Below are 144,179 nucleotides of genomic sequence, written 5' to 3' on the forward strand. Positions count from 1 at the left end.
ACTCAAACCACAGTTCCAATGCTGGCTGTCTGCAGGTACTTACATTTTCCCCATTGCTGTCACTCACCCAGCCCATTTTGCCTAATCTACCAAACAGCTATCTAACATTTACATCACAGTGGGGCTTTGACAGCTACAGCTTGTAGCTGTCATTGTCCTTCTGCAACATTCAGGCCTATTTACACTAGATCATCTGATTACTCTATACCATCAATTAATCTGAATGTATGTAATTTGTAAGTAAAATATGAGCTTAAGATGGAAATAGAATACAGAGACTTCACCTCTTTCATGCCTTTAACTGGAAAGCATGGCTGCACAGTGAGGGAGAGTTACAATTTCCATCTTAAGGGAAGCAGGGTGCAACAGTGCACTCAAGAAAACAGCAACAGAGTAATTAGCCAAAATTACCTGTCCCACATCTTCCTCATCCTTCTCCTCCTCAACCCTTTTTATCTCCTTTTGTGCCTGGGGTTGGATCCAGTGGGAACATCTGGCTAATTTCAGGGATCTCAGGGCTGTATTACAACCACATTAGCAGCCAGGAAAACCCAACACTGCAACTCTACAGCTTTCGGTGGGGCCTGGTTAGGTCAGAGGCCCCCAGGGAAGGTGGCAGCACACTGGCAGCTCGGTGCTCCCAGCACACAGACATGTGCATCAGGGCCTGCATCACACTGGCAGTGAAAATACCTTCCCATGACTTGTCACAATCCAACTGCTTCTTTTAAAAGGACTCGTTTGGGACTTGACTCGCTTCCTCAGATGAATCTGAGTCACACCTTCTACTGACCTGATAAATCATGTTTTCTTTAGTTTCACTTTTTACCATATCTATCTATACTAAATTAATACAGCTGGTCATTTGTTTGACAAAAATGACCTTAAACCATGCTTCCAAGCCTCAGGATTCCTGTTGTAATACCTGCAAGTACTTAAAAAAATTACTGATTGCAGTTTGGTTGTGGGAGAGTTGGGGCCAAAAGTATCGCTTTACACTATAAATATTTTGTTCTCTTAAGGTTTATTGCCACAACTGATGTTGCAACATTTCCATGTTTGTTTGACTTTAAGGGATTTAAGGTGCAAATTGGGGGACTAGCAACCCAAACAGAAGAGCAGGAACAGGAATAGCCCGTTTATAAACAGCCAGTCGCCACAGAGCCTCCTCAGCAGCTGAGACAAGCCAGGAGCCCAACACTGGAAGGCAGGTTCTTGTGTGGAAAGTCACTTCACACCTCAATTACAGCTTCTGCCAACCACTTCAGATCTGAAGTAGATGTTTTCTCTGGTGAGAGGATACCATTAGCGCAAGGAGCAGTTAGCAGGGAGGCTGCGAACTGAGCAGCACCGCGGGAAATCACCTCGCAGGGGGAACTCCTCAGACTTCACTTTGAAAAGCAAATTGATCAACACATACACACTTGTGTGTGTGCACACACACACGATGCCTTTGCCTCCTCTGCCAGATATTCACTCACACCCAATCAGTTTTGCAGTGAATAAGTGTGATCTAGGAGTTTTCATTAGGGTCGTTAAGAGCATGCTGTTAAGGCCCCACAGGCTTTCAGTTTCAGCAGTACAGAATAGGTTCAGGAAAGACCAACCACTGTAATTATTCACAACACAAATCCTTAAGGATTTGAGAGCATAATCACGTTAGCATCAGTATGTTTGTGGAATTAAGGTTTCTCCCCAGTTTTCAGACACTCCTATTCCACTCACTCTCAGAGATCCTACGTACCTTCCACTGCCATGACCGATGCAGCTCGCTGTCAGACATCTGAAGACAAAAGGGAATCTTCCACCAGTACCCCATGCCAAATCCTTCCCTGATATTTCAATGCCACAGACAAATGACTGACAGGCTGTCAGGCACCTCAGTTTAGCTTCCCAGCTCTCGTAGAGGATCCTCACAGCTGGGACTTTGATCCAGCCTGGTGTGTCACTGCAGAGGAAACCGTGGTCCATCCCACATGGTGCCACAGTGAGCTCCCGGCCACGCCGGTGTGTCTGCTCACTTACCCTCCCCAAAGCAGCAGGCATGGCCTTGCTTTGCAGGCCTGAGCAGGGCACATATCCTGCAGCATTAGGAAGAGCATTACAACTTACAGCAGGTCTCAGGGAGAGGCAGCTTCAGCTCACTCCTTTACTCCCAGCTCTAGGGAACAGGCACAAACAGACTCATCATCCAGGATGGGTAAAAAACAGCATGGGAAGGCATTTGGAAGGACAGACCAAAAATCTCAGCTTTCTATTGCACTCCTGGTTATGTGATCTTTGCAAACAATTGCATTCCTAAATTAATGACAGGACTAGCAGCTCCTGGGTAACCTGCCAGGTACAGCAAAGTTCAGATACATCCCATGGACATAATCAAACCTGCACAGACGCACACAGTGTGTAACTCCTCCCAGCACTGTTCCAGGCTGCAGAGGCACAATAAAAAGTGCTAAGGCAATTTAAACACAAAAGGATGCACACCACAACTTGATTTGATTGTTTTCCCCCTTCCAAGTGCATTATTTCCAGGACTTTACAGTCCCTGTGCGTCACTCGTTACGATGGCACACAACACATTCTGCCCAGTTTTTCTCCCTCAGCTATTTTCCAGTCGGACTAACACACCAACTGACCTGATGAGGTACCAGCTTCCAGTTGTTGGCAGCCTGGCAGAAATCAGCAGGAGAGCAAGCAACATGTTGCCCTGTTGCCACTATCAATCCATCAGCGATCCTGAAGAGTGTGAAAGGGAGAAGCAGCTGTGGAGGCATTAAGCTGCTCGTCCAGGAGAGCAAATACTGAAAAGCAATGACAGCTCATCCCTGTGCTCTGCTAGCTCTGAGAAACTTCTTCCTAAATCCCCAGTACAAAGTATGGCACGTGCTCTTTCGTTTATCACCCAGACTGGCAGGCTCAGATGCTTTGACCTTGTCTGCTTTTACAGTTCTTCATTCAGATTTGAAAATTAATCATCTAATTCCAGGTAATTGCTTTTAAATTCAGCCGAATGGGGCATGAATCTTGGTGAATGAGAAATGAGGGTCTCTGTAGTGAGATAGATTAAGCACTGCTACACTCCCCGTTTTGTTTCAAGACTTCAGTTGCAATTGCCTGCTCTAATGCGAGATGAGAAGTCTCGCTATAGGGTAATTAAGCACATGAGGAGCTTGGGAGAGCTGCCTGCCAGCACCTGGCAGCGGGATTCCCCTTCCACAGGCACCTGCACTAAATGGTAATTCCTTCCCTCTATTTCCCACTTCACTCCCCGATGCTTCTCCCAGCAGCTCAGAGGAACAGATGGAGCAATCACCCTCCTCCTCTCCACAGTGCGGACCCCTGCTGCTACCCAGCGCCTTATGCAGTTGTAATACACATAATTAGGCAAATCAATGGACAATGCAGCATATTAGAGAAGGAGGAGTTACATCAAGGCAAAACATGAATCCCAATTTATTTACCACAGGAAATGGGGTATTTCTGCATAATTGCCAAAACCTGCAGACACGAGACAAGGAGGAATTACAAGCCTGGCAGGTAGGGTGCTGCCAGGGGGTCACTGCCCGGCCCGGCTGGAGAGCAGCTCAGGGCAGTTTGTTCTCATCTTGATATGCAGATGATTTATGCTTTAAACATCTCATTACCATTTATGAGTTATGATCCCAAATCTCTCACACATCCCTAATTGGAGAGAATGATGTTTACTGCCATCCACCCCCACCGCTGACTCCAAGCATAACTGAAGGTTTCACGACCCTTGTTGCGGGCAGCAGCCTCTCTTGTCCTTCATGGAAAGCCCCAGCCTGCAAGGCAGTGGCTGAGCACATGCAGCTGCTGCCTCCTGGTAAAACTCGCTGCTGGACTTTCTTCACCCATCACTCTCCCAGCACAGCTTTGTTTAAGGCCGGCTCTGTGCTCCCTGCCCAGCAGATTCTCTCCGGTCCTTCTCCCATGAAAGGCAGGAGATGGGGAGGTGTCCCTGTATCCAAGTGGCAGGATAGAGGCACGAGGAGTAAAATACATGACATAAAGAGCAGGACTGCTGCAGACAAGGGCCCTGGGAACAGGAGAGATGCTCTGAGATGGGACCATTAAGAGCAACTTAGCATACAAGGAGGGGGCTTCTGCACTGAAAGTGGGGTCATGCACAGAGAAGAGTGGCGCAAGCCAAGCCAGTGGTGACAATGTGAGGCTATTCAGTTTCAGGGCTCTTCAAAGAAGGTGATTTGCCTGCCAAGAGGAAACACCAGGGAGCTGTTTGCAGTGCTAACACACACACAGTGGGCAGCCCAACCCCCTGCTAAAGCAGGTTCCTGTCAACCAGGGGGCACAGGCACGTGTCCAGGCAGGTTTGGAAACCTCCCAAGAGGGAGCCTCCACACTTCCCCTGGGCAGCCTGGGCCAGGGCTCCCTCACCTCCCTTGTGTTTAAGTGGAACTTTTTGTGTTCCAGCTTTTGCCCATTAGCACTTGTCCTGCTTCTGGACACTACAGAAAGATGTGTTGCCCCATCCTCCTGACATACACCCTTTAGGTACTTGTAAGAGTTGATGAGGTCCCTCTTCAATCTCCTCTTTTCCAGGCTGGAACAGCCCCAGGTCCTGCAGCCTTTTCTCCTCCGAGATGTTAAACTCCCCTGATCATCTTGGTAGCCCTGCACTGGCCCCTCTCCAGCAGTTTCCTGACTCTCTCAAACTGAGGAACCTAGAAGTGGACACGGGACTCCAGATGAGGCCTCATCAGGGCAGAGTAGAGGTGGAGGAGAACCTCTCTTGACCTGCTGCCCACACTCTTGTTAATAATGCCCCCCAGGATGCCACTGGCTGCCTTGGCCACGAGGGCACGTTGCTGCTCATGTTTAATTTGTAATCAACCAGCACTCCCAGGTCCGTCTCTGCAGAGCTGCCCTCCTACAGCTCACCCCCAGCCAGTACTGGTTCTGAGGTTGTTCCTCTCCAGATGCAGGAGGTTCCTCCCTGCCCAACTCTCAAACCAGTCAAGATCTCTCTGAGTGGCAGCACAGCCTCTGGTACATCATTTATTCCTCTGGAACATTGACTCAGAAGAGGCATTGCCCAGGGATGGCCTCAGAACAGGACCTTCCCAGAAAACAGCTACCCAAGTATTAAGTCGTGCTGAGGCCTCACATTGCCCCTGGCAGAGGGCTGAGAGGTCTGTTTCACAGAGCTGGCCTCCTTCACAGAGCTCTGCCAATGTCTTAGTCCTCACCTAAGGGACACAGCTTTTGTTCTGGTCCTCCAGTATCCTCCAAAATGCTGCCAACTGCTCAATTGCATTGTGGCTTCTGAAATGAGAAGAACGTTTAATGAAATGCAAACCAAACACGTTTCAGATGTGATCCAAGTCAGGTTTCCAAATGCAGGGTTAGCAGAAATGGTACTGTCACTTCTCCAAAGTCTAAAAATATAAAAATAGGAAGATTTATGTGCCTCACAATACTACAAACACAGATTTATTGTGTCAGTGCAAAATCCTGCCTCACACATGTCCACATAACCACAGGCTGCAGCCCACTTACCACCAAAGAGGAGAGAAACAGCTCCATGACAGGTCCAGAAAACACTTCAAAATCAGTCACTTGCAGAGACAACTGACACCAACACCAGTTGTTTGTTTGCTATGAAGTTACAAATACCATCCACTGCTGAAACAGAAGAATCTAGGGGCTCACATTAGATGTTTCCCTGGGTGCTGCACCCTGCTCACTGGAGAGACCCCCAGGGTGGGGGCACTGAATTTGATCCCTGTGCCCAAGTGCAACCACAGCAATTTCACATTCATTTTGTTCTCCCAGCTTATCTTCTCACAGCTTTGGAGAGCATTCTTCCTTATCTCAGAGACAAATGGCCTCCACGGAGAGCTCTAAGCAGCAGAGCTATTTATCTGTTTGACATGTGTTTCCCTGTTTGTTTTCTCCAGCCTTGAGACAGTGGGCTCAGGCTTTGACAACATTCAGCTGTGTCAACGGCAGAGGGTTGCCTGGCCCCTTCGCTCCAGTGCTGTGAATCAATTTCTTTGCCATATTTATCATTTACTGTAGTAAATCAAGTCAAATCGATGCTTTCTTCTTTTGATATAGAACAAAAGCCTTTACAGACTTTTCAGAAAGCTGTCTGGAATTAAAAGCCAAGCTGGGGGAGTGGGGAGGGAAGGGAAAGGTGGCAATGTCCAGGGGTCACACTGTCCCCTTGTAATAAAAGGAGTAAAAAAGAGTTTTGTTTATCTACTGTTTGTTTCCACTGTTTCACTTGTTGCTTTAAACACCCTATCCTTGAAGCATTACATGAAGAAGTGTGTCCCTGTCTAATGTCAGTGCACCTCAATTCTTGCAGAGCCAACTCCTGGATGCCAGGGCCTCTCTCCCTCCACACATATCCTCTGTGCTGCCCCCTCAGCCATGCCAAGCAGCAGAGTCAGAAAGCAACAGATGCACCTTCCTCTCTCCTCAAATTGAAGCAAAGAAACCCAAAAAGCCCTTTACCAGGGCTCTGATACACTTGGGCAGCTCAAGACAGCAAGTCTAGCACATATGCAGGGCTGCAGACCCCTCTCCTGCTCTCCTTGGCAGGAGCAGCGCTGCAGGCAGCTGTGAGGACACAGAACAGGCTCCCTCAGGCATGAACTCAGGCTGCTGCCACACACCCAGGGAGAGCAGCTTTCTGTACACACAGCTCACATATACTCCTGCACAGGTGTGGGCTGGGAATGATACCTTGGCCTTCACCTGGGTCTGAAGAATGGAGGTTGTTGCCATCCCAGGGACAGCAGTGCAGAGGCAGAGCATCGAGATGTTAACTGGGGCCATCTTCCCACAGCCACCTTTGTTGGCTTCAGGGGAGCTCTGCACCACTGCCACAACGTGCGGCTGGGACAACATGCTCTGTTCAGCCTCCATCCTCAATGTAGTTAACTGATTAGCCACAAGGCATTACACAAGTATTCCCAGCTCCCTCCCTCAGAGCACTCTGTACACCTCAGACAACTCTTAGACAACCTTAACTCATATTCAAACTCCTTGTCAGTAGGAATTTTGTCCCAGACACTGCAGTTCTGTTCCCTTCAGACCAATTATGAGCAACAAATGCCTTAAAACAAAGTACTGGCTGTGCTACAAATAAAACGGGTGGAGACAGGCACTAGAAACAAGAGATTTTTAAACCCAACAGCACACATTGAGTCAACACATGAGCACATGTATTGAGTTCCTATTTCCAGCCTGGAAAACCTACCTAGGAACAAATCCTATGGCTTCATCCTGATAGCTCCTCTGCATTAAATTTGACTCCTGACTGTAATTCACTCCTTTCAGAACCCACAGCAGCTTACAGGATTAAGAGGGCAGGAGTGGGTGTGTGTGTTTCCCCCAAGTGTTTGTGGTTCATGGATTTGGCAAGCCTCACTTTTGGCTGCAAAAGGTTACAGAGTTCCACTTTTAGATGTTCTTTTTGGAGAGGAGAGGCTTCTCTTTCTCATGGCTCACTCTGTGCTGGATAATGCAAACACATGGGAAATTCTTACCACCCAGGATGGAAACATTCCCCACCCGATCACTACAAAGGTGACATGAAATTGTTGTCAATCAATATGTAACAATCAACATTCACTATCAGCCTCACAACTAGGAAACATGGAGTTCTGCAAAAAGGCAATGATGAACATCAACACTGGACAAAATAGGGGAAGAAACCTGGGAACAGGAAAGGGCCTCAGGGAACACCACACCACATTTCCCCAAGTGCAGAGGAAGAGCAGGGCAGAAGCAGAGGGAAAGACAGCACATCACAGAGCAGTGGGAAGGGAGCAAGCACTGGTACGTCTCTGGAAGCAGCAACAGTGCTCAACTATGCAAGGTCTCAAAGGTGGGGACATCAGTGACATCAAAGTTATCTGGAAGTTAACATTTCCATGTGTGCCATGTTCTCATCTGGCATTTATGGTGGCATCACATGGTGTGGGCACTGAAGACACTTATACCCAAACGGGATTCTTGCAGACAGAGGGAAAAGACTCACAAATGACATAAAGAAACCACGCTTTTGGGCACACAGAGGAAAGAACAAGAACTAAAGATGTTGTCCTCCCTCCAGAAGAGGCAGCCAGGCCCTACAAGCAAGCAGGTCTGTTGGAAAAGAGCAACATTCTCTTCAACAGTCTGCCACAAAATGGGAGAAGAAAAAAAAAAGAGAGCTGAAGACATGGGATATTACAAATACCTATCAATTTTCACAATGTGTATTTCCTAACTCATACTAACACAGCTTTCTCCAGCCCATGCGGAGTTGAAGGACATTTCAGAGTTCATACCTATAATTTGGAGAGAGAGGGAGCAGCGTTACTTTCTTTTCCTTAAGTGCAATTTCCCCCCCCTCCTCCCCAGACATATGCTGTGTAATTGCAGCTACAGTGTAGGTTTTATTGCTAGCATTTAGAAGAGTAAGTGCTCGCTGACATGCAAGATGGGAAAGGTTCCTCCCCTGGGGAACAGAACACAGAGACTGATTAAGCGACTGGTAGGTATTTAAGAGCATAAAAAATACTGGCAGATCAGGGTTGCAGCTCTCAGTGAAGAGGAGTTAGCACAGGAACAGAGCTAGCTTGCTGATTTCCAGCAGGGTGTAGCATTGGTGAAGAATAAGTCTTTAAGCTTGGGATTTTTTTATATACTTTTGAACAGCAAAAAGGTTGAAAACCAATCACATCTTACCCCTTCTGAGGCATGAATCGGGTGCTCCTACTTTGTTGGAGTGCTGAACCAAACGTAGTGGTCCATGTCCCATCCTGCCTACCTCCCAAACCCTTTTCTGAACAGCATCACATCATTTGCAGTAGCCACCTGACTTCAAGAACCTATCTAGGATTAACAGAGCTCAGCACAAAATGTATTGACTGATTGCATGATTTTAACACGATCAAGACAAAAAGAAGCAAATGAGTTGCCCAAAGCTACATGAGGGACTAATAACAAAGCCAGGCTTTGCATTTAGTCCCATGCTGAAGAGAGGTGTACCATGATGCTGCATCACTTTGGTTAATATTAATGTTAAAAGTATAGGCTGAAAGAAATAAGCAATAATGAGGATTTCTGTTCTTTAAAGAGCAGCAGTGGTGTCCACACGTGGAAACACTTCAAACACAGTACAGAATAAATAAATGACAGAACTGCTGAAATAACTTATGTAAGACCTGCAGAAATAGAAGCTCTGACCCTCCTGTATTGTGCTGATGACAAAGAAATTTCCTTTAATTTGTATAAAAAATAGACAATATTTCTATATTTCCAAATATTTTGTCAGCATTCATCAGACTTCTGAAGTTACAGCCATTTTTAAAGCGGTTAGCTATAAAGCATTTTAAAGTTTAAAAGCTGCAGCAAAATGTCACAAACAAGCTCATACAGCCATAGTGAGGAGATTTCTCAAGTAAATCCAAACAGCTAAAGATAACTAAAATGATTCCACAGCTCAGTTGAATTTGATTAGGGCACCATTCCACTACTGACCAAGCTTCATGAAAACTGCTTCTAGAAGTTTACTGAAATTCCACATTTGCACACATAGAAATCAAACCTGAGGCTGCTGATTCAGAGAAGAAAAAAGCCTAACTATCAGGGTATCTATCATACAGTCATATAAATTCTTTTCAAAGCAGTCTTGTCCTCCAAACCCTCAACACAACAAAGAAGAAAAACAGCAACTTCTTTCTGCAGCTGAGGATAGCCTTGGCAACACCTCATTGCAGCAATGAGCTGTGTTGCTAGCGGGTCACGCTGTGTTCTAACATGGTCCTTTAGTCTTCACCTTCATTTGTGCTGCAAACAAAGAGCAATGGGTTTGTCTTTGAAGACACCTCTAAGAAATTTCCTTTCCCAGTAGTATCTGTTGAGAATCTGTCAGGCTCAGACACATGGTTTTCTTCTTGTTCCTGCACAATGCAGCCTGCAGTCGCCAATCCTTCAGCCTGTTCTGAAAGCCTAATTGCAGTATCCATTTGCTTTTCTAATTCTTCTATCAATTTTCCAGGAAGAGATGTAGATTGCAAAGAAACCTTTGATTTTTCATCACTAACCTCCACCGTCGAAGTGTTTGTGCCCTGCCTTAATCCATTACAGTCGATAAGTGGAGCTGTCCTTTCCTCTTGAAGCGTGCCTTGTAAAGGATTTATTTTCCCATCTTCACTGGCTGAGGACTCTTGCTCATCTGAATCAGAGCCTTCTGTCTCAGATGATGAAGTACTGCTTGATTCTTCAGAGTCACTTGTCTCCAATTCAGAGGGAGGCAGCTGTTGCTTGGAAACTGTGCCAGTAGCTTGTAACATGCTCTCTTCCTCTTGCACCAGCACTGCTGCTGCTTCTAGCTCTTCTAGTTCAAATCCTAAGTGAGACTTGCTAAGTGTGGTTTTCTGCAAGGATTCAGAGAGTGCAGCCAACTTTTTTGACCTTTAACAAAGAAGAAGATATATTATTGGACTCTACAGACAGAACTTTCCTGTTTGATAACGAGAACACAAATCTTAAACATTCCTACTGATTGCTTGGTTTGGGAACAACTTTGATCACAATTGTAAAAGAAGATGTCACAGGGGAAAAAGAAAATCAAAGTATTCATAATTACTATTATTTTGGGTAACTTTTCCCACAAGGCTAGACACTGCTCCCCTGAAATTCTTAGTTGACACTTTCAGGAGAGAGAGTGCTTCTCTGATGTTTCAGAAGTGCACAGTAAAGGAAAATGGATTTATTTAGCAGTGAACTCTGCAGTATATGGCTCACTGGATTAAGTTCATATGCAGCAAAGTCATTTTGTTTTACTGCCCTTCCAGATCTGTGTGTTAAATGCAGATGAACCGACAGCACATAGCTGATCAGGTCCATCCCAGTGATATATTCCCCTCCTGTCCTAGCCTGGTGTGTGACAGCAGGAGACGTTCAATACTCGGTAGATGTGCTTTACCTTTCCCTTGTAATTCAGCTGAAATACAATTCAATAGAAATATCAGGACTATTTAGATAAACACCTCTAATACTGTGTCAGCCACTTCCATTTCCTCAAGTGTTTTGAAGTCAGCACGTGCTTTAACAGAAAAGTGCATCATGAATTTATAAACAGAACAAAAAGCAAAAGAGTGCCTTGAAATGGAGGGGCGGGGGGCAGAGGGGAAAAGGGGTATAAAATAACAAACATACATCCTGTTTCTTCTTGTAGAGTTTTGCCTCAGACTATCAATCAACTTTTCACCACTTCCTGCAACAGCAGGTCTACTATAAATCCTGCAGTAACTGACTGAGTTTCATTTCCTCTGCCAAACCTGCTAACCTGCAAGGCATGACACACTGACACTGGAGCAAGTAGCTGATAATGTAATACATGACTCCTGCGAGGCAAAAGTTAAAGTGCTTGTTCTCTCAGTTGAATGATTTTAAAGATCTTTATATTCCATTTCCCAGGGGGCATAATTACTCAGTATAACATAGACACTTCCTTTTTTTTTTCCCCTCCTAAAGGAATTGTATTTAAAAGTGGGGGAAGGGAAATCCAACGCAGCGTCTTACACGTTTTACCCAGTGTGGTGTTTAAAAGCTGAACTTGGAATAAAACATACCAAACTTCCTCAGTTCAACCCATACACTAGAAAAACAAGAATAAATGTTTCCCAAAAGTACTGAAGCAACAGAGAGCAATTCATATATCTAGGATTTTCAAATCTAAACCTAAGAATGACATTACAACATTTCCCAGCTGCCTCCAATATCAACACGGGCACCAAGTTCTAAACAGTTGCTGGCTTAACACTAGCCCAATTTTTTTCTTTTTGGTGATATATTTCCATCTTATTTCTGTCAAGAAGTTGCCTTCTTGCAAAGTTACAGAGGATTTGAGAAATTACCAACCTAACTGGGAACAAAGAAACCATTCTCCATGCTCCACAGGTGAAAAAAAAGAAAAAGCAGCCAAGTGATAACAGAGAAGTTCATGAAAACTTGCAGGTAAGTGGTAACAGAACTCACAGGGAAACCTGGTGCTGAACACACTGCTGAGAAGCTGGTTTATATCCCAAGTCACAAGAGTTTTTATCCCTTTCAGAAAGCATTTTGCTCTGCTTTTGACACAGTCTCCTTTCTTCCTTCTAACTATACATAAGTTTATGTGTACACGTGCCCCCTTCCCCCCAGTGAATCGTTAGTAATATGAAGGTACAATCCTTTCTCCTGTCCTATTGTCTGTCTATCTGCAAGAATACAAGCTCCAAATGCTAAATGTGCCTTGTGACACAGAACACTGTTTTGTACCACTTCTATATGTAGTTCCTTTTAATTTAATTGACAGCCACGAGCAACTAACTGTAGGCCCAACAATTTCCTCTGGTGATACATCTCCAGTTCCAGCTACCTCAGTCTCACCTACTTGTTTTCCTACTGCCATTGTAGATAGAAAATCAATTTTGAGAGTCCTATTCGTCCTCACATCTCTTCTATCATGTCTGTCACTTTGGTTCCCAATCCTGTGTGTATCTTTTGGCTTTTCTCTATTTATGCTGTTCTAACTTTTCATGTATATTTTTCCTGCTAGATAGTCTTTGGAATTACTCCCTTAAAAACGCCTCTTTTACTGCTCTCTCAATGCAGTTAATGCATTAGATAAACATGCCACACAACTGAATCAAGTGGGAAGGAGATGTATGGCATTGTGTACCTTTTGGCATTAATAAATACTTCATTGTACTTCAGATTAGTTAATGCCAAGTGTTAAGTGATATACTCATTTGACTTAAGACACATTATGTTACTAAATTAGATGTGATCCTACTGACAAAGAAAAGAACAGCCTCTCTAAAGCAGCAAGTGTTTGGTCATTCTCTACAGAAATGCATTTTTATCAAGGAGTTCAAAGAGAATGAATGAAAAGGCTGGTGCCTGACAGCTACAGACAAACATCTAGGCTACAGGGCAACTGTAAAACTGCAAAAAGCACACTTAGGCTGAAAACCTTGGGTTAAGTCCTTCCAACTGATCAAAATACTCTACAAAATAAGTGATTTCATAAAACCACCATGGCTTCAAGTTTCAAATTTAGTCCATTTTCCCCAAAAGTTTTGATAGAACTTGCAAAGGATCACAGGACAAAAAGTCATCTCTACTTTCTATGATTCTATGACTAAATGGCCTGCTCTTCCCTTCTAACAGCAGCAGCACAAATGGATGAGTAAATGTCTGCAAAAGGCCAACGATTCCATCTATCCTGCCTTACTACAGCAGTGTCACACAGTGATCCTGTGGAGTACTGTGACTGCCAACACCATGCCCAGGACACAGACCCAAACTGCCAACCAGCACCTCTCAGCAAAAAGGAAGGGCCATGCACTTCATGCAGACCTGCACAACCTCCTTTCTCTCTGCCCCAAAGATCACGTTAGACAAACCACAATAGGAATCTTCCAATAAATCATTACAAAGCTAGAAGATCATTTTACTGTTTTTTTTAGCCATGAGATACTTGATTTCAACTGGATTTAAACAGCATGATAAAGTATCTTTTCAGTTACTCTTATTTCTTACTGGCTAAAAGGCTTCCTCAAAACTTTTACTCTTGTCATTATGTTTCTTCCAGAAAAAAACAAATGGAGAGTCTACAGAGCTCAACAGTTCAATATGAGAAACAAACTCAAGCTGTCACACTCCTGATAAATTATACATAAAAGGAGAAAGCTCCATTCCTCAACTTTCCCATTTTAAAAAGAGCACTTGAGGAGCAGTTTGTCTTTTTTAATCTTTCCTCTCCCTGTGCAAGGGATTAACAGAATTACAATTACCTATCAGTCCATCTTGTTGAAGGCAATTGCCTCATTTCAAGGAGAACTGAGTTTCAGAGCAGTATTTCACATCAGCCTTAAGAAAAGGTGGCAGCATTCCCTGGACACACCAAGGCAAAGAGCATAAAAATCAGAGCATGTAAATGCTTTCCAAGGGAGATCATGGATCTCTGAGCTAATGACCTCCCTAGCTGAAAGATAAGCAACAGTTCAGGAAACAAAAATGAGACACCAGAAATGACATACCACGTATTAGAGACTTGCAGTAAACTGGTCCTGCTGTTTCCAAAATCTTTTGAGTAGTGTTTCAGAGATTAGACTGCAAATACTTTAATTTTTCAAGTATGATTAATGGAATTGCATGATTACTTTAAGACATGCTCATTCAGTGGGCACATTTGCAGTAATGATATCTTATTATTATGGTAATGGTGTTCCAACATAAACATGCATAATAGGCTTTAAAGGTGTTACACATGATAATTATTAGTTATCAAGATGTCAGTTGCTTAAGCAAAATGTTTAATTACAGGTTAAACTGATCGGATGCATATTTTGTTTAATGTATAGCTTTGAGGAACAGGTAACAACAGAGGCACCTCAGGTCTTATCCATAAAGTCTGGAATTAAAATTTCAAGACAGAACTACTGTAATCCTTGTCTACACAGTAGGAGAGTTTCTCCACCTGCTAGAAGAAAAAACCCTTGTTCCACAGATCTCAGATTACAGGGGAGTAAAATTGGGGTGAAAAGAACAAAGAATCAAAAGAGATTTAGCAAATTAAGAGAGATGGAAAAACCAAGTAAAAAAAGAAGATTACAGTAACAGGAAAGGGAAATGATTACCAGTTTACTGCAAAGCCCACCTGTGGCTGCACGAAGTGATAGTGATGGGGATTGTACTGAGACACGAGCAGCAGCTGGGGTGGGAGGGAAGCAGGACTTCTCCAGTTAAAGACTAAGGCTCTATGAGCTCTGGTTCTACCTTCCGTTGCAAGGAGTAAAGAGGGCCTAGGATCTGATGAATCAAGATAAGCTGTTATCTCCAGAACATGGAGCTACTAGAAAGATGTCTCATTGAAGACATCCTTTAGGCATTTGATTGTTTCCAAGGAAGATTTAACAGAAACTGGAAGGAATGACAGAGGTCAACCTAACAGAAGGTACAAAAATAAATGCAGGAGTTGTGGGATACATCCAGCCTCAAGATCCTCTGCTATTTCCCAGATGTTAAAATAAGTAATAATGCTTTTGTATAACACGTCCAGCAGTCAGGGAGAGCATTAACAAAAGGAAAGGTTTTAAAGAAAACATGCTAAAGGGCCAGGCCTTTCCATCTGCAAGGTACTTGCCTTCCACCCAATGCTCTCGCTTTAACAATTCAGTTATGACACAAAAAGCCTAAACAAACAACTCAAAGAGAACTTGAAAATATAAAAGTCAGCATTCTGCTCCTCATTCATGAGTGGCACTGCATACTCAATCATGGCATGGGAATTACATATCTAAAACATTGTACAGAGTATTTGCAAACACGGGAGTAAATCCTCAAACTGGCAGCGCAGCCTTTTCCTAGACAGGCACAAGCTCTGGCTTGCTTTGGTAAAGAATAAAGATTATTTCTGCTACCTCCTAAGTCTGGCTTTGCATTGTACAGATGTATACAAACATCCACTTTTCTGATGTACACAGGGTAAACTATGTGTAAGACGTGGCAAAATGCAACAGGATTTTTCTATCTACCCTGGTTCAATCACAGCCTAGTCAGTGTACAGTGCACAGGTACAGGCATGGCAAATGGAGCTGTTCTTGCCTAAGCACAACACCAAAGCAACAACACATGGGAACCTGTACATCAAAAACATTGACAATAGCTTTGGTTATCAGTCTGGTGTTTGAATGTGACCTAACTGGTCTTGGAACCAAGCTGGAACCTAACTAATCTTGGATCAACTCAAGTCTTGTTATATTACCTTGTTGGAACGTGGTTAAGGCCTATTCACAGCGTTACAATGGGAATCAGTCCTCTTCACTTGCAGTGCTCTAACTTGGCTCTACAGGGCTGACAAGCCCTGTTTTAAATGTAAAACACTTTACCTTAATTATCTTTAAGCCTTACGGGCAAGATAAACAAGTCTCAAGGAAACAGCAGACACTTGGAGCGCAGAGGTGCTTTTGCAGTGTCAGAGGTTCCACCAAATAGGAAAACAGGCCTGTCTCATTGCCAAGCAGCCATCCCCTGGTAGGCCTACAATTCCTGGAGACACATTCAAATACAAACTGGCAGCCTGCTGTGCCAGTCAGCAGAGCTGACAAATATAGAAAGGGCAGTTATTTAACTTCTCTGCTAACAGCGAGATCAGATGAAAATAAAATCTTCCAGTTCAGGAAAAGAATCCTTACAAATGGGCATTTAGCTGCAATAGTAAGAAACTCATCACACTAAACACAACCATCCATCTGCTGAAACCACTCAAAGTCACCAAAGCATGTGAGCCTCAGAATCTGCCCAGAGTTGAGTCTAAGACTCAGTTACACCCTTTAGCATGTGTTTTACATGAGATGTAGAGCACATTTTTTATTCCCCTTTCAAGGTTACTCCTAATGAGTGCTTCAGGTTACACACCAGCCAATGACCTCCAGCCACAGGGAAAGTTTTGAAAAAGCAAGCTCAGAATCTGTGAACAACAAAAAATAATAATCCAAATTAGGTTCTGAAAGAAAATCATAGCAGAAAGTCTTGGTAAATGTTAACAGACAGTGACAACCACTTTGCCTGTCTGTACACCCTGTTGTGTTACAGATTAAGATAACAAACCTAACTTGACACTGCTTTTATTGCCAAGTACCCTATATGTGCCTTATACCCCAATTCCCCACAAGCTTAGGGAAACTATGCACAGATTTTATTTCATCCAGCCCTGGGAAGCTATTCTCTACAGTGAAACATGGCTGGAACTTAACAAAGCATAACAATACTATCATGAAATTTAAGGCATTTAGTAGAACAGAAAATACACACAGCACCTGAAGCCCAGGGCAACCCGTTCACAGAAAGAGAAGGCCCTCATTCAGGGGAGCACAGATACTACTCCTTTACACTTCCACCATGCAGAGAAAATGCTGTAAGTTCCTAATGAACAGAAAAGTCTAAAACCTACTTTACATCTCCTTTCAAAAATGGCACCTCTATCCACAAAGGCCTGTATTGTATCAGTTACACAGAAAGATGAATATATAGCATTTATGAAATAACTTTCCAGCCTTTATTAGCTGGTTAGCTCATCATAACCTCTGAAAGCATCACAGACTAGGTAGTACAATTAACAGTCAGCATGGTAAACACAAAGAGCATCATTCAACTATTTCATGTTCTTAGTTTATTATACATTTTTATAGTAAGAGGCAGGACCAATAAATAACTCCATTAAAATCTCATTAGTTCTGATCAATGAGTATAGAAGAACAAAACTGAATTTATCATGTCAGTGAAGGACAAACAGGACCATTTTCTTTGGGACTCAGGTAAAAATTAACCTAAATTTTAAATAATCTTCTGCATTATCTGCAGCAAAAGAAAGACAGATGAGTGTAAACACAACAGAAATAACACCACATTTGTTTACATGATTTAGTAGCAGATTAACCACTATCTTCATAGGAAAGAAACAAACCATCTCCACAGCACAGCGCTCGAGACTGCTTAATTTCTACACTTCCTTAGGAAAACCCAGTTGCTGATATAAAATGTGCTCAGTCTATTCAGTCTATCTTATGTGACTGCAGGTAACAATTCATTCTTCCCATTTCTCAAGAGGATGGATTCTGACTTTCAGCCTAAATAACTCAGGTTTACACAGTTATACTGTCCATGTCTATACTAACTGTTAATTATTTCCTTTCTAATGACTCCTGGAAACACTAGGCGACTTCAATCACACTTAAGAGCAACTAGAGTTTTTTAAAAAGGTCTTTACATTCCTACATATTTCATGAAAACAAGCAGAGGTATAAATAATGGCCCTCATGAGAAAAGGCTGGCAGAACACAGCTATTGTGTACCGCCTTGGTAGGAGGCCACGGCATGCACATACCACAAGCTGATCAGTGCCAAGGCCAGCTACTGCACACGCTGCCTCTTGGCTGCTCGAGGTGTCAAGGATGTGGTCAAGAGATTAGGGCACAAGGCCTGGGTTTGTAGGAAGTTTATAGCATCCTTTTTTTTTTTCTTGCCTCCCTTGGAGACACGAGACAAAGCAGAGACTGGAAAATACATTTACTGCACACCAAATCTTTATCCTAAATATAGGAAAACCACACTATAAAAGAGTGCACTGGGTTAAAAAAGAAGTCTGGAAAATAGATTTCTCTGTAAGCAAGATGCCACCACTTCAAATTGACAGGATTAGAAGGGCAGAAATCCAGCAAAAAGAGACTATTTTTGAGACCTTATCAATGCTTATAAATACCCAAAGGTGGGTGTCAAGAGGACGGAGTCAGTCTTTTTTCTGTTGTGCCCAGTGAGAAGCCAAGGGGTAACAGGCACAGGCTGAACACAGGAAGTTCTACTTGAACTTGAGTAGAAACTGGTGTTGAGGTGAGGGAGCCCTGGCCCGAGCTGCCCAGGGAGGGTGTGAAGGCTCCTTCTCAGGAGGCTTCCAAACCTGCCTGGACACGTTACTGTGCCCCCTGATCACAGGGAACATGCTTTAGCAGGGGGGTGGGCTGGATGAGCTCTAGAGGTCCCTCCCAGCCCCCACCATTCTGTGATTCTGTGAAGAGCAACTCACCACTTATTTTCAAGTGCAGTCTTGCACCATAGAACAATGGCTGATGTAGAAGAATCCAACAGGTTTCAGGGGAACATAAAATGCTTTCATCTTGCAGTTACGTCTTTCAAAGGGCATTATCTGAATTGTGAAACCAAGTGACACACACTGTGATCCACTGGCCATCTTGTAAACATGAACTGCTCTCTACATAGCTTAAAGTATTAGTTTCTTAACCATAAATCAAATATAAACCACAGCACCACCATTTCAATTTAAGCAACTTCTTTTCTGTTAATAAGTCTGAGTACTTCAAGCAACTTTCCCTTCATATTTACTCTGAAATTCCACAGTGCTTCTTTCATAATGAATCTAAATACTGCATGAGCTGACCTTCACATTTATAAATATTTTAAAAAAAGATGAAGCTTTCCAGTATAGCATCTTACTTTCAATACTTGGTCTTTTTTGTAAGCTGAAACCCAACGTGTCATGGACAGCTTACTTAGGATAGTATAAAAATACTCCTAAGAGGGAAAAACAGAATGAACACTGGACTATAAAAAGAAAAGGAGCAGTATATCTGTGTTTTAAGAATCTTTAAAGTGAGCTCAGAAGCAGTTCAGTGTTGACCAAATAGTTTTGGTAAGTTGCAATCAGTCCAAACACTTAACAGTGGCACAGCCTCCAGAGTTACCACAACTACAAATAATGAAAGATGAATAACTCGCCACAAAACAGACACAGAGAAACAAACAGACTTTATAATGTAAGTATTGGCTGCATTACAGAAGTGGAATGCTGACAATTGTTCTACATTAGCCCTGACTCCTTCAAATTTCTTAATTGCTGTTACCTAGAATTTGGTCTTCACCATCACCACTGGTCAGCTCAGAGACAGCGCTCAACACTGTACCTGATACCCTTTGTATTGCAATGAAAGGCAGTCACACAAGGCAGTGCACAAGATGTGAATTTTAGGATAATGACAGTCAAGTCATGTATTACAAAAATAAGATCAATAATAACAACAGACAAGCTGAAAGGCACAACTCAAAGACATTACTCCAGCGTGATGCCATCCTGTTACAACAGCTTCCACCCACTAAACATAAGTCCTAGTGAGGTCAATCAGTTTTATCTCTGACACTGCTCCACTGCTTCTGACTGACACCCTTAAAACTTGAAGGGAAAACACCACCTGTAGGCTTCCCACTCTCAGTCCACCTCAACTCACACAAATTAAACACAGAAAGACACTAAATCTGAGGCTCTTGCATGTGCCTGGAAAGAAAGCAGATTATTGCAAAGGCCTAAATGGAACAGCCTGCTCCCATCTTCTCCCCCTATGCCCTGTAGTGCTTGTAGGGCACCTACTATCAGATGCTGTAGAGCATGATCATGCCTCTTATGAATACTACTAATTAACAACAATACCACCACACCCCAGTGAATTGGCTGCAGATCTGGCTTCCTCACTATGACAGGCAAACCAGCAGGCCACGCGTGCAGCATCACGTAGCTGGCCCACACTGCCCAGTTCTCACAAGGAAGACTCCCCTAGGGAGTGTTAGGCCACAGACTAAATTATCATCTCATTCAACATTTTTTCTCTCATATTCTACTCTGTTCTGAGATTTATGGGGCAATCACTGCAAAGGGCAGGTGGAAAAGACTAAGCTAGCTCCTAACAAGGTTGGAAACAAACCAGGAAGGCATTATCAGCCTGCAAACCGGCTTCCCACTTTGATCACAGCTGCACACTCCACCTGCTTCCAAAGGCAACGACTACACAAGCTCATCTTTCCCCTTGTCAAAACAGAAGAAGAGTCAGCTGAGATTGCTGACTGAAAAGACATGACACAGATCGCTGACCCTTCTGTAGGCAGATAGGAACTGCCTCCCAACAACTTTGGAAAATCAAAGCAGCAGCCTGAGGGGGAAAAAAAATGACTTTCTTCTCTGCCTTCTCTACCCACAGCAAGGTGCATTCAGACACAGCCTGAAGGAATATGAGCTACAGAAAAGTGATGGAATAAATAGAAAAAGGCAACAGAGCAAAGGAGAGGAAAAACATCAAAGGAAACTGCAGCTAGCAGCTGGGAAGTGAGATTAAATCCCTTGTTAAAATCCATGTTTTACAGGGCCTGCTAAAACATATATAAAGGGGAATTTTTGGTATTATACCCACCTGTCTGTCACCTCTTTCAGCCTTCAGGGCAAACAAGGTTTTGCTTTAAGCTTCTTAAGTCAGTATATTACATTACTTGGGTATTGTTATTTACAAAGTGCTCTAGGTGCACCTACTGCTTTACAGACAATTGAAGTGACAGCTCAGGCCTTAAATAAGATGCAACATTTAATGAGAGGCATGGCAGCTCAAGGTGACAGTAAACAAAATAACTGTATGAAAAACATGCTTCAAAACAGTGAAAGAGGAGACATATCTAATGTGCTTGCAAATTATTAGTTACTATTTTTAAAATCAAAGAACTGTGATCTAAGGACTAAGAGCATATGACTTGAGATAAAAAAAATACATCTGGGTTCTCCACCACATTCAGGCTCCAACAGTCAATGCAGTCTTTGATAAATTCATAAGCCCTTATCTAAGTTTTAGGGAAAATGATAGCATCTCCTCTTGTAAGACTCAAAAAGGCTGTTTTGGTAGCATTATAAATAGCAAAGAATCTAAAATGCTTTCTGCACTAGACCCACAGCTAGTGGTTGAACTATGAAGTGTTTTTTTGAGCTAAGATATCTTGATGGAAACAAATAAGAGAGCACAGAACTACCCAGCAACCCAGGGAGAATGAGCCAACTCATAGTTATTCTTCACTAGGAAAATGTGAAAACTTACTGCTTTCTGAACTCTTCCTGTTTCTGTTCAACTAGATGGATATTATTTGTAATTCCTTTCTGTTAGACTATACAATGATTAAAACTCAAAATCTCTGTCCCACCATACCTGCAGACAAGTCCAAGTCAACCTTTATTACCTATGAACTACCAGGTTTATTCAGTCTCTTGCCATAACATACGTCATTCAGACATGTACATTCATGGAACCTTTTTTCCTCTAATTCCCTCCATTTTTCAACATCTTTTTGAATAGACACTACATTTTGTCTGTGTTGTAGCAGTCTCACAAATGATGCATTTTAAGGTCATGCTACTTCCTTCACTGAAACGGTACTACTCTGCTCCTCAGCTCAAGATTGTACTCACCCTCTTACCTCCTCCAGAGATAAATAAGTGCTCAGGTTCAAACTGTTCTCAAGCATGACCCAACCTTTATTTCTGGAGCTGCTGCCTTCAACTATCTTAAATTCTGCACTCCATAAGTATGATCTACAATCTTTTATTGTGAATATGCCATCTTATACTTGATTGTATTAGCACACACTGCCTATCTGGGTCACTCTGTGCAATACATTTTCCACCTCAAAAAAGAACATTTGATGTCACCAAAAATTTTGCTATGGTAGAAGACACATACTGTATTTTCTTACAGATTGCTAAAGATACCAGACAGCATTCTGACAAAAAAATGACAGGTGATCTTACCTTGATAAAGAAACAAAAACCTATGTGCTTTTCCCAGTGTTTGTTTGTTTCTTCTGTTTTCCAATATTTCCTAGAACACTGAGGTGTTAGTAACTGCTACAGATGATTGTATGTAAGATGAAATATGCATAAAATAAGCCACAAAGAGACCATCTGCAGTGGCCACTCCCAGTGTTGGTAAAAGCTCAAAAACCAGCTGGGACATCTGAAAGTTAATACACCACTACAGGCCACCAAAGAAGTGAAAGAAAAGCAAACCTTGTGCAGCATGATTACTAAGAGCAGTAAGCAAATGTAGTGCTGCACGCTGAACTAGCTGCCAGAGGTAGTAATGCCAGCTTGTAAAGCCTACTAAGAAGGAATTACAATAATTGGGGATTGTAGTCATGAGCTACTACAGCATGTCGTCAACAGGGCAATAAGGGTGTAGTCTATGGAACCAGAGAAACCACAGCTTTCTTACTGTGGTTATGGAAAAGGTGTGAGCACAAGCTGCACCACGATTTTTTGGTTTATCCCTTGTAACTGGATAGCTCTTAAGCTGAAACAGCAAAGGAAAGAATAGCCTTCCAATTAAAAATCTCCAAAATCTAACAAGGTGGTTTGGTTTGCAGAGGGTGGGGGACAGGGAATTAAGCAGCTTTAGTGTATCCACAATGACAATACCTTTAAAGAAGTGTAATGGAAAATACAATCCTTCAACTACAAGATGGATCAAAATAAAGGATTTTGCTATGGTGGCAATAGAGTTGTTACACTATCTGATAAATAACACAACTGGCTAGCTATAAGCACATCTCAACAGCAGGGCTGCTTTCAAAGAGCATCCTGAAAGCAATTTGGCTTCCTATGCACCGCTTACTTTGAATATCAGAAGTTTTATCAAACTTGAATTTGCCATAGCCTTCACTAAACAAGGAAAGGAAAGTAACACCTAAACCAGAGCCAAAGCAGGGTACAGTTGACCATGAAACTAATGCTCATACTATGAGGTGTATTCTTCCTAAGGCCTTAACTGTATAAAGTGCTTTAAGCACGCTGTACAAATGAATTCAACCCCACAGAGCCAAGCAGCATCTGATATGATGCAGACAGTAAAAAATCAAATCTCAAGGTTTAGGGGTTTTTTTCTGAAAGACCTGTGCTCCTTAATGCCTTTGTAACATTGGGCCCTAACACTTCAGGCTGACATTGCGCTACATTGATTAAAACAGTAATTCAGAAAACCTAGGGAAAAGAAAAGGGGGGCTGAACAATCACAGTTAATCTCATCACCTCAGTGACATGCTGAGAATGTAATTAATCCTACATTTATTTAGAGAACTTCACACCCTACACATAAAGCAGAAACTCCCTGCTGGCTTCAGACTAGGTAATTATGTTCTAACATAAGGACTTGGTTTCGACTGTAAAAAAGAGATGAAAAGGAAAACAGATCCATGAAGCTACCCTATCTTTTTGGGCATGTCTCACCTGCAAATCAAGAGAAACAAATATAACACGCTTGGGAACAACTGACTTAGCTTTAATTTACTTAGCTCCAAAAAAGACAGCAGCTTCTACAGAGAGTGTATAAATGCCATCAAGAATCCTGTCTTCTACTTGAAAACAAATAGTCCATGCTTGAACTGGCATGTTACACCTACAGTCACCAAAAGGAGCAAGGTTACACATGTCTCAGGTTGGGGAGCACATATAGGTGAAGGTGTGACTACAAAGTACACACACATTAAAGCAGCCTACCTAGCAGTATAACGAGTCAAGTTGCAGATAGAGTTCCACAGGACACACAGACAATATAACAGTTCATCTCTTTTACCATACAGATCTCCTTCACTGTGTGAGATGAAGCTACTGGAACACAAATAATGATTTTATATTTTTTTTGCAACAGAGCAGGTGAGATGGTAAGTTAAAAGCAGAAAAACAGTGATAATGGAAAACACAATACAAATCATATGAGATCAAACACCTTATTCTCCAGCTCTCCTCATACCAATAAACTTTGATAAGGAGCTATACAGCTGTGTGTAACTAAGTGTAATAACCCCTGGAAAACTGTCAGGAACACTAACAGCTTCACCTCCAATTCAGGAACACAAAGTACACTGTTACTGGTACTACCACAGAACATATTTAAAACTAAACGTGTATTTAAATGTTAGGTAAAACTATTTAAATTCAGCATGGGCTCAGTTGTTCTCTTGTGATGGGATGCAGAACAGCATGCACTTAACTGTCTGCCTGGACAAGGACTCGTAGGAAGTGGTGAGCCTTTCACCTAGCCACTCTTATTAGGGCCAGCAGGCATCCTGCAGCCGAGCTACCAGAAGGCACACGTGTACAACAGAGGGCAACAAAAAGCAATGTGAATAGAGTCTGGCACAAAGGGGAACACAAAACACTGGAGAAAGACATCAGGCTATACAAAGGAACCTCAACACAGCAAGAGTCGGTGGGTGAACTACTCTGACGGCTATAAAGGACACAGCTCCTGTGGGAGTCACATAACTTCTGCCTGGCAGAGGGAAAAAGCTCCCCTTCAACAAACCCCCACCTAGATTGCTACAGTCTTAGCAGCCCGTATTGCAGCTATCAGACAACCAGTGGTTTCCCCAAAGCTCATCCTCCTCTCCCTCATCACCTTCTGTTCAAAGTAAGGCATGAACTATGGAGAAAAGCTCAGACTTACAACACAAATTCAGTTACAGCTTCACCTTGCAGAGGCTGCCATGTGTATTTTAATGGTTTGGAAAAACTCTGACCTAAAGAAAACAAGAAGTATGCAAACCAGACAAATTAAATCTAATTTTATTATGGAAGTGAAAGGAATAACAGAAGTGGCAGCAGGGTGGATGATAAGCTCACTTAGCAGGGGGATCAAATGAAGTGATGACATGTCATTATGACCTCAGGGGTTAAAGATGCAATTTTCCATCTGGCTGCATCTGGCTTTTCAACATAAATGTTGACACCACCTACCGAGATTTACTACAAGCTGCCTCCACAGGCCTTGGTCTAGCCTTTGTTTCCCAGGATAACATTTACTTTTCCTCCTCTTCTGATAAGTTCTGCTGAGCAACCTGCTTCCTTTCTTCAAAACCTAATGAGCAGTTAAAAGGATTTTATATGCCACTTTATACAATAGATCAAATTAACAATAGGAATTTCAAAGGCAGCTCAGAGAGATACTAGAAACTAGGTAAAACTAGCTTGAAGATTGCAAAGAGGAAGATGGAATTGTAGCTGGACTTGTTGATGTCTTGCATTTTCTAAGACTCCTAGGAATCCAATTCTCTTGTAGCAACAGGTACTTAAATGAAATACTTTTTTCTGAAATAAATAAAATCCTTAGAATTAAGAACTAGCTTGTACTCACCATACTCAAATGACTATTAGCCACCTGCATGGGTTTTATTCAGTAGCTGAATCGTTTCCAATCCCAGATACATTGTGCTTAAAATAAATCATCTTTTGCCATCCAGTGACACATTTACTTATTCATCTAATTTAGCAACAAACTATGATCTCAAGCCAAATTTGTAATCAGCTATTAACATACTGTTGACTATGAGGGTTTTATTTCCACATAGAATATTTAAAAGCTGGTACCTACCAGTGGTGTTTCTTTCCTAGAGGCTTAATCTGGAATAGGACTGTGTGCTTACTGCCACTTGATGCATCCATTACATTTTTGCCTCTGCCAAAGATTATTTTCTAAGCCTACAGCTCCCAGACTTTTCTCTGCCAGTATAGGTCAGCTGAAAACCTTGCTTCCAGCTGTTTTTAAAGTGCCCAGATTCCTCACTAAAAAGAGCCTACAGTCTGTTTTATCTGTTTAAACAAAGAGGCCCCAACCTCCACTAGGACCTGGTTCCATACCAGGGAAAAAGCAGAAGAAAAGCCTTCCACAGATTTGAGAGCACCCTGGGACTGCAGCTTTGAAAAGACAGGAGAAAAAGGAGACAAAGAAAGTTAATGGAGCTTGCATGGAGCAAGGAATAGCTAAGAAACAAAACACAGAAAGTATGCAGACTGATCGGACATGCAGATAACTTCACTGAAAGACCACCACAAAAATATCTATAGACACCTTCCCCTCCTAAAACTCTTTCACCACCCTGGCAGTTACCAGAGAAGTGTCATAACCTCCTTCCCCTGGAATAAGATGATGTATGATCCTTCTCTCCAGATGCCTTACTCACCTTTGGGAGCTTGGAACCCTTGTCCTTAACAGATAAATCAGCATCCACTTCTCTATTTGTTAAGGTATTTTCTGAATGACAAGTGAACTTTGTTGTTCCCTTCAAAACAAGTGAAAAAGCAAAGTGTAACTGTTCACTTTGCACACGCTTAACTTCAAGCACATGCTTCCCTGCTGAACTGAACGGGAATGACTTAAGCATATGCTTAAATGCTCTCCTGATTCAGACCCTAAAAATAGGAATGGTTTTTGCAGCTCCTCTTTCTCTTATTCTCCTAATGACAGACAGCTATTGTGCCATGTCATTATGACAATAAGATAGCTTAATTGCCCTCTTTCCAGAAGCTGTCAGTTCTGCTTAACTAGTACATAACGTATGCGTCTGGGAGTAAATGTGTTAATCTATCAGTCACTTGGATCTCCCATACATTCTCCTCTGCTGTATTTAAAGAATGCCTTGGTTTTTATGACTGATTTGCTAGACATTATATTCATCGCTATGGGCAGCAGGGATATTACTGTCTTATGACTCATTTCTTCATGAAAGATGCATGAAATAACTTTCTCCTCCATTTACTGCAGTTTTTCAACTCAACTTCAACCCAAACGTGAACTTCCCCATGCTTGGATGTAAGGTGTGGCAGCATAAAATGAACTGGCTCTTCCTGAAACTCATCAGGACTGACGAATCAGACTGTTTGGAAACACCTGTAGTTGCTTCAGAATATTTTGTGCATTGCCACCTTTAGGAACATAGTCATTGAAAGCATACAAAGAACCATCAGGATCTACAACATGGAAATAGGCATGAACTAAAGGCCTCAAATTCTCCAAGAAGTGCTGGTAAGGTCACACCTAAATACACAGCCTGTGCAAGCTGGCTCAATTCCCTTTCATATTCACCTTTCTGATCATGATTACTACCAAGTTCCCTCTATATCCCCTCACTGCTTCTTGTGCTCTTAAGTTATTTTTTCTCCCACAGTCTAAATTATTAACTGGAATGCAAGGACTATTTTTAAACACATTTTTATGAGTCTATATGTCACTATATTAAATACAACAGCAGCATTTTTGGTGTTTGTATTAGTAATGTCCTTCTTTTCAGAGAAATATTACTTCCAACTCACACACATACTTTTTGGGGGCCTTCTGAGAAGGCTTTGAAGACATAAAATGAGAGGGAGAAAAAACAAAAGCTGTATGAAAAATTGAATAAATCTGAGAAGAGAAATACAAAGCTTCAGAAGATTTGAACATGCAGCTTGTGTAGTGAGAAAGGGATTCATTTTCCTACTAATACTTTGTTTTTTAAACCACAGAAGCATGATGATATCTCTAACCAGACTGGTTGCAAAGTTTCCAAAACTCTGGAAATAAGTAAGGCTGTGTCGCCTCCACTGGAAGAACACAGGTGAGACAGAGAAGTGCTGAAGTGTAGGGACTTTGTCTGGAGCCACTGTTTCCTCTCCAGTGAAGTGGAAGCCAAACCACTCTGCCAGGGAGAGTGAGCTGGCAAGCAACTACAGGGGTGAGAGTAGACAGCACACTGAGATTTGTGACACTTATCCCAGTGTTAATAATCAACTGGTACAACTGCTACGGTCCATAAATCAACCATTTCATACAGTTGTAAATGCTCTGCACATGCATCTGACCAGAACTGGAAGTTCTCAGTTCTGCTGGAATTTACAAATTCAATCCTGAATTAGGAGCTGCCTTTTTCATAACACTAAGTGCTATACAAACAGTTTTCCTCCTAAGAAAGACTGCGATGGAATGAACATTCACCAGAAGTTGGGGTTTTTTCCCCAAAACCATTAACATGCTAAAAGTCACATTTCTATTTAAAATGCAATTCCTCCCTCACGTCTCCAGGGATGCCAATGTATGGAATGTCTTCACTTATGTAATAAGAAGAGCTGGATAGCCAAGGTTACTCAATGAAAAGGCTGATCACATTTCCATTTACAGGGGATTTATTTTGTTCACAGATGAAACATGCTGAAATCCTTTCCTACACTTACAACTACTTCAGAACTTACTTGCTTTTTTGAATCCAGATGCAATAATCTGTAATGAAGAGATCATTAAGGATGTAGGCAGGGTCATTCTCCATAAATATCTTGTGAATGTCCAGCAGACACTTCAAAACTGCAGCTTTTCCTGGAAATACATTTTTTTCTTCTGTTAATCCATTAGAAATCATAGTAGAGAATCTTTACCATCTTCTCACCTTTGAGGCTTTAATAACTTGTCTGTTACCTGCAACCATCTTGCAACTTTAAGTTGATTCACTGTCTCAGAATGGCAGTGATGTGAATCTCCACCTATGTGGATTTGGAGCCTCTGAATTCAGTAGGCATCTCTCCACAAGGCTGAAGCCTCAAGGCATAGCCATGTTTGTAATTCCCTACAGCTGAAGAAGCCCCGTCCCCTAGCTTTTCCACATCTGAGTTGTGCCAGCCTAAACTTGAGCACAGACATACAGTGCACCATATTTAAAAACAAAATAAACAAAAACTAACAAAGCAAGCTGAAAAGTAACTCACAAATAACAAGAAGTTATATTCCAACAGTTATGCGAACAAAGAGAAAAATGTCTTTCCCTGTATGTCTACACAAGTACCTGTGCTGGAAAACAGTAAGGTTGGGAAGCACAGCCCATCAACAGGGTCAAACAGGCAGGAGCCACAGCACTTCTGTGGGCCCATGTAAGCACAATAGCATCACTTAACATCTAACCATTGCCTTCAGTTATGCAGAACTTCTCCCACTGCTGTTAGTTACAGAATAACTCAACAAATTGAGCCTCCAGAAAGAAAATTACATCTCAGGCTCAAGAAGGTGCCGTTTGACAAGCAGTTGCTAGATACATAAAAGGTTAAAAACTGGAATGTTTTCTTATTCCACAACCAGAATTTTTTCTGTAGTCAGTTAAATTTTCTTCATATGCAACTGCTGTTCAAGAAGAGAAATGATTAATGCAACCTCCAATTAGCTGGAATCCCCTCCCTTAGTTTTCTGATGAAAGCTGTAAAGGGTTAAGTGCTGGAACACTAAAAAAAAAAAAAAAAAAGATTTTCACTGTTTAATAGGGAGGGAAAAAAATCCCTACATTCAAATGAAAACAGCCACTATTGCAAATGGAATCTAATAACCCTCTCCCAAGAGGCTGGCTCCTCCTAGGCTATGGAACCTGAAAAATGGATGAAATTACATTCTACAGACTTGAAAAAAAGAGAGAGAGAGAGAGAGATCAGAACTCCCCCTGCTGTTCAAGCACAAGATTTGTTTGTTTGTTTTAAAGTAATTCCATGCTGGAAAAAATACAGAGAATGAAAGTTAAAAGGATGTTGGAAGATGGCAAATAAGGAGAAAGAATGTGGAGAATAAAAAGCCATGGCAAACAGAACTGATAACAAACATTGGTTTGGAAGAGACCAATCAAAGAAAAGTCAGGAAAGAAAACATAAAATACCAAGTATAAGCTGATGAACTTTCACCACTGATGCATGTCAAGCCAAGCTTGTCAAATAACTATTTTGACTAAAAAGTGTGCTCTTTAAAAAAGAACTGATATGTGGAATTAAAACTTTGCTAATTTTCTAGCTGTTGCTAACGTTCTAGCTGTCAAGCTGCCAGCCTCAACCATTTCCAACATCCACAACTGTTACTCACCTGCCAAGTAACGATGCAAATTAGTGACTGTAATGCTAATTCTCAATAAAAAGTTGTCTTTCTTCATAAATTTAAGATTATAGTAGCTTAATAGGCCTCTAATCAGAGAGGCTGAAAAGCCAGTCAATCTTAATAGAGACCCCTACATACAGACAAACACATAGAGCACAGCAAACTCCCTAACTTCTGCTTTCAGGATATGCATCTTATGCACACAGCCTACGAAGATGTCCTTAGACAAAACTGCAGTTAACCTCTTACCACAGGAATAAAAAATAAGAGCTGAGGAGCAAACACTATTTAAGCCTTAAATTAGGATTTAAGATTCTTCAGAGAGACATGGACAGGCTGGATCGATGGGCTGAGGCCAACTGCATGAGGTTCAATAAGGCCAAGTGGTGTGTCCTGCACTTGAGCCACACCAATCCCACAGGCTTGGGACAGAGGGGCTTGAGAGCTGTCCTGAGGAAAAGGACCTGTGGGTGTTAATCAATCACAGCTGAACATGAGCCAGAAGTGTGCCCAGGTGGCCAAGAAGGCCAATGGCATCCTGGGCTGTATCAGAAATAGTGTGACCAGCAGGGCCAAGGAGGTGATTGTCCCCTTGTACTCAGCATTTGGGAGGCTGCACCTTGAATAGTGTGTCCAGTTCTGGGCCCCTCACTGCAATAAGGACATTGAGGTGCTGGAGCGTGTCCAGAGACAGGCAACAAAGCTGGTGAAGGGTCTAGAGAACAGGTCTTATGAGGAGTGGCTGAGGGAACTGGGGATGTTTAGCCTAGAGGAGACTGAGAGAAGATATGATCACTCCCTAAAAGCACCTGAAAGGGAGTTGTAGTGAGGTGGGGGTCCATCTCTTCTCTCCAGTAATGAATGGCAAAACATCAGGAAATGGGTTCAAGTAGTGCCAGGGGAGGTTTAGATTGGACATTAGGAAGAACTTTTTCGTTGAGAGGGTTATTAAGCACCGGAACAGGCTGCCCAGGGATGTGCTGGAGTCCCCACCCCTGGAGGAATTCAAAAGACACTTAGATGAAGTACTGAGGGATATGGTTTAGCTTAGTGGTGGGCTTGGCAGTGTGAGGTGAGTGGTTGGCTTTGATGCTCTTAAAGATCTTTTCCAACCATAAGGATTCTATGATATTCCATAACACATACATGACTCTTGGCCTATATCTGTGAAATTTCACATCACAAGTTCTGCCTTTGGATATCTACTTCAGTAGACATCTGGTCTTCACTTTCAGGCTGTGGTTAGGTATTCAGTAGTATTACTACTTGCTTAAGTGCTCTTTGTTGCACTACTTTGCTGCTCTGTGATGTGCCGGTGAAAGCGTTCATGAAACCATAGAGTGAAGTGGATCACAGACCTGATAAAGGCTAGGGGCTTTTTTGGCAGCTGCATCAGTCCAAGTCACTGAAAAGTTGTCCATCAAGTCTAAAATGTAGTAGTTTTAGAAGTCTTACTTCTTTTGTAGCTCCAGAATTGTCATTTAAGAAATAGTCATTGGAGTTAGGAAAGCCATGGAACTGAAGACATACCATGACAGCTGGCAGATGACAGCCAGCAACTTGAATTCTACAGTTTCAGAAATCGAGTCCTCTCTCCCTAACTTAGTTCAAAAAAGCATACAATTGAACTCAGCTCTGTATCTGCCATTTGATGTAACAACCTACTGATTGGTTTTACACGATCATGAAATTCTACCAGCTTTCATTCTGGCTATTTGGATGCAAAGAAAATCAACAGTCCCATCATTCTATTTTACATTTATTTTTCCTGCAGACTTCCATATGTTTCTCCACATTTTCAAGAAGGAAGAGCATCCATCTAAAAAGATGAACTTTACTGTCTCATTAAAAAGCCAAACCAGCATTCTTAAAAACAAGATAAGCACCCTTAGAGACTTCAAAATGAAAATGTTCTGATAATAACTTACTCAGCTAGGTGACAGTACTACTTGGTTTTAATGGGTACCTCAATGAAAAATATGATCCTAAATCTGTTACTGTTAACTTTTGTATGGAAAGAAGCAAAGCATATTTCACGTCACAGAAAAGAGCTGAAATGAATTTTCTCTTTATTGTTGGCTCACAGACCACACCTTCTAAACCAGTATTATAGAAGACTAACACAGTGTCAGTACATACTGACAGAACCAGCCCACACCACTTATTTATTACAGGTCTACTGAAATGAAAGAGCTTCATATATGTACATAAAAAATACACACAATGAACTTTTGTTAGTCAACTGTCAAATGCAGCATGTACATTTTGTTGGAAACAGCATCGCAGCTGGATGTACCACTGCATTTCATTCCCTTTGCTAATCCCACCCAAAGAGCAGATAAATGCAGCAGATATCCTAGATAACCACACTGAATTCTGAACAGTTTTCCTGTAGTATTTTAAGTGTTATAGATGACTAAAACAGCATATGAAAAAAATCTGCTGAGGACTTCAACATGAAACAGCTTAATGCATTCATCTTACAATTAACACTCTGGCAGGAAGCCTTAATTCCCAATAAAATGTGTTCCAGCCACACACAAGCATCCTTAATATCTTACAAATGCAGTGTCCTGTACCTTGGAAGTGATCCACCAACATAGCACTAATATTTTTTAAGTCATATAACTTGAGGCATGAGAATTCTGAGAGGAATGAATTCTTTACTATTTGTAAATAGTCTACTGTGCTTATTATTATTACCAAAGCATTGTATTACTCTATGTCCCAGCTTCCACTACCAGCAGCCTGCGAGAAACCTCAAGTCAGCATGAAGTCAACTCAAATGGATTCTTCTTTAAGTTAGTCACCAGTCCCTTCTCTCCTCCACTCCTGGTTATAGACAGGTGTATTCTGTATCTTTCCCAGTTCTTCAGTAGTTGGCTACTTTAACTTAGCACTTTTCACACTTTTACATGCGCTGTAACAGTAAATATTCATTTTACACACAAACCCCAGAACTTTCAGAAATTAAGACTAATCACCATTCCATCACTACACTGCCAACTTCCTAATGTCCCTTCCAATGGATTTATGTCCACATGAAGGCAGCAATATATTTGCATCTGTTTCCCAGGCAGCACCTGGAGATTCCCATGATACATAGTCAAGATAGTGTCCTCTTCTCCACTATCAATAAGTCCAGTTGAAATGGGCACATGTTCTCTTTTCTTGAGGCTTCCACGTGCCTGTTCAGTGTACTGAAGACCCACAGCCACTGCAGAGGCAGCTGGTTGCCCCATCCAGCACCGTTTCCCAGGCAACCAGCACAGCCCAGATCTGACACATTTCTTAACTTTCTCCACTGCTTTTGAACCACTCTAACTACATAAAGCTGAATTCCTTTTAAGGCTTAAGGCATCGATGTGTATGCAGATCACTGAGGTCATCCATCCTGGTCACGATCGTGGGTGACACGGAGCCCATGACAATAAGCACTACTGAGGCCATTGTGTCTTGGCAGCAGAGGGTAAGGAGGCAACAGCAGCCATGTGTCCAGCATAGGGGGATGAAGTAGGAAACCTGACATATAGCTACTGTGGACACCACTTTCCTTACAGAACTACTGAAAATACTTTGGTGGATCACTAAACATTCACTCCAGTACCACTTTCCATCATAGCATTAAAAGAAAAGCAAATAGCTTACCTCTCCTGTCCTGTCCTCTTAAATAATCCCAAAGGCTGGCAGCGCTGTCTGATCTCAGTTTCATTACCAGTGGTTTATCTTGTTTTTATTTATTTTATTTTCAATCACCAATACTTTTTGGCAGTAGCAGAGATTAATACTGCCATTTGTGGGTCATTTTGTTAATCTTGCAACTCACAAGCACTGAAAATAAACCACCAAAGGGCCGCTTCTCAGTGATCCTTCTGTCCAAAAATAGAATAATCTAACACTGAATGTCTTTTTTTAAATAGTAACTCAGAATAAACAGAAGTTAACAACCCAAGATATAAACATGGTTGTGTACAACCATAGGTTTGAAGATTTGTGCTGTCATATGAGAGTTTTCTGGGATAAACAGGGGATGAGGAAAAGTAAGTTGCTGCCAAAAGAATAATTTGCAGAAAAATATATAACAAGTACTAAAAGAACAATGAAAAATACAAGTTTTGATGTCAATACAAAAATCAGGATTTCTGTTCTTCCAAGACTATCCCTAGGCTTGCCACACTCTCATCTCAACCATTTTGCCTTAATCCTACAAAGAACCGAAACACTGAATATGAACCACAAAATCACTCCTTGCCCTCAAACGTGTGATTCTGTATGACAATGCTGAAGTGGGCGACACAACGGAACAGTTTAGGATTTTAGATGGCTGCATGTCAAATTCAGTTAATTTTGAAGAGGAAAAAAGAAAATAATTAATAGACTGTCTCAACTTGAAAAAAAACCCACTAAACAAAACAACAGAAGATCTAATTGCAAAAGAAATTGGCAAGGAGAGTAGAAATTCAACATTAGGGCAGGCTTCCTTTATGCCAAAATCCTAACACCACTGATGTGGGTTACATTAAAACAATAGCTCTTCCAAACAGTAAATCACGGAAGGAAGCTGCCCAGATTTGCAACTGCAAAACCATGATGAGCTTAACTTAATCCAACAGAGTAGTGAGAGCAATTGAAGATGATGATGCTTTAAAACCTTCCCTTAGATGGAGACAAATCATTCAAGTTATCAGAAAGCCTTTCAATGTTTCTTAACAGGGTTTCAGTCAGGTAATTAAAGAAAAACAGAAAACAACAGGACCAATGCTATACTTGTAACAGTAAGTGACAACTTTAGAATAGGGTCCAAAACAATTCTATTATCTAACCTACCATAACTACAGCTTCATTAACAAGCTCTTCTCCAACAGAAAAATCTCTTACCAGACAACTACAGTATAGAAAAAAATACTTCAAAGCCCTTTTCCCTAAAGCTTTACAAACCATGGTTGGACTACCCTGACTTAAAGATGCAAGATCTGATGAAAGATATGGCTCAGGATCAGATACAGGTGTCATTTCTTCTGTGTAGATTTTCTACTGTAATTCAGCTGTATTTACACCACAACTGCATGTATTATCCATTGTCTAATCAATTAGTTGTTTCAGAGGCTGTTTCTGGTAAGGGCACTAATTTTGTTCTGTCCCCAGCCCCATTTTCACAAAACTCAAGATGTCCAGAAATGTCAGTATCAGTGTATCAAGTTTGGGTGAAACTGGCCAAAGGATTCAAAAGCTATTAAAAAATCAAGAGAGACATAAAATGATGTGGCCATACAGGCATCACTTCCACTCCCTAAAACTTACCTAGCTGCAGTATCATGACTGTATCATTGAAGGCACGTGTCACTAATCCAAAGTGTCTGTACAAGGGATAGCATAGCACTCTTCTTCCAAAAGATACCAGGACATCATGAATGCTGGTGAAACTCTGTGTATGAGGGAAAAACCTGAATTAGTCTGTGTGGGTTTTGATACAAAGAATTATTTGTTTGTTTAGTTTCCTTTAAGGAAAAAAAGTCACAGTAGAATAAAAAATTTGACATTTTTATATATTATGCACCTAAAAATCTGTGTTTTAATAGATATGGAAATGGACATGTTAAATAGAAACAAGGCACTGCAGGTTTAGTTTGCATGACAGCATTACAGAAGTCCTATACATTTTAGTGATTGAGAATTTAAAAAGAATGTAGAGAACATCAGAATGAAACATCTAACTCAAGACTTTGCCATTCTTTAGATTAAAGCAATAAATTACATCTGTCCCACATTATTATGTATATTAAGGGGAAGCTATAAAAAGCCTTTTAAGAATAAAGAAAAATTAAAAGCACATGATATTAACAAAAGACGTGTATGTGTAAGATCTTTAAAAATGATACACAACTCTGCCTTTCATGAAAATTATAGATATTCAAGACAGGGGTGAATATATTGGCCCAAGGAAAGCAGTTTATTGTCCTCCTTCACGAGCAAGGAAAACCTCTAATTTACTCAGGACAGAGGCATTAATGACTTATTAAAGACTTGCTTAAGAGAATGATATCCTTTCCAGGTTTCACTCTTCAAGACAAAATATTCCATTTATGAATTGAAATAAAGATACCTATTTCATCTTGAGCTCTCCATTTATTAAAATGAATAAAAACACTTTGCTGACAGCCAGCACTGGTTTTGCCTTCCGCAACTACCTCAACCCATTTCTCATTTTAATGGATCACCTGTAAGCAGTTAAATCATTTATGTTTTGTTATTTAATATTTAGAGTCTAAGGTAGATGTGTAGATGTCACACACAGCCAAATGGCAGGCAGTTCAAACAAACCATAGCTGAGGCAATTTTGTTTACAGATTGATGCAAACACCCGCCTCTCCATGGTTTGTGTAACAGATATAGTTATTAACAGCTTGGTGCCCGGAGACTGAATTTTCTGGGTGTGAAATATACTGTTGGCACAGGCTGCGCCAAGAACTGCTATATTATACCATAAGCACATGCAGAAAACTCTTTCACTATGTTAGGATATGGATCTGAAATAAAAAGTAAGTTAAGGCAATCACTGCAGTTTAAGTGCACTCCTTTAACATTCAGTTGGAAACAAAACTACCAGATCTATTAAAACGGTTGTCATAGAAAGAGTTATTACTGAATCTACAATTCACTACTGCCAGAAACATTTGAGGGGCTGAACCCAAAATTTCCTGTCATTTCAGGAATGAGGATGGGGCAGTCTTTTCTAGCTTGCTGCCATCATAAGAAAGAATGGATTACAGGCCAGGTTAAGTCCCTTCCACTTCCAGCTCTTTAACAACTTCATTATGCAGGCCTGAGTGCTTTCAGGAAACAACAGTGCAAATAATAGAATTCAGTTTGTTTCCTCTAGTCCCTCTTGGTTTCAAGGGTTAAAAACAACTAAACAATATGGCAGTAACACTGAAAAGGGAATGGGTAAAAAGCAACACAGGCCCACTAACTCTGCAAAGAAACCTGAAACTACGGCATTCGGCGTGTGTCTGAAAGATCATCCTATCATTAAAGCCCTAATGAGACAACACTTCTACAACTACAGAACAGAGGTCTTTTTGCTACAAGAATATGGAATTCAGCCTCTCCATCATAGGTGAATATAACACCAGCACCTTTTTATTGAGTTCTAAGAGCTTTTCTGTAATTGGGTTTGCATTTCTTCTGGGCTTCCTGGTTTCTCTCTCTAATGTACATTGAAGCCACACAGCAGAATAGAGAAGCCAGAAACCACCTGATTTGCAGCCAAGAAAAAGCACAATCTAAAAGTGTAGAATGGTGAACTAAGAAGGCTGAAGAAAGGCTCAGCAGTCAAAAACCTCCAGAAGTGAACAATAAGCTGCTTTATTAAGGCTTGCCATCTTCAAGTGTTATTAAAGCATACATCTAGGGTAGTACTTAAGGGACACAAGAACACTAAGAAATGACATTCCCTTCTTTTTATGTCCTTTGTGTCCTTTCTATTTTAACATGCTTTTGCCAGTTAAATGGGAATATATCCACAATTTCTGATCAAGGAGCTAGAAGGCTATATTCTCTTGCCCTAAGCATGGAGTTGCACACATATACTGTGGATATATGTGAGGAATAACTACAGTTACTTCCTAAATGATGTTCAGGACTTGTGAGTCAAGCCCAGGAGCTAGGGATAGCATTATTTTTAGAGTGCCTACCCTTAGCTTTTCCAGAATGGGTCACAAGAAGGCCCAGCATCCAGACACAGACAAAAGGTTGTACTCTGGCATCTTCAGGCTGCTAGGTCACCATCAATGTCTTGTAACATTTATTAAAAATGAGGACATACACTTAATTCACCTTCACAAAAGCATCATATGATACCAAAACCAAACAATACAAACAACATAATGCAAAACTTAAGTTTTAACTTGCCTCCAGCCAGCACAAGGTTGCACTCAGTTTCCTGATGTTCCAAGGTGATTCAACCTGATTTTAAGAGAAGACCATAAAAGGAGTATTATTTAATTCACCACTCAAGACTGCTGGCAAACTATTTAAGATAACATTCTGGCAGCAATTTGAGAACCTTTGTGAACATGAAGCAGTAATTACATTATGTGCATTGAAATGGCCACAGGACAGCACTAAAAATTATATTGCAACGCAGATGTTATTTAACTGAATTGGTTTCCATATTGGGAATATCTATCCCATGCATAAAGCCTTTAAAATACAACAGCAATCACAGAACAATGGTATTTTAGTGGAATTCTGTCCTTTTTCACCAAGTAACAGAAATTGGAATCGACAAAGCTCAAGCTAAAAAGCCTTGTTTTGTGAAAACAGCTCAAGACTTTTGGCTTTCAGAGAAGCTCCTGAAGCCAGTAGTGTATGTAAAATATCATTATTCTTAAAATGTGACAGATTCATAGTATTTGTGTGGTAGTGTGGTCTAGTGGGATGACTAGAGCAAAAAGCCAGGAAGCCTTGATCTATAATCCTGGCACTAGTAAAGATTTGTGTGGCCTAAATGTCTTGGCTGTCCTGTAGAAAAGGAATAAAAATATAAAGGAAAAAACCCACAGTGTGTTTTCCACATATTCCATACAGCAATTGCAAAGCTTAACAAAGAATTGTACAATGGTGTTCCTTGCACATTTACAACATTGTGCAACACTAACATGCAACAACAACCCCAGAGTACTGTTGAATAAGCATGTCCTTAAAGTGAGGTATTGAAACATTTTTAAATTGCCACATTAAAAACATGAAATCCTACTGCAGTTTTCTTTTTCTAGCATTCAAACACTGGAGGGAAGTAGAAAAGCATGATCCCATATTCGGGATTCTGGTATTTGCCTCACTCTAGTTTCCAGAATGCCTCAGGAAGCACCTTCCACACTCAGTGCATAAGCTTTAAAAGAAAGAAACAAATAAAAAAAAAATCTAAAACCTCCCCAGTTTTGCTAAAGGCATATAATGGTAGCCCACACAAAACACTAACCAACTTTTTCCCATGCTTTTTCAGAATCTAAATAGTAGTGATGTTACAGACAAACATTGATTTCAAAACTGTCCATAAAACTGAATGAAGAACCATCAATAAAAAAGAACAATTACTTTGTGAAATCTGCATTGACATCAATCAAGACACATCACAACACAAAACAGAAAGAACACAGAACTGTTTGGAGCTTCCTGCAACACTGCTTCTCTCCCACAGCTAATATGCTGCTCCCAAAGAACACAAGTATTTAGAAATCACATTCATCCCTACCTGCATCCCAACAGCTCAATCTAGAGACACAAAGCCGTTCATTTTCACTTAATTATATATTTTTAATGCTTGGAATTAAGTTTACTTTAAAAGATAAGTTTTTAAAATGACAGTACAGTGTCCAGGACTAAGTTCCTAAAACATTCTGAACTGTTATTTAACTTACATTCTTGTCTCCTTCATTGACACAGATTTCATAGCAATACGCCAGCAGGATGTCGATTAAACCAAAATATACATGATGACGGCTTCTTTTATCCAGAAGATAAGATTTATTTGTGAACTTTCTCAGCTGCTCTCTCTCCTCGTCAGAGAAGACAACTATAAAAAGTAAAAGGATAGTTGATTATTAATTTAAAGCTGGCACATTCATTTTAGTAGGTGGTAATACTACTTCAACAGCCTCTTTATTAAGCAGCCTGTAATTTGTCACTCATTACTCAAGGAAAAGCCTGAATTATTCTTACTTTTAACTATTAAAACTCAGATTTATTCCTTTTAAAGTTAAGCTCCAGCCCTGCAGTGGCAGAACTGGCAGTTTTGAACTGTCAATTTAGAACTCCTCTCAAAGTACCAAGGGTTTCAGTGAATGCCGGGGTATCTCACACAGAGACAAACGCACAGTCAGGATCTGAGTAAAATCAAGTTTCCAACGCCACATTGTATGGGATAAAACGAAAAAAATAGGAAAATATTTTATTTGGTTACCTATTGTAGTAAAGGGTCAGATCTAAAGAAATCTGGAAGAAAAAATATGAAAAAGGTATAATTCTGTACTTCCAAGCCTCATCAATTTTGACTGATGACCTCGGCTTGGTTTTGGAGCTTCATTTATGCTGTTTGATAACATTTTGCTGTGATCTAGTAAAACGTGACAATTTATCAAGACTGTGGCAGTTCTAGCACTGGTTTTTTTTTTTTTGTTAATGTAGTGCAGTTCAGTATTATCCTTTAAATCACAAAAACAGACTATGTATCTATAGTCTTATCTGAAAATTTATAAGTTCTTAAATCGCATTGATTCTTCAGTGAGTCACCTCTGTCATTCTTATTAAATTATCTATAACATTGTATGTGCAATGTCACAGCACATTTGGAAAGAAATAATTTCTGAAAAACGTAACACAACCATTTTGTGAGTTGCTACAGTAGGGTGGGTTTAATGAGGTATCACTACAGGGTGTTTACAGATATAAGTCCAATTGAAAGGAAAGAAAGGCATTTCCAATTTCAGTTAGTTTGAAAAACCTCTAGAAAACCACTAGAAAACCCTCTCCTGGAGTACAATACAATTTATTATAAAAATCATATGCAAGCAGCACCTTCACCTTCGAGAGAAGCACAAAAGGAGAGGTGAAAGTGAAGCAAAAGATAGAAATGAAGTTGTGAAAAGGAAACAGCTAAAACTACGAGAGAGAAGATCAGATTCATAAAGCTTAAATCACTTCTACAGCAATAAATAGTTTGTAACAAAGAAACAAAATAATTCTTTCAAAGCACAGGAGACTGAACACCTGTTAAACAGTTACATCAGTACTCTCATATTTCAAGGCCTGGCTCAATGTGTGTGCTACAGACTGCAGTCAAGATGTACACATACCAGGAATCCCTCAGAAACCTGTTATGTTCAGCACTGGAGTTATCTACTCTTCCCAATCAATTACTAAAACCTGACATTTTTGTTTCATATCTGAACAAAATAACCTCTCTTATCAGAGATAAGTAACAGTCCAAAACCAAGAGAAAAAACCCAACTTTTTAGTTTTGCTAACAAGTATTTGTTAAGACTCCCTAAGATCACACTCTAGAGGAACATACAAATAAGAACTATACTTCCCTTCTAAGTAGAAAGCAAAGAAACTCCCGCTGAAGTATGAAACACAGGAGACAAAAGTTTTCATCCTCCAAGATACAAACCCTCTGAAGCATCCTAACATATACAACTGTACCACAAACACAGAAATGGCAAGTCTACTAGATGACAACAAAAAAAGATGTAGACCAGATAATTCCCAAAGGAATTGTTACAAGACCTTCATTAACACACTGCAAAGTGCCAGGTATTCTAAAGAAAATTTCTGTGGAGAAAACAATAAATATCTATCCATTCCTTAAAGTTTTGGAATAATAAATTATGGAGGCCTGGAACTCATCACTAACACACCAAAACCACCACTTACTTCGTTTTCACAACTCAAAAATACAAGTACACCTGTGTTACCAATGTTTTCTCTAACCATATCTATACAATTATTATGAATGTAATGCAAAGTAGCATGTGTTGCTAGTTACCAAGTACTACAGTTGCAAGTTTTCCTTAAGTTTGATTTTAAAATATTTGTACATTTGTCTGTGCCAAAATCATGCTGCTCCTAGCCAGGAGCTCCTAAAGGAATCACACAAATTAATCTCGACATACAAAGCTACTGTTGTATGATGCTACACAGATTATCCTTACTTTTTCATCATGTCTTTTACTTAAACTAGCTATTCCTCAGGTTAAAATAAACATATTTCAAGTTGCCCTTCAGTACCTGACTGGCAATGAAGTAGTTTAATATCTAAAGGGGAGGATGAGGTCTGACAGATTGGGGCTGTTTTATTACGGTCTTACTGAAATTTTACGCTGCTGATCACACCACTCAAGCCTGTGTAAGATCTATATCTCAAGACTACTATGACACAGTTCTAAATGTCTTAAGGGTACTAAGATAAAATGTGCTATCTAGACAGATAGTCGACTCAGTGGTCAGAAAAAAAATCACACCAAGTACAGGTCAGGAAGCACCTCTGATAAGCAGCTGGCTGAGCCTTCTGGTGAAAGCAGAGCCTTGGCTTATAGCCTGGTCAAGCCAGGTCTTTAATTCCACAGCTATCTAAAGAAAAACAAATGGGCAGAACTGATATCTCTCCCTGATGCTTTTTTTTTTTTAATGTTCACGTTAACTAAAATATTTTACTACAACATTAAGGTTTTGAAATGTGTACTTCTCTTCCTGTAAGTTAAGAAATAAGCAACCTCCAATAAAGAAGGAGGTCAGTCAGCAAGGAGCAGCTTAGTCAGGAATAAAGTTAGCCAAACAAGTCTCTCTTTCTTTTCAAGCTCTTCTGCGACCCTAAAGAGAGAAAAGGAACCCAAAGGCTTTGCTCAGGATGAGCATTTCCCCCAGTGCTGGACGCTGCCTTAAAAATACTTGATATTAATATTATAAACTTAAACAAATAATTGAACTAACGAAGCTGATTTTCTGTTGAGCTGTCTCATGTGCCTGACTTTGTTCCTAACTGGTAAGGTATGAAAGGTTACTGAAGCTTTCCGCAACGCTGACACTCTGACAACATCTCTTTCTTGTAAGGAAACATCTAAAAAGATGGTATTGAAGATTCAATCAAAACACTCTCTGTTGTACACGGGGCCATTTTTGCAGAACTTGCAGTCAGCGGCCTTCTCTGAGACCACCAAAAACACTTGTAGAGCAGACTGTGATCAGATGAGCCTCAGCTTCTCAAGAAGTGAACTGCAAGTCCTGAAAACAGAAAGCTGTCTTCCTCTGTGCACCTTTATTCACTCTAAACCATGATCAGTCAAGTCTGAGTTGTCCATCCCTCCCCTTGTTTCACAATTCTTCCATTCAAATTTATCACACCTTCACAAATATCTTTTCTCCCATGTCAAGCTTCCACCCTTCTCTAATGCTCAAATAACTTTTACAGCACATTTCTTCCATACCACTTCTGAACTAGTTCCTTCAGGCATTCTCCATCATAAAGTTACTGGGCTTGGACAGTTTTTTCTGGACCTCAGAACTTCCTTCATACTAATTTTTGTCATTATTCTTCCAGAAATCTGCAGTTCCTATAAACCATATTAAAACCATACATCATCCTTTCTTACTATCATTTCTTACCATTCTTGCCTTTTAAAATCTGAGATACTTTACAGTAGAGACCTATTGCTTGTATTAAGAATTTTGCATGAATAAACAGCAATCCCTCCTCAACGTGAAAAAATACTTGCTCTGCAGCAGAACCATGCCAGGAAGGTTCATGTGCTGGCAAAGGTCTGGAAGACTGAGTTAAACAAGTAGACAAACAGCTGCAGAAATCTGATAAAGAAGAAAAGTGATTGATCTTAAACTTATGAATCTACCAGTAACACAATATATTTGAGCAGAGCCCTAGTGAAAGGTGGATCTTTAAAAAGAAATTGCTTCTTGTTGTATAAAGAGATCAGAAAGAGAGGATGGTGACTGGTAAGCATGGTGGGTTACCATAAACAAAATAAATTATCCCTGGAGCATATAAATGTTGTATTAAATACATATGTCAGCCTGAGCCTTTGAAGATTATTATGTTGTCTGAAAAGGAGTTTTTACAGTTGTGCAATTTGAAGTAGAATAAAAATGAACTTGTAACTAACTTGAATGTGACTTAGAAAATACAAAACCTTTCATCTGGAATCTGTAGATGCAAGACTAACAAACTTCAGCAGCAGCAGCAAGTAAGTTTTCCCTGTTTTATTCCCCCATGGGAAAGGCCATGTAATTAGTTAGGCTTTATGGAGTATTACTTGGCTTGCACAAGACACTGGACTGAGCCTTTCAGCTTTAGAAAATGTCCACTTCAAAACCAGTATTTCACTACAAATGGAAGGGTAAAACCTGTTCTCAAGTATTTCTTCTGGTTCCTCAGCCATACTGCAAAGGCAATACCTCACTTGCCCGGTGGCTGACAAATCCAGAGGGAAAATCAACACACAAAACACACAAAGTTCAAGAAGAGACATTGCAGAGAAAAATGTAAAAGGAACAAAAGAAAGAAGAGATACTTCAGACAATAAGTTTCCAAAAAACAAACACACAAGCTGGAGAACACCAAAAAGGTTAAATCAAAATAGATTCAAGGTAAGGACAGAAGAGAGCTAAAGACTTTTAAATGCTAATGAGAAGTGCTGATCCACAAAGAATAATCTGGTAATGAGACACTAAAAAAGCCTGATGATGAAAAAACAAGAGAGTAACCAAGGAGGAAAGAATGAGCAGCAATCTACCAAACAAAACCTTCAGCTAATTGTAATGCCATGAAAAAAAGAGAAATTACCTGTATTTCTAATTACTCCCTGTAGATAAAGACATTATAAAGACAAAAGTAATCAAGTTCTTGGTTCCAAGAAACCAATGAAAAAGGGCAGCTATAAAAATCATCAAAAGGAGGAAATTAAAAACATAATCATCTCAGTTCAGTGTTGCTGAATAAGAAAAGACATTTCTAAAGAATCTGGTAATTTTTATGTCTCTTCCCACACTAAATCCACTTTCCATGTAGTATCCGGAGGAGTCTGTTCCAAGAGACATTCCTGATTCTACAGACTCTGTGTAGAGGGGAATTGTCCCAATGACAGCAGTAACAGAGCACAAAATACAGAGACTCTAAAGGTACCAGGTGTCAAATTCTAGTGCCAATAACCTGATATTGTGGTAGCTTGTACTATAATCTACCCCCAGTTTTAACATCACCATTCATACCTTCCTATCTTACCAGTTATATACCTTCAATAAACAAGATAGAGACACACCATGTCATGTTTAGGGTAGTGGACTTCCCCAGTACAAGATGCTGCACATCTGACAGCATGCCCTTTCCATCACATCTTGTTTCCACATTCTTGTATAATGGCTTTGGACAGCACATGCAATCAAGAACATAACTTTCCTTCATACAGGACAGCCAAATGTTTCTGCAAGCTGGCCATGGCAGTACACTTACCAGGAGTTGTACACAGGGTAACACCCCAATATTTGAAGTCTCTTTACAAGCTGTATGCTTGGAAGCTGATGGAAATTACCTTATTTTAGATGCTTTTTGTAATGCAAAATATGAATTTGGAACTCAGGAAGGCTAAAACAAAAATCTCGGTACTTTTTATTTTATGCCTCTTTTCCACAAGGAATAAAATGCATGATGGCTTTAATTCCCCCTCCTTTACTTTTGAATCTGTTTAAGGGCATAAACAGAGTACACTTGAATCTGATTTTTATTGTAACAAGGTTCGACATCACGCCTACATGCAGAGGCAACACATGCATATGCAGGCTCAAAGACTCATCACACATCACTTCACAAAACACCTTGAAACACACTGCAATACATACAACATTCATGCCCCCAGAGCTTCTGTGCTCAAGAACCCTCTGGCTTTTTACAGCTAAGCATTAGTGTTCAAAGACTTCTTTCTACAAGCACAGCCTCCTCATACTTCCAGCTGTACAGTACACCTTGACTTGCTGCAGTCAGACTTCTCCTCAGTTCTAGCAGAAAGAACATAAATTTCTCAAGTGGTAAAGGTCTTTCACTTAGCACAGTGCTTGGTTCTTTTATGTGCCCCTTTATGTCACTTCCACTGACTAAGCATAATACTGGTATGTATACATATTAATGCAGGTATGCAGTTAAATTGCAGTCAGCTTATAGGAACTCCTGAATCTCCAGCTTGGATTAGTTGTATCATTCCTTTGACTGGATACAGTACAAAAGCAATATAAAACCAAAGGGAGGGAACTCACCTTATTCGTGCTCAGACTTCAGTCTGTTGGACCCACCTCCTGCCCTTTTGTACTTCCATTGATAAGAGAACCTTCAAGTGGAACCTGTACTCCCTCTCATGGCGGTTTCTTTCACCACAGCTGACTAGGGTTTAGGCAACAGTTTCAGATTCTCACACAGCCCCTTTTCCATCCCCAGACACTGTTGGCACTCAAACAACAGTACTAACATTATACAAATTGAGGTCTTTCTAAGGCAAAGGATGGGTTGCTGTCATTAATGTAGCCCAAGCACCAGATGGCCTCTTACATGACTTAAGTTTCCTCAAGATCCACAAAATTTCTGTTTTGCAGTGAGCTTCTTCACTCAGACACAGGAAGGTCAGACTAATTTTTTTAATTATCCTTATTAAATATCTATTATAAAAAATGGGTTAAAGAAAAAGCAATCCCTGTAGCCCCATTTTCTGTGGAACTTTCATTAGTAGGCCTGCTGGGCTTTCACATACATTATCTATTTTTGTTGCCCCTAAAACTCAGCAACATACATATGTATTTTTTCTTCACAATCTCAATTTTGAGTAAAAAAACATTTTTTATCTATAATATAGTCCAGCAGCTCTTCATTTCATTATATTCCTTAACACAGGCAAACATTAGCAGTGTTTCATTTACTAAGGAGTGAATGGATAAAAACAAACAAAAGAACCCTTCATTATTCTATTTTCAAGCCTCTTGTACCTTTGTCCAATGCTTTTTAAATCAAAGGCTTATGATGGATATAATTAACAATTTCTGGCTGCAGAGGTTGCAAAGAGATGAGTAATGAAGATCAGATTACATTCACAGTAAAACACACCACATTTACCCAAATGCCATTGTTCTCGTCCCAGAGAAAATGCGAAAGTGCCGGTATTATTAGTGCACTAATATTTGTTAAGAACCTCTGGTGAAGGGATTATCTTTATCTACATTAATAATACAGGATTTTCATACTACATAGGAAATGAACAAAGGACAATAGAAGAATATACATTACAGTAACTTGTAACACGCTCTACGGTCACTGAGTACAGACAGCTCATCTCAGTTATCAGTCAACAGTACTGTTACAAGGTCATCCACTAAACCCGAAACCATTCCTTTTCGTTTCTAAGAGGACACTAATGTATTCCTTTGAAAAAAAGTCTCTGAGATACGTAAAGACAGCAGTGGAGTAATAAGTGCCATGAACTTATATCATACTGTGTAAATACAATAAAATATCCTACAGAAGATGTGTTGATCAGAGAAAAAGGCTGGTATTAGCACAAACGTCCACAGTTGATTCTTCAAAAACTTGCTGTGAAGTGTCTGCACTATATTTGGAAGTGGGCACAAACCCCAGGCTTCACTGTTTTTTTCTATTCAAAATATCAATAGGAAAGGGAGAGAAATCACTTAAAAAAGTTTAACAAAAGTACCAGCCACAAAGGACTCGTTTTCTAGCTATTAGAATCACCAAAGATAGGTTTGATTTGATATCACATGCCATAACTTACTGACACTGGCAACTCCTTTGAAATCTTAGATTACAGCATAACCTTGAAAGGGAACATTTTCTTCATAAATACACGACATTTTAGAGCAGCCTTTACAAACAGTCAACTCCAAAATCTGTTATACATAGGAAAACAGAGATCACCCACTATACTACATAACTAACATACTAACTAAACGCTTACAATGAAATGCTTGCTATATAATAAACTGTCAACTGCTCCACATAAACATTTCAGTGTATAACCATTTGTCAAAGAAAAAGATTCTTTGAGGACAGACAGGAGAGGTAACAGAATACTCCTTATGAACAGTTAAGACTGAAAATTGTAAAGTAAAACGATACTTTTTCCTTTAAGAACGATAATCTAGAACATAACATAGTGTAACAGTGTTCAGGCAACAGATGTGAGTGTATATATGCAAGTACATTCTTACCTAATGTATGAGTGTCCTGTTCCCAATGACTTTCTCCCTGCAAGGCTATCATTTTTTTATGAGCGTCAACCCACCATGGTTTGTACTTTAAGACATGCTGAATAGCTTCATCTTCAAAAAAATCAGCTCTAGAAAAAGAAAAGGCATATGTGATTCATTTCAGTTTATAGTGTCAGTGTATTTTGATGCATACAGAGAATACTCATCTCTTTGTTCCAGACTATTTTGCATACATACTAAATACAACAAACCTGACCCGTATCTGTTCTTTGATTTAAAACCAGAAATCAATAATTACTGAAATAATAAACTATGTTCTTTTATTGTACAGTATACCTTCATTACTTCCTCCACCTTTGCTGAGCCACTCAACAGTCTAGGAGACAGGTGAACTATGAAACAATGTTCTGCAACACTTCACAGGAGTCCCTGCTTGAATATAGACTTAAGCAGTAAACAGACAGTAGAGTAACCCCAAAACAGATAAGCAACATCTTACATCAGCATCATACTTCAGAATACCCTGTAAGGCCTGTTGTGATGAGAGAAAGAAACAGACAAAGTAAAACTATTATTTCCAAAAGCAATTTCAAAACCAATCATTCGTGAAAAAGCCACTGAATATATTTCAACTGATAATTGTAATATTTCGGTATTACTTTTACTAGACCAAAGTAAGTCAACACTTACAGGTAATGATCAGGCTCAAACTTGGCATCTTCAGCTGCCAGGCGTTTCCTCCTACGTTCATCCGCAGGAGTTTGGTCTGGATCCTTAATGTCAATAACATCACCGAGTTCATGCTGCAAATAGGACAAAAGTTAAATGACCAAGTAACAGATATGATACGCAAGATGCCTTTAGGAAGGATGTTGCTTATCAGCACTACACTGAAACCCCTAGTTGCTCATCAACCTCCCTTTCACAACTTCCAAAATCAAGCTGCATTTCGCAAATAAACATGAAAATTCCAAGGAAATTCAATTATTTGAAGCTCCTTAGAATTCATGATACAATGAAGTCTGCTCAGGCTATTTTCATCACAAGGCAGCAGGTTATTTTGCATGATAATAAAAGCCAGGAAGCTTACTCAACAAGAAAGTTAGCCAGAACTTTTGTGATAGGAAGAGACACAAATGCATCTACCTGCAGCCGCTGGAATACCCCTGAGCGCAAATTCCCAAATCCATAATGGCACTGCAGTGCCAGAGTGCCTTCTAAACTTTCTTTGTAAGGTGTCTGCTCTATTTCCCAGTCAAATTCTTCTTCCTCCTCAGACAACTCAGCAGAAGCACCTGTATATATTGCATGGTCAGAGAAAGAAAATTACTACATAGAAAATATGTGTTATTTAAATGAAAGGTAAGCACAACAACACAACTTCCTCATTTTACTACACCTTTGAAGAAATCTTGTGCAACACTGGGTCATACAGACTGGGTCATACATCAGGAGCCTACAGGTGCTGCTCCAAATTCTCCAGCTTTCAGAAATGAAAGTCAGGAATTACAGCTTTTAAGTATAGTCCCTCAAAGACTGAAATAATTGTTTCACTGATTTCAACAAGATCAGGATTTGATGCTAGGAACCTTGAGAGGAACAAAGTGATGTTATGTACAGCTACAAGTCCAGTTGTGCCAGCATGTAGAAAGCAGACTTGAACGTGTGTGTATTGTACAGCCACTAGAGGGGTACAAAGACCTACAGAGGCTTAGCACACATATAGCACATTTGGGAAACACATTAACATAACTAGGCCTTTAAAGATGATATTTATTTCTGTACTTATCCATACTTTCAGATTAATTCACACCCTTTTTGTACCTTGGACTAAACAGTAGAAATATTGTCTAGATCTACATAGTGATATAGGTAGAAAAGTAACTATTTCATTACATACATGTATAAACAGTGGGTTTTTGGTCATACCTATCTCTTCTACTAAAGGTTTTGCAGATCTTGATTTCTTTGGTGCTAAAAGAGATGTCAGCATGTCCAGTCCCTCAAAATATTGGCCAGGGATCTCCTTAGGTAACTGAATTGTAAAAGTTCCTTAAAGGAAAGTCAGAATATAGTTATTGCATTAAAACAGCCAAGACAAACAAAAATACACATATTTCCTCTAACAATGAAGGCTCACAGAAACTGGGACACATGCAGATACCATTTTATTATGCATCAATGCTTGTTTTCAACTTCACAAGTTTCACCAAAATCAAAGATTCTAATGACAAAGGATGAAAGAGAATATTAAATCAGTTATAGTCTCTGGACTCATGTAAACAAAAGCCAACTGAATACAAGCTTTATCTTCTTTTTAATACTTCCATCAAACAAGCAGGTGATAGAAGACCATAGGAAACTACATTCAGCAATGTGATTATTGTCTTAACTCAGGCACATAATAAAGGCTTTGCAGGCAGTAACTCACAGGTTTTATTACCTGTTTTTTTAATGAACATGTTCATTCCAGAAGGCCACATTTCATTCCAGAAATACCTTTCACCTAAAGGTGTGGAGAAAAACCATCTTCTCTCTTAAAAGGTAGCCAAGACAATCCCTCAGGATCATCTCACTTCTGCTCAGCACTACCTGACTTCTTTGAAGATTTACCACACTAATGATCTTGGTACAGTAACATATCTAGCCCCCACAGGGCTCGAAGAGAAATTAAATGTATTTTTTCATTATTAGGACAGTTTTGAACAGATTCTTTGTGTTTAAGGATGGTCTAAGTACATACAATAAATTCTAAGTAAGATTTTTTGTATTACACATTAGAAGTTGTGATAAAAAAGTTTTAAAAGGATAAAAAGCACAGGAGAAACTTTACATTTATTTCTAGTATTGTATACTTCATTGAAATTTTACACAGTTCCAGCACAACAGAGTATAAATTATTGAAGACTTAGTAGAACTTTTAGTGACACATATATTAATAAAATGAACTAATACCTTTGTCTGTATTATAAGATGCTTTTTCTCTGCCATCTTCTACAATTCTCCCAGGAAGTGTCAATCTGTGGGCAAAAAATTAGATGCCTCATTGAATGCCTGACTGATTCTGCAACTTAACATCTCAGCCTGTAAAAATGCAAGGCACATTCCAAAAGCAGCACAAAGGATTTAACTCCAAGACTCCTTTTGATAGTAATGGAAGTCATGCAGTTAAATCCCCACATTCTTGAAATCCCTAACTACTGCCACAAGAGATCAGCATCTGAGATAGTGAAAAATAGTGACTCCTGGTTTCCCAGCTTTGACAAGGTCATAACCACCACAGAGATGATGCTCTTGGCACTATGTGGAACACTTGGAAGATTCTGCAATTTAAAAATCTATCGTAAATTTAGAAAAGTGTTTATTTCAGCTCCCTTTAATGTGATTTAATGCCAGAAACAAAACTCCATAAACACAATTCTTTGCACTAAATGAGTTGTGTGCAGTCAATAGTATAAAAACCGCAAATGAGGAATGTTCTGAGGGGATCAAAGTGAAGTTCATTCTCTACTGACTTTTCTGTGTTTTGTGAAGTTCTTTATTTAAAAAAATCCCTCCACTTACCTGAGAAAATATGGCTTAGCATAAAACTTAAAATCTTCCCCTTCAAAGTATACGTCAAACTCTGAAGCTCTGGCATATGGTACTTTGATTATTATTGTAAGAAAATCTGGATCCTGAGTCAGTTCAAAAGCTGGAGTTATCATGATGAATCCAGCAGGAAAAGCAACCACTGGCTGTGTGGCCCTATCAAAAGAGGAAAACAAGAAAATATTACTGTAGTTTCCAACTTATGAGAGAAAACAGTATCTCTTCAAAATTCGTTAAGAAGATCATGTCAGATTTTCTCAAAATTATCTTCCACATGCTCAAGAAATAAAAACAACAACAGCAACAAAACCCAACATGTTATCAGGCATTTGCACCTTAAATGAAACAATTAAATGTAAATGAACACAAACATTTGAAGTACAGGAAGGCATCCATTATATTACATACACACAAAAAAACCCCACATTAAATTCAGTCCTAGAACTTGTGAACATGGTGAAATAGTCCTTCCTTATGTTTAAATGGAACTTTTTGTGTTCCAGCTACATCCCATTACCCCCTGTCCTGTCACAGCAGAAAAGAGGGATGCCCCAACCTCCTGACATCCACCATTTAGATATTTGTAACTATTAATGAGATCCTTCCACAGTCTCCTCCAGACTAACCAGCCCCAGGTCCCACAGCCCTTCCTCATAAGGAAGATGCTCCAGTCTCCTGATCATCTTGGTGGCCCTGTGCTGGACTGTCTCCAGAAGTTCCCTGTCCCTCTTGAGCTGGGGAGCCCAAAACTGGATGTTCAATGTGAACATGCTTATTATTCTGATTAGTTTGCAGGGTTTTCACAAATCTTGAAGAAATGTCCTAAAAATTTCACATTCCTTCTGAAGGGTCAAAGAAAACGTTTAACACAGTAGTTGTAGCTTAATTAAATTACCTAGAAGATACCTGGTATCTCCTTAACCAGGTGTTTTTAAGGAAAGTTTTGATGAACATCCATCACAACGATATGTGCACACACATGTGTATTTATTTAGCATGAGAGAAGACACTTATAAAGTACTATTCAATTGATATACAACTTGATATGCCCTTCAGTATCTTCTAAATCTAAGATAATTGCTCAGGTTTAACTAAGAAGCCAGTTCTGGGGGATGGGGGTGGCATGTACAAAGGATCATATGCTTTTGAAAACTAACTTTTTAAGACAAAAATTCTTTTTTTTAGAAAATACAAACCAGAATTAGTATCTGGGAAAGAGTCACTTTTCATTGACTTTCATAGTTACCTTTGTTAAACATCTTACAACTTATCATGAAACTTCACAAGTAAACATGGATCATTAGTCATTAATAGGACTAAATTAACAGGTGAGCCATTTTTTCATGTATGTAATTCATAGGGGTAATCTACTACCATTGACAGGTATGAAAGACTTTAAACTCCTCCTTTCACTTCATCACTGATGCCAGGGCAACATTCTCACCTTTTCCAGGCTGAGGTGCTGCCAGGTGCTTATGGAGTTGTAACTAAACAACTGCGAACCGATGCATGTTTCAGTGGACTTTCTTATGTAAGTTAAACATGTCATGCTGCATAACATGGGAAAAAGAGGTAACAAAATCCCAGTACCTCCAGTTTGAAGGTCAAAACCAGTTTAGACCCCTTGGGGGACGGTCTGCCAGCCTGCATTTTTAACTTCCCAAATCAGATGTTCGTAACACTTAGCAGCAGCCCCAAGGCCAGGCCCAGCTGCTCCCACTCTGGGAAGCTGCTGCACTTCTGGCATCCCTGGCACAACCTCACACTAACCTGGAGCTTCCCACACAAATCCCAGGTATTTCAAACCACAGCCTAGGGATGGTTGATACCTATCCCACAACACCACAACATTAATTCCCCAGGAGCACTTGCTACAATCTGAAGTAGCACGAAATAATGACACTCCTCAGCTGCTTCTGTAAAAAGGCCGCTATGCATTAAAGAGAAAAAAACCCACCCCCCCCAAATAACTAGCAGAACTAAACCATTTCTATTGCAGCAAGAGGCCGGCGGGAAGAGGGATAAACGTTCTGCTCTGCTTTCCCTGAAAGGTACTACAGTGAGATAGTTCCCCACACTGCTTGTTAAACTGGTCAAAAACCGACTTCCACGCCGTGCTGCGGGGCACACGAGAAACAGCCCGTCCGGCCGAACCCGCCACGACCGCGGCACAAGTGGAGAAGCCGCTAAGACCGCGGGGACGCCAATGAGGGGAGAAGGGACGAGCCGGTCTCCCAGCCAGCAGACCCGCACCACGGCCGAAGGCAGCGAACCGCCGCTACCCCACCGAGGCCTCTGAGGGGATGGAGCTGCCGGAGGAGGCGACTGTCAGCAGGGGACCGCTGCTCTCCTCAGGCCGCGCCGCCACTCACCGCGCCCGCGCCGCCGTCCCGCGCCACGCCGCCGCCCGCCCTCACCGCGCGCGCGCGTGCCGCTGAGGCGGGGACGCGCATGCGCGCGCAGCGCCGGCTGGGCGGGAACCAACTCCGCCCTCAGGGGCCGAGGCGCGGCCGGGCTCTACTCGGCTCGGCGCGGCGCGGCGCGGTGCGGTTCGGTTCGGCGGGGCCAGGCTGCCTCCCTCACCGACCGCTTTCCTCCTAAGGAAGAGAACCGAAACACAGCAGCGACAAATCAGCGGTGTCTGGGACGGGGAGCGGCAGAGGAAGCCTCCGCCACCGCTCCGGCCTGGCCTTCCCTCCCGCTCCCTCAGGGTTCGGGTCGCCCCGATCCCCGCCAGTGAGAGGGAATCTTCCCTCAGGTTCGCGCCACTGGCCTTGTGGTGATAAGGTGGGCCAAAAGTGATGATATGGTGGGCCAGAAATTAAAGGTAAATCTAACGACCTCAAGAGACGAAAGCAGTATTAAGATACGATGCTAAGCCTTGACTACTGTCATCGTGATTGAAATTCAAGAATGCGGTGCTGCAGTGTGAAGTTTACCTACATAAGCTCAGCTCCTTTCCTTTCCTCTGTTACCTTTCCTCTGTGGTAACTGCAGACGTACCTAAAACTATAGGCATGGTCACATACTGCTCCTTAAACATGACAGGATACCAAAAATAAATGGTGTGGCTCAGCTCGGAACAGAATAAATGCTTGTATGTCTTAATGCATGCAGTGAGAACAAGGACTTGTGGAGAGGATGAGATGAAGAACTGAGTAAATAAGAATAGAAAGTTTTGATCAGATAATTTAAATGGAGGTGGTAAGGATAAAATGATTTCAAGAACCAACAAAGTGGAGGGCTGCAGATACAAAGTAAACAATGACCCCGTGGACCGTTGGAATTCCTAATGACATAAGTCTCTTCTAAGACAACAGATAAATGCAAACAGGACTGACAAAGTGAATAGATGCACATCCTGCTGAATCAGAAGAAATACCGCATTAAGGAGAAAATGGTACAAGACAGCGAAAGAAATGCTAAAAGCAGAAAAGTTTGGTTTAATATTAATTTACTTCAAATACAGCACCTAATGTAGAATTGATGTTATTTTTCTGTCATTAGACTGTGAAAGGTACTCTGTTTCCAGATAATTCTCTACATTTTTAAATGCTACTGATTCTCTTCCTCTCCCTGCTTCCTATGAAATGCATTCAAATATTTGTCCTGGAGGGAAAAACCCCATAATTAGGTAATTAATGATAATGAAGGGGTTTTAAAAAAAACAATAGACAAGCAATCTTCTAGGCTGATAAAGATTGATTTTTCTTTCTGGAAGTCCACTGAATATGACATTCCTTAATGAGAAACCATCTTCACTCTTGCACAGCACTGCACTGGCAGTTTAAATACTGCACAAAAAAGAAATATTTGCTTCAAAACAGAGTAGTCGTCCCAATTCAATAAAATTGATGGATAGTTTTAATACTTGACCTAAACTTTCTTGTGTCCTACTTTTGTACATGCAGAAATTGAAGATACGTGGCATGTAAAATGCACTTTGTATATTAAGAAATTAATGACATTTAATGTCAGATACTCATTTGACTTATACCAAGGCTTTGGCCAAGCCTTTAGAAATTTGTAATGCATTTCTAGAGAACTTCAGCCTCAATTAACTTTTGGACCTTACCAATGTAATCTATAGTCAGAATGTTGGACAGGAAACTGAATTTTGAACCAGTAGGCACCATCTTCTCTGGGTGAGCTCAAATTTGCGTAAGACAAGTCTATGAAAGATAAGAAGTTCATCAGAGAATTTATTATTGTCTAACTGACACTTTCCAAGACTGCCTCAGAATTAGTTTTTTTAGAGGCTAAGAACTCAGCCTTTTTTGTCTGGTAATACTTTCTTTGTAAAAGAAATGTCAGTATGCTGATTTTAGTGAAGAAACTGGTGCATTAGCCATTCTGCTTTTCCATCCAAGTATGAAGGAGCTTCTCTAAGAAATATGTATTGCTTTCTTCTGTAAAAAGTATAGTGAGTTTTTTAGAACTGTAATGAAAAGATTTTATTTAGAACTGTAGGAATAGACTACTTGGTGCATCTTTCTGATGAAGAGATGAATTTGTCTGCTAGATGTTTAACAGAGCACTGAAGAATGAAAATGCATTATCTTGTTTTGAGCAAGTAATTGGTAAAACCCGCTGGCCCTTTGAAAAATAGAAACATGAACCTTTACAATTTACCAACACAATTGACTCTACGTGGTTAATAACAAGAAAATCTGACATAATCCCATGGATACAGTACATACTACATTCCAGAAATATTATTGGCATGTACATAAAAATGGTAATCAGATACAAAATGCACATTTAGTTTAACAAGTAAAAAGAGGAATTAAACTGTTCCTCAACCCAGGAAATGAAGTAGGAGGATTTCAATCAGAAACATACATCCCTGTGAAATACATTATGGAATACAGTGTGATACATAACTTTTCATTATCAGAATGATTAGTGCTATCATTTTTATAAACAACTGGAAATAATTCTGTAATTGTCAAGAGTCAAGCTTTGCAAAAATTCCTGGTAAATGAGCAATGTCAATGATAATTGAGAGCTTTTCCTGAGATGTCATTGCACATGTGAATAAAATTCATGGCATTCTTCCCTTGAACTCTGAAAACAAGTGAAAAACAAATATTTCAGCTCCTTTTGTCTAAGTGGCCTGAAGCATTCCTCCCAACCTAGTGCATTTTCATCTGAGTTTCCTTTCCGTATAGATTTGATTTTCCAGGAGTTTATAATTCCTAGCAGTTTGACTTCCAGAACCACTGTGTTCATCATACCATATCTTCACAGCTCTATTTTTGCTCTTCCCTCTTGCAGATTGCCTTATCCAAAGATAGTGGAGCTTCTCATTTTGTTTCTCCAGGGGAGGGGAGGTTCCTGGATCACAAAGACCTTCTGTACTGTTTCAGATAAGAGCAACAACATGAGGCTCTAGAGGCAGGACGGTAGTCTTGGTAAGTTTGGGATCAAACTTGCAATAGTCTAGAATAAAATGGTAACAGAGATATAAATAAGTAATGTGTTCCTTAGCGTTACATTTGGTGATGCTACATGCCAGACGGATGTCAGACTTGCATGGAAGTGGATGTATTTCCTTTTAAGATTTTCTCAAAATATAACTACACTTAAATTATTTTCTTAGAGAGCTACATGAAAATAAATGTATGTTATAGTACAGGCCTCAGAGTGATTTGCCTTTTAACATACACCACGATGCTGTGATACTGTGTGCAGTACAAAATATGCACAACACACTTGGTATTGATAAATTTGTTCAAGTCTAAAATATGTGAAGCTTTACTTAAGCTGGCTCTCACTGTTGTTTTAGATCCATGCCATTGGTTTGACGGAATATCTCAGTAGCCCTGTTACTGCCAAAATCAAACACATGTGAGAGTGCTGCAGATTCCACAGTGCTGGTTTGACGCTGTGCAATGTGGTTCTGTTTCAGCCCAGCAGTGGAACCGGTTTGGTTTGAGCATGCACACTGGTGGCATGGAGGATATTTGCACAACTTAATATGGAAGAAAGTGGTGCAAGTAGGGAGGTAAGTGGTGCCTGACCACAGCAACTAGGAAGGAAGTCTCTAAAAATCCCTTAGCATGGTTTTCAGGTTTCATAATGTTTACCTTGGTATTTTTATGCAGACATTGCTGCCACGTCTCCTACATGGGAACGAAATTTTATGGATAATATAAAATGACACATTGGTACAGGCTGAGGACTTCATGGGGTTGCTACTGGTACTCATGTTTTATGAAGTATAAAGTTTGGTAGGGTTTTATTGTAGGACATTCTCAGAAAAGAGCATATGTTTATGCACTGTGGTTTTTCTGTAGTTTCTCATTTAGTACTGCTATTTTCTCTTAGCATGAGGTAATTTATATTTTTACATCTGCTAACAATCTGAGTTGGATGAAATTCTGAAACAGTCATCACTCATTGCATTTGCATTGGTACTAAGGTAAAGCACATTTTGGGGTACCCTTAGTGAAGGCCTGTATAAAAAGGCCAGGCTGCAGAGTTTCACTGCTATTTAAAGTAGTAAAGGACCAGCTCTTGGAGGATATATCCTAAAAGTAAACCTGACTTTCCAGAGTAGAGCTGTGCAGCAGGAGATTCACCCTTTTGCATGAGAGGCATCATTTACAGGTATGCTGATCCTTTACCTTGGCCAGGTCCAGGTCTGCAAGTTGAAGAGACTTTGTTCTGGCAGCCTGCATCGTTACCTGTCTCAAGTGCAACACCACTTCAGTGGCAGTCAGGATGGTTGTAGCACTGAGCATTTATTTTACAACTAACAGATCAAACATCCCCGCAGGGGTTGCGGGACATGATGAGAGCAGTGCTGGGCAGCAGCCTCACAGCCCTCAGCAGTGTGGAGTCACTGCAATGCACAGCAGTCCCTGGGGCTGGAACTGGCCACGCGGCACGTGGCCACCTCAGTGCTGACACTGGCAGGGATGCCTGAGGCTCCCCATTCCCTGCTCTCCCTGCTCCAAGGCTGGTGTTTTCATTCTTTGCACAGCTTACACTCCAGCCCTGTGGGGCAGCAAGAATATTTGTGTTTCTGTCATACTGTACATCTAAAGGTGAGCAATCAGGTTGCCAATTGAAGTGGGATTTCTGTGAAATTCAGTGTGGCCATCTCTGCTGATGTTGGCCTGAAGACCAGCTAGAATCAGTCATACAAAGGTAAGTCCAAAGCCTCCCAAGAGTAAGTGAATGCTTGCATTTTCTCACACCGCTACACATACGGCCATTTATACATCCTGTACAGCTTATACATCCCAGGTGGGATGGGAACAGTGTCGGGCAGGTTGTAAATTGGGGCTGCAGTTGGGGGGAAACGGGACCACTTTACCTGTTAGCACAGACCGATGAAAGTCAGATTCTTAGCAGAAGTACACACTCGGCCGTTTCCAGCACCGCACGCCAGCACACGCTGAGGCCTTTGCGGGCATCCCCGAGTGCTGCAGTAGCCCGGAGCTCTGCCTGTCCTTTCTTCCCGTGACGAGGAAAGGCTACTTGGCCACTGACTTATTAAATAATAGGATTTTTACAACGCCCCGTCTCCCAGAGGCATTTGTGGCCACGAGGCGAGCGCTGTAGGGACCAGCACGCCGGTGCCGGCCGAGGGGACGGGGCGGATAGTCTAGAGAGTACGGTAGGGCGCGCCCCGCCCCCGCAGCCGGGAGCCGGGCCGGGGCTCGGCGGCCACGTCCCCGCGCCGGGCCGGGCCGCGGGCGATGTCGGCGGCGGGCAGGCTGAGGGGCGGGCGGGCGGCGCGCCCCGCGCTCTGACCCCCGCGCCATGCGGCTCTCCTGCAAGGTGGCGGCGGCGCTGCTGTGCCTCGGCAGCCTGCTGCTGCTCTATCTGCTGGCGGGCAGCGCCGCCGCGCCCCCGCGCCCGCCGCCCGCGCCCTCCGCGCCTGCCCGCCCCGCCGCGCCGCCCGCCCGCCGGCAGTCGCGGCTCAGCCGGAGCCCGCCGCGGAGAAGTCCCGCCAGCGGCAAACTCGCCAGCGCCAGGTAACGGTGACGGCTCCGCCTACCGCCCTCCCGGCACGGCCTGGCCCACGCGTGACCGGCCGGCGCCCCACGCGCGACTGCCTCTGGTCCCTGCCCTGGAAGGGGAACTTGCCAGACTCCTCCCGGCTAGCGGCCACCCGGCCGCTGGAGATCACCCGCTGTCACGCGTGCCCACCCCACGCGTGTGCGGGCCCTGCTGCCCCGTGAGTCCTCTGTGCTGTGGCCGCTCGCTGGTGGCTCTTTGCCGTCCCGTCCTTCGGGCACTTCCCAGATCTTTTTCCCCTCGCCTCTCCCAGTGCCTGGTCGTTAGAAACCCTTATGCAAACCACTGTAGCTTTAGCAGTATAAACTTTTTCCTGCGTATTTTCAGTTGGAGTGTGGTTGCCACAGATGCCACGAAAGAGTGTGAAGGTGTTACTTCCGCCTCTGGTCCCTGTGCCCTGGCAGGGTGATACCTGCTTTGCGTGCCAATGCGAAGGGGGCCTCTGAAATAGCTGCTTTTCCGTGAATTTTGGCCTTGTTTTGCAGGCTGACATGGGGGATGTAGTACTTACTGGCTGAGCCCGTGAGGAGCTGCTGTCAGTCTCGGGAGCCTGCACTGCTCGAAATTTCTCATTAAGGCTGCAGGGACAAGAGAAGGTGGCTGGCCATTTCTGTGTGCTACCACTGGATTCCAATCTGCCAGGCACCCGTGGATTTTAAGCTCCAGAGCTTTTTGTCTTGAATGCTTTTTATATGTAAATTAATTTAGTGGAGCTTTAAAAGAGTTTTAAATCATGGTGTGTTGTGTTTTCCTCTTTCCCCTGCACCTTACAGGCAGAATATTTTTAAAAAAACTGTAATTACTTCAGCAAAAGATCCGGGCAGCATGCTTTCAGTGGGTGGAGGGCTGTTTTCCCCTTTGCATTCCAACTATATTATGGTCAGTGTGACCTCATATATCTAATTAACTTGGTATGTCTTTGTGTCTTTGATTCATGATTTCACAGAGATGTTCTGAATGAAAGACTGTTCCTGGGTTTTGAGCTCTTATTCGTTAACTTATTAAAGCAGTTGGTTTCTTACAAACATTGTTACCCTTCTGAATGCAAGAGATGTTTACTGTGGTTGAGAATGGACCATGGACAGAATTCAAATGCATGTATTAAAGCAGGATTATTTCCACTAGCGACTGTACCTCCCAAAGTCATTTTTCTTCAAGGCATATCTCTGCGATTATCATGGAAATCAAGAAGAACACTGGAGGAAGGAGCCCAGAAAGTATGAAACTACTGGAGAGCGTAACCAACTGTTCCATTTCAATGAGCTTTTCAGTGAGCATCTTCCTGTTCCAAAATTTGACATTATCTAACTTCTCTATTATTTATTGACTTTGCAAGTCGTCTTTTACAAGGTTTGCAGCACAACAACAAAGAAACCAAACAAAAAAAGAGAGGAATGCTGTATTTAAGCCATGCTTTTCCTTTGAATTTGTTGTTGTTTTTGTGCAGAGTTTGGATGTAGGTCTTTTTTCCTTCCCTCCCTCCCATCTGATGGCAGGGCGAGATCCCACCCCATTGACACCAGCAGGAGTCTGTACGACTAGAAGCCTAATTCTGTGGGTCCAGTTGGGTATCCTGTTAGCTACTACAAAAATAACATTTAAGTAAGAGTATCCATAAAAAAAGAAATTGGGGGGGGGATGGTTCAAGTGGAGGAGATGCCTGCCTGCGCGGAAAGGCAGCAGTACACCTGCCAGCAGGTGCCATGAGGAGACAAATCACATCCACCCATGCGTGGTAGGAATCTGCTTGGCTTAAAAAACCTGATCCAGGGCACACTGGAAGTAGTGTGAGGCTATTTCCAGGGGGCTTGAATTTGGAGCAAAAGAAACAGGCAATGATTTAACTAGTTACTAACTTTACAAGTGAATACTCTGTGGGCTTTCCTTATGCATGTGTTTACAGTAAAGCATGTTCCATGTAACATGTTGAATCAGGGTTGTTACTGCCTATTCATTCTGATAATATAAATAATTATTATTTTAGTTGCTCCTTCTGAGCAAAGGAAGGTTGTTTTTTCTAATTTGATATAATCCTATATGATCTAACTGATTCTTCAGGATAATAAAAAGTCTACGATTGTGTAAGATCTTGTGAGATGATCATGATGTGTGTGTTTCTGTGTAGACTGAATGATTCATTCAAATAACCTTAGTGAAGTTTAGTCTGCATGCATGTAAAGAGTTGCTCTAACTCAGTTTTGGCAAATTCATTTGTATACTTCTGTCAGAAGGATGCATATTTTGAGCTGAATTAATAAATAATCAGGATAAGTTGTCTAGGATGTGTGTTTGCTTAATAAGGATCAATTGTGTTGCAGGCAAGGTGAATTGTAACTGGGATTTTGTAACACCACTTACTGTAGTTACATAATAATAGATGGCTTTAGTTTTATAACTTTTAAGAAGTTCATATTTTTTCTAACATAAGTAATCGTACATGTTAAAGCTTAGTTTAGGTACCATTAGCTGTCTGGTAACTGGCAAATGTTAGTAAATATATTCCTGTGTCCTGCTTTGGTCATTGGGTAATTTTGGCAAATCTAGATGAGTATTGCATTTAGGTTTTTGGTTAGCTTTGAAAACTGATTTTTCATGGTGCTTTTACTGATTAGTCTTCTTGGACGTAGCCTGTGCCTTCAGTAAGATTTTTTCATATGAAGAATTGTAAGTATGTGCCAAACAAGTGTGTGCAAAGTATCGAAAAGCAAAAGGGTTATTTTACATTTTAAGGGCAGATGTGACGACGCTTTCTGTTAAACCAGCATGGCATGGCTTGGAAAGAGAAAATTTGCCAGCACATTTAGTTCCCTGGAAGTAACTTTTCCAAAGCAAAACATCTCTTGCATGGCAACCTGTTGGGATAATTTTCTTTGCAGCCCATGTGCACACATACACAAGTTTGGCTGCTGTTTTTGGCCTAATGATAACACGCTGAAGGCCCACATAGCTCATCTGTGTCTAAAAAAGAACCTACTTGATAAAAGAAGGTACAGATGTCCATTCTGGTTTTGAGTGTTTTTGTCCTCTTTCTCTGAGCAGTAGAAGGAGGTTGAAATTCAAAGGAGAAAACTTTATTTAAAACATTCAAGGCATTTCTAATTTATATTTTTAAGTATGTGAGAGAATCTGTTTCAGATAACGGAGCCGCTGTTGGGACGTTGACTCAGTGTTGACTGTCAGGAAAGGAGCCTTTTCAGTGAATCACCAGTTTTGATATATTGCCTAATCTGACCTTGTTTATGCTTCAAGAGTAAATGAGATCACAATACAAAGAAAGTTTAAAAAACTAGCAACTATATTGCATTTTGTAAGAATCTGCATGCATTATCTGTCTCAAGAATAAATCTGAGCAGGTCACAGTGTTTCAGAAGTCTCTTAGCTTCCCGATGTGTTTGCATCAAGCACTGGTAACTACATGGTAGGTGTTTTGTGGAGATATATTGTGCTGAACTAGGATCCAGTTTTATGAAACCTCAGCTTAAAGAAGCTTTCATTAAGCAGTAAGTCTGTTTGAACTAGATGGCTGTCAGTGCTCAGCCCAGCCTACCTCTGGTAGAAAAGAAATAGCTGCTCCACTGGTGTGAGTCGAGTTCTAACCTCCAGTTTCTTCCTTGATGATACATGGTGGAGGCCCCTTACCTGCATGAGGGGATCTACCTAAGCCAGCACAGCCAAGTGTTCTATGTAATACAGAAGCATCCTAGATGCTATTGATCAAATTGGAACTGTTTTGGTGTGAAGACATTGGCTGTATCCTGCAGATCTTAAAGAAATATCCTTTAATCCAGATTATATTTCTCGCTGTCCATCCTCTTCCTCCTTGCACTGTATGTACGTGCATGTATAAACAGAGGAGGGAAGGGGAATTGGATGTTCTTTGTTGTAATCTGCTCGCAGTTGGACTTGGCCTTTACAGCTGTGTCTTTTCAGCCCTCTGTATAATAGTAGGATTTTTGTAAAGGCTAAGCTAAAATTGCTGCTAAATGCCTCTTGCTGTGGCACTTTTTAATCTCCCTTTCCAGCTCACCTTGGTTTTTCAGAGTCCTCTTGTTTTCCTTACATACCTGTAAAAAAGATGCAAAGTGTTGTATCCCAACCTTCTTCAGTACCTCCTTGTTACTTTCCCCAGTGTTGTAGGCAGCATCCTGGAGTACTGCTGAGACAGTTCGAACATCACCTCATGTTCCTTCTCTCGGGGATTTTTATTCCTGCTTAGGCTTTTGTAGGTTCCTGAACCCTGTCAGCCCAGGCGGTCTCCACTCAGAATTCCGTGTCTCCAAGGCGTGAAAGTTCTCTCCACTCTCTGAGGCTGGGGGGATGTCTGTTGGCAGGTGGGATGTCTCTTTGTTCATCCACAGCTCCCGTGGGCATACAGGGCATTCTGCTTTCATCTGGGATTGCTTCTGCTGAGTCCATTCCTAGGAAGTGCCTGTCTGCATACACTCGATTTTTCACTACAAAATAGCTGTGTAAGGGAGAGTTCACTGTAGCTGAAACTTGCAAAGAAAAGCTTAGTGCTTTGGTGTTAGGTTTTGAAATGTTGCAATAAAAGCTTAGAGTTCAGTCCCTCTCTCAGTGAATTCCATTGCCAATATCAAAGCAGTTCTCATCCTGCATATGGCTTGATTTAGAGACCTAATTAAGAGGAAACATTAAACAGATAGGGAGAAGGAGGGAAAAGGGGATCTGTGTGAGCAGTTATTCACTTCAATAATTCAGTAGTTTTTACATTAATAGGTTGGAAAGTAAATACCACTTCACAGATATGTAGTATTCCATTATTTATACACTGATGAAATTGGGGTTTACTAAAGCCCAAGACTTGAAACACTTAATGAAAACATATTGCTTAGTATAGTCAGTAAAGTGCCATTGGCTGGTATCTGTAACACAGTGGTGGGTTACTCTGGTATGGAACGCTGCTGTTACACAGAGCAACGTTGCAGTGTCTTGAAAAAGATAAGGACAGCTGTATTAACTGATGATTTTATCTTTATTTAGAACTTTTGTTTCTAGCATTAACTTTACTGATTCATTGAATATAATTGTGTGTGCTGAGAAGAGGCAGGGATTGATACCCTCTGTTCAATGCTATGTCAGGAAGTGGCAGCAATCTACGTGAACTTGCCTGAAATGATGCTGTTGATGGTGATTTAGTTGCTTTGTCAGCACACATCCATGTAATGGAGTATGAATGTGATCTGTTTTGGAATATGAATACAGCATGGTGGAAGCAGTCCTGGAGGATATGGCTTTTACCTCCATACTAGTGTGGGACATACACACAAACCCAAAAGGCCATATTTTCAAAATGTCCTCAACTTCCCAGAAGAACCCTGATGTTTCTGGCTAATGAGTAGCTTCAGTGTGCCTTTTACATGCAGATTCACCTATATTCTTGCTGAAATTTGTGTAAAGCCAGCAGAGATGAGAGCTAAGTTAAACCCTCATAGTCTAGCCCTTGACTGGTTTTGGATTCCAGTCTGATTCATCTGGGACATGTGAATATGTTTGTTTCTAAAAAATGTCCCATTTAGCAAAATCTATGGGATTCCACTGGGTGCAATGGAGAGCAGTCCTTTGAAACTATGCCAGTACCTTCAGGCCAGGATTAAGGCATGCATTTTTTAATAGCAAAGTTAATTAACTGTGAGAACCATTTACATATGGATGGAGTGTATTTTTAACATATGGATGTCTTCTTCCAGTCTAGCCATTATGGGCCTAGTAATGAAGTTATTGGATGTGATTCTGTGGTCTGTATTGTGTTAGAAAGTTGGCTAGGTAGTAGAAAGTCTTTTCTGGCTTCATAACCTCTCTGATGGGAAAAAAACCCTCTATCATTTGCACAGAGCAAGGTGTCTGGTTTGAGGTGCTATTGCATCAGTTTCTTCTGTGTATGGAATGCAGTTTTGTATGCAAAGCCAAACATGTAGGAATAACCAGAAAAAATCTGAAAGTAGTCTGTTTCTTTGTATTGTGATTTTTTTGTAACCCTCTTGAGTTGTACCATTGACAACTGGCATGCCACTTGCATGTTCTGTTGATGGCTATTTGGAAAAAAAACCCCTGCTCTGTTATTCTCTTAATGTGGGATTCTCTTCTCCTCTCCCTCCGTATTTTTCATATGTCTATTTATGAATTTTCAGGAAGCCTGGAGAACAGAAACATTCAAAAGAGCCTTCATCTTTGCAATGCATGCATCTGGCAGTTGTAGCATGTGGGGACCGGCTGGAAGAGACACTAATCATGCTGAAGTCAGCAGTTCTCTTTAGCAACAGGAGGCTCTGCTTTCACATTTTTGCTGAGGATTCCCTTAAGCCTGAATTTGAGAAGAAGGTGAGTTTCTTTGTCACTTAATAAACAGATAACTGAGTTAGTTAGAAGTTACAAGCCTGTGAGAGAAATTGCATTGACATCAACAAGCAGCAACAAAGTGCTTTTGCAGAATGTGGTTTATAAATTCCTTAGGCCTGCATATTTTTTGTGAAAAAAGGTTTTACAACATGTAGTGTCTTAATTCTTTCTCCCCTGTCTTTCAGTTAAAGGAATGGCCTTCCTCATATACAAAGAAGTTTGAGTACAACATTTACCCAATAACCTTCTCAGTAGGAAATGCTCAGGAATGGAAAAAGTTATTCAAACCATGTGCTGCCCAGCGCCTTTTTCTTCCGGTAAGGCACCTGGATTTCTCAGTAGGTGGCTTCAGGAAAAAGTGAATTCCACAAAAAGGAAGCTTTGCCGGTGAAATACTAAAACCATTTTCAGGCTGAAACATCTGCATAAAGATATTTTAATCTGTGCTTTAGCCAGTTAAAAAATGAATTAGAAATCCAGCATGGCTTTTTGTCCCGCTAACAAAGAATGCGTGTTTCTTATTTGTCGCTACTTCCATTAGCTGCTTGGACTCTTAAGACTCAGTGCGAGAGTTCTTTCAGGGCAGATGCTTTCAGGGTAGATGCTGCATGCCTTCCATAAATAACATTCTTTTCAGCATGCAGTCTTTGCCTACCACCTCCCTTTCCATATGTTAGCCCTTAGACTGAGGCTTTCAGCAATCTCTTTTGTTTGAATTTTATTTCTTTTTCCAAGACCGTCAGATTTGCCCTTAAGGTAATAACTCCAGTGTGATCCAAGTCGGGTTTCGTGCAAGAGCCCTGTGTGTCCTTGGATCTTCATAGTCACTGAAAATGTGTATTCTTTAGTATAAAATACTTAGTGTCATGAACTTGGGAAGTAGTTAAGGTGACTGGAGAGAAGGAAGGTGTTGATAACAATTATGCATGTGCAGAAATACCAGAGATGGAAAGAACTTTTGCATGAAGCGACTTCTGTGGAGTTGAGACCATTGATGAAGAATAACTTGAGCATTGCTGTTGATTGGGCTGACTGCAATAAAATTACATACTCTTTACATGATCCAGATTTCTTCATTGGTGTCTTAGGAGAAATGAGGGGGACAAAGAAATCTTTACTTCCTCAGATGGAAACAATCAGGAGACAGCTGCACGTCCAGATACATAGACTATGAATACATATGTGAGAAAATATGTGCTGTCAGCAGTTCTGTTTATCTGCCATTTAGTGATAGACTATCAAATGCACAAAGGCCAGATGTGCTGAAAGTAACTTCAAGCAGGGATCCTCTCCTCCCTGAGCAAATACTTATATCACCTAGAAAATAATCCCTAAGACTTGGCTTGTTCAATGCAGATTGTTTGTAAGGATGCACTCAAATGGGGTTGTTTTCACAGGGTAACCACAGCTCCCTGTTCTTATTTTTATGGTATTTTTGGGCATTTTGGTAGACTCATCACAGAAACAGTTTCACTGTTACCCTTCTGAGGACATAAGAGGGTTATGTATTCATGCTGTATTCATGCTGATTTCTTGAGGCTCTGCAGTGCTTTTTTGGTTCCTTTTTTGTCACTCACACAGTGCCAAAGTTCTCTGGTCACTTCTTGTAAGGAATATTAGCTGTCACATGTTATCTTAGCAAAACTGGGAGATGGCTTGAGCTGTAAGTGTTTGTTTCTCTTGGGGCAATTGCAAAATGTTGTGTGTGGTCAGGCTGAGGTTTATGGCTCTGAATAGGTGAGGTTGTCTGAGAATAGTTGCAGCTGACACTAAGCTGATAGGTACATAGTAAAGAAAGCAAGTTATGGTAATACCTGAGGTGGCAAGTGTCCAATTGGGCTTTTGGTACCAAGTTCAGAGCCTGGCAGAACTTGAGGCTGTTTCTGGATAACTTCAGCCACCGGTATTTATATAGGTGCTTGATATGTACCTTCTGATGTCCTGTTTGAATGAGACAACACTGTAGAAATCCAGTCTGCACAGAGCATGAGCAGAGGCTTTCTAGTGTTATTGTTTAGAGAACTATTTTGACTTGTATTTTAAATAAATACCAGCAGGATGTCAGTATCTTTTTTTTTTTGTATGTATGCTCTTCTCAGTCCTAAGCATTTTCTTCTGCAGTGGCATAAAATGTGAGTGGATTTAGGTAGGACCCCAGGAGAGCAGGAGTTGAGTTTATCAGCTGTTTAGCCCTCAGTTATGCAAATTGTCTTGCTCCTGATAATGCTAAGCCCGAGTGGAATGTGAGTCTTTGATTCAGAAGTGCCTGTCCTGCCAAAGAAATGTCTCTCCTGTAGCACCAGCAGGCATGTGAAAGTGGACAGGAGGGTATGAGGAATGTGTTAATGGAAAAATGTCTTAAGAATCTTTCAAGGGTTTTACTCATGGATAAAACTAGAGCTATGGGATGTGATCCTGCAGCATGTTGTAAGGAACAGTTTTGTCTTGGGCAGAAGGTTGATGTATACATTCCCAACTTCTTCGGATCTGCTTGGGTAACAGAAATATTAAGGAAGATCATGCTATATCCTACATTTTGTAGGGGCAATCTAGGACATCTGATTGTATATTTGCTACTTAAATGCAGGGAAAATAGATTGAGCCTCCATGTGATCTCACAAGTCTAAATCTCTTGCTGCAGTCTACTGCAGTAAAACCATCAATGGGATTTGCAATGGCAGAATAAGGAAGATGTGAATCTTAGCATGAGCACAAAATGAGGGTAATGCTCTCAGCGGTCACTTGACACTGTTCTGCAATACTAACATCAGTGTTAAGACACCAGGTAAAATGCGTCTTCTGGTCTCACGCATGTTGCATACCCTGGAGCTGTCTTGCAGCTGTCTCTGTGTTGTTGTTTTGGAGCTGCCAAAATAAGCAACTAAAGAATCATGAAATGCTGGAGGGATTTTGGGATGATTTTAATTGTAATAGTAACTAACATTTAGAACCCTCCTCAAAACACTTAATCTACTTAAGAGCTTTTAAGGTAGATTAGCAATATCCCTGTATTAGAGTTGTCCTCTTGAGTACGCTGAAGTGCATGACCCGGTGGATCAGCAGCAGCACCGGGAATAGTCGCCAGGACCTTCTCTAGAAAAGTCTCCATCTCTGTTGTAACTTGAGTTAATTGCTTACTACAATTAAGATTAGTAACTGAGCTTCAGGGTACTGGTACATTAGCATCAGGATTTGGGATTTGTCCTGAATTTTGGACAAAACTCCGCTAAACTGCCATGCTAGCCACTGCAAACCCTTAGGTAGCACAGCTTCACAAGATGCCAGTATGTGTTTACATAGGAGTGTGTTATTACTTGCCAGCCTTGCTAACACGGGCAGAGTCTATGGAGACAGAAGTTGTGAAATCAAATTACAGATAATTGAGTATTTAAGTGAAGTGTCAGGCTAAATATAGCGAGTTCTGTGCAGAACTTTTTGACAGATTTCCTAGGAATACTCTATATAGCTGCAAAAAATCACACTTCTTTGAAGCTGCAAGCGGCTGTAGAGCGAGGAGGAAGACAAGCACAGTCAAGCCATATTCCTGACCATTCATTTCCAAAATCAGTCTGTCAGGAGTATCTGCATGGTTTGTGCTAGCGAGCGTGAGCTCAGAGTGCCAGCCACAGGCTTGTGTTGCTTATGCTCCAGGTCAGATGTGTGTCATTGTTCACCTGCAGCCCTGTCCCTCAGGTTAGCTCTCCTGGCAGGCTCAGTGTGCTGCCAGCCCATGTGCTGCAGCATCTGCTGCAGACAAAGCAAGGTGTCATCAACCATGAGGCAAACATTGCAAACCAGCAGTCAAAAATACATCATCCCCCTGTGTGTGCGTTTGAATAAGTAAAAGCTAAATATTGTTTTAGGGGCTGTGTAAAGCCTAAAACGTGTTTTTTCAGAACAGCGTTTCATTTGGGGACAGAGCTTTCTGAAAGCTATGGGACACTTGAATGCTGGATGTATTGAAATGAAGTTTGTTCCCAGTGTAACTGCACTGAAGTACCAGAAGGTATGCAAGGAGCTGATCCAGGTGCAGTGTCTGAAATCGCATTCCCCTACCGGAAATGAAGTGCACCGCCAGAAGGGGATGTGATGAATTCAACCTGACACATGTGGGTTTTAAACAGGTCGTAAGACTCTGCCTGTGAAAATGTGTGAAGGCCTTAAAAGAGGTAGCACAGCTTCTCTTTGAGCCTGTTGGATGTCACTGCAGGGCAACACCTCAGACATAGGCAAGGGGAAAATGTTTTGGGAAATGTGCATATGAATCCTGTGTGAAGCTCATCCCCCTTCCCAGCCCCACCGCTTGCCCTCGCGCCCTCCCCCCACTTTGAGGCAGCACCACCACCGGACCAACGTCCAGTGCCACATATGCTCCTATCAGTAATTACATTGAGCTGATAAATCAATAACCTCTTTCAGATTCTCAGTTTAAAATTGAAATGCACATTGACAATAACCTTCCCTTTCGTTGTCTTTTGTGGATCTTTTTCATCCCCTCCTCTCCTTGCTCTGCAAATGCAAAAGGTCATTTTAAAGGATGTGGATTCTCTCCTTTACGTGGATACTGACGTTCTCTTCCTGAGGCCCATTGATGACATCTGGCACATCCTGACAGAGTTCAATTCGACACAGCTCGCTGCGATGGCCCCGGAGCACGAAATCCCAAAGATTGGCTGGTACAGTCGCTTTGCGCGTCACCCCTATTACGGGACAACCGGAGTCAATTCCGGAGTGATGCTGATGAATTTAACGCGCATACGCAACACTCACTTCAAGGTGAGCAGAAACACAGCTGGTGCAGAACAAGGGATTTCGGTATTCTTCACATCTTGCAAAACTCACCATAAAATGATACCAAATTTGGAATGTAAAGAATCCAAACAATGTAGGTTCTGGATAATTGGTGACTAAAAACAATCATAGTGAAAGTGATCATGAAAACAAATGAAACTTCCGCAAGAGACTGGAGCTCTGGGAACTGCTGGATGAAGCAGTCTGATAGCAGCAGTAAAAATGGCATCTTCACCATTTCATTTTCCCTTCAAAGACACCTGAAAGAATAAACTCAGGGATCTTTAGTGCAGTCACTGTATTGGTTTTACAATCGAAAACTTCCTGTAAATATCCAGACAAACTGGTAATTTTCTCCATCTGCAGTGAAAAGTATTTTGTGTCCTCCAGCAGATTTAACTATTTCTATTAATTGATATAACTGGGAAAGGAACGGTTTCACTGCCATCTCTTCTCCTGTGTGAAAGGCCTGACTTGTAAAATGTCTTTTATTGAGCTCCTATTCTCTACTCTGCTTATTGAGCCCAAGTGGTCTCGTCCTTCTGTTGAGGGTGAGGTTTTCCTGTACTGTTACACGAACAGCTAAAGTGACATTTACTAGAGTGACTAGTTACTAGAGTAATTCTTAATACCATAATTCCCAGGGAAGATGTTTTGTGCATTTCCCCTCACTTTTACACCTCAGTTTTCACCTTGTCCCTGCATTTTTGCATTTTTTTTTACTTTTTCTCCCTCCTGTTGCTTGGACTATGAAGATTATGAATAGCATGAGCTGACATCAGAGCTAGGCCCAGGGGACCTTGCTTTCCTGTTTACATAATTAGGAGTGTGGTCAGCTCTGCTCTTCCATCCCAATCCAGGCCTAACATTTCCTGGTATTTTTCACCTGGGTACCCGCCATGGCTTTAGCAGATGTACAAACACATGGGTGTCCCCCTTTGTGTTACCACATCACCCTTCACGATATTAACCCTTTGCTTCTGTTTTTCTGCCCTGCAGAACAGCATGATACCAAGTGGTTTGACTTGGGAGGAAATGTTATATCCATTATATCAAAAGTACAAAAACTACATTACATGGGGAGACCAGGATTTGCTAAATATCATTTTTAACTTTAACCCAGGTGAGTAACGATTCTCAGAGCCATGATTACCTGTGTTAAGAAAATGTCTTAAACTTGAAAAATCAAAACCCAAAAGGTCCTGTTTGTTATTAACAAAATGCCCAACATAGTCTGGTATGACATGAACATGTAAAGACACCTGGGATTTTCAGCCTGTAGGAATACTTCTGAAAGTGGTGCAGGTAGTGGGGGTCGGGTATAGTTCCCTTCAATATTTCATCTGTTTCCTAGTACCAGGGCCTAGCTGGAAAAATGCTTTGGTTTGTGCTCTGAGTTTTCTGAAATTCAGCTGAATTCTGCTACTTATGCAAATGAGTAACAAAGCTGATAGAAAAACTGAGACCTTTGTGAAAGAAGTAACTGAAATGACTTGTCTCAGCTTTTTTACAGAAACGTGGTTGAACTTGCTGTAACTCTTGTTTGACATCTTTATTCTTTTCCTCCTCCCTGTCTCCCCTGACTGCCACTGGCAGAGTGTCTCTACGTGTTTCCATGTCAGTGGAACTACCGGCCTGATCACTGTATGTATGGGAGCAACTGTAAAGGTGCAGAGGAAGAAGGTGTCTCTATTCTGCATGGAAATAGAGGAGTCTACCATGATGACAAACAGCCCACGTTCAAGGCACTCTATGAAGTGATACGTGATGTGAGTCTTTTCTCTTGACAGAGGCAGTCACTTGTCTCACTGTAGCTTGCTGCTTTAACTGCCTCACCCCAGCTGCTCTTCCAGCAGATCTGGCTGAGCATAGTTGTGCTTTCTGTATACTCATCAGACACAAAATGACAAGGTTGCTTGGGCCTCTCCTACTGCATTTATTGTTTAACAATCCTCCCTCATGTTATAGTGAACTTCTAATAAAAAAGGCCGATGAACTGTTAATTTGTAGTAGTTGAGGTAGAGAAGTTGAGTTCTTCCTGTTGATACTGCAGCTGTGCTGCATGAATTTCCCATGAAAACTTGTCCTCCCTTAGCACCTAGAGCTGCAGGGCACATGGAAGGCAGAAGCTTGCATACAGACACAGGTCCATATTTCCACTTGAATGTTGCATGTGTACAACTCTGCTCTTGTTAGTAAACCTCCTCTAAATACAGAGTTGAGGAGTAGTTGGCCCTTTCAGGTAGGCCCAGACAAACTTTTCTGAAAGCAATTACTCAAGCAGACCAGGGTCTGAAGTTGGTTTGAAGGTTTGGTGACACTATGGGAGGGTAAGGGACAAGTCATTGCACACCCATATAAGGTTCTATCTTACAAAAACTTCTAAAATGCCATTTTGTAACTAGTGAAAACTATTCATTCTTTTTTTCTTTTCTTTAGTTCCCATTTGAAGACAATCTCTTCCAGTCTTTGTACTACCCTCTGCAATCTAAGTTTCTGGAGACGGTGCACACTTTATGTGGGAGAATCCCACAAGTATTTTTGAAGCAAATTGAGAAAACTATGAAGAAGGTGTATGAAAATCGTGTCATTGTCTATTTGGGGGCCAACCACAGATACTAAATGCAGCTGTCTTTTTATGCAGAGTTTTTATTCTTGCATACCATCTCATGAAGTATATAAATGAAGAGCATGAACTCCTTTACTGCAACTCAGAATGAAAATATTTTCCCTATCCATAACTGCTGAAATTATAAAACCAGAGGAAATCCTAGAAGTCTACCTAAACTGTCTTTTCTTGGGCCTTTTGTTTTCTTCCTATGTCTACTCTTGGTTGCAACAGGCAGAGAGGATGATACTTCTATCTGATGAGTTTGGTTAGCTGTTGAAGTACAGCTGTATTCACTGTAACTACTTTGAAGTTGTGGAAAAGCTTGTACTGATCTTATCTTAACAAAAGTTATGGTTTGAGCTCCAACATGGAGAATGCAACTCATGAAGTGATAGGGCAAGTATTCTTGACTGCCATGAGGATGAATTACAGAAAAGATCACTTGTGATAGGATAAGTTACAATTTACTATAGTAAAGGGAAAGTGTTTGCTTGAAATTGCACTCCTCTCTGAAGATGTGTAACCTGCTATTGTTCAACATAGGAGATTTCTCTTACTTAAAAAGGTTAGGGCAATAGAAGTGTCTATTTACCTTGTATTTTACAGCACTTTTTGTCCAGTGATTGTCATTTTCCCTTCCTCTCTTCAATAGTTTTGTGAGGGCTTCTCATGAAGGAATTCGAAGGAAAATAATTACAGCATAAGCATGAGGACTGTGCATAACTGGGAGGGGGTTGCTGTGGAAGCTGTGGCAGCTGCACAGCTCACAGAGAACAGCAAGAGAATCCTTTCTTGCATAGAGTACTGTCTTCCCCTCACAGCCCTGTACAGTTTTCAGAATGTATTCACTAACTTGGTAGTACTAAGTACGTGACAGACAGTCCTAAAATAATTGTGAATGAAGGGGACAAAACCAGGTACTATTGATCTGTTTTCCTCTTCAGTTAAACCTCTTTAATTGCTGTTTACTGCACACTAACAATGGCATGCTGCTGACAGCCCTTCTTCCATCCCTGCTCTGGGAGGCTGCAGTTGCTGCCTCTAACACCCCCTTTCTGCTTCACCAAAAACCTGGGGCACAGTAATTGTTTCTGTCTGACACTTCTGCTCCTGAAGGCAGAGTTTTACTCTAGGATCACAATGAATGGCCTCCAGGTGAAAGGATACAAGACGGTTTGGATGTTTACTTGAAATAGATTTTGAAAGCATGATGCTTAGGATACACACAGACAAGAGCTTATTAAAACTTGCAGTAGCTCAAAGGTGCTTGGGACAAGCCACTGGGAAACTGGAAGGGAGGGCAGTCTTGAAGAGCAGCAGTCCAAGAGCTGACTCCTAGAGGGCATGTTCCAAGTGTAAGCCCTAAGAGGTGTGTGGAGGTGACTGCTTGAAGAAGACAGCAGAGAAAATTATTTTCAAGTCTATTCAGCAGAAAAAATTAGTCATTACTTGGAATTACTCATTCAGGCAAAGTAGGAGAGGGATGAGGAGGGTGAGATACACGAAGCTTTCTTCTAGTGAAACCTGATGTGGGTTATATATCCTGTACATGCAACATGCATTGCTTGGAGGTAAATATTTGGAGTGTGTGAATGAGGGAAAGGATGTGTTTCCCAAGGGAAAAGGTAAGATTTCTGAAGAATTAGAGTTTTGGGGGTTTCTACCCTGTCTGGCCAGAACTGATGCACAGTTTCATAAGAAAGCAGATTCCAAGAGCAGGTCCTTTTAGCTTGCACATTCCACTGCTTGCGTGGCTGCTAGTGAGAGGAGGGAGAAGCAGGCCCTGCCGCATCTTCAGCTGCCAGATGCACAGCCTGTGCGCAGGATGAAGTGCTGACACGCGAGTGTGAAAACGTCTGTGACACGTCCCTGAGGGTGCTGGGGGAATGACACGAGTGGCAAACAGCATCACTGCAGCCATCGGCATAGGGGAGGGAGGACCTCAGAGCAGAAGTGTGGAATGAGGGACAGATGCTCTTGGTCCTGGCAGTTTCCCTGCAGTCTGTGCTCAGACAAACCAATGACTTTTGTTTGCCCCGCTGTATGCTCTAAATTCTAATCAATAACTCATGCAGATTGCTGACTCAGATCCCTTATCCTTCAGCCTTTGCCATGTACATGTAACTCAACATGCAAAAGAGGGAGGCAGCTCTGCATCTGTTTTGATGGAAAGCCTGGGACCCAGAGAACATCTCAACCTGTGGGTAGATGTTACTGTCTCTCACAACTTGCCTTAGTGTTTTCTATTTTTACCTCAAGTTTTAGTTGCTGCTTAAAAAGAAGAGTACATTTCTAGCTACAGAGAGAAGTGTGAAAACTAACCCAAATGAACCTTGAAGGCTTCAGAGACAGAAGGCAATGAAAAGAAAATTCAGCTTGCTGTTTTAAAAAGTTTAAGATAGGTAAGCCTAACGTACGACAGGTAAACCCCTGGGGCTAGCAGTACTGAGAACTTGTGGCAACTGTTAGCTTGCTTTTTAATCTTGATGTTCAAGTATCAGGGTAAGGCTGGCCATAGGTCAAACAAGGCTGGATGAGACATACGCTGGGCACCCTGAATTCCACATTTCTATGGTCTCAACAAGCCACAGAGGGTTGCAGAGCAGAAGTCTCATTGCCCAGAAGGTTGTGATGCTGGTGCTAAGCCTCTGAAGTGCAGGAGGCTGTGATTATGTCAGCTGTGATTCAGCAGAACCCTGCAACTATGGGCACATGAAAATGAAGGACTGGCATTCATTACAAAACAAGGGCGTTATTGCATATAAACCAATTAGGGATTAAAACAGGGCTTTTCATGTTTACAGGAGGTGCTGCATTATGTTTAGAATGAACCGTGTTATGTTCTGAACAGCTATTAAAATATATGAAGTATATGCTTTAACGTGAAGACTTTTGTTAATGTAATATCAACTTGCAGGAAGAATGGAGGAGGTTCCCCCTGCTGTGCTTTTTTTTCTCAGGAAAGAAAGCTATAATCTGAACTCTCCAAAGTGTTTTAAAACAATTACACAACTTTGAATTTTATTGTCGTTAGAATTATTAATTTATATTTTATTACAGCTTCCAAAACCATGTTGTATTTTGGTTTTAACAGTAGTGAATCTAATAGTAATCTTATTTAGAAAGCAGTTTTAATTCATTTTGTATTTTATGCTTGTGGCTAATTCCCTGTTAATTAGCCTGCATTTATTTTAGTAATGGGATATGTAAATACTTATATAGACTTTATATTCTCATTTCCCCTTCCTCTCATGTATTTTAGTTCTTTCCAATGGCATAATGTAACCAAAACACCTTTGCTAATGTAACACTGTGAGTGTGTCATCATTACACAAGGTTAAATGAAAACAGTGTTCTTTACATGTGTGGAAGCTCCAGCCCAGGACATGGGTTGGTGACAAAGGCAGAGGGTCAGTGTTCCTGCTGAGGAGGGGGCTGCAGGGCTGTGCTGGTCCCTGGGCTTCGGTGTGGCCCAGGACAGTAAATGCAGAACTGAGACCAGGCTGCATCGGCACCAGATGTTCAGGGCTTCGATTTGCTTTATTATAGTTGAACTTGCAGAAGATTGATAAATAGGGGCTTCCTGTTAGCTGCTGCAGAGCACCTCCTTTTAGTCCAAAGCCATTTCAGCTGGTGTCAGGCTACCAGCATCCATTGTACAGCAAAGAACTGCCAGAGTGGGGAGCAGTTGGTTGCATCATTTACATCTTGTGAGAGTTTTCCCAGGCTATTTGCCTGCTACTATAAGGCAAGCTTAAATTGCTCTGCTATCATTTCGCTTACAGGTGGAAACTGGAAACTGCTCTGTGTGTGCAGCACAAGAGCATAGGCATAAAGAATTCTGTACCTTTTCTCTGTCATTTCATTGCTTGTGTATTTTGATTTGAGAAGCACACCAACTGCTTATAGCTCCCAAGGAGGCCTAGCAGTGAACTTGTGTGTTAAGATCCTTTGGCTTACAGTACAAATAAATGACGTTTTCAGCAAGCTCTGTATTTTGATAGTTTTCTTTAAAATACAAGATTGTGTGTGTGTGTGTACTGGGTCTGGTTGGGATGAAGATTAGTATTAGTGATGTTAACATGTATGCATATAGGGTATGTCTGCATTGAACAGAGAAATGTGTTCCTCTTTTACAACTCTACTGTGAGAGACTATCCTATTATGTATGTTCCTGAAAGAGAAAAATGCACACATTTAACTTGTGTCCTGCTGTTTTACCTTTTCCTTTGTACTGTTTTCTCTGATACCTTCTGCTCTGTAGAGGACATCCCTTCCTTTCTTGTATTTAATTTCATAGTGTTTGACACTCTTGTATGATCATGGCTGCCATGTCCTTGGTTGTGCTGCAACACTTCTGTGTACAGATGTGTGTGAGCTGTCTATTCAGCCAAACTAGTTGTCTGCCTGGTGATTAAATTGTTTTCTCTCTTGCTGCACTTGCTCATCTGTACAGCATGCTGGGCTCAGCCGCGCTGACTCCTTGAAGTCAGGAATAAAACTCCCGTTGCTACTCATAGGAAGAGGTGTAATGCCAGCTGTCCAACGAGTGTGCTCCGTACAGCGCCGCCTCACCTCTGCCCTGGCAGCTGCGGATTTCAGTTGCATTTAGTTATGGGCTTTGTAACCAAACTGGTCAGTGATGTTCTGATCCAAGAACTTGCAAACATGCCTTTAGTCAGTGCTGCTGTGGGGAGAAGACAGAGTTCTGCCAATGGGACTGGCAGAGGTAAGACAAGCTAACAGCAGATAGGATGGGCATTTATCTGTGGCTGGTGAATCAGGGGAAGGGACCTGGATTGTGATTTCCTGTGTCCCCATTGCCGTGATGCTGCATTTGTTACATCAGTCTAATCTTGTCAGCTGCAGCTCTCCTGTTTGGAACAAATAAACTCTCAGTTCACTGAAGCAAGGCCTTGAAGCTTGGGCACCTACAGCTCAGGGACCTGGACCCAGAACAGTCTCCTTCTCCCCTGCCCTCACTGTAGTATGCACATGAACAACCACAGCACGGATGGACTGTGGGGGACCTCGTGGAGCACTGCAGCTAAATGGAGCTCAGCTGTCATTTTACATCCTTCCTCCGAAGTACCATCCTAGCACAGAGACCTCTGGGTGTTATGGGACATTTAGAGCTGGGAATGAAGTACAACTAACCAAAAAATGTGACACTTCAATACTAGGATAAATCTTTACACTTTATCAACTCTAGCCAAAAACATTGATCATTTAATTTCAAATCATTTCCTTCCAACTACTTCAAGAAGAGATTCCTCTGCTAAGAATCTGGTACCTGTAACCACAAAGAAGCCAGCTTTTGGAATATATTTTGTTCTTGTTCATCAGATAAGGGTCAAACAGGATGACAGCAGCCATCCAGAGGTGGGGTAACACATGTCCGTGTGTTATCCCCAGCCAAGGCTGAAAACACATTCCCTAAGAGCTGTGCAGGCAAGTGCTCTCTACGCTGGGATCCATACAGCCTCCAGCCTCCTCAAGAATTGTTGGCATGAGATAAGGAATTGCTATTTGTGCTTCAAAAGAAATAGCAGTGTTTGGAAATTTTGCTTTCATTCTGGATCAGAATAAAAAGCAAACTGTCAACACTTCCTTTGAAAGGAAAATGGAAATTGAGACTAAACACAAAAATGAGATTCAGCATTTAAGATTAACAGCACTTTGTTAATGTTTTCTTTTGAGGTAAAAGATTTTGTTTTGACTTTTACATTGCTATAAATGTAACCATAATTGCTTATGTTATTTTGTGAAAACTACAGTGTAGTCCAAGAATGTGTGACTGTGTCTTAGAACTAAAATATTTTGGTCATACTGAAATAATGATATCAAAATGAAAACAGAAAAGTGGCATCAGTCGACCTGTTCCTGCAGAAGTGCTCTGGGGTTCATATGAGAAAAGATGTGGGTATTTGATATGTGTAAGTATAGGGCTTCGTGGCTAACCTAGGTGAAGCATAGGATGTTCAGCACATCTAACTTCATTTTTTTACTTACTGTGAGTACTCTTTCAAAATCAAACCCAACTCCCACTATTTTTCTGTTTTCAGCTGTTTCTGGCTTTAAGGCACTGAGCTATTTGGATCTTTTGATACTCCACAGACTTCCCCATCTATTAAAAGCCTATTAAAGATTTTTAGTCATTTTCTCAAGGAGGGACATAATTTGTCTTGAAGTGGCTATGAGCTGCTTCAAAGAAAAACAAAATATCTTTTCCATTCTGAGTGGTTCAGAGACAGGGTTTTTTTTAATGTCATGTTACTGTACTATACTTGATTTTCTGCAGCTGTAATCTAAAAGCCAAACCCACAACCGCCCTGACCTCCTCCTGTAAATCTTTGATGTGTATCAAGGTACAGTATTTTCTGAGGATCTAAATGGCCCTTGACACATAGGATTGTTCTAACTATTTGGATTCTGCTGCATCTCACTGATACTTTGCTGAATGGCTACAGTCTCTTTCAAAGCACACTAAGCCATTTTGGTTCTAACTGAGCCGAAACAGCTTGCAAATTGCTGTCACACATCGATGAATGAAATTACATCAACCCGGGTCAGGGTTCTCTAGAGACTTCATCTAAGCTTCACTGCTGAAAGCAAAAGTGTCTGCTGGTCCTACACCATACATCACTTTAATCGGCTTTGGGTCTGTTGATCTGTGCCCCAGGGTTGGACAGTCTTTAATTCTGTAGAACTTGAGAAAGTCTTACATTACTAAACCTCAAGAATCAGGCTTTGTTGTTTGTTGTAGGGTTAAAGTCATTCCAGGGCACTGAGGTAAACTAGCCCAGATGAGCCCCCGGTGCTGCCAAGATGAGTAGCCTCCATCCTCTGCTCTTCCCACATGCTGCTAGTCTTTCCCTGGCCCCAGCCACCCTGGCCAGGAGAACTGCTGCTGGTGCTGAGAACTGATTTGACAAAAATCACAGCTTTCCATGGGTCAGCATATAGGAAGGAGCAGGAAATGCAGGAATGTCCTTTTTGTGTAGCACACATTGATCTATTAAAGATTCATCAGAATCAGCAATGTATTTTATGCTCTTTTTTCATTTTTGTCTGCAAGGGGTGTGATGTGATTTCATTGCTGGCTCTTGGTTTCTAGTTTGTTCTAATTTCTGCTTTTATTTCATAAAGATGAGAACAAGGAAGTACATAATTATGTTTAAAGGTCAGACCCACTAATCTTAAAGGTCCTTTCCAACCTAAATGGTTCTAAGGCTCTATGCTATGTAACTTGGATGTTACTTCTGTATCTTCCCTCAATGCTGCTAAGTATGAACTTAGGTCATATCAAACCAGTGCTTGATCTGAGCTGCTCAAGTGTAGGAGCAAGTAAGAAGGAGATCTGTTCTATGCATCGGTCAGAACTGGGGTCCTGTGCTAGGCAGGCCCTGCTCCTGCTCCCTTGGAAAACTCACAGAAAATATGTTTTGCAGAAGCTTAAAAGAAAGCTAAAATGTAAACATGAAGAAAACTTTGTGTAAGCTCAGTGCAAGAAGAGAAACAATATCTCAGTTGTAAAACAATTTCTCATCGTTCTTCAGTTGAATCTCACATCTCACAGTCACCACATCTCCTTTCCTAACAAGGGGATTTTTTTTTGTTCACCATTTATTCTCAGCAAATACTCTCCAAGCAGCATTGGGAGCTGGCATAAGATGAAGTCATACTCTCTGTGTTTGTCTGTATTACAAGGTGTGCCAAATGCCTTACAAGGAAGAGTAATTATCATTTCTGTTTGGTTAATGAAGAAACATAGGCATAATTGCCCAACTCATTTGGTTGAGATCACACAACAAATCAACAATGAAACTGCCTAGAAGCATTTTTTGTAGTCTAGGATTATATTTAAATGTTGCTCCTTTGAAAATGGAAAGAAAAGATGATTTCCTGTGAATTGAAATAAGCTCCAGTTAGTTGAGGTGATGGGGTTTCAGAATATCCAAACCTGCCCTTTGCTGAGCTTCATCCTAAAATGCATCTGAAAGAATCTTTGTTACCACACAAATACACAAGTCATTCATGCTCTTCATTTGCTTTCTTTCCATAGAATTGACTGTGCTTGTTATTTTGCTCCTGCTCCAGAAGATATGGCTCTAGTTTCCTCAGAAAGAGGTAGACGTTATTTGAATATCTTTAAACAGTTTTGTCCTACTTTTTGGGAAAACAAAGTAATTCAACTATAAAGTGTCTTTCCTGTGGAAATGCAAAAGCTTTTTCCAGTAAATTATTTGACAAACTGGTCTTTTTCCCTCTAAAAGTAGAGGAAGAAAGAGGGAAGGCTGAGAAATGGAAAGCATTTTCTCGTACCGCTCCTCCTGTGTTGGAGGGCAGGCTGAGCAATGACAGGGAACGTGGCTTTGTTATTTATTTTCTGTAAGTTGAGGAATGACATCTTTAAAAATTAAAGATTCCTGTCTCTGAAACACTTTTTCAATGCAAATGGGGAGTTGTTAGAGTTGGTCTGGTATACTACATGTACACATTCTTTAGCAGTAACCAGTATTGACAAGAGGACTTCAAGAAAGAGAGAGAAATGGGGCAATTTCTTGTGGGTGGGTGGGAGGGAAGGCAGGCAGGGCTGGGAAGGCAGACCAATCTCTAACACTGAAACATCCCCATTAATTAGGTTCTCCAGAACGTAAGTATTGCTTTCTGCAGTCCACTCTACCTTCAAAACATACAGTCATGTTGTTTTTTTAAATGACTCTGTGTTTTGGCATTTTAATTAAGACCTCTTTCAATGCAAAGGTGTTTGTAACCAGTGCCTAACATTTTGTCTCTCTTCCAAAGAAGAGACAAAGGGTGATGATCAGTTAAGCTTACTGAGCTGAGCAGCGGAAATAACACTGTGATGCAGTTCCTTATGCACCACTCATATATTTGTATAAACTATCAACTGCTGGCATTTTTTTACATTCAGAAGAGATTTGCCATCCAATCTGACCAAAAGGAAAGAATTAGAAAAGCTGCTCAACAATGAAAAGTCAATAAATAGTTGGTTCACTCCCTGTGGATTCTCCCACAACATGAAACAAAGGTGTTCCCTGAGCGTCACCCCCCAGGTCCTGATGTGAGTATTTATTTCATGTACTACAGATACGTGATAAATGCTACACTTCAGGAAAGCAGAGTTTTCCAAGTAAGAAATAAAAGTACTGAAACAAAACCAGAGGCATTTATCAGGTAAACCCTGCAGAAAAACCCTGTAGCTTGCATCTCACTTTTGGAGACAAGCCCTGCAAGTGGTGGCCTCAGGTCACACAGCAACACAGTCAAACCTCACCTGGTCCTGTCTGAGTGCAAAGAAGTGGCTCTGAAGTACTTCATAAAACGATTTGGTTTGTTTTACTCTGTTACAAACTGATAAACTAGGTTTCATTTTCTGTACAGAAGGTAGGAGAATTTAGAAAAAGCGCTGTTTTTTTTTCTGTGACTTGCTTTTTTAGCTCAAATCTCTGTGGTTCCAGCTTCCAACAGGGATCGTGAGTGTCCTGGGAACAACTGGCTTGCTGGGTTTTTTTCGTGTTTTAAAAGAACAGGCTAGCAACACAACTTCTCATATTGACAATTAGGGGCTTATTTTGTTGTTTTTGTTGATACCTGTAAATGGAAAAAGATGTTGTTTAGGATGATTGAATTTGCTCCCCCAGGGTCTTTTAAGTAAGCTGTGTAACTACTACACTTTACTGTGCACGTTTACGCCTCTGTAGGCTGCTGGTGGCTGCTGGGATTCTGTAAGAGGAATCACAATGGAAAATGTAGTTCCTCGGGAAGAACTGAAAATTGAGAGCATGTGACTAGCTGAGAATTATGACAGAGAGCAAGCTGTGCTGTGAGCTGATGGGAGACCTGGGGGGAAATGCAGCCAGCTGGGGTATGGGAGTTATTTAAGAGAAGCTCTCCTCTGGGAGAGGTTTGCTCTCTGCTCTTCTTTTTTGTTGAAGGTTACAAAGGTAAGATAGTATTTTTGGTTACTTTAATTGGAATTGGATACATATTTTAAAAGAAAAAAGTAGATCTCAAGGAAAAGGGGATAGCCTGACTTCTAATCTGAACTGTATTGTCCTCTTCTGTTCTTGGTGCATCTGCCTAGGTGCTTCTGTTTCCAGTGTGGTATTCACTGCTTGCTTTAAGACCTTCACATTGCTTCACCGTGGTTTTAATACCATCTCACGTGCAGGGGTTTGTTGGGTTTGATTTGTTGGTTTGAGGGGTATTTTTCCCCCCTAGAGGTTTTGGCAACTTGTATCTTCTTTGTCTCCTTGCTCATTTCTTTGGTTAATAGAGTTAATGATGCTGACGGGCTGCAAGGGAACATGTAACACAAGAGACATGTGCAAGAAAGTAAAGGACTGCCAAGTCCTAAGTATTGTTGAGATTTCTCATGTAATTGGTGCCCAGTGGGGAATACCATTTTCTTTTTAAGAAGCTGAGCATCAATCTGCAGCACAAACCCCAGACAATTCCCTTGTAAAACACTTAGAAATAGTAGCACTTCAAAACTGCACTTAAGAAAGCTTCCAGCTATTCCTATTCAGTCAGTGAGAGTCCCCAAATACTAAATCTGAGCACCTGCTCTAAACTGGTTTTGAAGTTTGTAAGATGCTTTTCCTGAGCTCCTCGACTGCCATGGCACAGAAGTGCAGCAGCTCTGCTCTCCGCATGCTTGTAGCCACAAACACAGCACAGCTCTCTAACTCAGTCTGGAGAGGTGACTCAGCTCCCTCCTCCCACTCTTGGGTTGCAGAATTCCTGTCATTAAAATCCATGTTTGGCCCTGTCAGGTGTCTTGAACGAGGCCTGTCCTGTCAGGTTGGTTTGTTAACCCATGCCTCTTTTCCCTTCTTTTGAAGAGGCAGAGGCTCACAGAGGTTCATTAGCTCCCCTCTGCCTGACCGCAGCCTTCAGCAAGAACCCAGAACTTTCTTTGTAAGGTCTGCTGGTTTTACAAAGGTTTTAACAAAGGTGTGAAACCAGGATTTTGTGCAGTGCATCTGTAAATATGAAACCTTAAAATATTGCTATTAGGATCGTGTGATGCTGTAACAGTCAAAGACTTGAAACACTCTTGATTTTATAAGCCATACTTTAAAAAAAATAACAGCTGTGGTTTCTTTATGGGGCAGCCACCAGCAGAGACCATTACTTACACACCTTGTGGGTTATTTGCTGCATGATAAAATCAGCACAAGGGGTTGGAGAAAGCAGCTTGCAATATAGCAATGCTTCCTATGGGCATCAGGGTTCATCTCTTGGCCATTTGTGGTGGTCCACAACCTATGTCACTGTGCTGTGATATTAAACAGCATTTCTAAGAAGTGTGGCCATGCTGGGGACGTGCTCACAAGGGAGGAGGGACACCTCTGCCTGCAAGTTGCTGCATGTGCAGGTCTCTGGAGGAGCCTGGGACATGCTCTAGGTCCATATTGGGCTTTTACGTAAGTGTGGACCACAGATGTCCCAGCTCACATATGCCCACAATAACAGTTGACAATGATTCTTGACAACCTTATTTACAACTTCATTCTCTGTGTGTGTGTGTTAAATTAGCATTTCCCTTTCCAACCAGGAACAGCCACCGTGTGTTCCTCGGTCCCCCAGAAGCATCTGGGGTGGATGAGCCTGCACAGGGCCAGCTGGCTGCTGGGCCAGAGTGCCCAGCCTCCACGTCAGCGTACTTGCTGTGCCAGGTTCCACTCCTGCCTCATCTGGAGACTTCGTCCACAAAGGAGTGACGTGAACCTACCTGGATTTCACCTCCTCTTCCTCAGAGCTGTAGCGATGCCACAAGCTAAGAGAACGGGCCATCCCCAGGAACTCCAGTGGTGTCTGGAGGGAGGAGAGCGGCTGCTGGGCTTCAAGGCGCAAAAAGAGCAGGTAGGTAGAATGAAGAGGAAAGATAGCTTCTTCTTGAGAATAAATGGAATCAGGCCTACCTATGTACAGACACTGGATTTGAGGGTGAGGGAAGAGTAGTCGCCTTCAGCCTGGGCAGGTCAGAATGCTCACAGGGCGGGGGAGGCCGCGCCAGTTCCGCAGGAGCTCCGTGTTGTCTTCCCTGAGTCTCTACGCGGGTAGGAGGGCGTCAGCCGACAGCCCGAGGAGGAGGGCTGTGAGATCGGTCGGTCCGTCGGTCGGTCAGCCCCTCCCCCGGAGCCGCCGCCGCCTCCCTCTGAGGCCCGCCCCGCCGCGCCCCGCCCCGGCCCGGCCCGCGGCACCGCCTCCCCGCGCGCCACCGCCCCCCGGCGGGAGGGAGGGACGGAGGGAGGGGGAGGGCGGGCTGTCGGGGCCGCGCACGGGGACGGCCCGGGCGCCATGTTGGAGGGTTGCTGAGCCCGGGGTCTCTGTGTGTGCGCGGCGGCTGGAGCCCGTTTCCTGTGTGGGGTGGGGGGGGGGCTGGAGGAGGGGAGCAGCGCGGAGCGGGGAGAGGCGCCCAGGCGGATCATGGACGTCGAGAGGCTGCAGGAGGCTCTGAAAGGTGGTGCCGGGGCTCGACGCGGAGAGGGGGGGGGGTGGGGGGAGCGGTGTCCCCAGGCTGAGAGGGAGACGGGGGTCTCCCTAGCAGCTGAGACCCTCTTGGGGGAAGGGAGCGCCCTTCGCCGAGGGCGGCAGGTCCCCTCCGCCAGGGACGAGGGTCGGGGTCCCCGCGCTGTGGGGAAGGGGCCGCTCGCGTGGGAGGAAAGGGGGTCCCATAGAGTGGGGAGAGGCCCGGGGGCTCCCGCTGGGGAAGGAGAGGGGTGAGCCCCTCGTCCTCGCTGCCCTACGATTCCCCCGGGCTTGCTCTGTGCTGCGTGAGGGGGAGCGGCAGAGGGAGGTTAGTGACCCCGCCGGCTCCCCCTCCGCCAGGCCCGGGGCTCCCCGCGGCTGAGTGCCCTCTGCTCCGCCGCGCGCCTGCCTGCCTGCCCTTCCTCGGCCCTCGCCCTTACCCTCTCTTTTCCTCTCTTCCCCAGTCCCCTTCTGTGCTAGCTTGCCTCGCTGGGTGCAGCCTGGGGAAATCAGCCTCTGTCTCTGTTGTAGCTGCTCAAAAGAAGTTGCAAATCAACTTTTGCTACTCAGATGCATGTAGTTTCTCCACATGAAAATATCAAGAGTTGCACAGGGCTGGGCAGCTGGTGGAACTCTGAGGAACAACTTCAGCATTGTGGAAGCATGAAAATATTTTTGTGGGGGCTGTACTGATCGTTAAAGCAAATTAACTGCTAATTATTATGAATTTTTGTTCTGTTTTCTTTTACCATTCCTTTTGTATCATTCTCATACCAACAGATTTTGAGAAGAGAGGAAAGAAAGAAGTGTGTCCAATACTGGATCAGTTTCTTTGTCATATCGCTAAGACTGGAGAGACAATGTAAGTGTGACTCTTTTGGTGATCTTAAGTTGTAGCTTCTGACATTTATGCTGTTAAAGTCAATGAGATGCTACCTGGACTCTCTTTTTGCCTGTAGATACCTTCTGTGAGCTAAATAAGCTTGCCTTAGTTCCCATTTAATTTTGTATGTATTAGTTCTGTTTGCTGGTAGTTTTGTCTAACAGGGAGACTTCATACAGGCTTTGCTCAGGAGTATCTGTCACATCTTATTGATTGTGATTGATACAATAAACCTGTTGCTCCTTCACATTTTTTTGCGTGACATTCAGGTTTTGGAATCCAAAAGTTTGCCTGATTTGTGATGTCTGCAGTTCACTGTTGTAATATCTGTTGTATCCAGTATCTGGTAGTAGTATTTACATAAAAATGTGAATGGCTTAGGTTGATTCTTTCTAGGCTTTATATACCGAGCTGTGTGATGATTGTGCTTTTGATGGGGAGGGGAGGACCACATCGGTGCTTTCTGCGGAGGAGCTGTATGGGAACTACTCCGAATTTTCCACAGCCTCTCCTTCTTCAGCTCACACAAGAGCTGCACTTTTCCTGGACTTTCAGAGCTCACCGTGCCTGGTTTCTGCCCGCAGCGTGATGTAGCTGGAGCAGCCGTGGCACACGCTCCCGCTTGACCGCGGGTGCTGCGCTCGGTGACTTCCTTTTAGCTCACTATTTGGCAGGAAGGGGAAAGGCTTCCCTGGGTGCGTTGCTATAGAGTTGCTCACTTTCTGGCTCCCAGGCTGTCTCCTTGTTTTTGAGGCCTAGTGCCAGACTACAGGCTTCAGCAGGAGCTCTGTGCTTTAACCAGTGTTTTGTTAGCAACCAGTGATTGCAGGGGCTTTGTTTGGGTTCCTAGAATCCCTCTAACTCGTCAGAGGTTTGTAGGGTTTGTGTTTTTTTTAGGGGAGTGGGATTTTTGCTTTGGTAGTTTAGTAGTGCTGCTTGAATTGGTGGTCTTCAAAGAAAACAAGTTCTGAAATGTACTTTGCTCTTTGAATAGAAGGCTTTGGCTCAGCAGAAATATGCAGCTGAAATGCTTAATATTTTGGTGTGATATTTATTTTAGTATGTCCTTACTCAGGTGCCTTTTGTCTGTATGAAATGTTTAAAATATTTTTTTTCCTGTTCTGAAATATTTATTCAGGCTGTTGTTTTGGTTTGGTTATTTTTGGTTTTGTTTCCACATATATATTCCAAAATATTTTTTTTTAATTGATTGCTTAGAGAGAAGTTATTGGGAAAATCCTTGGCTGTGTGAAACTTGAGAAATGAATAAACTCCTGGCTTCATTTCCAGGTGGAAACTCTAGTTTTTTTAAAGAATTATTGCAAACTATTAAACCTGAACTGGAATTTTTCACCTGGAAATTTGTGCAGCCTTGATTTTCTGTGTTTATAGGGTTTTATTTGGCCTTTTTTCATGTCCCTAGGTCTTTTCAGCATCCTTGAACCTTTCTGGTTACTTTTTGAAGAGAACATTTTTTGCATTGGATGTGAACATCAGACGTATCTAATATAATCTGGAGGCAGACACGGAAATATTGTTCCATAATGTTTAATTTTTTCCCCATTATCTACCCAATTCTGTATTTAGATAGAAATTTCTCCACACTTAATCAAATACATTTGTGTTTTCACTGATGTGTGATGTGTAATGTGTGAAAGTATCAGGAAGACATGAATGAAAATTCAGATCTTACGGTAACTATTCATGTAAAGGTTGGTAGTAGGCATTATAAGGTCTTAAAGTATTTTTAAGCTAGTACAGCTTGACCACTGTAAAAGCGTTCCTGAATACACAAATTTACCAAATACGGGATGATGCAAAATGAACTGAGTGTTCCTCATGTTCAGTTATGCAAAAGGAACTTTATTTTGAAGTCAGTGATAAATAAGTTGCTTTGGAATGGTAAGACGAAATCTGAAATAATAGTTTGTAGTGACATTTACTAGGATTTTTTATGAGGTTCAGAGCTCATGTTAAAGAAAAAGTGATGGTTAAGTCAGGGTTAATTATACAAAGGGTTTGCATGCTTGTTTATTGAAAAAAACAATGGATCTTACTCAGTCACAACCTGTTCTTCAAGTAACATGCAAAAAGCACCCATGTGAGGACTGAGGCAAATAAGGACAAGTAAAATGGGAAATACTTTTAATTAGAGTAATCGTTGTCTCTAGGAGTTATATAATATTCGTGGGGATTCTCTCGGCTTTATAACTTGCTCTGTGATGAATACTGATTTTTAGGTGATACACTGCAGTCCACATCCTGGGTTAAATGTAGAGCATTCTCACCTCTCACCCCCTGCCTCATCGGGGCAGCAGATCTTTTGTTTCAAACTTCGCTTCAAAGGGTGCAAAGTGAAGTAAGAATGACTCTCAAGGTTCTCATCAGAGCATGGTGGTGGCATACAAAGCTTACTCAATGGCTCATGTAAGGCCATTGAGTGCCTTCCTGCCCTCGATTGTTTCAATGTGCTTATTCATCTGAGCAAGTTGCAAACAGGTAGATGCAGGTTTAGGTTAGGCTCTAATTTTACTAGGATTTCTCCTGTCAAGTGCAGCCCTTGTGTCACTTTCATTTGGGCTTATTCAGTTGTGTGTGTAGCTACATGGTAACCTGGAGCAGGAAACTGCTCACAGTTGTAACTTCTGTTTTTAACAAGGTTCTGTTTGTTGATCCACTTTGTTTTTTCCCTGTGAGCTGGGACAGCTCGGCTCAGCACTGAACAGGTGATGTAGGGGAGGAATAAAGGGTGAGAGTTCTATAAGCCAGCACTGCACCCATGATAAGGCTCTTCGCAGTGTGTCTTTATTGTAATTAAAAGTTTTTCAGTTACAAGGAAAGTCTGGAGTAAAAATGTTGCTAAATTTGGCTATGCTATCAGTGTAAGCTTAGTTGCTTTATCGTTACCTTGCACTAAAAGCTTGGTCATGTAATCACGTGTGTTAACCTGATCTATTTGGAGTTTAGGATATCTTCCTGTGCAAAGTTAACCATTCATTTAATATGTTTGCCTGCCTTTACAAGTGCTAGTTTAAACTTCCGTGATTATAGGTGAACAGAAGCAAAAGTTTGATTGCTTTGCTACTTGGGTATATATTTGTTACTTACTGGTTGCTATGGTAAGACTTGGCCTTAGGTGAAATATGAAGTTTATAGTTCAACCTTTTTCAATCTCTTTTTGAGTCTTCTTGAGACTTGTTTCTTTTCAGAAGAGTGACCTATTCCCTGATCAACTTTGTTTTTTACCAAGATACTAACATGGAATTTCCTTAGTGAGAATACTGAGGGAAGATCATAGAATCACAGAGTGGTGGGAATTGGGAGGGACCTATGGAGATCATCTAGTCCAGCCCCCTGCAGAAGCAGGTTCACCCAGATCAGGGGGCACAGGAACATGTCCAGGCAAGTTTGGAAACCTCCTGAGAAGTAGCCTCCACGCCTCCCTGGGCGGCCTGGGCCAGGGCTCCCTCACCGGAAATAAATGTTATCTCCTGTTGAAGAGGAACTTCCTGTGTTCCAGCTCACGCCTGTTACCCCTTGTCCTGGCCACTACAGAGAAGAGACTGGCTCCATCCTCTCCACACCCACCCTTTTGGTATTTGTCAGCATTGATAAGTTCCCCTCTCAGCCTTCTCTTCTCCAGACTGAGCAGGGACTGCAGCCTTTCCTCCTCACAGAGATGTTCCAGTCCCCTGATCATTTTGGTAGCCCTGTGCTGGCCTCTCCAGCAGTCCTTTATCTCTCTTGAAGAGCCCAGAACTGGCCACAGGAGCCCAGATGTGGCCTTACCCAGGATCATTCTAGCCTCCTTTTCTCTGGCTTGTAACAGACCAGCATGATGTGGAAAACAGAGTAAAGTGAAGAGATACAGTAAAATGTTAAGACTTAACAAATTTTGTATCTGAAAGACCTTTAAAAACAGGATACATTTATGTGCTTTTTTTTTTTTTTTGCATAAGAAATCTGCTGCTTTTCCCTGAAGCAGGAGTGGCTTCAAGAGGGTACAAGTCACAGCACTGCAGTGATAGACATGAAATGCAGAAGTGAAATACCTCTTTGTTCTTATGAAGAATTCTTAAAAGAGCAGATGTGAAGATCCCTTACCAATTGTGATCTTGTCTTGTATTTAGAATGTGTTTTCTCTTAGAAAATTCTGTGGGATTTAAATCACTCTGCCTCCTCAATAGAAAATAAGTTTTTAAACCATTTATTTTGGTGCTTCAGCAAGTGTCGTGGTTTTGCCCAGCCAGCGGCAAAGCACCATGAGAATCTCTTGCTCACTGCCCCCCATTCACCCCCACCCTCGTTAGGATGGCAGAGGCCCCAGCGAAATGGGAGGGAAAAAAGATAACCAAGGATGTTGTGGATTGAGACAAGGGCAGGGAGGGCTCGCTGCCAATTTCAGTTCCGAGCAAAACAGACTCCACTATTCCACTTAAAAAGGAAAGTAAGGAAAGTTTATTCTACTACCTACAAGAAACAGAACAGAACAAAAAGCAAACACAGGGCGGGATGATGAGAAAAATACAACCAGCACTTTAAGATCTCCCTTCCCCATCCCTCCTTTCTTCCTGGGCCCAGTTCACTGTTCCCCATATCTCTACCTCCTCCCCCCTCAATGGCACCGAGGGGCAGGGGATGGGGTATGTGGTCAGTCTCTCACAGGTGGGCTCTGCCACTTCTCTCTCGCATTCTTCCCCTGCTCCGATACAGGGTCCCTCGCACGGATCCCAGTCCTTAATGAACTTCTCTGGTGTGGGTTCCTCCCAACAGCTACAACTTATGTGAATACAGAATCCCTCACATGGGACACAGCCTCCTCTGGGCATAGTCACTGCCTCTGGCACAGCGTCTTTTAAGTACTGCAAACAATTCTTTGCTTCCCTACTCCTCTCCTCAGGATGCAGAGGGGTCTCTGCTCCAGCACACCTCCTCCTCTCCTCCCTCACTGACATTGGAGTCCGCATGGTTGCTTCTCTCTCTCTTCCAACTCCTTGCACCACCACCAGCCAGAAAAGAAGGAAAAAGGAACAGGAAGAACCTTCTTCTTCTTAAAAAGTGATCATGGAGGTGCCTAATTGGCTCAGCCCCAGAAGTGGGTCTGGCTCAGAGCTGGGGAGAGTTTTAAGCAACTTCTTACAGGAGCCATCTTTACAGCCCCTTTCCCATTAACAGAAATGACTCCACACAAAACCATGACACCAAGAAAGTCCAATTAGCTGGGCTGGATGGGAAAACTTAGAGCTTTCCTTTGGTTCAGCAGTTCAAAATAAAACTTAGAAGACAAAAGCAATCAGAATTTCTATGTTCATGTTCTCTGCATTTCCTTCACTCCTGCCTTGGATCAGGCAACTTATAAATCACAGGTTTAATGGGTTACTATAGTAGTATACTATACACGCTACTTTAGCTTCTTGCCCAGGTTGTGTGCTGCAGCTCTGGTAATCACCTCAGTGGCCTTCTACTCATCTTACTCTGTTCTCTCCTCAATGACACAACTCCAAACCAGACACAGTATTGCTGTTGTGGTCTTGTAAGTGCCGAGTAGAGGGGTGTAATGGCCTTCTCTGATGCTGTAAGTGTAACCTCGTGTGCAGGCAGCCTTTCCTGCAGCAAGGGCGTGCTGATGCGTGCCCGGCTTCCCATCTGCCAACACCGCTGCTGGCCCCAGTGTTGCCTCTGAGCAAGTTGTTTTCAGTTAGCCTTTGGACCACATTGACCACCACCACTCCTGTGGTCTCTGTACCTCTCCATCTTGGCTACAAAGATGTGATGGGAGACACTGCAGTAGGTCTTACTAAAGTTAACAGTGTCTGCTGGTCTTTTCTCATCAACAGTCAGGTGGATCAGGGATGATCTGTTGGTAAAGTTTAAAACTAAATATAGGTTAGATAACTGTAGTTATGTCAAAGTTAAGGGCAAAAACTATTTTGGACCCTTTGGTACTGTTTAATGTACTTTATGTAGCAGTAAACTTTTTCTCCTTCATTTTTGGAACACTTTTTTGTATCTCTTTGGCTTTTATATTATCTTGTTAGAGCAGTGAAATAGCTTGTCAGTGGCAGCAGTGAACGTGTCTGAGGATAAGTTCCCATTCTCAGCTTTATTACTTTAAAGGTGTATTCTGAAATCTTGTCATTTCCTTTCGTATGTTAGCAACGTGTAGATTTTTGTGTAACCATATGTTCTTCAGTGTATTTCATGTGCTTAAGTTTCTCTTCTTTTTCCTATGAAGTATGTTCCCTGTTTTCATTCGCTCTCAGGTTTTGTTGCTTGACGTGTGCATTCTGGTGTTTTTTGACTAGTTAGAAATTTTTGTTCCAATCTGGAGGCAAATCATTAACTGGAAGTCTTTAGAACTATTGAAGGAATGTAATTTCCTTATGATTAAAAACAAAGAAATAAACCAATTCTGGAGTTCCTGCCATAACAGACAGGGTAATATTTTCTGAGAGGCCTGTGTGCCTTTGTTAGTATAGGCCTCTTCCATTTCCATGTTCTCAGTGAAGCAAGAGATGTGGGTAAACTTCCTTGTGTTGTTTCCTAGTGTTATTCCTCAGTAGCTTCATTTCACTAAGTGGCTGGAATTATTCTCCTCTTTCCACTGACACGATGTTTTCTGTCTTGTAATGCACTGTTGCCTCTGAAGGACAGGAATCTCGATAGGAAAGCCTGCTGATTTTATCAAAGATAGGTTCCTTGCTCTTTTATTTATATTATAAAAAATGATCTATGTATCAAATGCACAGCTATAGCACTGCAGCAGAATCAGTTGTGATACAGATGAAATCACTTGCCTCTTTAGGAAATGCATGCTATTGTAGTGTTTTATTTCAAATGCTACTGCTGCATATCTGTTGGGAGCTGGTTTTGCAATATAAAGGTCAAACTTTAACCACTCTTGTAAAACATGCATGATGAATTGGGCCTAATAAACTTTGGTCTCTCCATAGAATACATCTGGAAAGAAAGATGAAAGGCAGACTCCTCATAGCCATACTCACTTTTCAGTGTAATTGGACTGTTTTAACTGGGAATGTAACTTTAGGCACATGCAGACTTTCATTTGTGTGTCCTTCTTCCCTGCTACTATAAGGACACTGCTAGTCTTTTTGTAGACAGTTCACTGTTCTTCTGCATAGAAAATCACCCCACCATTTATTCTAGAGCAGTTAATATAGTTGCATGTGCTTCTGATGATCATCTTTGGTAGTATTCTGTTGGCATCTTTCTGCTCTTCAAGCTCAGTTCTCCTGCATTGCTTAATCTGATTTGTTCTCATCCTTGGAGCTTCTGTCAGTTCCCGCATTTACCTCTTAGTAACATTTCTTCATGTCTGGAGTGGCTGCCTCAGTATTACCTCCTTCTTTTCCATTAGGCCTCACATCTCTGTTCCTTGCTGCCCTTGCTTGTTACTATTTCATTTGAAGTAAGTTCCCCAACATTTGGGTATTGTTCTGCTCCATATTGCACTTTACAGTAGCAAGAATGTTTTTCTTTTGTAACCTTGTAACTGTTGAGCTTTCCTTCCTCTTCCTGTCTACAGATTTTGGAAAGGTTTGTGCTTCATGGCACAAGTTGAGGGGGAGGAACAAGGCAATGGTGTATACAGAAGGGAGGATACAAAGCAGGCTTTGTCTTGAGAGATGATGGATTATCAGGTTTGTGGATAAACTGGACCGATGCTGCTTTTCCGCAAAGCTGGTATGTCTCTGGCTTCAGCTTTAGAAATGATCTTACTTGAGGACAGTTACAAGATTTCCATGATGGCTACACCCCATGAGGGTTTGCTCCGGAGTGGTAAGGGAGTGTGATATTGCAGGAACACCTAATGGGTGTGGATTAGTCACCAAGGCAGGGTACAGGTAGCCAAGCTTAGTGTCTGCCAACTGAACTGCTTTGTGTAGAAGCCAACTAGGTGGCTTTTGTTTCCGGTTTTGGAAGGAGTTAGCAACAGAAGTGTGATTTACCTGATCCTAGGGGTACTGCTTTCAGACCTGAGAAGTCTTTGTTTTTGTGGCACAGTGCATGAATTGGCAAGCGTAGGAATACGGTGCAAATAAATTCACATCCCAGAGTAGTTGGGATTTTCCTTAACCTGGCTTCCCAGTTTTATTGCTTGGTATAGGAAAGATTTGATAGCATTATCTCAGTGTGGTCTGCTGCTCTTCAAAGGTAACCTGTGGATCTCTCTGCACTCATTGTTTAACAGTGATAGCTACACTTGGCAGATGAGTTAGAGCAGTTCTTTTGTTCATTTGGTTATTCTGTGCAAACCAGTCATACTTAGAACAACGTCAGTGTCCTGTATTATTAGATATGTGGAATTTAGTTTGCATATGGAAGAGGTGATACATTTGTATAGGCATTTATCCAAACATTAATTTGACATTACTCAGAGTGATTTTTCTATAGCTAGCTCCTACAGAGGCAGTGATTTGAACTTACTACAGATTCAGAAAGTTTTTTAAATGTTTCACTCATTGCAGAGTAGTTTTTCTTAATTTTTGACTCCCAGACTTCCACTCTACAAGTTTATTGAGAAAGTATCACCTATTTAATGTCCCTACAGTGTACTATGGCATTCCATTGCACCTCTGCCTGATGAATTGTTTTTCTGTGCCACAGCTGTTGAATGGGATGCACTGCAAATTGTGCCATGGGATTCCTGCAGAATCACTATTACACAGTGCATGCCATCCTTCTGGAGACATGCCTTAGTGAACACTAGTTTAGTCAAATTTTATCTGAGATGGAGAGGAGTAAAAGGTAAGAATAATGTACAGAATTGTTAGATGACTGTATTTATTTCAGCACTAAATTTTGACAAAATGTCCAATCATGTTCAAGGCAGATCTGGACTATAAATGGGTTTTGGGAGGTATTTTGACACAGATAGTGCCTATCTGCTATTGAAGATCTGTTTGGCTAGTGCTGTTCAAATGCAGCTGCACTTATCTTTGGTAGAACAGATGAATATAAATGTTCTTGGGGCTCATGTGATTGTAAGTTGTGAGACAAGTGAGAAACCTTCCCTCTCCTTCTGAACTTCTTGTGCTAGTTGCTTAACTGATGTTTTGTTTACAGTTCTCTAAGGTTCATGTGAATGTTCTCTTATTGAGTTTAAAGATTAAGAATGAAATGTCAAGCATATTGTCACTGAAATAATACCTCTCTCTGAAAAGAATTACTCCTGGTGTAGTATATTGTAGTAATAACTGGATCAAAATCTTGCATTAAGTGTTGCAGATGCATTCAACAGAAATGAGGCAGATGTGGGCTGAGAAAACGGTTCCTGTAAATAAAGTGCTTACTGCAAGTTCTGAACCAATGTGTGTGTTATTTTTAAATAAGGCAGGAAATATTCAGAAGATTGTCAGGTTAAAAAGCACACAAAACTCAAATGATTTTAATATACTCTAGTACAAAACGTGTTAACTAAATTTTTTTCAAAGGTAAATGTAATAATCACACAGACGATTGGTAAAATAAATATCCATTACTAGAGAAATAAAGTCTGTTGGAGTACAGTATCTTGTAAAGAATAAGACAGCAAAAAGATACCAAGTCTACATATAGGGTGTCATGTTTAGTGTGGTTCCCCACGCTAGTGATTTTCCTGCATAACAGAAAAAAAGAGAAACTAGATTGTAAATAGATTAGGTGTAGTTAATAGGGCTCAGATTGGAAGACTTGGCTGATATTTGACGCTGATCCAAAAGTCTGTGTTTATAAGACTTGGAGACCTTTGTAGTTGGTGTACACTTTATAGGAAAGGTAGTGCCTCTGATCATTCAGCTTGTGAAAAACTTGAGATTTGTAAGAGGTGATATTTGAGTAGGTACATGAAGAGTAAGAAATCAGAGTAAGGTAAGAGTTTATATATTGGTACACAGTGCAGAAGCACATTAAGTGGAATAGTTCAATAAATACATCAATTCACTCTTGAAAATTTATGTTACCTTTATAAGTGGAAGAGTGAAATCTGGTGAAAATACCATCTGCTTCTACTTTTATATTCATAGATAAGCCATTGTCAGTGGTTTGTAAAAATTGTGAAGGCTTTCAGTTATTTTATGCATATTGCTTCCCACTGCTACAAGGAATTTAATTCTTGAGTGAAGAATCTGTTCTAATATTGTACTTTTTTGTTCTATAGTCAGTTTTTTGTCTTTAAAAATGAAAGAAACCTGAGTTGAATTTTTAGATAACTATATTAAGAAATGCACTTTGAAGAATTCTGTGTCCCAGTTCAGATTTTTTCTGTTTATGGGACAGCTGTTGGCATCAACTGAATATTTATCAGCAGAGATCAGAAGTCATCTCTTGTTGATTACAGATACTACTTTAATGTCTCCATCAACTGTCTGTTTCCATAACTAAGTCTTAATCTTTCTTCTTCCTGGTGATAATAGTAGTAATTTCCAAGTAGCAGAGAGGTGCATGCTTACACTACTGAAGTAGATGTGGTTCTACTGTACTATAGTTTCTGTAGCTCAGGAACAAGTTTGTCATGCTTGCTAGGAGGAGAGCAAAGACTTAATTTAGGCTGACAATAATCAGCTACTGAAAATGGGGAAATACCTTCTGTGCTTGTGGGAAATACCAGTTTCTCCTCTTTTGAGTTCTATCATATATTTTTAATTAAAGTGGAAGGTTACATGAGGTCAAACCCTACTGAAGATAAAATGTGAGAGCGTTTAATTTTACATGTGTTATCAGGTGAAAGTGAACAGGAGATGCTCCCCTAAGCAGAGTGTTTGCCAGCATGTTTTCCTACTAGAAACATACTGTTCACAGCAAAGCACAAAAGTTCAATGAATTCACTGTGCTCTGTCACCTAGAGTTGAAAATGTATTGCTCATTCAGAAACACTATTAAACAATCTAGCACTTGCTTACAGGTTTAATTTAATGTTGGATGGAAGGGTTTGTCTGCTTGCCAGAAGCATTTAAGGAACTAGTCTGCATCGATGCACAGGGGATTTTACTGTATAAATCTGTTGGCACTGTGTGGAATTTCCTATGTTAATCTGCACTGTGTGGATGGTGAAAAGAGCAGCAACAGCGTGCAAAATGATGGCACTGAGATTAATTGCCTCAAAATGGTATTAAAGTACAGGAAGTGGAAAATAAGTTTAAAATCCAAACATTTGAAGCAAGAGGGTAATTAGGTAAGGTACTTTCTTTTATCTGGTACATGAGCACAGTTGCTTAAAGGAATGTCTCTGCTCTCTACTAGTCACACCACACATCATATTCTTCCTTATCTGTAGCATTAATTTTGTGGTTAGATTAGTGATCTGCTTCCCCTCCCTGTGTGTGGGATCACAGGAGTGTGTGGGAGCGGTGGAGCAGGCTTGCTCCTTTTGGTGTAGGCCAGATATAAAGTTAAGTACATGGTGAGGCAGCTCCCAGCTTCTGTGCTCTGTGGTGAGATCCCTGCCAAGCTGCAGCATAGCTCTTTTCCCCTTTAACGGGAGCTGGGTGTTAGCAGCTTTCTACCCCAGAGCTGTTCAGAAGGATTTTCTGAAAACAAAAAGGAGAGCTATTTCTGTATCACCAGACACTCCTTTAGAAACAATCTGTATTTATTTATATCATAAATAGTAATCTCTGTACAAAAACTAAAATGTCAACTGGCAACAAACCTGTCAACAGGTTTGGGGTTGGGTTTTGTGTGTGTGAAAATGTGAGCTTGTGTGTTTGTTACAGGCAGTTCTTAACAAAATGTTTAGCTTGTGCATCTTTGTGTAGTTAGGTACTTCCAGGTATTCCTGGTCATACCCCTCGATGTATCTGAAGTTAGGGTGTGCTAAGTAAGGAAAATATTGAAGCAACAGGAAAATAATAGAAGAAGTAGGCTTTGGCTACTGTCTTTCCACATCAAGGAACAGAGGTAACTGAGGAGGGAGGGAGAGTGAGTGGTACAGACCTGTTCCTTTGTGCAGCTTTAGCTGCTGACTCACAGAAGAGCTCTCTGCCTCCCACTCTTAGCCAGGGGGTGGGACAGTTGACAGTCCTGGCAGGCTCCAACACCAAGTCTCACTCAGGTGCTGCCATTTCTGCAGCCTGGGGGAAGGAAACCCAGGCTAGGCTTGGCTTGCCTAGCAATAAATAAGTTCTGTGATGTCTGGTGGCAGAGATGGGCCAGGCCGTTGGTTTGAGAAGTGGCATAGTCTGTCTAGCCCCTGATCTTCCTATTTGGATACATTTTGCATTGAGGCTGTGGAAGAGCACAATGGAAAGTTTGCCACCTTGCACATGGGTTTGAATTGGGTACATGGTTGCTGTGTGCACTTGATTTTTTTTGTGCCTTTTGACTTTTCAAATAGTCGTGGAGATCCCATTGATAGACCAGAATAGAAAAGGAATTAACTCATTTTGAGTAAAGCTTTAATTTTGCTTCTGACAGCCTGGGGAAATTACTTTGTGTTATGAGTATATCCTCATCTTCTATGAGCTCTAGAGCAAGGCTTGAAAGAGAAGAAACAGTTATTAAAGTTGGCAAGTTCTTTCACTTAAACACCTGTTTCCTGCTAGCAGATCTCTGTGGGAATGTAACTTAAGTCAGCGACAATTGGAGAGGAGGGGGGAAGCTGTTGTATCTCTTGTTGCATGTTAAGTGAATCCCTCCAAGGTTGTCCTCGAGTTTGCCTTAAAACCAGCTTAGGTGAACATGAAATGTTTACATCCTAAATGTACTATTTTGTACTTGTAAAAAGGTGATTTTTGCTTTTAGAGAGGTAATGGTAGGAGAAGGTGAAGAGGGAAGTGCTCTCTTCTTTACTAAGTCGTGATGTTTCTTTTATGACATGTTCAAAGGACAGAACCAATAGTACATATATTTTGTTTTCATTTTACGTTCTTTGAGGTATATGTAGAGCATCTCTCCAAAACAGATGGCATCCTCTTAAAATTTAAACCAACTAATTTTGCAGTGAACTTAAACACTGAAATCTGAAGATAGATATCCCACAAGGAATTCTCCTACTCGATGTTTTCAGTACATAGTGAGGTCTCTAGAAGCTTAGCATCCTTCAATATGTTTTTCTTATTTAAACCTCTATTTTGTGAGGCAATTCCAGAAAGGTTTGCACTGCTTTCATTGTGGGACACAGCCTTACTTCAGCACTCTGAGTTGTTCTTCCTGTTCTACAGTTAATTTTCAGTATTGCCCTGACTGACCTTCCACGAGTCTTACTCAGGTTTGAAACTTTAAATCCCATGGAGTTTGTCTAGTGTGTAAGCCATATGTACCACCTTCGTTGAATACAGTTGCTAAAAAAGGGAGATAAACAACATCCTAGTTGGCTTCTTCTTGTGGAGACTTATGTCCAAGTCATGTAGTCATTTTAGCAAAGCCTTCCAGCGTAGGACTAAATACATGATAAAGAACTGCATCACTTGTTCAACTTGGACAGTTCTTCTTAAACAGTAGGGAAAGCACTGTGCTTGTCTGAAGGGCATGGGGGTATTGCAGTCACAGCTTACCGTGTTCTAGTTCTCTGAAAGTTAATATTTTTCTGTGATTCTACAAGTGCAAGACTTTTCTCTCCACTTGAGATTTTTCAGTTGCCTTTCAGTGTTATTTCTCTTACTTAGGTTTGAAGGGTTTGTCAAATCTCGCCCCAACACCTTTATTAAATGTTTCTGACTTTCTGCTCTTTTCTCGAGGTCCCTCCCAGCCCCTGAAATTCTGTGATTCTGTGAATTGAATATACCAAGTAGCAAAGGAATCCATTCTAGAAACTTGTCCCGTGGCTGGAAGAAAATATCAGTTAATTTTCTGACAAAAACCATCTTGATAGTGCAAGCTATTGACAGGGAGTTCCCCCTTTCACAATAAGCAAGGGAGAAAGCTGCTTTCTCAGTTTCATCAGTTCAAACTGTGAGTAAGCAAGAGATAAGGGACTAGGAGGAAGTCTTTTGCACTCTGGAACTGATAGGATTAGACTATTTCTGTGTGTCATTGTTTAACCCCAGCCAGAAACTGGGCACCACACAGGCTCTTGGTCACTCTTTTGCCCTCACAATGGGATGAGGAGAACTGGAAACAAAAGTAAAACTCATGGGTTGAGATCAGAACAGTTTAATAACTAAAATGGTAATAAAATACAATAAGGGTGATTGTAATGAAAAATAATAAAGAGAGGGAAATAAAACTTAAGACAAATGATGCTCAGTGCAATCGCTCACCACCCGCTGAGTGACGCCTGAGCAGCCATCAGCCCCTCCCCACCAGCTCCCTAGTTTCTATACTGGGTATAATGTTGTGTGGTATGAAATATTCCTTTGGCTACTTTGGGTCAACTCTCCTGGCTGTGCCCCCTCCCAGCTCCTTGTGCCACCTGCTTGCTGGCAGAGCATGGGAGGCTGAAAAATCCTTCACTTAGAGTAAGTGCTGCTCAGCAACACCTAGAACACCTGTGTGTTATTGTCATTGTACTCACGCTAAATACAAACCACAGCACTGTACCAGCTGCTAGGGAGAAAATTTACTCTGTCACAGACCAGGACCAGGACAGGTGGGGGTTTTGCCTAGCCTGTTATTTAATGTCTGCTTGCTTGCTTCGTGTCATATCTTCTCTCAGCCTTTTTTAGCCTTTTTCTTGTGCTCCCTCTGTAATTATATGTAAATATTATCAAAACAGACTTAAGTTTCCCATATTATGGGCTGTTCAGTCAGGTGCTATCTGTTTTTCTGTTTCATTTCTGTAAAACACAACTGATAATCTTCAAATGGAAGTCTCTTCCATCCCTGTTTCTCTTATTTTTTCCAATTTTTATTGGAGTTGCAAGGTCAGAGGCTACATTCTGATCCAATGGTATGCTGTTAATCTTTTCACACCTTAAAGCCCACTTAAACTACAGGTGTAAATATCAGTCCTGGGAGAATTTAAGACAAGTGGCTCTGCTATGATATATACATCTCTGAGCTAAAACTCTGCAGCTTGCTGTGATGTATTCTTTTCAACCATTCAATACTTCCATTACATAGTCTCATTTTATCATAAAATCAGTTTCTTCATCTAATTTTCTGTATGTCAGAGGTTGATGTAAGGGAAAGATGGTGCAGGAGCTGGTGGAAGGGGAGTAGAGGGCTCTTTATTTAAGAAAAAATGTCAATTTGTGGTGATTTGGATTATCTATGAAACTTCAGGCTCGTTAGCCCAGGGAGCTGTCTTTGTACAGGCATATTTACACAGGATGACCCAGATATTGTAATGAAAGATGCTTTAGATACACATAAAATGCATCTTATTTCAAAGTTGACATTCTCTAGAATGGAAGTACAAGAGCTAAAACATTTTAGGATCAGCTAATCTTTTTGAAGTGTTTTTTCTGAAGGTATTTTTACAGATCATACAATTTTCACAGGGATTTTTTACTTTGAGTGGCTATAAAAGAGCTCTTACAGTTGCTGGTACAAATGCACAAGTCAATGTAGTGGACAGGAGGAGAATGGTTTAGAAGACATAAATGTACATAATCAGCTTTTTCTAAATGCACAGTGCTGAGTGGGAAGAGCAAGTATTTATAAACAAGCCTGCTCAGAAGAAAGCATGAATAGTATTTTCTCCATGGAATTTCTTCAATTTGGTTTCTTTACAGAGCTTAAAGTGTTTGCCAGTTATTTTCCAGTGTATAAAACCTGATGAGGTTGTGCATAAATCTTTATAGAAGAGCTTGCTTTCTTTTGGCTCTAATTTTCTTTCATTTGGTTCTTGATTTAAGTGTAGAGGACATTGACTAAACTTTGCTCATTTTCAGTGTCTCTCCTTAAGGCACATGAGCTAATTGGCTTTCTCTATGGATGAGATGCATGTGAGTGTCAAGAGTCTAGCTGATACCAACTTCTACGAGTCATTGTCATGGACTGGTAAAGCAGGAAAGCTAGCTTTCCTATTGTGGCACTCACTTTTGATTGCCACCACTGAAGTAAATAGAAATGAAGAAAATGTCCCTGTGAATTGGTTGTTGTTTTGTTTGTCTGTCAGAAATGAGTTCATTATTTCAGCATTTTTTTTGAGATACACAGCTAGATGCTCCTCAGTCTTGTAGGCTGATTTGAGTGTAATCTTTTATAAACAGTTGAAAAATAGCATTCCAACTTTGCAGTGCATTGTTACAAGTGTAGTTAAGTTTCTTTAACAAATATACATAATTAAGTTTGCTTGAAGTAAGATTATTTTCTATAAATTCTTTACTCACTTTGTGTTACATTTCTGAGGATTTGTTCAGCATTAGCTTAAACTAGAGGCACAGTTCACAGCTGTCTAGGAGGGAGACGGTCAGTGATAATGCAGTAGTAGATGATGCTGTTGCTGATGAAGGTACTGGCTTTGAGGGGAAAAAGAAAGCAATTACAGTTCTGGATGAAAACAGGAGGAGCAGAAACCTGCTTTCCAGAGCTGCTCCCCCTTGCATTTGAAGTATTTTCTTCCTCAAGTAAGTATAGTGTATAGTTCTGCTCCCTTCCTAGCAGCCTGGCAGCCAGAGTGGTAAGTACGTGAGGTGAGAAAGAGGTGGCTGTTGCATGCTGAGTTGGTAGGAAAGGCAGGAAGGAGTTAACTGAAGGATGGATGGTGTGCCAAAGTTGGAGATTCTTCATCCTGGGAGAGCTATAGAAGAGTTAAGCTTAAAAGAACCAAGTAACCTGCATTATAGTCTCTAGAAACCTTCCTCGTGCCTTCCAGAGTCCACTGTGTGGCCGCTGCAAGACTGAATTTTGCCTACATGGTTGAACAGTGTGGAACTGACTCAATGTTTTGTGATGCAAATTATGTTTCCTGTTGAGTGTCTGAAGTGCCAATGTAACTTACTGGTACTGGGATAAAACTGTTCATCAGAAACCAGTTCATGGATTGAAAGTGCTTCAAGCGCATCATATAAATGCATGTTTTCATGTCTAAATTACATCACTGGGATCAACAGATGATGTTTTAGAAGCATGAGACACCTCTGTGACTCTGAAGCTGCAAAGTTTCTTCTTTTTCCCTGCTACCATCTCCATCCTATAGCTGTAAAAACTCCTGTATTAGCATTAATAGAATAAAATTGATGGCAATTGAACTAAATGAGTTCAAGTTGCTCCCTATACTGTGAAGGAATGCACTAGCCAGGGAGGGCTCTGTCAGACCTCCCGTGGCTGTGGTGTGGGGAGATTGGTGGGGAAGGGCTTTCCTGCTGGGTTCCCACCTTGTCCATCATATGCAGTATGAGAGACCTGCTTTCTTGAGAATTTCAGTCTACACAATTCTGTTAACAAGAAAACTGGTAAGGCAGAAGGTAACTTGGAAAGATCTTAATAGATTACTTACTGTTGTGGGAATGTTTTTCAGGCATTAAACTTGTTTTACTCAGATGTTCACCATCAGGTGATAACTGTGATATAAGATGTTTGCCTTTCTGAGAAGAGATGCTATTAAGTGTTTTTAAGATGCATGGATACTGAGCAGTGAGTTCCAAAAGGCCTTTCGGTACGATTTTATCACAGAAGCAGACAGTGTTGTGTATACTTGCTGTATGATTTCCAGCCACACTTGAAATACTTTTTTTTCTTCTTTTTTATTTTGTGTGTGGGGGTTTTTTTGTTGTTTTTCCCTTCTCCTCTTGTAAGCTCAGTGAAAACTTGAGATGATGTGGGCTCGCTGGTAGATTGTATAGAATGCATCCATATTTCACAGTTAGGTTAGAACTGTAAGGGTGCCTGTTGGTTCTGCAAGGAAATGGCTTACACTGTTAATGGCAATTGAATTGTGTAATACTATTGTACTGTAATTACTTAAATAGATATCATGCTTTAAATGCAGGAAGAAAAATGATACTGCATTACATGCCTCATTTCTTAGGGCTAGCATACCAACATGAATGTTGTTTTGGAAACATAAGGTAACCCTGGTTTTCTGCGGTTTTAGAGCTGACTTGTGTATGTCTTAATTCTTCTGTTTTCTGCAGGGTTCAGTGGTCTCAGTTTAAAGGCTATTTTATTTTCAAACTGGAGAAAGTAATGGATGACTTCAGAACCTCAGCTCCCGAACCAAGAGGGCCCCCCAATCCAAACGTGGAGTATATTCCCTTTGAAGAGATGAAAGAAAGAATCCTGAAGATTGTCACTGGATTTAACGGGTATGTGTCAGTTCTGCTCTAAAACCAGCACAAGAAAAACATCTGCCTGAGTTTTAACTGGGTAGTTGATACTATCTGTGATTGTTCATTTTGCTTCCTCAAATAGCTGAGCAGGAGTAAATATACCTTGGGAAATCCAGTAGTTTCAGAACTTTCACTTCATCATTATGTCTTTGAGTGCAAGTTGTGATGTTGTGTGACATGTCAGTGGTTTCAGGTTTTTCAGTATGTGTAGTTGGTTCTTCAGTAGTGCAGTTCAGTCAAACATGGTATTGTTATGTGCATTTAACAGGTAACACAAACAGTAAAGTTGAAAGGAGTCTTTTGGTGTTCAGTTCTTAATCACTTTGTGGCAGTCCAGTAGCTTTTCAAGACATAATGATCCGAGGTTGTTAGGGCTTTTTTTTTTTTCTCCTGAGTGTCTCTTAATATCTTATGTAGCATTTTCCTTGTTTCTAAACAGGATTACAGTTGCCAGAAGTTGAGTCACCCTGCTTGTGGCTCTCAGTGCTTGCTTAAAGAGAGACTTTTACAGCATTGTTTTTCAGTTTGTCAGTAAATGAGTGTACTATAAAGTTTGCCTCCATGTTACTCTGAAGTTTTAGATTTTGAGGTGCTAGTAACACATTCTTGTTTTGATGATAGGTTAATTTTTACTGCCACTGTTCCATACCACTTAATATCAGATCTTGTCTTTCCTCCTCCAATTACTCTCATGTAGTAGGATACTTCTAAGAATGTGAAATTCAGCATGTTCTGAGTTACCTAATATTTATACTGGGCTACTTCACGGAAGGAATTTAAAAACAAACCTACCCTTTTGTTTGTCTCTCCCTCCTCCCCCATCTTTTTGTTTATGCTTCACTGCTGCGTTCTCCTATGGCGACAGCAACTGAATGGGCTGCCGTTATCTTCTGTTGTGCCAAAGCCTGCTAAACCCAGAGCTCTCAGTGACCACAGCCGGTGCTTTCTCTGAGGCTGTGCTGTTTTCATCTGTTGCTGTGACGATTAAGAATGTTCAGCTTCCTCATAGTTTGAAGTGAACCACCCTGTCTTTGAGGAAGCTGACTGAAGACTTAGTTACCTTCAAGAAAATAATAGATTAAGATGTTTCAGATTGTAGAGTAGTTCATTTAGTAAATCCTACAACTCCTCCAGTGAGGATATGATGGTGAAAGCTGAAGCATGTGGAAGTGTATCCAGAAAGTAACAATAGCAGGTTTTGGTTTGTGTAACTGAGTACATTCGGGCTGCTTAGAGTTGTGGATGTCAATTCAGGATGCTGTAGTGGAGAAGGAAATAACTTTAGGATGTTTTTCTTGTTTGTTTAAGAAGGTGACAGAGTTCATTAAAACTAACTATACAGTAGTAATGAATGAGGAATGGTCCTTGGTTTGTGCTCTTTCTAACTGAAGTGTCTTTTAAAGAAAGCGTGAACTGACTGTTTTAACTTTACTGTGTCTTACTTGCCACTGTGTAATGTGTTTGTGGAGCCAGATTCTCATGCTATACCTCAGAATTGCTCTGGAGTAGGAACTTCTCAAAACACTTGCTGTCTTTTTTTAATCCTTTGCTAGTGAAGCAGAAAATACCAAGGCAAGTTATTGGAGACCTCTGACAGCAGTTTTCACAGCATGAGTGAAATAGACATAATTATAATCCAAACTTTCATTTCTGTCCTTTTTTGCTACATTTTAATATATATGTTACAAATCACTTTCCCAGATCCCTCTTGAATCCTTTCCATGCAATGAATTTTTGGTTTGTAATGCATTCTGCACTATAGTCCTAAGAAGTGCAGTTTTGAGTGTGTTTGTGCAGAATTTTAAGTTATGACCTTAAGTAGGCAGATGAGGGCTATTCATGCAGCTCAGGTACTGAACTAATTCAATTCCGAAGCACTTAAGATCAATTCTCATTCAGCTCACAGACCTTTACATTGATGTTCACTTGTAGATTTACACCAGTGCCAATTAATTTAAAAACCACGTTGTTAAACTATTTAAAAATAATCTTTTTACTGAAGTTAACTTTAGGTTTTGCTAACTAAAACCACAGATGTTGGACAAATTACACGCAAAGGAGGTGATAGTGTGACACTTGGTGCCATCTGCTGCTCAAGAAATGAAGTTCAGGTTGCATTTTCAGTGCCAAAATGCATGATTCCTTTTGAAGTGTTTTACTATTTTGTCAGAAGTCACAGACATTTGTTAAAATCTGACACTATGAATAGGTAACTGTTACATGTAAAGTATTGCTACTCTGAAAGGTCAGTTCCTCCTTTTAAGGAGGGATGAAATTGAGTGCAGAATTGTGAGAAGACAATGTGTGAATGTGATGCTTATGAATTTAGTTGTCTTGCTCTGAGTATAATTATTTTTACTGAGCTGTTCTTTGATAGCCGAGTGTACTGCCCAGTTGAGGCAGAACAGAGTGTTTATAACAGCTAAGGTGCAATGGTTCTACTAATTACAACGTTTAATGCTTTTGCTGTAAATGTATTTGTAAAACATGAAATAAAATGCAAATGGAGAATTTTTAGCTGTAGTGTGTTTGACTCAAATTTGTTTTGCATCACTTACTATTTCTGTTCTTTATATTTGAATAATAAATATGGTCATAATCTATTCTACTGTTGATCTGATTTGCTTTTCATTGCTTTAATGAATTGAGTTGTATGATGATATTCAGGATTCCACTTAAGAGTTTTGTGGTGGCGGTGAGAACAAAAGGGTGCTTTGTTACCTCAGTGTAGTCAAAGCCTTATTTTTCCCTGTGTTGCTAATGATAACAAATTTCAGTACTGTTTTCTTTCTGTCTTCTCTGGGGGAGAAAACAATATCATTGGTGCTTCCTAGCAATCTACTCTTTAAAATTAAAACCTTATAACTCTATTTCATTGCAGCATCCCCTTCACAATTCAGCGACTCTGTGAGTTGCTGACAGATCCTAGGAGAAATTACACAGGAACAGACAAATTTCTAAGAGGTGTGGAAAAGGTATGTATTTTTCTGAGACAGAACACAGATAAATAGTCACAATTACCACTTAAATAATAACTTCTGCATTACTCCCAAAGGTCCTTTGGTTTTATTATGGCTCATAGGTATAATATAGCTAATAACTACTCTGAGTGTAGGAGATTGTTTCGTAGTTTTAAATGTCAAAAAGCAGTTTGAAAATAACTGAAGACAAACATAAATCTCAGGGATGTAAATGTTATGTTTCCGAATCACTATGCAGTACTCAAACTTTAGTTTGTGGAAGGTGTAATGTCACTTTTCATATTGAGTCGTAGCCAGAAACCATCAGATAATCAGCTGAAATAATTGGATTTTTTTCATCAGGCATTTCCTTCCATATCTGGGTCAGGTTAGATCCAGCAAGTGAGGAAGGGAGACCCTTCCCCCAGTGCCTTTTGTCTCAGTATTTAGATTCTATTGAGTAGAGGCTGGTGCATTCATAAAAGCACACAGATGTCATTTACTGGTATGTTACAGCTTGTGTCGGAATGTGAGAGATTTCAGAAGCAGAAAACAGGCTTTTGGGATGTGGTTCCACACAGGATTTTCTTGATGGTAAAGTTGGCTTGTAAATGGATTGTTTTTACTGTTACGGTGGATGCACTCAAGTGGGAAGGAGATGGTCAGAAATGAATGAGAGAGGGATTTCACAAAGCACTTCCTTAGCCAACAATGAGATCTGTGAAACCATGCCTCAGGTTTTATGGAGAATCCTCATTAAAGTTCATCAGGGTTAATTTAGCTGGGTCTGTGATAAAAGCCCTGCTGTGGCATTGGGCTAAGTATTGATTTGAAGAGAGAAACATACCTAATTTTTAAGCGAGGTTCATAGATGTTAAAATTGATTTTGTTTGCAGTGCCATTCAAGGAGAGGGAGCTGAGCAGAATGTTCTGCATGAATGGTTGTTTCTGCCCTTTGTGTGGGGCTAAAATCACGTTTGAAATATGACTGATAAAAATAGCTAATAGTGCTTGCACACTGTTGAATGCAGGACTTGTGTACAAGCAGAGCATTTCTCCAGCAATTCAGCAGTGTCTCAGCATTTCAGAATACTGCACAGTCCAGAGAACTTCAGTTAGAAATTATGAATGTGTGGGCCTGAGGATTAATGTGCTGGTTGTCTTGTGACAGTAAGCTACTCATGAAACTACCGATTGTTAGTGTAATTAGACCTGACCTTGTGAAGAGAGAACAGAGGTACACTTGTATATATATGTCTAATCTACTGATAGCTTTCAACCTAAGTGACTTTAACAGATAAAACCAGAATCCCATATCTCTTAACTTTTGGGGTGTGGTCAAGAGCCGAAGCTTCTATTTCTGATGTCTTAATATGCTTGTGTGTTACAGAATGTCATGGTTGTCAGCTGTGTATATCCTTCTTCAGAGTAAGTATAATCTTTTCCTTGAAACTTGAGGCCTGTGTTAGTAGAGGGGACAATGTGTGTGTGTGTATGTCTAGATTTCTCTTGCTGGCAGTAGCTGCATCCAAAAGACGGATGTGCCGAGTTATCAGAGTGAAGTCACCGGTAGCAATAGTGGTCAGCAAGTGTTACGTGTAGTAACTGGGAAATGAATTAACAGCTTTGGAGTCAGGTGTGTGATAACAGTTCAGCATTATCCAAGCAGTTTATACTATAGCTGGTGGTGGAAAAAATGGATGCCCCTCGATAATAGTTGTGCTGTAAATTCAGATCCTAGCCTGTTGCCCTAATACAGTGTACAGGTAGAGAGCCCCTGCAGGACTGACAATGGGGGGCTGTTTTAGTTGGGGGTGAATTCTTTACAAACAAGTCTAAAGTCATTGAAAGTTATTTCATTCATAATATTATTTTCTTCTTTTTCTTGTTTGCTTGTTTCTTGAATTAGGAAAAATAATTCCAATAGTTTAAATCGGATGAATGGTGTTATGTTCCCAGGAAATTCACCAGGGTACTCTGACAGGTACGTTTGGTTTAGGGGGTGAAGTTTTTCTGGATAAATGAAGGCAATAGCTGGTTCAGATCCTTTATCATTCCCTGTTCTGACTCTCAAAAATGGGGTGTGGCATGGAATACTGGGCGAAGGCTGGTATAAGAGGCTTGAACATGTATATGATGTATTCTGTTCTGAATTGGTTTCTTGGTAACCTTACTGTTTAGAATAGTTTTACCTCAGCAGGGGATTTTTTTACTCAGTATAAAATTTAATAGAATTTTGTTTTGGTGGTCATTTCAAAGTTATAGCTGGTTCCTGCCTGTTAGGAATAAACTACTGAAATCATGGGTTAATTTCATCTTATTATTTTTAAAGATCTAATGTAAATGGTCCTGGAACTCCCAGACCAGTAAGTCGACCGAAGGTTTCCTTGTCAACTCCTATGACAACAAACGGTTTGCCAGACAGCACAGAGCATAAAGAATCAAGCTTGCAGCAAACAGAAGATAAGAAACACAGGTTTGTAAGGAGAAATGTGTTTTGAGTTTTTACAGTTCTCTCTTATATTTCCACTTCTGTTTTAAAAAGGGAATGGCTATCTAAGGTATGTGTAATAAACTATTAACATACAAATATGTCCAGCAGGATTTGATGTTTACTTCCTACTGTTTAGGCCATCTAGGTAAAGATTGCCTCAAGTTTCCATAGTTGCAGTAACAGCTCTCCCAAGCATATGGGAGGCAGAGTATAAATGAAGAGTGAGTAACAATTCGGAATTCCACAGTTACTGTGTTTGTGTCAGGATGTGAAACTATAACCAGATACAATGTTTGCTAAGCGTTTGCAACTGATCCTGACAGCAGGAGCTCTCTGTAATTTGGACCCACCTAACAGCCTAACCACTCTGTATTCTCATTGACAATCAAGTGAAGGAAGAGTGATGGCTTTGAGGTTTTGTTGTGTAATAACTGAAACGTGTTGTACTGTTACCTCTTGCAGAGTGTTGAACCTGAAGTAGCTGCTACTTTTTGTTTTGGTTTAGTATAATGAGAATGTTGGGGTTTTCAATAACAACTACAGCTGCATTTCTTGTTTATAGTGAATCACCAGCATCTGAATCTGAAGGTGCTCAGAGCAGCCCAGTAAAAAATAAGCACTCTGAAGATGATCCTGCAGAAGCAGAAGGACATGAGGTAAAAAGACTTAAATTTGACAAGGAAGGGGAAGCCAGAGATGCACCTAACCAAACTGCCTCCAGTGAAGTGTCTTTAGGCATGGGTGAAGAAACAGAAGCATCCTCTACATCTCAGGATAAAGAAAAAGATGCTGCTTCTGCCAGACAGCACTGTACAGAGGAAGAGGAGGAAGGTATGACACATTTTCTTAGCTACGTTCATTTTCCAGGTAGTTGGGATTTTCTTTGTTGGAGACCAGTGCTGTTGAGCTTGATGAATATCTCTGGTTGTGTGTTAAGATGAACTTCTTGTTCATACTTCAGTTTTGCAACTCTTCTTTTCCCTTTGTCCTACATCTCTATTTAAAAAGTGATTAAATAGTACTTAAAGTTTTCCTAGGGAGTAAATTCCGTGAGGGTGGTAAGGATAAATTTGAGGATGTCATCAGATGTTCTCATCCTTCTTTCAGATACGTTTGACTGTATTATTAATGCATCACTGAAATACAGATACAAAGTTACGTTCTTTCACTGAGGAGGCTGAGCAATAATCACTCCAGATCTTCTTAAAACAGTGAAAATGAACCTCACTGTAAGACAGGCCCTGTACCTAATGAAATAAAAGGATAACTGCAGTGAAGAGGCTGATATCTTTTTTAACATACTCTCCAAAGGTTTTTTCCTAGTATTTAGATTTGTGGCTCATGTATTTGCAAAATGTTCCTCTAGATCATGATGGATGTACCCTTGGAACAGTAATGCTTTCAACATCACAAAAAGACTGCTTCTGAAGACAAATGAAGGAATGTGTGGAGGCAGGGAAAAAATACCTTGTTAGACTATGTCTTTATCCACTGAAGCTAAATTAAGTGAAGCTGCGTATTGAATACAACAGTGGGATATTATTTAGTGGTGTATCAGGATAGGTTGGCTGTCCTGATGAAGTGGTGAATACTTTACATCTGCTAATAAAGCTGGGGATTGCCAGTTTTTCCTGTCTCTGGCTGTGTTGTAGAAGTATTGCTCAGAGTAGCTGGGAGTGGAGAGGAGCAGGATTAAGATATGTTTAAAAATGCTTTAGTAATCCTGTCCTTTCACCATTTCTAGAGTCCTTCATGTCTCCCAGAAATGTCAGTCCAGAGAGAAAAGATCAAGAAAAAGACACTGAATCCTCAACTGTGAATGAAGAGGCCTCTAAGGAGCACAATCAAATGCAGGAGTCTGATCAGTCTCAAGCAGAGAAGGATTTACACTCTGACGACCGTGAAATTAGTGGATCTGCCAGTGGTGGAGCTGACTGCAGTGAAACTGAGGAGTCAGGGTCTGATGCTAGCGAAGCTCCAGAAACTTCATCAGACACCCCTATGGAAAACAGTGAGGAAGCCACAGAAGTTGCAGACGAACCTATGGATCAAGACTAATTTAAACACACTTAGATGCAGTATTTTCCATAAGGTTCCGGTTTTACACTGTATAAATAATTTTATGTAATAAAGTGGACCTTTAGTTTTACAAAAAGAAGCAGGTTGTAAAATAAACTTCTCCATGGATTGAACCTTGAAAGAGTTGTACGTGATAAGAACTGTGAATACCAGCTCCTTCAGGTCCTGCTTTACCGCTGACCTTTCGTTTGGTCAAATCAGTGGTTTGTGTATAGGTTTTTTTATTTAGAATAAAAGTTTTTAAACTGGAAGGTAATTATAATTTTGACAACTTTTTTGGAGATTACCACACCTAGTTGTACGTAAGCAAGAAAGCTTTTTGTCTCGTCTTTTTCTGACAGCTATAGCAGTTACTTCATATTTTGGTTACAGTTTCAACATTTGACATGTGAAATATGGGGTTTCATGCTGGATTCCAGATTTTTATTTGACCACACACTATGAAACCTTCTGTTGTGTGTTTAAAATGTGTCGCGTTTCACACACACGTATGCACGCATGCACATGTAAGTGTACCCTCGCTGTTCCAAGGGGGAAATGGTATATTTTTTCTGTTTCTATACAAGATAAATACAGCAAATACTTTTTTTTTTTCCTTTTTTATTGCAAAAGACTGAGTTCAACTCTCAAGGCACTTTGTTTTGCCTCTGGAAAACAAAACAAATGAAATCTGGCCCAGATGAAACCCTGGAGAGACTACCGTTGTTGAAAACACCAGAGTAAACACATTCCAAGAGAACTGTTCAGATTACAACGTTTTTGTACACTTCTGAGGTGCCTGAGTGAAAGGGTTTCGTTTATTTATGAGAAAATGTGCTTTATGTTGAAAATGTTGTAATCAAAACTTTAGCTGAAACTTTTTTTGTAGAGGGGAAAGCTTGAAAATACGACGAGGAAATATCTTGGAAGAAGTGACCAGGTACTTGCCTTTTTGAGTGGTTCTTGGAGCGTTGTGAATATGGTAGAGATGGCTCAGAATTGCTCAGAGGCAGGCAGATGGCACCGGTATGAGCACACCGCTGCACTGGAGGAATTAGCAGGTGGCCGTAGCGCCGTACCCGAGCTAAACCACCCGGAGGTTTAAGGGTGCATAGAAATCGCTCTGATTTGTAGAACACTTTGGAAGTGAATGAAACACTTTGGAACATGCTACTTTGACAGCCAGTGTTAACGTTTGTTTTTTCCCAAACCAGCTCAAAGCACAAACTGCTGCTTTAAACTCTCGCTATTTTCCAGCTCCCATATTTAAAGACATGCAAGCTGCAACCTCCCAGTCACGATTCCTGGCTGCCAAATTTATACCTGTTTCTTCAACTGTACCTTTTTGATATTTAGAATTTTTAAATTTCTGTAAAGTAGCCTTTTGTAGATTGTAATGAGTGCTCACTGCCATTGTGAAACGGTATCTAACTGTATAATTCCTGTGTGTAAACTGAATGCTTGGGCTTTCAATACAGTATTCATATAAAGCAATAAAAATTAATGTTATGAAGTATCTGAGTATATTTTAATCAGAATTGTCCCTCATTTTGGTTTTAAGTTCGTGTACCTGAAGTACAAAAATGACCTCTCGGACGCGTGCAGCTGGTTTCCTTTGGGGAAATCTGGGATTTAACTAATACCGGAATGACTTGGCTCAGATGGAATGTTTCTGAAGTTCTTTCTTGCTGACATCACCTGTGGAGCTCAGAGCAGACAGGGTGCAGGGAGATGCTTGCAAAAGAAAAATAGTCTTACTGATCGGGATCCCCTTACAGAAGGAAAATTGTACCTTAACTCTCCATTGTGCTGAAGGGTTGGATGTCTGTTAAAAAATCAAAGGTCTGAACCAACTTGTTGAAACAGGAACGTTTTGAAAGGTAGTGACACCTTAACACTGCTTTTTTAAAATAATTTGCTAATGAGAACAAGGTTTTTAAATTTCTAAGTTTAGAGATTTCTGAGATTTTCTTTAGACTGTTTCTTTGTGAAGGTATTGTCAATAAACTTGTTCTTTAAGCAGCTGGGACCTTTCGCTGTGTTTGTTTCAGCAGCACTAGTGGCACTGTGGCAAAGCCTTCCTCAAGGGCTTGGCAGTAGTGAATCCATTCCTGTGTCTGCAACTACTTTTGTGGTGATGGCTAATAAAAATGGAAGTCATGCTTTAACATCACAGTAAGCATCTCAGTATTAAATACCTGCTTACATTTAAAGATTGCATTTACTGAATCAGAACATCCCCCCTGTTTGCTTTGGTTGCTTTTTAAAGTGGATTTAAACCCCCCCAACACCTGCAGTTGTAAACAGCTGTGTTTTGTCAGACACACCTCTGGGTACTTGAGCAGCTGCTGTTCCAGCAGCATCGAATCCATTTTCATACCTTGTGTTCTTCTAAATCTGGATGCTTCAACTTCTGTAATTACATCCCCCCAGAGCATGTTTCTGTGTGCAGCCACGCAGCCAGAAGTGGTCCTTGTCATTGCAGCCATGAAGGGAGTATGTGGCTAAGCCCGGAAATCCAGGCAACAGGTGCTTTGCAGTGTTCATGAGGGTATTTCCTATTAAAACATGATTATACAGGACCAGAATATGCATAGAAAATGGCCTGAAGTTTGCTTTTCAGAATACAAGGTAAAAGACAACCCTTAATTCTGCTCTTGATGTTTAAATAAATGGCTATCTAAGAAAAGTTGGTTTCCTTACAGCGTTTGTGGTGCTGTCAGCCCTGATGTGGAACCACAGGGACTCCTTCAGAGCTTGCAGCAGTCACAGGTTTCTGTCACCCTGTGTGTCAGGTTCTGAAGGCTAAAATGTCTGAGTTGAGCAGAAGCTGCTGGAACTGTGAGTTAATTGCTGTGCTGGGTGCTCTCCAGCCCCCAGCCTTACCCTGTACAGTGACCAGTGTTTGCATCCCTGCCCACAGCTCTGAGACTGCATCAGGTTTGGAGACAAGGATTTTTGCTGCTTTGTGTGTTCATGAACAAGTCCAGGAAAAATTAGGATTTGTTAAATCCTCTTGCTACTACTGCTGGCTTGAATAAAGTAAACTTTTGGTTTTAAATACAAAAATGGTGTTTGGAGGGTTTCTGAGGCTCAGGCCCCTCTGTCTGCAGCACTTGGTCTCTAACACTTCTTCTAAACTTTTCAGCAGGAAATACTCCCAGCTGGAGAAGTAAATTGGAGTTGCATTTCAGTTTATGGTTTGCCTAAGGGATGCAGGGAATGGGCTGAAAAATGCTTCTGTTGCTTCAGTCTGGGAGAAATTTGGTATGTATGTTGGGTTTTGCTTGAGCAGTTCACTGAAAAGCTGCCTCGTGACTCCAGTGGGTCTGGTACAAAAGAATCAAGCTTTTATTTTTAGCTTCTTTGTTATTTGTGTGTGAGAAGAAAAAAACCTGACCCATAGCTGAAGTTTGATAGGATCTTAGTTGTACAAGTTTTGTGTGGCAGTAGGTAAGTGGCAACAGTGATTGATTAGAAAAAACCCACCATTTTTTTTTTCCCAGAATTGATGCCTTCTATTGCCTACCACTACACAGAATGTCCTGACATCCTCTGGCATTTTTTATTCATGTAGAGCATTTCTAGGAGTAAAAGCTGTTTGCATCTCTGTGTGTCAGGTCAATGTTTCTCAGCTGGACAGCAGAGGCAGAGGTTACTGACAGCACTCTACTTCCCTTGGCAGTGAGACTCCCACGTTTTTTTCATGTTTTCAGTAAACTTCTGTTAACCAGAGCTCTCATCCTCATTTGCCTCAAGGACATTCATGCCAAAAGGTTCTTTATGGATATAACATTTGTTTAATATCTGCATGGTTTAACTGAAGGGGGTTGGCTCTGAAATGTGCATGTATAGGCTGTGTCCTGTACCCATGCCCTTGTGCTTTCTATACATTTGTACTATGAATCATTCTGCTGCTGGGCCTGTCCCACAGACTCAGAGTTATAGCAAGTTTATGGCAGATTTTGTCTCTATTTCTGTATTTATGAACAGGTTCTGGCACCATATTTCCAGGATTCCTACTGCCTGTCAAAAATATTTATGCCAACAAGTGATCTCCTGCAGACTTAAGTACAAAAGACACAAGACAAATTAATCTCAAGTTTTCTAGCTGAAAGAGGATGTTCTGGTTTCTCTGATCAGAAATGGCAATTACATTTTGGTTCAGAGTGATCTAATGCACGTTGAAGAAGGTGCCTGAAGTCATTCCCCACATTCTGGACTATTTTTTACCCATTCATCTGCATGGTTTGCTCTAAACCACTGCATTGTTTCATTTTTAAGTTGATCTTCCATCCTCATGTTCACTCGGGGATGAACCTGGAAAAGCTGCCTGGCCTCAGTAGCTGCCTAGACCACCATGGACTCTGTGTTGTCCCAAAGATGCCTAAAAAGTTTTCCTGGTCCATTTGTTAATGTTCATACCCTTCTGAAAACTGTGCACAAGAGGACTGAGGAAGGGGAGGTCAAAAGCAGGTGGGGTAGGGAGTTTTCCTTGAACATTTGTTTCTTGACCATCTACTTCTGTGCAGTGAAACAATTCAAACACCTGATAAGAAGACTCAAAACAGGCAGCAACCCTTCTTGAAGTTGCCATATATCTTGAGGAAAGAATGCTGATGAGAAAGCAGAGCCTTCTTGGCCAGTGGCACAGGTAGATGTGCTATGACAGCGGAGCCAGGGCAGCACAGCACGCGATGCCACTGAGGCCACCGAGCACATGCGGGCGGAAGGATGTGGATTCCTCGGATAGGTGAGCAGGGTGAGAAAACTTCTGTGCAATCCAGTTCCCCTAACGAGAAACTTGAGAGCAAACAGTGTGGAGCTGCCTTTGAAGGAAACACAGGGAAAAGAGGCAAGGAAGAATTTGAGACTGGAGGTGCTGGGCCTCGAGCTATGTCAGTAAATGGAAACCTGCGTTCCCCCGATGACATACATGACTCAGCTGCTCGGCAGACCCGCAGCACGGCCTCCAGGGAGGTCAGGGGCTCTCTGTTGCTGCTGAATTTTGATCTGCCAAGTAGAGGTCTGTGACAGCTGACAAGGACAACAGAACTCCTCTGAGCGGTGCCAGGAATGGCCTGGCAGACCCTCTGCCCTTGCAAGCAGTGCTCGCTCCTCTGAACAACCCAGTTACAAACAGGAGGCAGCTCAGGGGCATGCTGACCCTCACAGGTGCCTTCTGAGGAGAACATGATGCTGCCAGAGTCTGGGGCACAGTGGGCAGCTCCCTGACCCTTCCACGCGACAGCCTCTGTCCTGCCAGCAGTGGGTGAAGGGTGGCCCAGAGCCACCACTGCCGCAGTGGGGACGAGTGGGACAATCGCCCTCTACAACGCCCTGAAAGGAGGTTGTAGTGAGGTGTGGGTTGCACTCTTCTTTCCAGTAATGAATGACAGGACAAGAGGAAATGGGCTCAAGTTGCACCAGGGGAGATTTCGACTGGAGCTGAGGCAGAAGTGTTTCCCTGAGAGGGGTGTCAGCCCCTGTGCCAGGCTGCCCAGGGAAGTGGGGTGGAGTGCCCAGCCCTGGAGGGATCCCAAAGCCGTGGAGCTGAGGTGCTGAGGGCCGTGGGTTAGTATGAGGGGAGGGCTGGGACTCATGATCTTAAAGCTCTTTTCCAACTCACACGGTTGTGTGGCTCTCTGGCAGGGACGGGCGGCGCGGCGCGGCGCGGCCGGCAGGGGGCGCCGCCGCATAGCTAAAGCGCGGCTGTGGCGGCGCCATTTTGTGGGCGGTCGGAAGCGCGGGTGGGAGGGGCACGCGCGGCGGATCCCCGGGCCCGATCCCGGGCCCGATCCCGGGCCCGATCCCGATCCCCCGGTCCGGTCCCCCGGCCAGGTCCCCTTGCTCGCTGCCCCTGCCCTCCGCCCGTGCTGTGGTGCCCGACTCGCCGCTGAGGAGCGCCCCGCGGGGCACGAGCACTGCCTGAGGCTCCCGCCGCGGAAAGGTCAAAGACGTGAAAATGAGTGAAATGAGGCGGGGGAAAACAAACAGAGTTGCTTTTATGTATTTACATTGGAAACAGCCTTAAATCTTCAGTTTCGTGGGGTATGACGAGGCATTAAACGGCTGCTGCGTTCAAGGATCGTGCTCTGAAGTGCCAAATCAAACGGGCTTCCCCCCGTCGGGAGGTGAGCTTCTGAATTAAACTGGATTTACTAAAAGAACCCCTAAAAACCAAATAACGTAGCAAATCGGGAGTACTGTCATAACTTTAAATCCTGCCCTTTTGAAGTCGCACACTTTTGCAGACGGTGGTGCTGAGCTTGCCCCTCCTCACAGGGACAGCTGAGCCGTGTCTGTGTTAATTTCACCGCTCCAGGAGGTGGAGCTTTAGATTAACCAAATGTTACAGTACAGTCAAACGGGCACCGGACAGGCTGAGACATGAGCCGTGGAAACGTTTTTGCTCCTTCCCTGTCCAACGTTGGAAAGTAAGGATAGAGCTTGCCCAGCTTTCTCAAAGCCCCTCTCCCCACCTTTTCCCACATGATGGAACCCAGCCTTATGGTTTGAAGTGGACTAAATGACTTCTTCAGGTGATTTCTACCTCCAATATCCCGTACACATTTCTGGACAGTTTCTTTTATTGCACTAAAGTTTCCCTGAGCTGGTTCACAGTGGCAGTAGGAAGGTAGGCAATGGAGCATTATCCTTCCTTGGAATCAAAATATATCAAACCCAGAACCTCAAATCTGAGGCTTAGGTGAAGTGTCTGGGAAGCTGAGGATGGCTCCTGCAAGGAATTGTAAGAAAAATGAGAGAGTAATTGGACTTTTCTTCTCCAGGTAGTTTCTTTTTATGTCTTATTTCTGGTGTCTAAGATATTTTCCAGTCTAATTTCAGAAATCACATGGCACAGCTCAGCTGTTTGTGGTGTTTCAGATAATTCTACTCTCTAATGTAATTGTCTTTCAGCATTGGGTTTATTTTTCCCTAATGTAAGGTTGTCTGAGGTTGGTTGGAATGCAGGGAGGTTTAACTTCTGCCAAATTAAAGCCAACAGGGGATCGTGGCAAATGTTCACCACAAACTTTCTTTATTCCATGCCACTTGCCCATGATATACCTAAAGGTGTCCCTATTCTTTCAACACACATCTGTATTTGAGTGCCAGGCTTTTCCTCTCTTTGGGACCACTCTCCTCAGGTGTTTCTTGATCCTTTATCTTTGTTTACAGATGAGTCCCAGTGACTCCAGCTGCTCTTTTCTGAACCCTTGGGCCCATATTGAGTTTTATTAACTCGTAAAGACTCTGAGGAGACATGCTGGGTTGTCCCTCAAGGAGATAACTGTTTGTGTGTGAGACAGAGAGAGACTCCTCCTTTCCCCTGGCGTCACTTATCTCCCTGGGAATCTGAGCAAGGAGTGGCTGTCCGGGTTTACATGGGCCTCTCTCCAGGCACTTTCCACACCCAGCATCTTGTCTTTGGCTGTTATGGTGCTGGGGCCTCCTCAGACAACAACAGTCTCTGGTCAATGACTGTCTACACCCCTCATCTATTCGAGGAGTGATTCATGAGAATTCCTGATTAACACTGGGAGCAGGATGCTGACACATCTTTTTTTCCTGCCAAAGTGACTGCTCTGATCACTGGGTGATCTGGTGACACTCAAAATTACTCTTTGTTTGTTTTTCTTTTCTGGGCCCATACAAGTTTGACTCTTCTCTGTACCAGGGAGAAATGAAAACTTCTGTCAGCATGAGGTGCTTCTTTCTGTGTAATAGTGTAATTTAGAATACAATCTAAACAACGAAATGAATGCCTTGCTTTCTTGGTGCTGTAGGAATATCAGAATTGATGTGTGCCTTATACCAGCTCCTTTCTACTTCTGTTCTTTTGATTATTTATTCCTTTCTGCATCCTCTTTCAACTCAGTCAAAGAGCTGTGCTCTCTGCACTAAAGGCCCTCCTCTTCAGATCTCTCTAGCTGACTGCAGGTCTTGTCTACCTTGTTTAAATATATGTGTTCCAGGGGGCCTGTGTGTGACTAGAACTAGGCACAGAGCCTCTGCTTAGAGATCTGGTAGTACCTGTGCTAAAATGAGCCAAGAAAACACAAGTCTTGACTACGTGATGCTGAAGGGGATTGTTCTGTAAGCAGCAGTTTTGCTTTACCAAGGCATTATTGCAGAACTGTGTTGGTTCACACAACACATGGGCTGGTGAAGCTCCTCCACAGACACATATCTATCTGTAAAAATGGAGCAGCCTGATCTCTTACAGCTCAGTTACTAAATAACCATCTTTTAAACATAAATATTTTCTTCCTGTCCATTGAAAACGTTTACAGTGGAACTTTCACCCTGAGATATACTTAATTTCTTAGGTATTTTTAAGTAGTAAAGTGAACTTCCAATTTAGGAACTTAATGCAAAACATTAACCTAATCTTTGCATTTTTGTAAGCAATCTTCATAAGCTTCACATGAGTGTGCAGGAGGGACCTTCTCTGTTAACACCTAATTCATTTCAGCTGTGACTGTGTCTGTCAGCTGGCAGCAACACAAGCCCATCAGGCCAGCAGTGGTGGGTAGGAACAAAAGAGGCTGGGCTGCTTACAGGTTTGGATTGTGGTGGGTTTTATTGCTTTTGTGTAGGTAAAGGATGGTAATGTCTGATTATCTCTCTTTGTAGAACCTAAGGTAGTGTTTTTAGTTCAATGAAAGATGCCTTAGGCGGAAGGAAAGCTATGTGATGTGGTGAGATCTGGTGTGCTATTGAAATGGCTGGGGTCTTGACTTAACAAACAGAAGTCAGGGATTTGGAAGGAGAGGGGTTTCTGAAGGGATAGTGTCAGGTGCCTCCTGACAAAGCTGGGGCTTTGAGCCCAGGTCTCCTGTTTGGGGCAATGTGGTGCCCTGTGGGAAGTGGCAGTGCTATGGAGGTAGCGTAATGAAGAGTATCTGCTCTTTAGTGGTTGGGGAGGAAAGCTCCCCTCTAAAGGGGAAGGAGGCAAAGAGGCCATCTCTGAAATTACCTGAATTTGTGCTGAGTAATTCTGGAGTAACCAGACTCCTCTGCCTTGTTTTGAAGTGGATAAAAAGGCAAGTGCCTGTTGTGTGTTACCTGTTTGGATTTAAGCCACTTATGTAGTAGCTTGTAGAGTGCAACATCTTGAGGGACCAGTATGGCTTTGATCAGCTTTTGATAATGAGCAATTAATAATACTCTTACCCTCTAACAGAAGCATTTTTTTCTCAGGAGATGCTAGTAAGCAGTTTTGTAGTGGTTTTCTCAGGTCTAACACAGGACTTGTGTCTTACTGCTGGGTTGTATGAGCAATCTCCTTGGGGAGGTGAAGTGTAAATAAAAAAGCAGATGAACTGTGTGGCTACCATAGAGCTCAAAAAAAATTGCTATTGTGCAAGTGGCCAGATGAGCTCTCTTCCAGGCCATCTGATACATCTGTGCTCTCCAAAACAGCCGTTCAAGGAATCTCTGTGCTCGCTGTGAGTAGAGCAGAGCAGCTGCACAGTGAGGAGAAACAGGCCAGCCAGCTCTGGGGTGTGAAGGTGCAGGCTGCCTTGCCAGCAAAGGGGCTTCTCCTGCTCCACCTGGTTTCCTGGGTGGGCAAGTGATGTATTGATTCTCAGTTTCCATGCAGTGTCTGGCTGTTAGGTCTGGCTTTGATTTATTTTGGTGTTACTTTTAACTGTGACTCCGGTGGGTTCCCAGCCTGTGGGAATAAGTGAACAGGTTTCACTCTTTCCAACCAAGCTGTGGAGGAAGTTTGCCTGGGACAGTGGTAGCTTCACCTTGTGTGTACACCCTAAGGCAAACTGGATTTGACTTCCGAACTGTAAAAGGCTCTCATGTGGAAGTGCTGAGTTCTTTTGCATAGGGTTAACTGAGAAGTCTGAGGAAAGTCAGTCAGCCTCCCATGGATAAAAGAATTTCCCCATGTGGCACCTTCTGCAGGGATAGGTTTCAGTTGCAGCTGTATCATTCTTCTGCAGTCAGTGGCAGGCTGTTAGCTATGGTGTCTGGGGCTCCTTTTCTGGGTGTGCTCTCAATCTGAGAATGGTCTATAGTCTCTCCTCCTTTCCCACCTCCCCCCTGGAGTTATTTAGCACTGACTAAACTGAAGAGGGCATGACAGTGCTAGACAGATGTTAAGAGCAGCTGGTAGTAAACTAGCAGTCTGAGTGATCTGTGGACAACATCTGAGAGGTCAGCCGTAAGATCTTTGATCAGGCAAATTCACTTGAAGGACAGATTTGACAGGAAGGCAGGATTAAACCTCACAGTAAAAAAAGTTCCTAAAACTTTCTCCTCCTAGCAAGCTTCTTTAATTAGGAACACTAAGTCTTGCCATGTTTTAAGACTTGTGGTTTCCCTTCCATAAGTAAATACAAAGCAAATGTTTCATGCAGATGCATTTGAGGAGTGTGATTTTATGTTGGAAACTGCTGCTTTTAAAATGCAAGTATTTATTTGCTGGTGGCTCCACAGCCTCCCTCTGGCTGGCTAGTTGTTACAAGCAGCCACTCCAGGGCCAGTGGCTGTGCTCTAGATGGACTGGCATATGTCTGGGACTTCTGCTTGTGGGAAGGCTGGGAAGCTTTTCTTTTTAAATAGCAGTATTTAAGACAATCTTTGTAGGAGTGTAATGAGAAAACTGTAATGCAGTAGAGGGGTAAGAAGAAGGGGAAACTGGAGATGAGTGAGAAAAGTTATAGGTAGATCAAACAGTTTGTGGCAGATTGGGGACATAAACCTCTTACTTCTGAGTAAGGAAGGCTTTGCTTCCCAGAACTGAATGCATGAAATACTGTTAAAACATCACTCTGTCCTTTGCCATCAACTGGCGTGAAGCTATTCAAAGGATCTGACCGTCTCTGTGTGGTGTTTGCTAATCTAAATCTACTGCAAATGGATGGAGGAGCTGGTTAACTTCTCATGTGAAAGGTTATTCCCTAGCTGAAATTGCTTTAGGTGGCTCAGCTGTATTTTGTCAATAAAATGTGCCATCAGTGGAGGAATTGGCAGTAAAGTAGCTTCTGTGTGCTTGTGAATGGAAAGCACGTTTTAAGGGCAGCAATAGAGTACTTGGTAGATGCAGTCAACAATTGTATCATTACAAAGTCTGTTTTCTGGGATGTGGAATCTGAATGTGTTTAATTGCAGTGGGCTGATATGATTTAAAGCTCAGACCTGATTCTTTTTCATCTGTTTTGGCTGCTATAAAGTGAACTGTGTGATGCATATGAGTTGCCACGCTAGAGAGTTCAGTTAGGGGAAGAAAATGGGGCATTCCTCGTGTATTTGTGTTGGGAATACAGCCTGTAACATCTCTATGAAAGAAAAGAAGTACATTGAATGTTTGGTGGTCTTCTGGCATGGTATGTGAGATCAAGCCTTTTCCATTCCAGGCAGATGAGGTAGGAAGGTTGTTGCCAAGTGGTGACTTTCTGAAACTTCAGCAAGTTTTAGTGCTGATTTCCATCCCCAACTTACACACATGAGCTAAGCTGCCCATTTCCTGCTTGTCCTAGTAATTTAAGCTGTATTGACAAGGACCTACAGACCTTTTGTTGTGCTAGCCACACCTTGCACAAGGCCTGACCTTTGATGGGGAATAGAGATGTTATTGTAGAACAAGTGGTCTTGAACAGTGAGTGTTCCAACAGCTCTTCCCTGTCTACGTGAAGTAGGATCCTATTTGTAAAGGGCCTCTTCTGCAAGTTATTTAAGAGCAGCATGTTGTGGGGCACATGAAAGAAAATAGCAAAATACTGTCACTTAAAGCTTCTAGCTGATTAAGATCAGCTGTATCATGTTGGCTGTTTCAGCCCATGAGCACTGTAAGGAGTAACTTGCACATACTTGAAAAGTGAGCCTTTGGAATTGTATCATACCACTAATTCTTCATAAATGTTTATGAAATCATATCCTTAGTCAATACAAATATGAAATATACTGTAGCTGCGCCATGTGGAAACTTCTGATGAGTCAGTCCAACAGTACCTGTGTGTCCTGCTACCAAAGAGTGACCCTGGGTATATTTGAATCATTCTGCAAAGGGTTCTGTGGGCTAAGGTCTCGGGCTGTGGGCATCCAGAGACAGAAATGGCTTTTTTACAGTTTCTCACCATTTCAAAGCAAGCTTAAAAATGAGTGGAGGCTGCTGTCTTGCTGAGCTGCTGCAGGGACACAGAGCTGAGAAGATCCTGCTAGTCCTTCTCTGTGGGGATGTGGCTGTGCCCAGGCTTTGCTGTGGCTCTGCTGTAATATAGTGGTGGGAAAGGGATGGCTTTGATGTCAATGGATATATTTGGCTGTGGGTGCAGATGCCAGCGGCACCTCTGGCTTTATGTGTTCTTCCTGCTAATCTCTGCCTTACCCTCTGAGTAGCAGCAACTTTGGGTAATCTATGACAGAAGATGGGTTGATTTAGCCTGTTTTCAGACTTGAAGAGCCCTGAAGGACAGCCATGCTCTGGCATATGTCATCCGAGCCAGGTGGCTGTCCTCAGTGTGATATTTTGGTGAGTGCTGTCCTGCCTGATGATAAAAAGACAGGATTATGGAACAGCTGTGTTACCTCACTGCAGGGAGGGGAGCAAGGGGTGGTTTTGTGAAAAATGCTGTTGGACCAAGTATGTGTTTAATATCAAGCAACCTAAAATAAAAAACGATACCTATTTAGACTCAAGAACTGATTCAAAGAATGTGGCAATTATAAAACCAATCCAAATTCCATTTTTGCATGAACCTCAGGAAAGAGACTTGTTCTTTGCAGTTTACATGTGAGGTAAAGCACTTTTTCTTTGTCACACAATCTTTTCATTATTTTCTTGTTGCAGCAGGGTACAGGTTTGGTTGCTTTAGGACCAGAAGGATTAATATATTTGGTTTATATTCATGAAGCACCTAGCAGCTTCAGCCAGAGATCAGGACTCTTTCATATAAGATATTATTTCTAAAAGAATAGTAAAAAGCTCTTCTACCACATGGTGCAGTTTATCAGTTTCCTCCAGCTGAAGACCCAGACTGCTTCTGAGGGCGCGTGTTCAATGGAGGTTTAAATCAAATGTGAGTGATATTGTGTAGGAATATCACATGAAAAACTGGTTTGATGTCAGCAGTTTTGACCAATGTAGAATCTTTTATTTTTTGCTTTGGTACAAAAGCAGCCACCATTTTAGTACTCTGGTGACTGCTTGAAAAGAAGAACGTGCTCTCTAAAGGTGGGGAGGAGAGTTTTGAGTAAGTATTTCCTCACTTGAAAGGCAAGATATTAAAGAAACATAGCATAAAGAAATGATCAGACTTTTCCAACATCCTCAGCTATGTTTTCCTTATTCACAGGATACCACAAGAGTGGTGATGAAATAGGTGTGCAGACTGTCAGTGAAGGCTGCCCTTACTGGGGTTCAGAGGCAGACTTTCTTGGTATTGCCAATTTTGTGGCAACCAAGTCATCTTTTGATTGGGAAATGTACTAGTTTACTGACTTTGGTCATGTATACCTCTGCTGAGGGGAAAAGGCGCCACTCTGTATTGTAACCTTCCTGAATCTGTTCCACCTCTGATCTGGCCAAGAAGTAGAGCTGTGTGGGGACAAGGAGGGAGCACAAAGTTTATTCTGGAGCTGGGACTCTGCCCTTTTCTAGAGGACAAAACAAGGCATTTGATCCAGGTCTCTCCTGCCCTGTGACTATGTCATCCTTGACCATTGAATTATATATTAGTGTGTTTTTTTTCTCAATCAAAAGATGGCATAGGAATCTAGGTGGGAGGAGACTGTCTGTGATCCTGAAAGGGTGTTTTCAGCCAACTGTGCAGGTGGGTCTCGCTGGTTTTCAGTTGCTCTGGGGGAACGCTTTTAGAAGAAATTTGATACTATGGTGCTTATGAATGGGTGGGTTTTTTTCTCTTGCTGCTCCTGTTGCTCACTTAATTATAAAACCTGGATAAATGTACCTTTTGGTATAAATATTACTAATGTTGGCAGTAATTGAAGGTGAAACTGGCAAATGTATCTATCAGGCCATTTCACAAAGTAATCATTTATGAACATAGCTCTATTAATTTGTTTAGTCAGATGCAGAGAAGCAATAAAAGTGATTGACTAAAAACAATTAAAACAGTAAAAGTAAATTGTTGTGTGCATTAAAACCTGCTGAGCCTGTCAGATGAAAATTGTAGGTTTAAATGTGAAAATTAAAGCTATTGATTTTAGCTAGTGTGTATGTGGCTACCAGAGTCTTAATTTGTTCTAGTTTTCTTAGCTAAAAGTTGCTGAGACAAGAGTAAAGATAATCCTAAAATTCAGTCCCCAAAAGGCATCAGCCTTCAAAAGGCATACATGATAAATATTTGTGTTGTCCTGGAGACTTGTGTTAACCTCCAGTATATGGAAACTGCAGAACTGAATATAAATATTTAGCACTAATGGTAACTTATTGTAGTTCAAAGAGGTGAGGAATGAGACATTGACACCAGAGAAAAGACAGTGTTGCTACAGACTAGAGTACAGGGCTTCTCGCTTAATTTATGTGTGTGACTTTATTGTCATTTTATTTTTTATGTGTTACAGTAAATCTTGCATTCAATGAACTGTTATCTGTTAGTATTCCATTAAAATGATATCACAGAGTGCTCTATCTGGACAGGTATTAAGGGATAGTGGTGGGGAATGAGACCCTGGTCTGTGTGTGATGGCTTCAGCCACTCAATAAGGGCCACTGTCATGAATGGAATGAGTTGGGGCTTTAAGCAAGTATTATGTGTGTTGACTTGCCAACGTTAAGCAGTAGGTCCCTGTATTAATTCCTCTTATAGTTTCTTTAGATCTCTCTATAAATCACCCCTTTAGACTGTAAATTGTAATATTTGATGTTTAACCACCTGATCAATAGACAGAGATTTTTCTTCAAATCTTACTTTGGGGAATGTAAAGCACATCCTGCAGCAGCCTCAGCTCTTTCTCATCAGAGAGCAAGCTCTAAGAGACGTTCTGTGACTTACAAACACTGAATTGCAGTGGACTAAACATTTCTGACCCCAACGTTGCAGGGGAGGGGCACTCAGGAACTCAGCTGCTCCAGCCTTCATGGGGCTGTAGTGGGGAGTATGGGGGGCTGGCAGGGAACGATCCAGTGCTCCAGTGCTGTGCCCTGACTCTGAGTCTGTTGGAGGGGAGCTCACACAGGAGCAATAAACTGTTGGAAAGGCAGAGCAGCTGATTTGGGGGCATGTTGTTTGAAGCACCTTCAGGACCACTGCAAATGCAGAGTTGCAGGATGTTTGTGGAGCTGGGTGCTTAGGATCAAAGCAGCAGTCATGTCAGTATTACTGGCATGAACACTGACTACTAAGCTGCCCCCTTCTGCCTTCCAGTCTGCTGGGCTGAGAGAGGCATGCATCTTGGAGCAAAGAACTGCATCCTGCACAGTGTGGTATTGCAGGGGCGCATTTGTCGCATCAAACTGTTTGCCTTTGTGAAAGTAACCTGCTGGAGAGTATTGGGATGGCAGAAGTGAGAAGGGGAGAGATGGGGAAAAGTGTGAATCTTTCTATGTGCCTGAGCAGCACAGAGTTCACAGGCAGTGTTTGCCTCAATGTTACTCTAATGAAAAATTCAGATGCTAGAGCTGATTCACCTGAACGCCGTGGTACACATCACATGTATCGGGAGTCTGTGTCACCAGATGAGCTCTTTCAGCATATACTTGCAGTAGGTAACACAATAGAGAATACAAATGACTTGCAATCACTGCACAGCTAGCTGAAGTTTCTCTTTATGCTTGTCAAAATAGCCAGTTCTGCGAACATGCTGTGGGGTAGGCACATTGATAATGGTGTTACTGAAATGCCATTGAGAAGCAGACAACTTTTACTTGTCTAGGGATACTTTTTAATGTTTGAACAGTAGCTCCATAATCCTTGTTTAGCAGTAAGTCATGTTATATTTCAGCTGTTTGTTCTGGATTAGAATGTGCCATTTGAAATAGGGGGAAGAGCTGCTGCCACCTGCCCTCACAAGCAGTGCTGTCCTCCAGCAGGATGCTCGTCCCCGGCGCTGTGGGGGCACGTCCTGCCATATGTCAGATCCATCACGTGTGAGTAGCTGAGGGGAGAGGTGGTCCCCACAAGAGGCTTAACTTCTAACAGTTACAAGGGAGCTGTCAAAGGGGTGTTGCTTCTGGGCTCTGATTCAGCAAAGCTCCTGAGCATATGCTGAAAGGCTTTGCTGAATCAAGTTCTAGCAGAGAAACTTGTCAAAAGCGTTTTACCTCTATCCATGCGACTGTCAGGCTAATCTTAAGCCTTCCAGAAACTTCTGTGTAATGCATATTTTTCAATTAACAACTCTCAATTTGAAGGAAGGTTTGTAATGTATTTCAGTTGTGAACTGCAAGATAAGCCATACTAGTTTTCACATTTCTATCTTTTAAATTGTAACTGTTCTAGAAAATAACAAGAAACCAGAAGCTTTATTAAAAATAACATTAAGCCTTTGCGTCGTGTTAGTGCAACAGCCTGTGGCATTAGAATCCTTGTAAAAGCATCACCTTGCCTCTCCAAAGCAGATTGCCTTGTAACAGCTGTATCATCTCTAGTGTGACCATTACCTCTGAAGAATTTTCTGTTGAAGCAAAGATTGTGAGGAAGAGGAGAGGCAATGACTTTCATGGGAGGCTATTCAGTGAAAACTGAGTTAAAGCCATTCTCTGTCAGAGTGCAGTTTCCCTTGTCCTAGATTCTTGGTGATGGTGCAAGTGATGACTAGGAAATGTGGCCTTCAAAGGCAAAGGGAAATCAAACAGCATTCCAATGAACTAAAGGATCTTCTCACTGCATGTACTATAAGTGACAACTCACTCTTGAAGCAGTTCTGTGGCAACTCACTCTTGAAGCAGTTCCATCTCATTGTTCATTTAATAATGAAATATGCTGCTCAGGCAGTGATCCTTGGAGATGGTTGAGACAAATACATGTTACTACAGATGGACAATAGTTTCCATGACTCTGCTATAGAAACAAAGTGAGATGGTTAAATTTTATGGTCTTACATATGTAGTAGATGTCCTGACTGTGCATTTTTATATAAATAATCATTCATTCACACCAATTTTATTTTCATCAGTCCTAAAACTCAATGTGTTTTATGTTTATCATTATCACAGGAGGAAACTATTCCCTTGAGAGCAGAAACCTAGTGAATTTTCACAGAAGCATCACACTAGCATTTCCTTCCTTGTGGGGCCTGCAGTGTTTGGCAATTGCAATTCTGCTGGGAACTTTAGCATGGCACCATTATAGCAAATAATTTGAGTGGTTATGTGTGTAAGTACTGTTACTGGCAATAGCACTGAGCATTTCAGGTGAAACAGGTCTGATTTTTATGTCTGTTTTAAGAATAAGTGTTTCTCTATTTATAAAGATGTGACCCAGTACATAAATATACCTGAGTGAAGGCTGGTTTTAAAAAAAGAAATAAAAATCACTTGCTTGTTTGTAAATGGAGAAAGACAGAGACATGTGAAGCTCTCCTCTTTCTCCTCCTGAGGCTCTGTTGTAGGTTGAATTGGTGAGAAATGTCACTGATGAGGTTCCTAGAGATTGCGTGTTCTCAAATAAGGCAACACACAAGCAAATATTGTATGAGCACAGCAAACTTGTTCAAGAAGGGTCATGCAAAAGATATTCTGCTGTATGGCCAATGGAGTTTGTCTTCTGGGGGGGGCTAAAGAAACAGGCAGTAATGTAACACAGCTCGTATGTATTGCGCAGCAATTGTTTTGGTTTGGTGTATTTAAAGAAATTGCTTGTCCTGTTTGAGTCATCTGGTTGCTAACCTTACATTCAGTCAGTAGAAGTACTGTTCAGTAAGTCCCTGGTAAAAGCAGTGGCATTTGGCAGCAGCTCCCAGTCACTTGTTTAATATGGTATTTAATCTATTGGAAACAGACCGAAGTCTCTGAAAGGGTCTGAAGATTTCCCTCCCCTGGTAATATGTAGCCTTGAACTTGTAAAAAACAATTTGCTTAACTCTTTTATAAGAAAAGCTTAAATGCAGAGAGACAAACATTATCAAACACCAACTCTCTGATGTTTTTGACTAATTATTTTGCTTCTTTCTAGTTAATGCTGGAAAAATAGTTATTTTACACACACTGGTTTGATTTTTTTTCCCAGTTCTAAAAAGACTTTAGATTTGCCAACACTGTTTTGCTCTTCAAACTATACTACATGTTAAACTGAGCTTCAGTTTTACATATTTTTTGCAGTTGTAAGTTTGGAAAAACCCAAGTGCCTTTGTTTGCTTAATGAGATTGGCTTTTATGGATCCATATAACATCAGTGCCTTAATTACTACAAATGGATAATAAACGCTTCCCTATATATGAGAATGGGAGACACACTGTGTGACTGTCATTAGGAACAATTGGATTTTCTCCTGATAAGTTGGTAAAAAATGTAAATACTACAAATAAGTGCCTGAAGGCATGTGAGATAACCATGCAGCAAACCTCGTTGTTACAGAAATTGCTTCCTCTGTTGGAGTTGAACACTGAAGAAACCGAGTGATCGTTTGTGCATAAGTTGCAATGTTTTTTTATGTTCTTTGTGAACATTTTGCACTGAAGTGTCTGGTATGTCATTTTCTTGTGTTGCTGGAAAGAGCTGAGTATTATCAGAGGAGTGGTTAGGATCCAATTTTTCCTAGTGAGACCCAACTTCTTGACTTTAGGCAATGAAACCAACCCTGTGTTCTATGAAATATAGTCCAAAAAAAGCTGTCTTGTTCCTCCTATGTGAAGCAGCTCATATGGAATTTTTTGTGTTCAATGGGGAAAAGGAAAGTTGGCCCTTTGCATTGCACAAGCTCTTCAGAAACAAGCCATACCTTGTGCTGGTTGGGTGAGGTGTGTCACCAGCCCAGTTGCCATTTCTCCAAATGAATTAGCAGAAGCTGAACAGGCTTCTGCTGTTGATTCCAAGGAATGCAAACAGTTCTGTTTGGGGAACATCACAACAAGTTTCATTCAGGAAACGTTGCTTTGATTAGGGATTTACTTTTTTTTAATGAATCAAGAACAGGATTCACTGAGTTCCCTTCTCTCTAAATCTGTAGGGGTGCAGTGATGATCCACTCTTGATCTCCCATTGCTCTTTCTATGCCTTCCAAAGAGGCATAGCAGAGAGGGCCCAACAGACCTTTGAGAACTTCAGAGGTTTAGAACAAATGGACAAAACTAGCAAAGGGCCATCAAAATAAGAATACCACTCACGGATGCCCTATCAATATCCAGGAAACTTCAGCCTTCCTGAAGTCTCAGTTCACTGAAAGCAGAATGTGGTCAGAATCCCATGGGAGAACGGGAGCGTGACAGCAGAGTGCTTGTGGTTAAAAGCTTGGATGTGACTTGAGCTCTTTGCTCTGACATAGCAGCAGGTGCTATTGGGAGTGCTAGGCAACCTCATCCTGATCTCCAAAGGTGCAAACTGGTTGTTTATCACTGTAGATGTCAGCTTATGGTGTCATACTAACACTGGAATAGCTTTGTTGCTCATGTCTCTATTGCCCTCATGGTATAGTGTGCCTTTTATTTATTTGTCAATATGATGAGCAGATCTTCTGAGGACTACAGGGAATGCAATGGTTGCTCTGGGAATGGCTGCACTTTGTTCTGTTCTTGCATTGCATTGTGAATCTTCATTTTGTAGAAAGCTGCCATGTCATAAATTGAGAAGGCGGCAACACAAGATTAATTAGCTGTGCCATCCTTTATGTGGAAGATTTTATGATGTATTCTTCTCTGTACGAGACACCCATCATACCTACCTCTTAAAATGAAGACTGGTGAATAATGGCTTAGGCAAGCAATAAATACATAATGCAATGCCACCTTTGAACCTTGTAGCTTGTGTGTAGGTCAAAGATTATATGGGTTGTAATCATGATTTATGCTTTCAGTCTCTTGATATTTTTTAGACCATCTTTGCTTGTCTGTTGGTATGACTTTAATTATTTCATTATTCCATTTATTTTTAGGAGGCCACTAGGATCCTTCTGATACTACTACAAAGTACATTTTCTGAGTTTTTGTTTCTGAATATGAAATAGCTCAAACTTTGTGTTCCATATACACACATTCCTTGTGTATAAAAGGCAAGCATATTCAGGAAAATGTCAATGAGTATGTCTTTGCAAGTGTCTAGATACAAGATTAACATTTTGTGGAAGAGGATTTGATTTATTATTGGTAATAGGCTTAGGAATTGTCTGTCTTTTAGCAAATAATATAAACTTACTTCCTAATTGCTGCAGAACAATAATTACAAGACATCTTGACAGCTTCTGTATTAATTAACCTCACACTGGTTGATTTGAAAGTTTAACCGATGACTGATGACTGTATCTTGGAGCTTCTAAGCTTAAAAAGTGCATCAATCAAGCCTTAAGCTTAACTTGACAAAATAATTTGATCGTGGCAGATGCTTGTTTTCATGTCTCTGGCTGATTCTGATTCTTTGCTGTACCTGAGGTTATGGCAAAGAGCTTTCTGACCTGATGAAAGCAAATGTTGTCATTAAGTTCTGCTTTTTCCTATTCTTGCCATTTGGCTTTGCTGCAAATAAAAGAAACTCGTACACAGCACTTGAGAATAGTACTTTTCATACAAAGCTCTGCTCTTATTCTCACCCTTTCAGGCTAAGCTGCCAGATTTGCTGATGGAGGAGTGCACTCTGTCTGCTGCTGCAAAGCACCTCCACAACTTCCATCCAAACACTGTGGATGGGCTGCCTTCCCTTCTTGGTTGTTTCCTTTACTCTGCAACTTGAAACCAACTGTTCTGTGGAGCAGTGGATGCTCTTGCATTGCCTGACTTCTTCTAGGACCACTCAGCTTGTAGCTTTTGTGCTGTGCCTTGTGCTGATATTTGGCAGGCTAGTTTTATATATATATGATCACAGAGAGATGCAGCAGCCAAGAAAGTCAGTATATTGTTTCTTCATTGGTATGCTCTTGGAGGATTGTCACTTCAGAGGTGAATGACATGTGATCCCTTCCCTCCTTTTTCAGTTTGTGCTTAAGTGTGTGCATTTCCACCAACATGCATTCACCAAGTGTGGTGTGTTACTGTAAATCTCAGGCTTTGTCTCATTAGGCTTTTCTCTGGCACTTGGCAGTTTGTAGGATGAAGGAGGAGGATGGTGGCTGTGGGATGGATGCAGTAGTGTGTGTGGCCTAAGTGGTTTGAGGGGCTGGACGGCACACAGGAGCTAGACTGCTGGCCTGGCACTGCCATCCTGGCTGCTATTAGCACATCCTATCTTTGGTAATACTTCAAGTTTTTACCTGCTGCCTCTAAAACACGAGAGATATTTCAAAGCCGTGCTATTGTCTGTTATCACCGATATTTTAAGCCACTATTAGCCATATTAATGTGAGTTTTACTTTGTGTTTCAGTTCTGCTGATCTGCATAATCCCATTAACTGTCTGGGACTTCAAGCGTGGCCCATCAGAGGACAACCACTGAACAGCAACAAATGTAAGTGGTACTGAACATATACAGTTAACTATCAAGTGTAATTGCAAGGAATAGTGTTTGGAATAGAAGGCTATACTCCAGCCCCAGGGCTCTGTGGCAGATGCAACATAAGGTTTAATAAGCTAGGTCCCTGTTGCCGGTGCTACTGTATATGAGTAATAATAACACTGGGAGTGAAAACATCCATCAAAAGCTGACAAATTTGACACAGATTATACAAATGCACATGCATGTACTAAAGATGCTACTTAAATTTAATGGAACTGTTAATAAAAATTCTTTAGTGGTCTTAATGAAACATCATTTTGTGCTTATTACTGCCTTCCTGTGAGGTTACTTTTGAGAAGCAATCACCTGAGTGGTGTTGTTAAAGGTGCTTGTAATTACAAAAGAAAATACCAATATGTTGCCTGATGAAATCATAGGTACAAAACCTTTGTTCAGAGAGAAGCTTGTAGTTAAAACATAAAGTTTAAACATAGGGAATATACACTCTTCTTTTTAGTACAGAGGCTGTGTCTTGTTGCATATTCCACCAAGAAAACCTGCTAGACAAATGACTCTTGTTTCAATTTATGAGTGGCTCAGTTGCAGATTTATGCTTAAGAACCAGAAAAAGAACATATGTGTGATTATAAAGAGTTTGTGTGTGTGTGTAGTTTTGTTTTTTTCTAAAAAACCCAAAAGTCCCCAAATGAATGCCAAGGAGGCCGTTCCTTTGGGCTGACCTGGTTGCTGCTGCTGTCAGTCCCATGAGTACCCCATTCAGGGACTGACCCCTATGCTGGAGCTGGCAACATTGTCAGGTAGAGCCCTGACAGTTTAGGCAGGTGTGACAGCTTTGGCAGTAGCCTGGTGAGCCGTGTCATCCTTCTCCATCCTCTACAACAGCTATTCAAATAGCGTTTGTGTAAACAAGTATGGGCATGGATGGCTGGGGGCAAGGTGTACATATAGTTTTTATGGCAAGACCTGTGTATATGTAGCCATTTTCAAACTGTAATTGGTTTTCACTTAAATTGAGCACACAGCTTCAGAATTCAGCTTCCAGATCAATGTTTCTGTCTAGAATGTTGAAATTTATAGTGAAATGCAAACACTGAACTGCTCATGTGTTGTGCCCTCCCCAAGGCTAGGAGCAGTTGCTTGTAGCTGTAGATCCCAGTCTCACAGGCCTTCCCTGTTGTGCCAACTTCTGATTATGTAGTCTCTTTTCTTCCCTGCTGGCTGGGAGCTGTGTATCAGCTGCTGGCTCAGTGAGCAGTGATACCTGGGATGCTCTGGGACAATACAGGAAGTGAGGGACTGTATCCTACCAGGCAGAGTCTCAGACCCCACTGCAAACTATGTTACCCCTCTTTTGTGGTTTAGGTTAAGTAATTTCTCTCATGTCAGAAAACATGCTGGCCGTAGTCTGCATGCTTAAGGACCTCCTCTCATGTGACCTGTCAGTTCTGAGCAAAGCAAGCACGGTCTCTTCCAGAGCAATTCTGAGCCCTCGTCTCCCTGCTTGAGAGATTAGAATTTAGTTGGGCTTTAATTGGAGCCTCTTGAAGAAAAATTGCACTTAACTTTCAAACAAACATTTGATTTGCACTCAAATGAAAATGTTAACGCTTCTGTAAACCTGTTGCAGGTGCTTGAATTTGGCATCAGTTCCAGTGGAGTTAATAACACAAGTAAAAGAAAACCTAGCCATGAGGGTTGCTTAATATTACTTTAGAGACTGGGCTTGTTCCTTTGAAAATGTATGCTAATGAATGAGCTGTTCAATAAACTTCCACTTTCCTTCTGCATAAAACTGTGTAACTATTGGATCATTTAGTCTTTGACCTTCCAAATTAATACCTTGCAGAATATTAATGTTGTACATCCCTTTGGGGAGATTTAGGCAGGGAGAGGCCCTCTGAAATTAGTCTCTGGACACAACAGTTCAGACTTTCAAGGCTCATACTCTGGGAGTGTTCAGAAGCCTGACTCTGTCTTTGAGTCTTTCCTTGTGCTTACTGAGCATTAGGAGCTATGTACAAATGCTTATTAATTGTTATTACTGTCATAAAACTTATGACAGCACCTGAACTATACCAAGGTGCTTCCCAATTCAGGAAGGTGATTTATAGGCCACAGAAGAGATCGTGTGTGTTGAAGGTAATACTCTTTAACTGTGCTCTTTCTGTGTCTTGTTAGATATATTTGTAGACAATGAGCAATAAAAACTGTGTTGGATTTTGCTGGTTTTTCCCAAATGTGTGATATAGCCAGAGTTTCCAGAGAGGAGGGGTTTGCTTATATTGTATTGCTCTGCTGCAAGAAGTAATATATTAAACATTTTCCCATAGGATATGTGTGGTCTTTAATTAACTTTTTTCCCATAGGCCTATAATACAGCATTATACAATATTTGGTCAGTACCCTGCTCTTCTACTCTTGTGTAGGACTTATTGGCACTCATTTCCTGGGGGAGCATTATGAGTGCAGACAGGAAGAATGCATCAAATGAGAAGTTAATTGTGTTTAAGCTGTGGGTGAGAAGGAAACAGGACTGAGGCTTCCATGCTATTGTGCATCTATAATAAGAAAAGCTAAATATACAGTTCTAGGCCACTAACCTGGGAAAGCAGGGGAACAATTACCTCAGCCACTGAAAGGACAAAGTATGAAACGCACAAGCAACCACAAGAAACTTCATACTCTAGTTTGAAAGCTGGTTACAGGATGATGGAGGTAGGAACACGCCAGTATTCGTAGTGGTTACTGCCTGCAGAAGGATCAAATCCTGTCTTCCTCCCACGGGCCGCTGGGACTTGTCCTGTTGTCCAAATTCCATTGTGCACAAAAGCAAAAGCAAGGGATGGAACAGAGGAGCTTTACAGGTTAATCATAAATCATTGCAGTGTGTTTGATACTAGACTGTGGGCATCTTCATGCCAAGCCTTGGCTGGTGTGGGTTGTTTTTGGGGGAAGCCAAATGGGGCACATCTGAGACTAGATTGTGAGCTGCTTTCAGCGGTTCTGAGTGCTCCAGACCCAACTACACGGCTTACTCATGCAAATTCTGTTTTGTGCAAGGACGTGAGCTCCCAAGGGGGTGATAACATAAGAAATAGCAGCTGTTTCAGAGCAGGATTTCCAATATCCTTCTCATTTGAGATGTCCCTATTGCTTATAAGACATTTTCATTGGAAAAGCTCCAACTGTCAGCAGCAATTTACCCAGCAAGGGTCTGTTATTTTCTATCTTAATATGGTTAATGGGGCTTTGTGGAACCAGGTCTTCAGATGTCTGCTTGATATGTAGAAAGATATTTCCACACTGGTTTCAATGAGATAGTTCTAGACTTTAATTTTGGGGTTTAAGGTTTTATATAAACTAAAATTTGATGAAAATTGCTGGATCAAAAAGGTGCGTGGCTTGTGATATAGTTCTGTGCCTTCTGTCCAAAGCACCTGAAGTCTTACCTAGCACTGGAATTTTAGAACAGCTTTAATCCAGGATTCTTTGATACTTGACCCTAGTTTACTAGAGACAGAGCTTTGTTAACATCTAGTGAATGGAGAGCAAAGTGTGGAAGAAGGTGGAGGTGGAGGAAGACAGACCAAAATGCTACTGTGTGATAATTGACTTGAAATTTGATTTGAATATTGCTGCAGTCTGTTGAGTGCACAGACTACCATCCATTGAGCAGGAGCAGCTCAAGACCCTTCCCCGTAGTGAACATATGTGTTCTTGTAAATCAAAATTATTAAGTGGTGTGCTGGGATGTCACGTGCCAACTGCACATGGCAAGTTACATCACCGTTGTGGCTTTATTACTTGGATGGTTTTAACCTCTGGAGATCTTAATTGAGGTTTCATTATACTGCTCCTACACTTAATTAAAAAAATCAGTTTTGTTTACTGTCCAGATTCTGCAAATACCTCCATGTTTTTACTTTCACTAATGACAGTAGTTTTGCTGGAAATCAGTTAGATTGTTGTAAAAGAAAATGTTAACATCTCAAGAACCAAGCAGATTGAGGAACACTCCTGTGTGCTACAGGGTTGTTGCTGGAAGGTCAGCGCTGCTGCTGCTGCTGCTGTTTGAGCAAGGAAGGTTATTAGTAAACACATGCTCAGTTGTTAGCATGTGACATAGCTTGTCACAGCAGAATAAGTTGTGTTCTGTATTCCCTTCACATCTAGGGGTACTGATCACTTTGAACCTTGCTATCAGTGTGATGCGACAGGATGTGGCTGACACTTGCTAACACAGTGAAAGAAGCTCGATTGGCAATCTAGCTGGATAAAAGTAGTTTTCTGAAAGTATCCTGATGGAAGGGGTCTGTTTTTAACAAACCAAAAATGATGGGAGTATTCAGCTTTTTTACTACACAGGAGCTTCCCCCATCCATTGCCACATGCCTTATTCTTTTAAAGAATGCAATGGTGAAGTACTGAAATGTGTTCAAGCTCCTGTCTCCTCTAAGACAATGGTTTTATGATGAACGCAGGCACATAGATGCTGCTATGCCTGACTTGATGTCCATAACACTAAAATAAGGTGATTGGATTGAGGCATCCAGGCTCTTTATACAGGAGATGCTGAAATTAATTTAGAAGTGGTGTTTTTCATTGAGATGGACAAAGTAGGTAATTTTCTTGGATATTTGTGTGTGCTATTCTTCCCTCTGAAGTTGGCTTTATGCAAACTGCCCATTTCTTTGCATATTGTTTTTCCCTATAGCCTCAACAAGAACATAAAACCACTGCTATGCTTTAATCTTGGTGTCGGCACATGGTAAAAAATGTATCCTGATATCAGACATCATTAGCTGTGATTAAAATAACTGGCAATGGTTTGAGGAGGAGCTATAAAGGGGTGTTTTTAACTGCCTTCCCAGCCTTTTGGTTTTTTAATCAGGACATTGTTAGATCAAATTCCTTGTCAGTGCAGCTGAAGTGTGCAGATTCAGGTAGAATTAAATAAAGACGATCACAGCTCGTATTAACCTATGGGAAAGAAGCTTTACATAAACTTTGAACAGGATTATTTTTTAAATATAGATAATGGAGATGCATTTGAGATGAGTCCAGTTCTGTATGGATGGTAAAGGGAGAAAAATAATCCTACTCATTGATTTGTGATGACCTATAACTTAGGACACTGATGATTCAATGTCTGGCTTTACTCAGTTCTTATGGGGAAACTCAGGCTGTCAGCTTAAGCACATAGTGTGAATATTGGACAATATGAGTTCAGTAGTAACTAGATTGGTAGCTTTCTACCAGCTGGATGTCAGGAGTGCCACAGAAACTATCCCTAGAGGAGCCTGAGTTAGAACGCTGTACCATTTTGCATCAGACTGCGGAGAAACCATTCAGCAGTATCGGAGACCAGAGCTGGGTTATCGTTTGGTTTATCTACATGTGATAGATACATCTATGAAGTAACGATTCTGTGTAAGAAAAGTTGTGTGCATGGGCTGAAAAAGGGGTGAAACAAGCTGTTTTGGTCTCGTTGGTAGTGGTGGGGAGGTAAAGGCGCAACTGCGTGTTTTTGGCTCATTCAAGCCTGAAGCACGTTTCTTTGTTAAAGAACCTTATGCTGAGTCAAGCAGACATCTTGGCTTGAGCTTTCACTAGGGCAAATCCAGCTGTCAACACAGCAGTTTTGTTGATCAATCTTTAACACTTTGCAGAGTTTGCTAGTGGCCAACATTAAAATCCTGGTGGGGATTAATTATTAAATATGTTCTTTCCCTTTCTGGAGATTTATAGCTCTTTGTGTGAGAGGACACCTATGTCTTTGGAGAACAGTATGATGCCAAGTGTCAGTTCTGTTAAGATCCATTACAAGATGAAGATTCACGCTGTGGTGCAAATGGTACTTGAAGTCTCCTGCTACATATGTGCCTGTCTGTAGCTAAATATCCCTCTGGAGAATGGCAGTTCAGTTGCTGCTCTCTTGATGCAGTGTTTTCTGTCTGTCACTGGTGCTTTAGCACTTAAATGACATATCTGAAAGAATAAGGGTCTGGATCTATTCTGACCTGTTTAGGACTAGTCAGAACTCTCTTCTAAATTTGGGACTTACCTGAAAATAATAATAGTTTGGGAAAAAGGGTCTGTCCTCTGATAGGAGCTCTGGAGTATTAAACTCTGTAAAACAGTGTTCTGAAGGTGGCAGCAGGAATGTGATCAGTACATAAGGGAGTTTGTTTGTGGGTCTATATATGGATTTCCCAAGATTTTGAATCTCAAGGAGAATTTAAAGCATCTGAATCTTTCATTATCTCTGCTCTGGTAAAATATGAAGGCTTTTATGCTGTGGCACGGTGCTATTTTATTATAATTTATTTTCAGTAGACCTCAGAAAGCAGAGGAATTGCTTTCAAACAGCCTAATTTACGGTCTAATATTTATATAAGACTGATTCACAAGTAATTAGATATCTGTGCTTGTATTGAATTTCCTTTTAAAGAGCAATAACTTAAGTCTAAAGAAAGTGCTGTGGAGTTCACCCATTCAAACTCTGAAAGTGTTTGTTTTTCAAAGTAAACAATGGATGACACTTATTATTGTAAAATAATGAGGAAACCTGTGTCTTTCTGGATACTTTTGTTCATGTCCCACTGCAAGATTGGTGTTCTCAACACTAACTATGTTATTTAGTGCCTCTATTAGAAGCTGAACTCTCTATGAAAACTGAGTTTGGAGTTCCTCCAATCTTGCCCCTGGAATTTTTTTCCCTCTAAGCTGCAAAATCCACACATCTCAATTGTGATTGCTTCATACCTGACAGGCTTCCTTAAAAATGGCAACATGTGGGCAAGAAGGGCTTCTAAAGAAGCTATTGAAGAGCAAGATGTTGAGGAGAAGGAAAACCTGTGCTGAAGAGGTCTATAGAAACAAAATTTTGAATGAGTCCTGGTACATCCAGAGTCATCCAGAAATAGTGCTATTTGCCTCTGTATGCATGGCATTAAAGAAGCAGAAAAACACTAATGGTCTGACTTCCTTTGTCCTTCATGATTCCTTTGCCTTGGCTCTCTCTTCATTTTTGTGTCAGAGGAATGGAATGTAGCCAAATGAGGGCATTTTCTGAATTTAGTGTATTGTGCCATCAGTCAATACCACTTTTTGTGTTATTGCTGTGTGCTATTAGGCTTTTATGCTTTGAATAAATGAAAACCATCTGGATTATTTCTAGTGTGTGCTGAGAAGTACTTGGTAATATTGTGTTTAATGAATGCAAGGAAAAAATCATCGTTCTGCAACTGAAGGCAAAACCTATTCCCTCACTAGCCAATTCTTAAGTGCTTCTTTTTGACCTCTAATATTGTTATATTTTTCCTTTTAAAAGATTTTGGGTTCACTTTTTGGCTCCTATTTTGCCAAAAGGTGGTTTCCAGGTACATAATTCTTTGAATAAAGAGTCTGGAGGAACTTCTGTAACTGTGACATCTGCTCATACATAACAAGAGGATTAAGTACTCAGAAATTCTAGAGCTCAAGTTGTATTCTTTATTTCAGCTTTAATGCTACTCAGAAGACAGAATATATTACTTCTCTATTCAATAGTGTTCATCTTGCTAGTTTGTGGTCTAGAAGCTGTCCTATTGTAAAGTCCTTCTGTTTCTAATTGCTTTTTACAATTAAAACATACCTGTTTGATTTTTTTACTTCAGTTATATGCTCACCTACAGGTTTTATTTTTCATTTTGTCTTTTAAATGAAAGCTTTCAACAAAGTGGCTTTTTCTCTGAATTTCTTCTTACTACTTCACGTTGACTGCTTTTAAATCCTTTAGGAAAGAGCATTTCCAATCATTCACAGAGGCACCTCTTAACAACTCTTCAAACTCTTGATGTGGAAAGTTGCAAATGAACTGTAGCAGATTCAGCAGAACATATTTCACCCATTGCTTAGACCTTTCCTTCCCCATGTTCCTGTGATGAAAACCAGTCCTGCCCCATAGCAACTGCTTTGGCACTAGCAGATGGGCAGGTGGCATCGTGACGTTCCCAAATGCGCTGCTGGCAGGAGTAAAGGCTTGATGCATCAGGATGGTCTGCCTGAGCTCCCCAGAGACAAAGAATGCCAACCTCATGGTGTCATGTCTGTAATAAGATGCTGCTTCATAAGCATTTATAGTATTTGAGACCTGTCTGTTTTCAGTTCATGCTATCAAAGAAATGTTGAAAAGCAGGAGTAAGTTAAAGCTTGTGCAAAGTGTGAACTTGCAAAGAAGTGTCAGAATGTCAAAACTGAGTACAACTATTTCTGTTAAAAGCCACCTAACTGTGGAGAACTATTCAGGGCATTGAATTATTGCTGGTGTTATTCAACCAGTGCTATTATTTGTCTTTATGTATATTTGGATACTTTCATATTGCTAACTTGTTATAGGACCCTTTTTTAAGGTGAGGATGACAATCAAAATCAGGCACAGATGCTGTCCTAAATTCCAGCTCTGCCTTGAGCACTGATAATATCTGAGTACAGTTAGATGAAAACACACAGTTTATTTAAGAATTGTCTGAAGAAGTTGCAGTTTGTAGAAAAAAAATTTTCTGTGTTAAAAACAAAGCCAAGTCTCCACCTGTTTGCTGCAAGCTAGAGTGAGCTGGGGTGTGAATAGCTGACCCTCTCCCCATTTTTAAATTACATAATGGCTACACTTGGGCTGTAAATTACCAGAGCAAATAATATTCTACATCCAATTGGAGCTATAATAATATAAAAGATACCACAGAATATTCATTTGAGTTATTCCAATGGTTTAGAAACCTGTGGAGAATTTCACATGTAGTTCTCGGCAATCATGTACCTGACAAAACTGGCAATGGCAGCGCTGGAGGTTCTGGCATGTCTGCTGCTGTTTGGCAGTCGAGGTGCCTCACAAAGGTGCTGATGAGCCCTGTGTTTGGTCTTGTTATGAGGAAGCTGGAATATGAAATTCCCAGCTATTCCTGGAGCTGTCAGGAAGCAGAGAGAGTTTAGTGCTTTTGCTTCTCCTTTAAAGGTTATGGTGACTAGGAAAGTATTATTTTATATCAGTAAACTCTGAGATTTTAAAACCCACATTGCAGTGGCATAATTTTCGGCTTCTAGTGTTGGAATGGAAGAGTGATATCTAGAAGACAGGTCTTAATAGTCACTTGCCTAGCAGTTATAGCACTTGCATACCGAGTGAAAGACCCTGATTCAAGTCCCTGCTCCCATTAATATTTAATATGAAATTTTTAGAAAACAAGGCTGAGGAGGGAGAAACACTGAAGTGTGAAGGGGCACAAGGGAATAGTCATTTGGCTGGTGCTTAACAACTGAAGTATTTCACATCTGAATTTTGTCTCCCTGGACTACTGCAAATGTGTGAGAAATATTTTCATGACTCTTGCATCAGAAGTTTTATCCCGTTTCTGAGAAAACTTGTACCATTGAAATCTTTAGGCTTTCAGTAGAAATTTCAGCCAAACTATGCTTCTCTGGCCAAAAAAACCAGAAGACATTTATCTGGACAGTTCTCAAATGACTCTAAAGAAAATAGTAGTGATCTTACTTTGAAGAAATCTTAATCATCTGAAAATTGTCCATTTTAAAGCTTTCTCAGTTTTAGTTTAATTGATAAATTAAATTGATAAATTCTACCTACTTCTATTTGTACTTGTTGATAGTGTTATTTTTGCTTCTAAATAGCATTTGTGTTTGATTCTTCCACAGCTTTTACCTATGAAATTGTAGCTGAAGGCTATCCAAGAGGAGTAAAACCTAATGTGAAACAAAACCATAAATGATTCAGTCTGAATTTTCATTCATAATTAAAGTGATTTTCTTTCTTTCTTTATCTCTTTCACTTAATGTGGTACAGAGCTGCTGGTAATGTCTCTTTCCTTTCCCTGCATAAGCCTTTTCAGCACCCTGGGAATTTGATCTGCTGAGGTTTGGCAGCCTGAGCTAGCTGCCTCGTTCAGGTTTGCTTGTTCCTGGTGCAAGTACTCTTGCCACTGTTATTGTACAGATAATAGACTCAGAAACCTGGGGTCAGATTTAGTGTGTTACTGGCTATGGATTTTTGCATGAGATTGCATCCTTTGAGCATCTGTCAACTCCTGACTTGCACTTTGGATGGTGTGCTTTTGTGAGGTGTGCACAGTGGTTGTGTGGCCTTTCACGTGCAAGGTGCTCAGTGGAAACCCTGAGTCAGAACAGAGCTCCTGTAGGTCACAGAACAGCATAGAGAAATAAGAGAGAAAATAGACTGGGATATCTTTGTCAATTATAATCCTCAAAGACAACAGAAAAGCAGTGTAATGGTTTGGGCAAAAAGGAATACAAAACTCCACCACAGAAAAGGCCAGAGAGTATTCCTCAGCACTAGTTTTGCTCTGCCAACCCCTAAAAGCACAGATGTGA

General features: G+C 41.3%; 3 protein-coding genes and 1 long non-coding RNA gene across 4 annotated transcripts; 2 read left to right on the top strand and 2 right to left on the bottom strand.

Annotated features, from left to right (window-relative positions):
* Nucleotides 1–9,186: 9,186 nt before the first annotated feature.
* SHQ1 (SHQ1, H/ACA ribonucleoprotein assembly factor) lies at nt 9,187–52,893 on the bottom strand. Its single transcript, XM_062008415.1, has 12 exons — nt 52,870–52,893; nt 51,399–51,581; nt 50,790–50,854; nt 49,764–49,886; nt 48,981–49,129; nt 48,525–48,637; nt 47,835–47,962; nt 39,482–39,636; nt 37,971–38,024; nt 35,361–35,484; nt 28,412–28,532; nt 9,187–10,455 (listed from the first exon to the last, which is right to left on the bottom strand). The coding sequence occupies exons 2-12, from the start codon at nt 51,539–51,541 to the stop codon at nt 9,807–9,809; spliced, it is 1,824 nt and encodes a 607-aa protein (XP_061864399.1). The 5' UTR covers nt 51,542–51,581; nt 52,870–52,893; the 3' UTR covers nt 9,187–9,806.
* Nucleotides 52,894–59,183: 6,290 nt separating this feature from the next.
* GXYLT2 (glucoside xylosyltransferase 2) lies at nt 59,184–76,096 on the top strand. Its single transcript, XM_062008178.1, has 7 exons — nt 59,184–59,413; nt 65,606–65,795; nt 65,999–66,130; nt 70,338–70,589; nt 71,604–71,727; nt 72,201–72,373; nt 73,044–76,096. The coding sequence occupies exons 1-7, from the start codon at nt 59,199–59,201 to the stop codon at nt 73,224–73,226; spliced, it is 1,269 nt and encodes a 422-aa protein (XP_061864162.1). The 5' UTR covers nt 59,184–59,198; the 3' UTR covers nt 73,227–76,096.
* A 6,463-nt stretch (nt 76,097–82,559) lies between these two features.
* LOC133626848 (uncharacterized) lies at nt 82,560–85,371 on the bottom strand. The gene is made up of 3 exons (XR_009819796.1): nt 85,170–85,371; nt 84,980–85,088; nt 82,560–82,833 (listed from the first exon to the last, which is right to left on the bottom strand). It is a non-coding gene; the product is annotated as an uncharacterized LOC133626848 (long non-coding RNA).
* Nucleotides 85,372–85,603: 232 nt separating this feature from the next.
* PPP4R2 (protein phosphatase 4 regulatory subunit 2) lies at nt 85,604–113,791 on the top strand. Its single transcript, XM_062008347.1, has 9 exons — nt 85,604–85,711; nt 86,500–86,581; nt 104,563–104,733; nt 107,639–107,732; nt 109,108–109,145; nt 109,627–109,701; nt 110,050–110,193; nt 110,774–111,042; nt 111,956–113,791. The coding sequence occupies exons 1-9, from the start codon at nt 85,678–85,680 to the stop codon at nt 112,267–112,269; spliced, it is 1,221 nt and encodes a 406-aa protein (XP_061864331.1). The 5' UTR covers nt 85,604–85,677; the 3' UTR covers nt 112,270–113,791.
* The last annotated feature ends 30,388 nt before the right edge of the window (nt 113,792–144,179 follow it).

This window comes from Colius striatus, chromosome 15 (genome assembly GCF_028858725.1).
Source record: "Colius striatus isolate bColStr4 chromosome 15, bColStr4.1.hap1, whole genome shotgun sequence".
NCBI lineage: Eukaryota > Metazoa > Chordata > Aves > Coliiformes > Coliidae > Colius > Colius striatus.

Bases quoted from the DNA above. Each gene is read 5' to 3' on its own strand.
- SHQ1 (XM_062008415.1), bottom strand. From the start codon at position 51,541: ATGATAACTCCAGCTTTTGAACTGACTCAGGATCCAGATTTTCTTACA. The intron at 39,637-47,834 runs GTAAGAATGTAC...TACTTTTTATAG, and splicing joins ACAGGACACTCATACATTAG to TTGTCTTCTCTGACGAGGAG. The intron at 10,456-28,411 runs GTAAGTTCTGAA...TCTTTGTTAAAG, and splicing joins ATCTGGATTCAAAAAAGCAA to GTCAAAAAAGTTGGCTGCAC.
- GXYLT2 (XM_062008178.1), top strand. From the start codon at position 59,199: ATGCGGCTCTCCTGCAAGGTGGCGGCGGCGCTGCTGTGCCTCGGCAGC. The intron at 66,131-70,337 runs GTAAGGCACCTG...CAAATGCAAAAG, and splicing joins CCCAGCGCCTTTTTCTTCCG to GTCATTTTAAAGGATGTGGA. The intron at 70,590-71,603 runs GTGAGCAGAAAC...TCTGCCCTGCAG, and splicing joins TACGCAACACTCACTTCAAG to AACAGCATGATACCAAGTGG.
- PPP4R2 (XM_062008347.1), top strand. From the start codon at position 85,678: ATGGACGTCGAGAGGCTGCAGGAGGCTCTGAAAG. The intron at 85,712-86,499 runs GTGGTGCCGGGG...TCATACCAACAG, and splicing joins GCTGCAGGAGGCTCTGAAAG to ATTTTGAGAAGAGAGGAAAG. The intron at 110,194-110,773 runs GTTTGTAAGGAG...TCTTGTTTATAG, and splicing joins ACAGAAGATAAGAAACACAG to TGAATCACCAGCATCTGAAT.